Raw genomic sequence first — 109002 nt, forward strand, 5'->3', positions numbered from 1 at the left:
CCGGTTTCTGCACAAGTTTGGGCATTTAGATGTGAATTGCATTGTTTGACAGTAACCTTTCAGCAGTTCATGCAAAATACATGGAATATATAAAATTTGAGTTAAGAAGATGAGTCAGAAATTAAACCAGAATGGGGAAGAAATTACAGCATTTGATAGACCCCTGGTTTACGAAACGTCATCAAGCATTCCGCACGAGTTGATTCTTATCAAGCTTCCTATTTCTACACGCCAAAATTTTATTATGAAACTTACTCTACTGATAAGCTACTCTGTATCCTCCAGCGCTGGTCTATGCATTTACTAAATAAGAAACGGAAACAAGATATCATCTCACCACTTGTTCACAGTTGCATGGTTAATACTGTTGACTTACCCTTCAGTATCGCACTTCTCTGATGTCAAACTTCTAATCAAAGACTGCCAAGTTACTTACGCTGAAAGGGAATTCATAATAGTGGCATTTGGTTCAGAAAACTGTGAGCAACATGTACCAATCTGTAGACAGTTCAGGCTTGTTGCAGCACTGAACGAAGAAATACTTATCGAATGATTTTCCTCTTCTAGATATAATGAAACCCTTTGTTGAAATCACTACCCATAACCATATCCATGTAATGTATATTGAATAATAAATCAAGAAAGCGATTGACCATGATATAGCTTGGTCATTTTTGTTTTCCTGGAATTTGTCCACCTGCCTAGCGAAGTTGCCAAAATTTTAGCTACAAAAGAACTAGGTGATACCATGCAACCTCCTACGTAACAGAAAATTCCAGGTTCCACATAATAACAAATAGCGAGGTTCGGCATCAGCATTACTTTTACAAGATTATTCATCATTAAGGATATCCAACTCACCAAGTTAGATATAAGCACTATACAAAATCCTAACAAAGTATGCAACAGCAGGATTTGATTTTCTTTTATTCTCCTGCATAAACAAAAACTCCAAGGACTCCAAGATATTGTTACTTTAACAAATTGACCACCTCATAAGTAGGAAATGATCGGTGGCACCCGAGACCCCAAGATATTAGATATCATTACCAACAGTTATCTGTTACACGCAAGATATTGTCAACGCAACACGAATAAAGAAAACAACGCATGCAGCAGCAGCAAGTGGTGCAGCAGTAGAAACTGCTGTTCACCAGAAAAAGAAGATCTGTAGAATCTCCATAACAAGATAAATGCATTGCAGACATCGTATTCTAACTTGTCCAGCACAATCATCTGCATTTTTCACGGTAAAAGCATAAAATGAGTATTTGAAATAGCAAAAACAGTTTGTAAGTTTGAAATCGAACGCATACAATAATAATAGTTATAATTTATAAACTACGTAAAGCTTTTGGCTCATTTTCTTCTTATGCAGAACAAATTTTTAGTAGCAAACAGATTGATCTATTCCAAGAAAGGGAAGCATGATTCCGCCCGCGATGCACTCAATGACTCTGAGGCTTTTGGCAACGTCGATTCTTCCGCAGCAATGAACTCGACGACGAACTTTTGCTTCTTCCTCCTGATTGATACTTCGGGTTCCTCCTCTGACCTATCCATGTGGCCGCGATGAAATGATTGAGGAACACCAAGATCTGCATTCGCACCTGACACTCAGAACCGAGCATAAGGGGAATCGGGAGAGAATGCCGTTCACGACTACTTTCGGAGAGAGGGCGGCGTTAAGGCCCAGAAGTTCTCACTTCTTCCTCATCCCCGTATTCCTCGCTTGCCCTCCTTCCCCTCTTGTTCTCACTCTCCCTCGTCGCCATTCTATTTCTTCTTTGTGTTTCTTGGTTGCCATGATCTTGGCTTCCTGTGTTCTTCTTCCATTATCATCCTTCCTGGCTCCTCCTTTTCCGAAATTGGAGCGATACCTCCTTTGCCCCAACACAATCGACTGGATTGCGGCTTTGGCCGGGGAAAGAATTTTTCAGGGTCACCATCAAATAATAAATTAGAATTATCTTGCTTTCAGTTATACCTTATTCAACCAACATGCCTTCAAGTTCAAAAAGTTAGCAATAGATATTTGAACTTCAAACCAATCCAAATATATGAGTTCACATTATTTATATTAGAAGGTTAGTTTGATGCACAAAGAACTTCTTGTAAAATGAATTTGATACACTCAGTATTTTAAGTTTAGCAACTTATATAATTTTTTTTTGTTCAGTATCTGGTAAAATTTTATTTTTCAATTATACTTCAATTCTTCCTTAAATGAATGACAAAACTGTTTTCTTATCTAAAGTGGATAGTTTTCATTCTTGTATAACATCGCCTCTAAGGGCTATCCATTTTGAAAGTGGATTTTCTTAAATATTAACATTAAAATCGTTTTTTCAAGTCAAGAAGAAGTGAGGCATAAATCTGTAAAATTCAAAATAGAGAAAATGAAAATGAGAACTGCCTAGCTTGGAAAGTTAAGTGTTTGGCTTCCTTATTTTTCGCTTCTGTACCTAACTTTAACATCCAGTGGAATTGCGAATTTGTTCCTTTCAAAACTTAAAAAATAATTATAACTTGTTTACAGAAAAAGGAAAGCTAGACGTGCAGATGGATCAAACGGTCGAGCAAGCAACCAGACGACCAATTTGCCTAGCTCCTACTAGCATAATTCAGGTCAGGTTAGTCACCCTCTATGTCAGAAACAGAAGAACTTTCATAAACTTTCAGACTTTCATAAAACATGAACATCATTTACATGAGATATTCAGGTTGTCAGTTTCAAGAGTTAACGGCTTGTACATACTCCCAGGCAAGGGCCCAATACCATACGTTTCGAAGTTTCTATTGGAAACATGTTGATGTGATACACTAACTCGATGTCCTAAGTGGTTGTGTTTCCAAAGCCTTGACTAAACCCACCTCTTGAAACAAACAAGGACTCCAACCTCTTGAAACAAACAAGGACTTTGTCCGAGGCAGCTCCGATGTGTGGCCATGAAGTTATTAAGTATTCTACCGACGGTACGTGCTTCGCAGTCTGAAGAAAAATCTGAGCTGCAGTCAAGCAACTTTAGAAGCAGAAGCATGTTTTGTCCCCCTCTACAAAATGGGAAGTAATGGCATCACCAACGATCACGACATCTGGAGAAGCCCATGATGCTGAAGCAAAGCACCGCCATAAATATGTTCTGCAAATGGAAGGAATCATGTTTGTTAGTTGTCATAAGTATATAATTCTTATCATGTAGAATACGTTAATAGCAACATTCACCTCAATGAAATGGTTTCTACACAGCATGAGAGAGTAGACAGTAACATTGAGATTGCCATCAAGAGGCAAGAAAAATAGACAAGCCATGAGAAGTGAGCAAACCAATGCGGTCCTCAATTCATCATGGAATACGAAATCAACAAATCATTAAGCACTGAGAATTGGAAAAAGGTCAGGAACCGATTAAGAAAACTATGCACTTGCCAACGGGTTAGGCTTTGGATGTCTGGAAAGCAGCCAGTGTTCAAATTCCACGGCACCACCCACGCAAGCCCAAGCAAAGTGTAACCAATACTCATGTCACGGTTTCATTGTATTGGAAATGAGGAAGAAAAAGAAAAACAAAACTATGAAATTACATTTTTTCTCCTCTTTATATAAGAAAAGGGACCTCCTCGAAAAGCATGAAGCAGGGAGGAGCCCAACATGGACCAGTAAAGTCATGCCACCATAACACAGAAGAGCGTTTGATCAGTTCAATTGCCCTTAGCAGAGGCAAGTCCTAAACTCCTAATCTCCATAGTTGATTCAAGAGAGAAAAGAGGTCTGCAACAGCTTTATGACCCAATGTTGTTCCTTGCCTTCATGTATCACAATGGCATGATATTGACAGGATCCATGAGATGCAGCTTTTGAACTTTCTCCAAACCGAAAACTGAGAACCAGCACTGTAAAGCTTTTTTAGCATTTTCCACCCTAAAATTATTCCATGTTACTAGTGCCGATGTGATTGCACAGACAGTCCAAAAGTTTACTTCTCTAGACATTTCAAGACATTAGAACAAAAAGAAAAAATGAGCACTAGATGGAGTTACTCCAAGTCATCCAGAAGTCACATGTCAATTAGAGTTCTTGAGATGGCAGCTTCTGATATATAATAGCTGTGAAGGGCTTTTAATGGAAAATGCTTCTATCTCCGCTACTCTGGCTACGAAGAGCACAAAATCCCAAGTCCTACAATCAACAATTCTTACATCTCTGTAATGACTACAAAGGCCTATCTGACATTCTTATAAACTAGATGGGAGAAGTACGCCTCCCAAACAAAGCAAGCATTTCTGCCTTTAACACAGGCTGGGAACTTTTTGCATCATTCGCTGCTGTTTGATTCCAAACGAGGTTAAAGTGCCTTGACCTGATAACCGAAATAAAGTCTACCTCCAAGAATGAAGACAAAGAAACTAAATGAGCGTCACTTACTCACTTCAGGCACATGCCTTCATGTTAGGTGCACCACAACAAGTTTTTGTCATACATATAAAATATACCAACACAATAAAAAAAAATCTTAGATAGTCACAGGACATCAAACTATTCTGGAACCAGCAAGATATGATAATATGTTGAGTTGTTAACGCAACATCAGTTAACACAATATCTTATTTTTCCGCATGCATATATATATATATATATATATATATATATATATATATATATATAGACACGCGCCATTCACCTTGGTTTGTTCCGATATCATTTTGACCTTTATAGCAAGGCACACTTAGTGGATAGACTCTAACCATGTGATGGATAAACACAAGACAAAAAAAAAATACAAAACTGTCCCCACTGAACCATTGAAACTAAAATCGAATAATCTGTAGTGGGAAGTGGAAACTTATCTGTATCTATCACTTATCGATTCAGCGCAGTCTTCCACAGCCTTTACACCAGATAATAGCAGTCGTTCTCTAATGGGAGAAATAGAAATTGATATGAAAAACGCACAGCTATGAGTACCTCTACCATATTTTATAGTGAATTTCTAGATCCAGCCCATCAATGGATCCAAAAAAATATATCTGGTGTCCACACATATTTATTTGCCTACACTCTCGGAAATGGCAACTAGACCGAACCCAATTGATCACAATTACAGGTTTACTCCTTAGATAGCATGTAATGCATAAATCTGTAATAACTATATATATATATATATATATATATATATATATAAACTAAGCATTAAAATTCAACATCATAATGTCAACATTTGGTTTAGCAAGCATATTAAACAGAGTCCAAATATGTAGTCAAGACAATTGTAAGCAAAGATTACTTTAGGAAAGTAAAATAAAACTATCCGAAACTTACCACCATGCAAGATTCACGTCTGATTAGACCTCCAATACTTACTACATCAACGCTTCTTATTGGTTGGGCCCAGTTCACCAGATTTATGCCGTCCTCCCTTAGTGTGACCCTGCTGCCATGCCTTTGAAGGATCTCGTACAACATATGGATTCATGACAGGTGTTGTATTAACTCCAGGGTTCTTGATGCGTTTGCTTTTATTGGTAGTATCAGCATCACCAGCATTGTGTGATTTACCACCTTTTGCATAAGATTTACTTACATCTTCACCTACAGCGAGGATCTTATCCATAAGATCTGTCATTCCTTTAACTGCAAGCTCATATCTATCTGCAGACAGTGAACCCTCTTCCACAAGATGAATAAACCGCTGGTACAAGTCATCATATCCTTGAAGTGCATCAGTTGGCATCACACTATTAGAGCGAGTATGCAATGCATGAATGCGCTTGAAGTCCTTTCTCCAACGTGTAATAATATAACGATTTGGGATCTCATTCACACCCAGATGGTTAAGAACATACAACACATGCCTGCAGAGGATGCCTTTATACTGAAACAAACGACAAATGCATTGAAATTCAATCTCAGCCTCATTGGACAGGACTTCATAATCCTTGACACCGGTCATATTGCCATGCTTGTCAAAAATGCGTTCTTTGAGTGTATAGATTGCAAGCTGAGCACCTGTCCTGGTATGTTCAATATTATAGCAGTTGAAAGTGCCATATATCTCCTCCTGGAACTGCATAAACACTGCTCCTGTATACACTTTTGCAAGTTGGCTTTCACAATAAAGCCGAGTCTTCATAATTGGTATTGTGTCGTATGATTCAAAATCAGCCTGCGCTTCTCTCTCATAGCTACTCTTAACAGCAACTTCGTACTTTTCAATGAACTCCTTCAAAGTTGTTTTCTGTTGCACATAACCATCAAAAAAAGTGGTGACACTTTCCCCACGTTGGATGATGGACATTCCTGCATAGAATGTATCTTTTACAAAAACTGGCACCCATTGATGGCGAAGTTCATACAATGAACTGAGCCACTGATTATGTTCAAGTTGGAAGTCTTCAGTAAACTTTCCCCAAGAACTTTCAAATTCATCAATTCTGATGCTATCATAAACTGCTTTCTTTAAAGCTTTTTTGATAGCCTTATAATCAGCTAAACCTTCCAAATTTGATGGGATTTTCTTCATGATATGCCACAAACATAGGCGATGTCGAGCTGCAGGAAAAACTTCACGAATTGCTACTTGTATAGACTGAGAATAGTCAGAAATAATTGCATTTGGAGGTCGTCCAGACATACAATTCAACCATGATCTAAATAGCCAAATATGTGTTTCTATTGTGTCATCTGCAAGTAAACCACATCCTAGCAATACAGATTGTCCATGGTGGTTTGCTCCAACAAACGAAACTAAAGGCATTTCGTAACTATCTGTGAGATATGTTGTGTCAAATGTAATTACATCTCCAAAGTACTCGTATGCTGCCCTGGACCTAACATCTGACCAAAACACATTCCTCAGTCGTCCTTCAGCATCAAAGTCCATCAAGTAGTAAAAGCCTTTGTTCATGGACTGCATGTGCTTGAAGAACCATTGAATCGCAATTGCATCACCCTCCTTAAGCTTTAAATGCTTTCTTGCTTGCTCCTGGCCATAAGATAAATGCGCATGCCCTTCTGCTTCTACGGCTGATGGGTCGAAGGAATTATTCACTTTATTTCCTGTACCATAGTTTAATTTATTCTCCTTCTTACCTCCAGATTCTAGGCGCTTGTGTGATCTATAAAATCGTGCCATATGTGGAGAACATACGTGGTTGTGTGGAAGATGGAGATCAGTCACTACCCACTTCCTTGAAGAATTTTGCTTGACAACCCGCATCCTCGCCATACAACCAATTCTGGTAATTGGTTTCGAAAAGGTGGTTATCTTCCTTGTTGGTTTAAAACCTTCCTTGTTGCAGCATATAACCACACGGTTAGTCTCATTAGTGACCTTTGAACGGCTTGTGCATTTTATTCTGGTTCCGAAACCAACATGCCTAGCATAGGTATTGTAGAATTGCTCTGCTTCTTTATAACTATCAAAAGTCATCCCAAGTGCTGGTTCAAGAAATGGTGCTTGGTTGATATCTCCACTGGTTGAAAGAAGCTCCTTGTACATGGGCTCTAACGTCATACCATCTTGGGCAGCTTCAACTGTACCAGGGTCCATGCTAGAGGGCATGGGGATGGAAGTATTTGGCTCTCCTTCAACAGCAACGGTGCCCGTGCTACTAGGTTCCATAATGAGAGTTTCTTCTATGTACAAATCAGGCCTAAGAATTCAACGGTTTAGCGACAGCATGTTCTTTGAACAGCAGACCTACATCATACAGCAAATATGTAATTTCCAAAACAACCTCACAACCAAAAAAAAAATGGACAGAGAAGAAGAGAATATGAAGCTGGATGAAGAACATGATGCATACTTGGACAAGCAACAGGAAAAGCATCGAACTCCAATAGATAAGGGCAGAGGAAGTTGCTTAGAATGGGCCAAGTATCCCAAAACGTGAGAAATTTTGAAAAAAAAAAAAAAAAAAAAAAACAACAACCATGACTCACAAGAAATACCCTAAAAACAATTACATGCATATAACTTATACCGTTGACAACCCCAAAAAAAAACACACAAATTTTGAGTCTCGGTAACCAAGAGAAACACACAAGAGAAACGTATCTAAAGAAAGAAATGCGAACAAATGAACGGGAATGACTGTAAAATCTAACACCTGGACACAAGAACTCAGAAGAAAAAATTCACAAAGGAAGCCCAAAAACAAATAAAACTTCAAAGCACTTGCAACAATAAACCACGAAATTAACAAAAGAAAGAAAAAAACACGCCCAGATACGATTTACCGTTTAAACCCTAAAAAGAAACTACCACAAAGAATAAGAAATGCATCTAGATCTTACCGAAGCGAAGGACGCCGTCGAACCCAGGGACAGCGAGAAGCCCCCTCGCCCCAGACACGCACACACACACACACAGAGAGAGAGAGAGAGAGAGAGAGAGAGAGGTCCTTACAGAGGTGACAGCCTAGAAAGAAATGAAGATCAAGCCATCGGTCCCAACGCTGCCACAAATACAAGTTGGGGATCTTTTCGTCATTGAAGAAGATTCACGGGACATTATTTGGAAAATCTGCATACGAGCCTTAGTCGTGGCAGCCTATTAGGAAGCCGAGTCTGCGAGGGTTACCGTTATGGATGTAGGAATAAAACCATTGAGTGGCTTGATTTTAACATGCACCAAAATGGTTTCACTTGACCTCCCTCTTCGCCGCTCTCTTCCGCCATGGCGTTGATCTACTAGACGAGCGCACTTTAAGAACAAGCCAACCGGCTGAAACTAATGCTCCATTCTACGGCCCTACTTAACTTGTTTAAGTGGTTGCCCAGAAGACTTTGTCATGTTAATATCTATCTTCTACGACTTTAGGTATGTTTATTTTATGAATATATCTAAGTCAGGTTAAATTTTATATGAACAATTTACTTGTAGAGGCATTGGCTTTTATGAAATAGGATGACGATTCATAATTTGGATAATAAAAGTACATTTTTATGTGAAAGTAATATAGATAAGACGTAAGATATTTATCTGAAATGATATAGTACATGATAGTTGAATACGAGCATAGAACTATATGACACAATCAACAAACATAGTTCGAATGAGAAAGCATACACAATTAACAAACATAGTTTGAATGAATATGATGTTAACAATTTTGAAGAAGACCTAAATGCCCCACATTTTCCTTGTCTTTAAGGCATTGAGCTCCGTTGAAACGTTGGTGGGCTACCATACACCTTTCAATTTGAATGACTAATTGTATGTTTGACCTAATATAAGTATAACATAATAGAAATTCACAATGCAATATTTATTTGGCTATTTATTGGCAGAGCTCAAGTAAAGTTACTTGATTTATTTGGCTCTTCATTGTTGAGTTAGATTGGACTTCACAAAAGGTTTCTTTGATCGCCTTCCCATGAAAGTAAACCAAACACGACCTTCGTAAATGAGTTCAATCCTAAAAGGAAGTGTTTGCACCGACTAAAGTCCACTCGTTTATAAATGTACTTTACATTTTGAAAGTGATTAAATAAATAAAAAAAACCAAGACTGCATGTTTTTAGTGAAATTTGAAGAACCAACCAAAGGCACATATAGTTCCAGTCTCTCTAGTGGCACATTTTCAAGGGAGTGAGATATTTTACGATTCACCATCCAAAAAAGAGCTCAAAGGCTATAAGTTGGCATCGATGATAGCAGTGGTATACCCTTTAATTTTTAAGTAGTGCATTACTATTTAAGATGTACTGACATGGCATCCGTAAAATTATAATATGCTATAAGTTGGCATCGATGATAGCAGTGGTATACCCTTTAATTTTTAAGTATTGCATTACTATTTAAGATGTACTGACGTAGCATCCGTAAAATTATAATACGCTATTTTATGCATCTCTAACTCGACCAATCACGTTAGCTCTTACCTGATTTAACCAGAACTTCAACTTCAAAGCTCATTAAACGACTGGACAAACAAGATACTTGTTTTTCTATTGCGTTAAGAAGACTTTCCTCATATTTGATACCATCAACACATAGACCATAGGCATCACTTAAAACGTCAATCTAAATTTCGATTTCATTCTAAATATTGACTTTGTGTAGCTTCGGTTTGCTTATTTAAATAAAAAATCACAGAGCCGCTTCGATTTCAAGCTCTTTATTCCAATTGTTGAGCTTAACTGAACATTCTCTTGTTTGCAGTTCCCAACGATTGGTAAAATCCATAATCTTTCCTAATGATCGGAAAAATCAGATGATCAGTAGGAAAACACGGATTTGCGAGTCGTAACGTATAAGAAAATCACGAGGGGAAGAAAACAACGTAGAAGTCTGCGATGTTTCATCTTAGCGCCGTTCTCTGGATGCTTATCTCAGCCGGATTCCTAGAAAGTTTTTTAACCGCTGCGCTTCCGGTTGAGATCAAACTAGTCGAAGAAAACCAACGAACGAAAAGGGTCGCGTAATTCTTACGGAAGGATGGCGAGGAGAGAGGCGTCGGGGGGTTGCCAAAAGGCAGAGGCGGAACTATCAAACATAAGAAAGTCACCATGAAGGGGACGACCACCGCCAGAATCACGGCAGTGCGGGAAGGTTTGGAGGGATGATGTCTAACGCCAAACCTTCTCCTTCATCTGCCCTTCCTTCTTCCTCCTCACTGTCGACGCAGATTCTCTCTGCTTCATTCAATCAAGATGGAAGGTACTCTCTCTCTCTCTCTCTCTCATGCTCTTATATTCTGCCAAGCTTATACAAGGAGCCAGCCAGACCCCAATTTCGATTCTCAATCTGGAAATTTATTTATTTGATGGAATTTGATTATGGTGTCGTCCTGTTTAGCTGCTTCGCAATCGGAACGACCGACGGGTTCAAGATTTTTAATGCCAAAAGCGGGAGACTTTGCTACGAAAGAGGTTTATCTGTTAAATTTGGAGATTCTTCAGTAATAATATAGCCTGTTGCATTTGATTTTTGATTCTCATCATCTTCTGCTGTCCACATTCTAGAGGACACTATTCTCTTCTCTTTTTGGCTTATCGGATGCCTCTCTTCACTAAGTAGAACAAATGCCGGCAACGAAACTAACTTCGCTAAAGCTTAAGCTTGGTCAATAATTACTTTATTAAGGAAACCTGTTCGTGGAGAACCAATATGTTTCTTATTCCTCCTCTTTGTTCTTTGTAAATCCTTTTGTCGTCAAGGGTTGTGAGCACGTATATTAAGTCAATTTATATATCTATTTCGAGGCATTCGCTATATTTAGTCGGTGCTTGCTTCTGATATCTGGTGTGCCGTGTTGAGATGATTTCACAAATTTCTTGGCCAAAGTGTAAATCTATTCTTTATTTCACTTAATTTGTCTGTCGCCTTGTCACGAACTATGTTTAACTCTTGCATTTGCATAATATTTTGGTGCACGAGAAGTTGTACGTGCGTTTTTGTGCAGTAACCAACTCAAAAATTTTAACTGGAAGATGACTCTGAAGCCACATTTATGGCAAACAGAAATTGGGTTTTTCATTTAAGAGCTTCTATGATAGAGCAAATATGTATTGATCTTTTCTATCACAACTGTAAGGAGAAGTATTCCTCGTTGGGAAATCTCATAGGATACAACACAAACATTTAAAGTTTTAAATGAATACTAACAGGAAAAACTAATCGGCAAGCTTTTGGTACTTGCTTTTTGAGGTTTTCTTACGGATGATGCAAATGTTCTTATGAAAGATGTATAAATGAATACGGAAAAGAACTTCCCTAATCCTTTCCTTGTTCTGTGAATTTTTATCCTCTGTTGTCACGTAGCAACCATTAGTTGCATTGTGTTCCATCAGACTCCCATTAATTTTAAATTACGGAATAAACTCATTTCAAGCCACGAGAGCTGATGATTAACTCTTACGCATGCTATTTACTTTCTGTTATATAAAGACATTATGTTTTTCATTGTTTTTTTCCTGTCTGACTAGCTAATTTTCTTTATGACAGAGTGTGGTGCTCTATGCATTGTGGAAATGCTCTACAGCTCAAGCCTTCTTGCTATTGTTGGTGCTGGGGAGCAGGTATTACAGTTTTTAGTTTTTGTTAAGACATTCTGAGATAGATTTTTGTTTCCTTTAGAGTTTAAAGAATATCCTTTTTAGCTTGTCTACTTTGAATAAGACTGCACTTGAGACTTGGGTCAACTTACCTAACCTTCATTCGACTTGACAGCCATCATTATCTCCACGCCGACTTTGTCTATTCAATACAGTTAAAGGGACCGCTTTGAGAGATCTGAACTTCTTGACATCAGTTCTTGCCGTTCGCGTAAACAAAAAAAGGTGACTTTCCTTTATAGCTGTTGTGGACATGCATATTTTGTGTTCAAATTCTTGCTTTTTGTCTTGCATGCTTCTTGGCAATATGGTTGCAAAAGGTTTTTGTCATTTTCTTTCTTTCCGAATCCAATTCCAACAAGACCTCTAGTATATTTAGCTGTTCTGGGTCCAACCTGAACTACAAACTGAGTGCTATTTGTACTGCATATTATGGTTAGAAGCTAAATATGTGGTTCCAAGAACCAAAGCCTCATTGCCTGGTAAGGGATTGTCAAATTGTATGAAGTCAAGAGTTCATTAGGTTTTGTGTCTGTCTCCTTGAAAGCTGAAACACTGGGCCCGCTGAGGGGAATGTGGAGGTTTTTCTTAATTGCTTGAGCATAAACCGTACAGATGCATGTCAATGTCATCGAGGTTCCACAACTAGACTAGGGCTTTCTTTGTTAAATTAAGTATAAAAAGAAGCATACTTGCAAAAAGACAAAACTGCATTGGGAAATTAGGATTCTTATTTGAAAAAGACGTACCAAGATTAATCTCCATATCTTTTTCTGACGATCTGAACAACTTGCCTGCAGGTTGATTGTTGTATTGTGTGACAAAGCATACATCTATGATTCAAACAGTCTTGCGATCCTGGACACAATTGACACGGTTCCTAATCCAAAAGGTCAGAAATGAAGCAAAAGTATGACTCCTAAATAATGGAGGCATTATTGGTGCCTTTGTGTTTTCTATTCACATAATGATGGTATATTTCCTCATTATGCTAACCTCTCCACAGCTATTTCATTTCCTTTTAATAAGAAAAATGATGCTACCTATGTCACATAGGTAAATGATGCTACCTATGTCACATAGGTACAGGTACGGGTGCCAGTACGAATGCTGATGCAAGTACAAGTTCAGATTATTTTCAAAAAACTTGGGTACGGGGGTGTGTATATATATATATATTATAAGTTATAACGAAGAAAAAAATAAGAATTCAAACAAACAAAATAACACATAATTCAAAATTTATAAATTCCAAAGAAGAAACTATTGAACAAAATATGAAAACGCAGCCCTATATGCATTTATTGAGTATAAATGATGTAAAACAAATTGAAACCCTAAATATTGGACAGAAAAGGATTCGGTCAACTTTGACGAAGTCCTAAATCGGATGGATACGGTCATGGGTACATTGACCGTATCCGGCACCGTTTGATCGGTACCCAAGAGGTATCGAGGACAGTACCAGTACCAATACCAGTGTCAGACCTGACCCGTACAGGTACGCTGCCTTTACAGCAGTACCCATGTGACAATGGATGCTACCCATTATTTCTTGCTTGTGACGGAACCAAATGAACAGGAGTCTGCATGTTTAAGCTTGGCTGGTCTGGTTAGTGTAATAAGTTCAACCCCTTGCTCAAATAGCACAAGCAGGCTTCTTATACAAATTCAGAAGCTTCTATTGGCAATATGAAAGAATGAGGACTTCCTTTTGGGAGCATTGGACTCCATTGTTGACTGATCTTCTCAGCTTGTAGAGAAAAGTGACTTCTTTTTTTCTGCAAGATTGTATCTATAATTTTTATTTATGCACTTTATCATGCTTCATTGCTTTATATTCTTGCCTACTCCTGGAGGAACATAAAACACAAAAAACCCGAATTATATCATCAATTTAGTTTTGTGTTTGATTAGTTTTTGGTTCTCTGTGTCTTACCACTCAGGTTTAATTATAATGTTTTGTATCTTAATTTACTTCCAAAGGACCATAAAAGGAACAAACCTGAATGATATCATGATTAGCCTTTTAGTTGTTTTTTTTAGCACTCAGATTTAGTTTGTGCATCTTCATAATGCTTTGTATCTGAATACTTCCCAAAGGAACATCAAGGAACAAACCTGAATGATATCATAAAATTACTATTTTTTTGTAGTTGATGTTTTTGGTTCTCTAGCTACACTCAGGTTGTATACCATTAATTGGACATGGGTTGACAATGAGTTGTGGCCCATGTTCAGTCCATTTTATATATGATATATTGTGGAATGATGTTGACTAGATCAGTTTCTAGGTATCCCAATTTAATTTTTTTTTTTTTCACTAACCAAATATACTGTTTATTTATTTGCGTGTGAAATAATGATGCAGTTGAATGCATAGAATTGTTGGTATGCAGCTAAATATTTTCAACCCTGTACGCATCGATTTTGTTTTAGCTCTGGTGGAATCCTGATTTCAATTCGTAATTTCATTTTATTATCCATATGTGCTAAGAACAATGATAAATTCTCAATAGGATTTGGATTTGTCAATGAGGCAGAAATGCAAATGTTGTTTGCATTACAGTTCAGTTGCCGCTCTTGAATGATTGCATATTGACAAAGCTGTGTCATTTTCTGTTGGTGCTAATTATGTTTCTGCATTTCCCAGGGCTTTGTGCTTTCTCTTGTAGCGTGGATGGATGTTATTTGGCTCTTCCAGCAAGTACAAGTAAAGGATCTGTGTTGCTATACAATGCAATGGAGCTGCATTCACACTGTCAGGTTGAAGAGTTTCTTGTCTAATCCAAATAGACGTACTAACATCTATGACCACTGTTGCATCTTTTTCCCTTAATTCACAAGTTTTCCTGTAATTTCATTTGACACGGTAACTCATTAATAGTTGTTCATGCAATTGATAAGCTGAAACATCTTGCAGAGTCATGTCATGAATGTCCAAATTGATATTGTGATCAGAATGAAGTTCATATAGCAGCAATAGTTTATCTTTCATGTATCATGTAGAAACACACACCAAGATGGAGAGAATAAAAGGCTTGTCAAATATTGTCTGTTCTGGCTTTGTATCTTAGTGTGGTCTTTTCAAAATCAAAGGAAAAATAGGAGAAACCAGTGTTCTCTAATTTAGAGATAAAGGTAATTAGCATTCCATTTGGGGGGTTTTCTCAGCTAGTCCTCTCTCATTTCAAAGATTAGGTTTTAAAATATTGTAAATCGTGATCTGTAATACGTTTTCCCATTATGTAGATATCTAGCTTGTAAAAGATTGGATGAATGAGACAAATTTTTCAGTTTCCAGCAGTATCATAAAATGTATACCCCATGTAAACTAAATGTGCTTTTTCTTGGCTATTAGGTTCCGCCTAAAACCTTCCTTGTCTCCTTTTTCTTTTTCCTAATTTCATAATTCATTCTATACTCTGCTTTACCTGTCTTTGAACTCCCATTTGTCATCTATTATATATGGATTTTTATGCATATTTATTTTCTGAACAACAGATAGATGCCCATCAGTCACCATTGGCTGCCCTTGTTCTTTCAGTTGATGGTACATATATTGGGACAGCTTCTGAGCAGGGGACAATAATCAGAGTTCATCTAGTTTCTCAGCCGGCAAAGGCATGTATCCTGAATTCCTTTTTTTTATTACCTTATCCTTCTCTGTGATGAATTAATGTTGATATTTTCTTTTTAACAGTCATATAATTTTCGAAGAGGGACATATCCATCAACTATTACATCTTTGTCATTTGGATCATCAAAACAAGCTCCAAACTTGCTTGTCGCAACCACCTCTACTGGTTCTGTTCATGTTTTCTCCATTGGACCAGTTATAAACCGAAGGTTCAGTTTTGGATTTGTATTGTTATTTAATTTATTTTCAATTAAAAAATTGCATTCATATCGTATTACTATGATTTGAGTTTCCTTTAGCATCAATGTTTGTCCTGTCATCCTCATCATTTCTGCTACTGCTTCTTCACAATTTTATTAAGGATACTTTTACTCCAAATTTTAATGTTGATGCTACTAAGCAAACTGCTGCTATTTTCTTAGTCTTAAAAGCCTTATATTGGAGATGTTTGATCTCTTTGTCTGTGAGCAGGAACATGTTCAGATAAATGTGTTTTTATTTTTCAGTAGTTGGAATTAGTAATCTTTCCTCAATGTTGACGAGTATGTGGATGTATAATATATGTTCCGCTATGTCACATGGTTGGGGTGTGTGTGTGTGTGCATGCATATGTGTGTATGTACAACCAAATAAGATTATAGAAATAATTGGCAACAAATAATCAACACGCTCATAAATTATAAAAAGTTGTTATATTGATTTCAGTAATTGTAATCAATAAAAGTAGCATAGTCAGTGCATTAAATTGAATTTAACCCCATTTGTCTCAGATTTCACAACTATGACAACATTTTTAGACAATAAATTGGAAAAACGAGCAAGTCCTCTAACAAAGAATAATCCCACTAAGTTTTGATGAACAAGATAAAAAATTATGTCTGTAAAGTAACAAAGCATACCAAAATGACCTAAGAAAGAGAATTTGTTTTCACATTCTGATCAAAGTTAGTCTTGTTCAAACTTGACCAAGTCTGACTTTGAAATAAAAGTAGATTTTGAATTCACCCAGTACTTCTTTGACCATGTCCAGACGGGTTCATATGGGCATATCACTCAAACAAAAGTGCACGTGACATAGCCTTTCTATATTTTGATGGTTCAATCTTGCCTTTTATGGTAGACCTATCTAGTTTGTATAGAAAATCATTGATGTAAACACAGTTCTATTATTTGGAAATTCCTAGTGGGAGTTCCTAGAAAGGATGAAAGTTTGTGGAAACTATTCTTTTCTTTATGTTAGTGAGAAAAATATCGTGTAAGAAACTGTAGTTTACAGCTATCCTTTCAGTTCTTGGACATTTAATAGTTCCCTATATTATTCTGCCTTTTCCAGCCAGGTTTGTTGGAGAGAATTTGTGATTTTTTTCTTTCATTTTCTTTTGTTATCATGCAGTAATGTTTACCGATCAAGTTATAATGGTTTCCCCAAACTCTCTTCTTTTATCACTTCTACATATTTATACATGCACATACATATAAATTTGGCATGCCGTGGTCAGTAATGGGCTGCAAAAATTTGTGCTTTCTTGACTTTTTTTTTAGCTAACTATTTAACCTAATTTTCGTACCACTTTAGCATTAAAAAGTTCATATAAGCATGACAGATTAATTCTACAGGCCAAAGAGATCGGTCAGTCTGCTTACAACAATAATTCCTGATAAAATAAGTGATGCACTTGATCCTGGCCATCATTTTGTTCTCCAAAATGCTATTCCAGCTGGTGTAAAGAGGTAACTCTTGTAACTTATAATAATTATTTCACATTTGTGGTTATGTAAGTGCATTTCATTAGGTCAACTTCTGCAGCTGTGCAACAATTCATGTCAATGATGAAGCTTTTGCTGGTCCATCTGTTACATCACGTGCCACATCTAGGTGAGTTTCATGTCAGCATAATAACTTTTGTTTGGAAGATTTTGGAATAGGATAGCCAGTGCAGGTGTGGATGCTTCGTCAAATTATTTCCTTTTAATCTTGCTTTATGTGAATCTTAATTTTGATCAAGCATACATGTTTCTACTCAAATTTGTGGAATGTGGTAAACAGAAAGAGTCAGGGTGATAATACCTAGCGTGGATCTATAAGCAAGATATGTAGCACTTGAGTCCAAATTTAGTCCTATCTATTCACATTTGCAGTAGAATTATCTGATCTGAGGTAGTTGGATATTAAACACCAACAATGGTGATGAGGTCCAAGAATTTGAAGTTGGAGTCTTCCCTGGGAACTTGAAAACGTCACAGTTGTCAAATATTGGTTTTTTCATAGTAACAAAAGTGGGTGCTAGATGCGAGGGTCATGAATTTGTAACAAAGAGTAGTAAGAAGAGAGAATGTTTGCCTGTCAGTTAAGGGCTGTGAACTCGGTCTTTTAACTCTGTGCTGGTTCTTCCTCGTTCCTGTGGTTTGAAAACAAGTATATTACACCTGGGTTGCATGAATGTTCAGTTATTGGGATTTAATATATTACAGTCCTGAACTGCATGAACTGATCGCATTGCAGTATCCAATGATAGTGTACCTAGGTTTCATACTCTCCTAATTTGTGTGCGTCTGACAGAAAGAGGGAGTTCAAAATTTTCACGTGTTAAGTTACTGTACCATTTGGCAGGGCGTCAATTTTCATCCTATCATACAATGGCTATTTCCAGGAGTACAGTTTAACTCTAAACGATTCAGGCATCTCGACATGGAAGCTGGAGCGTGAATTTAATTTACTGATAAGGATGTAATATAATGTTGAAAGCCTTTTTCTTTTTGTATGTACATATGGCGACTGTTGTTAATAGCATGCACTTTTTTCCCTGGCAATGATGTTTTCTGGATTCGTCTCTTAGCTGCTTGCACAAAAATCACTTTTCTGTGCTAGTTCGCATTAATTGAGAGGTTTCCCGAAGCTTCTGCACACCAAAATTCTGTGTTGCTTGTCCAGCTTCTGGACAAAGTGGTGAGAAGTGATGGAAATTCTTCTGCTAGGAAGGAAAAAGAAAAGCAGAATACCAGCATGGGCATGGATAATGCTGAACATGCAGCTGATTCTCGGGAATTTCTTTGAATGAAAATTCTTGTTGGACCAAATAAAATGACTGTGGAAAGTATCAATAATATTCATAAACAGGAAGGCGAATATAACACCACAGCATTGTCACGTCATTCTTGAGTTTTTATCGGAGAGGTCTTTCTCAGGGATTAACAAGAACATTTGTTTGTCTTTGAAAAATCTCACAATTCAAAAAATTTTAAAATAGAAAATAATAGAGAAACTAAAGAATTTTGACTTTTTTTTCACACTTTTCATTCAACTTCATTGTAAAATTCCGAAATAATTATTAAAATTTTGAGACAAAATTTTTTTGCTTTCGCCATTATCTCAAGATGCATCATTTTTTCACATCCTTTGTTTTTCCTTCTTTTTTCTGTTCTATCCGATGCTTTGGAAAAAGCAGCAATTGTGATGATGCATCACAGCAAAAACTACTTAAAAGGTCAAATGAACGTGATAATGGCAATCCACTTTCATATATTATGGTCATGGAAGTTTTCGTCCCATTCTGTATATTGCATTAATGATTGAACTTGTGATAAAGCCAAAATGTTGCTTATACTTGCTAATGCACCTCTCTCCGAATACATCATATCTGGATGACACATAAAACATGGTCGAAAGCCAATGTTTCCCGCACAAAATAAATTGTTTCAAGCATCGAAATTTTATCAGCGATCTTTTTCACCGCAGTAAGGTCCGCGATAAAACATGCCACTTTCAGCTCCACTGACGTTCAAGAATGTCTTTCTTCTTCTCCAAAGTATATGACCTTCTGACCGTTACGGTAAAACTGCAGCCAAATTCGAGGAAGAAAATCGACGACACTGCTCAACCGTTAAAGCAAGATGAGCAGCAAACATGCCAACTGCACCTTAAGTTGTATGGATGCTGCTCACTTGTGATCATTGCTCACATTGTGGATTGAGCAACTCATGTGAAGCTGTGATCACATCCCCAACACGTGTTAGCGATCTCCACCATTGGTACCAAACAGGTCCCACCTATGATGGCAACCAGAAACAAGAGAGAGGGAGAGAGAAAGCTCCAGGAACCAGTCACTGAGAACCAGAGAAGCAGAGAGCATGGTCATCTTCTTGAGGATTCCAAACAGGCCCTTCTGCCAAGCCCCATTCTTCGGCACAGGAAGAGCCTCATGGCTGAGCACAAGAGCATGCCACCACCCAGTTGGCGGCCTTTTGGCAGCTGCAGTCGTTTTCTCCGCTGCCAACTCCCTCGAGCCGCCGGAGACGCTCTCTAACGTCCCACAGACGCTTTCCGGTGGGTCTACTGGCGCTCTATGCAAATTTATGCAGTTGAATTAACGGGGTTGGCCGTCTTGCAGGGGATGACGGAAAGGCCGCCAGAATCCAGAAGCCCAAGTCAAGGCGTGCCGAATCATGTACCGTAAAGTGTGTGACCACGTGCATCCGCGGCGGTGCTGGATCACCTGGAGAAGGCCCTTTAAACGCCAGGAGGTATTTTCCATTTCCTTTTCTTCTTTTTTATTCCCTTCTCCAAATTCTACAACGTTGTTAAGACATATCTTTTCTTATTTTCTTAAAAGTATGGCTTATATCTATCAATAATGCTGGTTTTTATAAATATAGGCAAGCTATTATGATATGGCATTCTACATATTCATTAGTTAAATCTGCATATATCCATTAGCTAACTAAAACAAGTAATAAATATCCAACGGATCAAATCCGGGATAACAATCGTTCAAAATCATGTTTGGTACGCTAAAAACTGACAAAATCTTCAAACTAGATTGGAGCTACTGGCATCCCTGACAGGTCGGCTGTTCAGGTTATGCAATTTATGAACCAGGCCGGCTGCATGAACCTACTAGCTAGAGATTATCACTTGATGTCATTAAAACAAGGGAAATAACATCTACCTAATGCAGTTTTTTTCCACTTCTTCGCAGGCCCCTTGTGGTATTCAAACAAGGATTCAGGAGTCGGCAATATTGGTAAGCCTTGTACTTCCCAAAATTGAACTCAGCTCTCTCTCTCACACACAAACTTGGTTTCTGCTTCTTAATGTTTTTCCTAACCAAGCATGCTGCTGAACTTGCTCCGTTGTTTATTTGGCTTAGCACATTTCCTAAATATGATCCACAGGATAGGAAACACATTAACTTATCCCTGCAAATGGAATATAACCCATGACCTGGTTCAATTTGGTGAAACCAGTCAGTTAATCTGGATCTGGTCAGTCAGGAAAGTCAGATTTGTCTTTAGATCAGACCATCACATTGCAGGAAAACAAGTATAAAGAGCTGATTTGGCAAAGGCAAACGCTTGTAGTATCAAATATGAATTGTCGACGCTTAAACCTAATTCGAACCAGTTGCTTCCTGATCCGTGAATGTCTTAGCCTTGTCACCCCTCCTGTATTTTGCAAAATTGGAGACGCCATAGTTCTTATTTTTTTTATCAGTAGGATCTTTTTGGATTTTCCATAACTATGTAGAATTAAGCTTATCTGGGTTCTGCTGGATTTCAGCCTGATTGAATGCTCGGATATCTGTAACCTCATCAAGGATGGTGAAGATGGAAGTTGATGAGTTCCTCATTATCTCAGGAAAATTCCTTTTTGTTGTATAAAGATCAATCTCATTTGTTTGGTTTAGATAAAAGGCGATTCTATTGACCTTAATGTCACTACACAGAGAGAGGGAGAGCGAGCGCACATGGTCATCGTGCATCGGATACAGTCGAGCAGGTTCTGCCCTTACCCTCAGTGGTACCAAAAAGATGAAAAAGAACTTGATTTTTCTTTTCAAGTCATCAGATATTGAGTTCTTCGTGTTGCGATGGGAGCGGAGCTGCGCTTTCAATTTTACCAACTTTCCCTTCAGTTTGTTTTCAATTCTGTTTTTGTATGTTTGAACGTGTATTTGAAAGGAGAAAAAAAATCTTCACGTCAAGAATTACGCTCAAATTTAGTGAATTGGCATAGAAAAGAGTGGGAGTGTTTTCATCCGATCAGGCATAAACCGCGCCTAAAGGTCAACACTCATCAGTTGCAACACCAAATCATGTGTTTCCGGCTGTTCGACCCCGCGGCTCCTGATCAACAAGAGGTTGATCCAGCTCGCTGACCAGGGTATGAAATTTTCAGAAGTTTTTTATACACAGATGTTCAGAGAATGCCTCATGACAACTATGGTCTTCCTCAGAGTTGCAGAAAAAAAAATAGTGATTGCCCCCTTCACTCCTGCCTCTATCACTAGGAGGTTGGTCTTGGTCTTAATCTTTATGTTGAAAAATGTAAAAGCCAAGAGTTCAAATACCCAGGGGGGGAATTCCATTTGTTACCGTGGTTTAGCAAAGACGTCTTGTGTGTGTGTATATATATGACTGTCGACTGAACCATCCGGCCATAATTTTTAACACTTTTAAGAACGGCTACTAATTTGAATTTTTATACCTAAGACAATGACAGTCAATACATAAATTATATCTTTTCGAACATACGAGTTTTGATTCATTCTTAATGAAAGGATGGGAGCGTACCTCCACAGAAACATGAGTTTTATAAGCTAAAACATTTTGGCATTAATCATTAAACCTTAAAGATACCTTATTAAACATTAAAAAATACATATTTTTCTACATGAACTTATTGATACTTTCGTTATAACGATCACATCCACGCAGCAGATGGTCCTGCTGCGTGGATTGCAAGGTTTTACGATCCAACAGAACGTTGGCTGATCGAAGTGTCTTTAACACGGGGATGATGGTTTACACTTCTTTCCCGCTTCATGGCTTTCTCCATCTAGATGTCCACTTAAGATTTATATATGTAACCATATGATGTGGAGAAAAAGTAGTAGACAACACTGAAAGCGCCAAATAAATTTCATTGATTGGTTGTATACATGTACATACTACATAGTACCATTTGGGGCATCATGCGTTCTTCTTTGTGCTTCGGCGATTGATATAAGATTTAACATTTCAAAAAGTAAAATTACCCTTTGGTTTTCTATTAGTAGTCAGCTTTATGTACTCCACGGTAACCAGAAAACTCCCTTTACCTAAAATTTGTTTCTTTCTTCTGCTCCATTTCCCACTTTATTGCTTCCTCGACCAGCGGTATGCTAGTCTAATAAATTTTAAGCATCCACTCACCCACTCTCTTAATTATCGCTTCTACATCCATTTCAGTTTGCTGGTAACTGTGGTCTGTACACTATTGGATGCCTCAGACCCAGTAACATGTTACAAGTAACACAAAACCTGAACTCGGTGTGAAATTTTCTGCAAGACATGGAAACACCAATTAGAATGGAGTTTTATATTAATATAGAGGCCTCGGAGAAAGAAATGCAATAGTGGGTGATAAGAAGTTAACTGATCGCTGAACTTCCCCTCTTAATACCAACTTGACATTTATGAGTTTCCAGCAAAGTGGTTGAAAATGGTCTCCAATGTGGATTGGCTGATACTGTACTCTGATATTCCAAGTTTGCTCCTGGTAATGTTCTTCTAGCTTAGACATTACACAAAATCAGAAAAAGATGTAAATAGCAGTGCAGACCAAATATACCTATTTCGCTCCAGGTGTCCAAAGATTTCAGCAAGAGAAGAATCCTCTCCATATGGCAACTGAGGACAATTTTGTATCAGCACATTTCAGCAGATACATAGCTGGATGCAAATACCACAAAAAAGTACAAACTCCACCAATATGCAGAAGCATTAAGGAGTGGCACCAGTGTTACATAATACATATAAAGGAGAAAGAAAGAGTCTGAGTAGATTTCACCATCACGGAATCATTTTCACATTCATATTAACAATTCATGATCTGTATTACTCAGTAAATGTAATTCTGGTGTTAAAGGAAACAAAATTTCATTAAAAATGACATCAATGTAACATAAATATTTGCATTTAAGAACTTCCTAACTTGCATTAGGTGAACTTTGGAACAAACAACGTGAACAACGTGGAAGTAATGACACGAAAAGACTACCAAGCATGAGCATATAATTTCAAGTCTATAAAGAACCTGAAATCACATACCTGATACTTGATGTTAAGACCACTGAGCCCTTGAAATATTGCTCCATGAAACGTGGAAAGGATAAAAGAATCAATCAGTGAATATTTCTCCTCAGCCAACCACCACTCTGAAAATATTCTTAATGGAATACCACCTATCCATACGTCCAGAAAACAACTTAGAACCTACAGCAACTATACTCAATAATTGCGTCTGACAAATATAAAAAAAAAAAAAGGAAATTAAGATAATAACATACAATACAATTTTACAGGTCACCAGGCCGTACACATGCAGTACAAACCCAACAGTTGGGTCAATTCGACTAGTTGAAACAAGAGAGAAAACATTGTGCACGAAAGTAACCCGCTATATTCAGCACAGGCACGTGAATTGATGGAAAATAATGGGTCTTACATGTGTCTTCTTCAATCTACAACTACAATATCTTCATCTGGTCCTAGCAAACTGTCCTCTTCCATTCAGGTAAAAAATTTAGAGATTCCCTCATCAATGAAAAAAATAGATATCTGGCGCACTCATTAGAGGAACTTTAGTTCCTTTTGGCCTTAAGCTGCATAAATACCAGCAAAATATAGCTTCTGAAATCTGCAGCCAAATCATATTTTTGAAGAAACCAACAACTTGGCACAGTGACGGTGCCACCATATGAAAAAGGCAAAAAAAAAAAAAAAGTAAAGTGAAGGACTGGCACAAGAAAGAAAAAAATCACAGCCATTTTCTCCACCACTCTTATATGTTGATATCTGTCACATGGGCATGAGGTGCAGGTACGAGTGCAGGAGCATGCCGGTGTAGGTGCGGCAAAAATTTCGAAAAAAAACCTAGGTGCAATTACAACAATGGTGTGTGTGTGTGTGTGTGTGTGTATATATATATATATATATTGTTGATAGATTGTGTGTTTCGGGTCCGGATCCATACCCGACCCGCCTTGTAGCCCGTTTTGGGCTCTACTTAAGTCATGTAACCCTAATCCTTAAGTGTTAATGATAATCTTAAGAGAAAGAGAGTCTGGCTGCTAGTGGGCACCAACTCCTCCTCATTCGTGGTTTTTTCTCCCTCGTGTTGAGGGTTTTCCACGTTACATCGTGATCATTGTTTCTCTTCGTCTTCTTCTTGTTCGTATTTCTACATGGTATCATAGCCGTGAAGTTCCGGCGTTTCTGGTTTGTCTTTTGCCCGTGTTGGAGGAGGATTCGCCCGACACTGTTCATCGCCCGTGCCCGACGCTCGTGCCCGAGCTTCGCTCGACACCTGTGCCCGACGCTCGTGCCCGGGCTTCGTCTGTCGCCCAGCGCCGCCCTGATCAGCGCCGCTCAGGATTCCTGTTCAGCCGCTTCCGCCCAGCGACGCCCTGTCCAGCGGCGTTCCTCTCTGTCAACCGACGCATCGCCCACCGCCGTGCCTTTTTTCCGGCTCCGCGCCGCTCTGCCTGGTTCCGGCGGTTTATTTCCGCCCAGCGCCGCGCCGCTCTGCCTGGTTCCGGCGGTCTGTTTCCGCCCAGCGCCGCGCCGCTCTGCCTCGTTTTTTTTCTCCGGCGCTGCCTCTCTGTTGCTGTCTCTTCCGCCGATGAGGTTTAGGCATTCTCCGTTTTGTCCGTTGCCTGCTCTCTGCCTTTTTTGGTGTTGTATTGTGCTGTTGCTCCCTGCTGCCCTTGCTGCCTACTGGGCTTCTCCCGTAGCTAGACTGGTCTGTGATTATGGCAGCCTCTTCCTCGTCAACCGTCAACACCAATCCCACTGAAATAGGGGCTTTTAGAACTGAGAATGTTCCCATGCAGGTCATCACTCTTCGCCTCACCAAGGAGAATTATTTCTCGTGGTCGCCTGCTATGACTATGGGGATTGCTAGCCGTGGTCGCATGGGCAACCCCGAACCAGCAAGAACAAGTGATGTGTGGCATACTTGGTTTCTTGAGGATAATCAAGTGAAAACTTGGATTGTCAATTCCGTTTCCGCCGATATTCAGCCCCTTATCCTTCGGAAGAAGACTGCTAGAGACATGTGGGTGGTCCTCGAGCAAATGTATGGCCAAAAGAAGACCGCAATTCGTACTTACCAAGTAATGAAGACAGTCTATGGCATTCGACAAGGGAACTCGTCTGTTGCAGAGTACTATGGGGCTTTGAAAGCCAAGTGGGAAGAGCTTGACTATCATTCTGATATTCCTTGGCATTGTCCCCATGATCAGGCGCTCTATGTTGCTCATGAATGGGAAAACAGGGTGTTCCTATTTTTAGCAGGTTTAAATGATGAGTTTGAAAGTGTTCGAAGCCAGATTCTGAATTCAGGGGAGGTGTCCAGTATTGAAGATGTGTACTCCTGTATTGAAGCGGAAGAACAGAGGAGGCTTGTTACAAAAGACGGGAAGAAGGAACTTGTGCCCTATAACGAGAGATCCGCTCTCGTGAGTCGTGGTCCTGGCGGCTCGTCTAGATCCCTTCGCCGGTGCACTCACTGCAAGAAGACAAGTCACACCGTGGATTATTGTTGGGATCTTCATCCAGAAAAGAAGGGAAACAAAGGGAGATCTTCGATTGGGAGAACGCCTGTGTCTGAGGTGCAAGCATCCAGTGGAGAAAAAGTCTCCATTTCTGCTGACCAGCTTCGTGAACTAAGGGCTTATTTGGGCAGGATCGATGTCAACAAGATTGAGACCTCAGAGGGAACTACAGCTAATCATGCTCTCGCGGTTATTGGCAATCAAGGTAACTCTTCTGTGGGGGAATGGATTGTCGATAGTGGTGCTACTCATCACATGACAAGTAATCCAAAATTGTTTCATGAGTATAAGTTGTCCTCGGGAAAGGAACGTGTTTCTCTTGCAGATGGTTCCTCTACCTGTGTGGCAGGCGAAGGCACTCTGTCCTTGTTGGACAAATTTCATGTGCAGGGCGCTTTACATGTTCCCCAGTTTCCTTTAAATCTCTTATCAGTCAGTAGACTTACTAAAGAATTGAATTGTGAACTTATATTCTCTGCCGATCGTTGTGTTTTGCAGGACTTGGTGACAGGGAAGAGGATTGAGATTGGTTTAGCTTCTGATGGATTATATCGTCTTCCCATACGTGTGGCTACTGCTCTGTTGACAGCGATCCGCAAGACAGATAAGAGAAGAAAAGATTGTCTTCAGTCTTTTATGTACTGGCATGAACGTTTTGGGCATTTACCTTTTGGGATTTTGAAACATTTGTTTCCAGACTTGTGTTCCTCCTTTGATTTGTCTTCCATTTCTTGTGATGTTTGTCAGTTTGCCAAACATGTGAGGGCTTCGTACCCTCTTTCTTCTAGTTGTGCTAATGAAGCTTTTTCCCTGATTCACTCTGATGTATGGGGACCTTCGGGCATTCATACCCGTCAAGGTTTCCAGTATTTTATCACTTTCATTGATGATTTCTCTCGTGCTACATTTATATACTTGTTAAAAGACCGCAGCGAGGTTCCTCGCATCATAGAGACATTTATTCTTCTTGTGCATACCCAGTATGGTGCGAATGTTAAAACTTTCAGGTCCGATAATGCCCGTGAGTACATGTGTCAGCTTGTTGAGGAGTTTCTTAGACAACAGGGGATTGTTCACGAGACATCCTGTAGTTACACCCTCCCTCAAAATGGGATAGCTGAAAGGAAAAATCGTCAACTTCTTAATGTCACCAGGGCTCTTTTGTTTCAGAGAAATCTTCCTAAACACTATTGGGGTGATGCAGTTCTTACTAGTGCCTATCTTATTAACCGCATGCCCAATCGTGTTTTGAATGGTAGGACTCCCCACTCGTTGCTTCCTGGCAGTCGTCCACCATTTCCTCTTCCTCCTCGTGTTTTTGGTTGTGTATGTTTTATCCATGATCACAGTCCAAATGTCAAGAAACTTGATCCTAGGTCTATCAAAAGGTGTCTTTGTTGGATACTCCCCTACGCAAAAAGGATACAAATGTATTGATCCTATTATTGGTCGAGCTTATGTTACGAGGGATGTTACCTTCTTGGAACATGCCTCTTACTTTGGTGCGAATCCTCTTCAGGGGGAGCAGTCTGTGGGCAGGGAAGAGTATTCTCAGAGACAGGAACTTCAGTTTATAGATTTTTTGGACTACAAGAAAGCAGAATCACTTAATACTGTTGATGTGCCTGAGAAGGAGGAAAGGGGTGACAATAGCATTGAGAAGGAAGGCCCTCAGTTGTTTGGAGTCTTTGGACAGTTCTACTCTAGACGAGGTACTCGGACAGAGGTGATGACTTGTGATGCTAGATCTACTTCCAATCCCAATGCCACTCCTTCCCTGGATGAACCAAGTCCTACCAAGGAGACCGTGGAGACTCATGATGAGGTTGAAAAGAAGAATGACGATCTTCCCATTGCCCTGAGAAAGGGTGTCAGGTCATGTACTCAACACCCCATTGGTAATTTTGTTTCTTATTCCAGACTTGGGAAAGATTACAAGTGCTTTGTTTCTACTCTCTCTTTGGCTGTGATTCTCAGGACTGTCGCTGAAGCTCAAAGTGACTCCAAGTGGGCTGATGCAATGAAAGAAGAAATAGATGCCCTAAGAAGAAACTTGACATGGGAAGTGGTGAAGATTCCTGAAGCCGCTCACCTAGTTGGATCCAAATGGGTGTATACCATCAAGTACAAACCAGATGGGAGTGTTGAAAGATATAAAGCTCGACTTGTGGCCAAGGGGTTTAGCCAGAAATATGGAATTGATTACTTGGAAACCTTTGCTCCTGTTGCGAAAATGAAGACTGTGAGGGTGGTTATATCCCTAGCTGTGATGAAGGAGTGGAAGATGTATCAACTGGATGTTAAGAATGCATTCCTCAATGGTGACCTCGAAGAAGAAGTATATATGCATATGTCTCCAGGATATGAAGAACCAGAAAAGTGTTGTAAGCTGAAAAAGACCTTGTATGGCCTTAAGCAATCGCCCAGAGCGTGGTTTGAACGACTGAGAAGAGTGATGATACGTCATAGATACAAACAAGGAAATGAAGATCACACTCTGTTTGTGAAGAAGAAGGAGAGCAGGGTTACTCTCCTGCTCGTCTACGTAGATGACATGATTGTTACTGGAGATGATGAGGAGGAGATTATCAAGCTAAAAGGGTTACTGGCTACAGAATTCGACCTCAAAGATCTTGGCAAGCTAAGGTATTTTCTTGGTATGAAGGTTGCTAAGTCTAGTACTGGTCTTGTACTAAACCAAAGGAAATATACATTAGATCTGCTGGAAGAAACGGGTAAATTGGGATGTAGACCTACTCCTACCCCTTTTGACACTGGGCACAAGTTGAGTCTTAGAGATGGAGAGCCTCTCTGTGAAGAAGACAAGGGAAGATATCAACATTTGGTTGGGAAGCTAATTTATCTTACTCTCACGAGACCTGATATCACCTTTGCGGTGAATGTTTTGAGCCAATTCATGCATGCGCCAACCGATGCACATCTGAAGGCTGTGGACAGAGTGCTATGCTACCTGAAGAAAAATCCTGGTAAGGGACTCCTGTATGTGAAACAAGAGACTGTGAAAATCGAGGGCTATTCTGTTGCGGATTGGGCAGGTTGTGGTGATACCAGACGATCCACTACAGGGTATTGTGTCTACTTGGGAGGAAACCTTGTTGTATGGAGGAGCAAGAGACAGGATGTTTGCTCTAGATCCAGTGCAGAGGCAGAATATAGGGCAGTTGCTATGGGAGTGTCAGAGTTATTATGGTTGAAGATATTGTTGACTGACATTGGAATAAAGATTGAATGACCTATGAAGATGTACTGTGATAACAAGTCTGCAATCAACTTAGCCAACAACCCTGTTCTTCACGACAGAACAAAACATATTGAAATTGATCGTCACTTCATTCGGGAAAGGATTGATGCAAAAGAGTTGATCTTACCTTACATGAAGTCTGAAGAGGAATGTATCCAAGTTGGGCATGTTTGATATGTATGCCCAACTTGAGGGGGAGTGTTGATAGATTGTGTGTTTCGGGTCCGGATCTATACCCGACCCGCCTTGTAGCCCGTTTTGGGCTCTACTTAAGTCATGTAACCCTAATCCTTAAGTGTTAATGATAATCTTAAGAGAGAGAGAGTCTGGCTGCTAGTGGGCACCAACTCCTCCTCATTCGTGGTTTTTTCTCCCTCGTGTTGAGGGTTTTCCACGTTACATCGTGATCATTGTTTCTCTTCGTCTTCTTCTTGTTCGTATTTCTACATATATAAATATATATAATACACAATTGTCCCTAAACAAGACAAAATTAGCAATTAACCGCCCAAAGTCACATTCTAGATTCCAAAATCTGTAGCATTCTATTTCTTTTATATAATATACACACTCTAGAGTCTGGTTTCAGATTTTACCATCTTACTGACAGCATAGGTAGGCATTAAGCAAGTAGCTGTTATATATCCAGTATTATAAGTTTATAACCATCAATATACAGCATATATTATATGTATAATTATTTAAGACTAATTAACAAAACTGGTAACATATATATAGAACTTATAAACAGCATACATATATATAATTATATGACAGCACAGTACACGTATAGAAAACTTGTTCACCAATTAACAAACTTATAAACAGCAAAGCAAATACAACCATATGCAGTATATAAATAGCATATACATATCCAGTATCAAACTGCAAAGTTGCAGTAAAATACAAAAATCAGTATGATGAAAATGCAGCAAACAGTAAAAAACTGAATGTGTTTTTAGAAAAGCATTACTTTTTTCATAAAAAAATTGAAAAAGGGAAAAAATATCCTCAAAGCAGTTTGACCACACCCGACTCGTTGGCTGACATGGGTAGGGTGCACACAAAAAATGGACAATTTTGGCCCGGTGAGGTTGACCACATTGGACACGCATTGACCACACCAACTGCCATGTCAGGGCTGCATGCACACTATAGCATTGTACTGACATGGGTACGGTGGTTGATTTGGTGAGTTAATGTGACAGGTTATTATGCAAGGAAAATAATCCCCCTTGAGGGAATTTAAACCACAAAGAAAAGGATAAATTTCTACGTGCATTTCTAGCACTGTCCCTCAAGCAGGGATAGAATGGAAAAAACAGAAATAAGGTCTTCCTTTCTGGGAAGGGAACCGGAGTGCCAATAAAGGCCAATTAAGTCTCATGGGTTATTAGACTTGAAGGTTTGAACATTAAAGATTGTAGGTTTTCCAAAGCAGTCATCTGTGGAATCAATTGCTGCATGAATCGAGTTGGAGGACCTTTAGAAAGGCTTAGTCAGGGTCTGGACAGGTCAGAGCAATAGTCAGACCAAAAAAAAAAAAAGTATAAATTGCCCCACTTTTCAGCAACACCTATATTCACCACTACATTCAGAACTTTAAGAACAATCTACATATTTACAGTGCAACTCTATAAGTATAATAGACAATAATATTTATACACATTGAAAATATGAAAAAACAATATATACTAGACGGGTCAACTAGGTACTGTAACCCAAGTGAAAACCAGGATAGCCATCTGCAGCACCTAGATGCACGTTTGACTACAAAGATAGTGATTGTCAGCCTTTCACTAGGCTGGTAAGTGGTAGCTGCATTGAATAACGTTCATTATGTACTAATATGCTTTTCGACAGAAATACTGCAAAGGACCAAATAAAAGGTTTATGGCCAATGCTGTTGAAAAGTGCAAGTATGGTTATATTAAATAGGATAGTGATGTTTACATATACTGCTTTTTTTGGTTCAAACTTCAAACATAAGCAATATGTCAAGATTTCTACTAAAAGGGAGACAGAAGTAAAGGTTGCAAACATCAGCCTACGAGATGGACATCCATTGACTTTTAGGACAGGAGAGGGGTCAAGCTCAAGAAAAAAACATCCCACTCTTTATGACCCATGGGACTACAGAATGATGTTGAGAAGTCTTTAAGGACTGGTAGATAGAAATAGTTCCAAGGGTTGTGACCCTGCAGTCTGTCAAATTCTAGGACTGCAATTGAAAAGCTCAATGTGGTGGGTTTAAATAGTGGTACTCTGGCAAGTAATCATTTTCAAGTTTCAAACAGATACTTGATTAAGACCTGCTGTAGTGCTTTGCTGTTACCAAGTGTTTCACATTCAATAATCAATATGAACAATGTTTCAGATAGAAAAATCAATTTAACCAACTCAAATGAACTTGTATAGGGAAATTACTTGATGAACTTCATTCATATCCAATTTCACTAGATATATGTGAAGAATATAGCTCCATTTAGTAAACGAAACCAAACATTTAGAAAAGAAACAAAATGCCCTCATAACCAAAAAGGCAATGGGAGTACCATCACGAGCAAGCTGTTCTGACAATTGCTGACTGAAGACACCATCAGCAGCCAATCTTCCAGACAGAAGAGTCCTAACACGGCTTTCATTTTCAAGGAAACGTCCAACAAAAGCTACCATTTCCTCTGATAGACATATTTCTGAAACATCTGCCGGAAGAATTAAGTCATTCCCTCCAATACATATTTCAAGATCATGAAGGACACCCTTTGGATGACAAGGAAAATCAGAGAGAAGCCCTTGAATTTTGCTGCAAAGATTGTCCAACTCACATCTAGTAACATCGGTTGGCCTTACCTATTCGGAAGTACAGCAGATAAACTGTAAATGCACATCCTCTCCTAAAGTCATATTTATGTGCTTCTACAGGCAAAAAGTTATTGATTGTATATACCTCCAATTCAAGATGATTGCCAAATCGAGTCTTTAGATGTTGTGGGCTTCCAATGCATTGAAGTCGTCCTCCAACCTTGAGAGATAAAGTACCAGAGATAACTTGGTCAACAAGTATGAACAAAACTAGCTTAAAGTACTGTCATTAAAACAATTGAAATTTTACCATTATCCCAATTCTCGTGCAAAGTGCTTGTGCTTCACTCATGCTATGCGTTGTCAGAAGAACAGCTGTTTTTCCTTGGCGTGTAGATAAGTGAGAGATCACATTCCACATGAACCTTTTGGCAATTGGATCCATACCTGAAAACAGTTAAATACAAGAAATGGAATGACAATAAGCCAAAGAAAACATTTAGTATGCAATAATCATAAAGATTTGACATTAAATGGAACACTTTGAAGGCAACAAAAACTTGCCATGGGAACATGACTTGTTGAGATGGGAACATTTTATTTGATACATCTTCTATATTGGATAAAAAACTGATCAAGTCAAGAAAGTTCCTGTAACATACATGTCCACTAAATACCATATATAGAGGGTTTATCACATAATATGGAGAAATGCCCAATGACTAGAGGGAACAGTTTTTATTCCATTGGAAAATTTAGCAACTCTCACAATATCGTTTTGGCCAGCAAGTATTACACAGGACAAGTTCAGGATTCATTTAGATTGAGTCCTCCCCTTTTTCCAGAATAGCCATGCTCATACTCCTGATCTAAATTAACTTTCGGACATAGTGAATCCCTCAGGTGCTTTGTCCAGGTGAAATCTAGACAACTTCACCGCAACGCAACATCTGCTAAAAATTGTTGTTGCTGGAAGTATATGGTTCACAAGCTCTATCCACTTTATTGACTGCATGTATCTTTTGCATGATCAGGGATAATCAGTGACAGACTGCCTCATCATATAGAAATTTGACTGACATACTTGCCCCAGGAATTGTAGAAAAAAATATTTAAACATAGGCCTGGGCCCTTAACATAGTTAAGAACATTGTCACAAAAAACGCGTATTATTCAAACAAAAACAAAAACGCATAACGGAAGAAATAAGTCAGCCGTATAAAAGGGCAATTAGATGCATCTTTTAAAAAAAAACCAGAAAATAAAAAACGTGAAAAAAATTGCTATACGTTTTTTTTTGTGTTTCTTCGTATTTTTTTATTAAATTTTATTTTTTATAATTTTCAGGATTTATTAAATGTTTTATATTTTAAAAAAATCGCCAAGATTTTCCCGAGATATACAACTTTGCCGTATTATACCCGAGAAATTTCTCGCCATATAATACCCGTACACGTTATATGTGACAATGGTTAAGAACTCAAGATTTTCAATAGTGGGTTTAGAAGTTCTTTCACAAAGCAGGCAGAAGACACCTGCTAAGAGAAAAGGAAGATATAGGTAATCTTAAGGTGACACATAACATAAGCAGGTATATCGATTAAGCAACACTCTGGAAACAGCTAGTGCATATAAAAAGCTTGACAGAAAGGAGAGGAAAAATTGGTAAACTCAAAAGAAGTGATTATTGATATTAGTTATCATAAAAATAAGAACTGAAAAGAAAAGAAAAATATGGTACTAGAAGCTGATCACAGATGAAACCTGCAGATGGCTCATCTAATATGACTATCGGTGGATCCCCAATCATAGCTATTGCAACAGACAGCTTCCTCTTGTTTCCCCCACTTAAATAACATGATGGTTTGTTAGCTTGTTTCCAAAGATCAAACTCTGTAAGCTTCTCCTCCACAACCTATTGTATGAAAAGTAAGCAATAGTTCATTTTCCAATACACACACACACACACACACACACACACAGAAAGAGAGAGAGAGACAGAGAGCCACAGAGAGAAGCTCCTTACATCATCTATTCTATTTCCAGGGACACCTTTGATTCGTGCATAGAGTTCAAGATGCTCTTGGACAGTCAAAAGTTCTAGCAGTGCATCAAATTGGGGGCAGTACCCAACCTTTTGAGAAGTCAAACAATGACAAGTTAACTATTTTATGGTGCAAACATCCTATGTGAACTGGATATAAAATCCCAAAATTGATGAGATTTACTTCTTACATTTTGACATGCAGCTTTGGGGTTTATGCGAATATCAATACCAAAAATGTATGCTGTTCCATCAGTTGGGCATTCTTCACCTAGATCAGGCAAGGATAAGTTAATGAAATACATTCAAAGATTACACAACGCATCATTTCACATTCTTTCCTTTTGTTCCAATAGGCATATCATGATTTCTTTTAATCTTTTTTTTTTAAATGAAAGACATAGTATCTATAAGGAAGAATTCGTATTGTTTGTACAATGTCCATTGCTGAATGTTCAATTTGCATGCATCAACCACGAAAGTCAATCTATTTATGACCTGGACATGTCAATCATTCAACTACGAATGTCTCACAGAAACTTATCAGCAATGGGATGCCTTCTGCAAACGGATTTCAATTGAAATATAATTTTTCCTTTAGAAGAATATTGAGAATTGATCCTTAACTTTTGAAGTGAGAAAGATATTGATAGAGATCAAGAATTCTCACATGCCTCAATGATATTTTTCACTCAATTTTTTCCACCAAGAACATTTTGTGAAACTCCTCTCTCCTCTCCCCTTTCCCCCCAAAAAAGGATGTAGTTGCAAAGTTAATAAACAAGATCAACAACAATGATTGTTGCTACCTGACAGCATTCGCAATGTTGTTGTTTTTCCAGCTCCATTTGTTCCAAGGAAGCCAAAACATTCCCCTTCTTGAACAGCAAAGCATAAATTATCAACAGCAATTTTTGCGAAATCTTGCCTTCCACCAGAATACACCTGATATAGAACAATGGCAATAAAAACATTAACGAACATGAGATATTTAATTAGTTAAAAAATATGATATCATATTAAATATAGAGGAAATTACCTTGCAAAGATTGGATAAGCGAATTATACTGTTTTTAGCAGCACCAGAGAGGACCCTATGTCTTTCAGCTTGAACATCTACATCCTCATCAAACCCACATTTATGACACTCTAGAGATGATCTCAATCTCATCAGTGGCTCCAGTGTACCCTCGGGGATATCACGAATAGAACCTTCTATTATTTGTCTCCACCAACTTGTTTCTTTGCAAAACTCCAACTTGTGCCAAGGCAGAAGTTCAATCCCAAGAACCAAAGCAAAATAAATGATACTCTGCCGTCAGAAAAATGAAACTGATAAGAGAACCACTGAACCATGTGATAAACACAGATAGTTTGAAACTAGAGGTGTCACTAGAAGACCAAAGCAGGCAAGATAAACACACATTTCAATTCTCACTTGAGAGAGATTAAGGATAGGTGGAATGAAGGGAACAAAAGCATGTGTAGGTAATGTTTTATAGTGACATCATCTCACTCAAGGACATAGCACCCAGTGAAGAACAATTTCCTAGGTGCTGCTGGTAGCATAGTTGTACGTATCGTACGATATGAGGTCGTATCGTACGATACGTATCGTCGCGTTTCAAAAATGCGGTACGATACACCACTTGTATCGTATGTTACGATATAGGCACCGTATCGTACGATACAGTTACGATATGGAACGATACAGTTACGATACAACTACGATACTTTACGATACAGTTACAATACACTAATTTTTACTGATTTTTTGAGAATTGTTTTTATTTTTTTGATTAATTTTTGTTTTTTTAAAAAAAATACAATACAATTACGATATTTTACGATACAACGTATCTTAAAGTCAGACCGATACGACTTAAGATACACTATTTACAACATTGGCTGGCAGTATAAAACCCCAAGCTCAAGACCCTCAATCCCAAGGCCTATGGACCTATGGTTGCTTCAGTTTTGCGCAAACAGTGCATGCTCATGAGACCTCTCAAACCTCATCATCGGCATGTCATATGACAGAATGGCATGCTCTCAATTAATCCCTGACCCACACAACATAAGGGCCTCATGCAACTAAAGGGAAAAGCATTCAAGTCCTTATCTCTCGAGTACTAGTTAGCAGAGCCACATTCAATTTCAAGCACTTAGTGTACTATAATTTTAGCCACTCTTTGGATATGACATAACCTTAAATGTTTTCACTTTTCATCAGTTTGGTCCTGAATATTAACTGGTGAAGTTGCTAGTGAGTTTTAAAAAGTAAAACACACCAATCATCGTGCAACCAAGACATTCTTTGCAAGTTAAAGAGACATGCTAAAGCTGCTTATGTGAATCTTTTAACCCTAGTATGTCCTATTTTATCAATGTGAAATTAGAAGGAAAGCATAGGATCTTATCTTTCTAACACAAGAATCACATTAAACCAATTACCACACCAAAAGGCTATCAGCCAAACAAATTGAATCATTCAATGACAACCAAGATTGTATTTGAAGGTTTTCTAACAACAATGAACAATGTATATTTAACTAGAGACAAACTACATGTAACTCTTTACTTAAATAAGGAGGATATTACTTCACAACCTTCCAAAACATCACCTTCTTGAGAAAAATTACCGTGTGAAATTCAAAAATCTTAAGTTGTACACTTCACATAAACAGTCAAGAGAGTAATGCTTAGAATTCTAGCTAATTAGGAGGGATAATAAGCATGATATTTGGTTTGGATATGTTCATTGAGTCCAACCATTTGTTCCTTTTTCTTTTTCACTTTTCACTTGATTTTGTAATAAACTTACCTAATGTTCAACCAGCACTAGCAGAGGTATAACAATTACATGCAGGGATAAACAGGTGGAAATTAAAACAGGTATGATTTCCCAAATGAAGCAAAATCAGACTTTTAAGCGACTCAGATGATCACAAACTAACAACCAAGATACTGATTCAGTTTGATCATGGACATAACATCAAACATCAATGTACTTGAGCAAACCCAAACACAGATGCTGATCAAAGATTCAAAACTACATTATCTAAAACAACCCCATCTAAGAATATTCCCAATCGGATGGAAAATACAGCTCTAGTCTCTTCATAATGTCTGAAAGGGCTGAGAAGAGAGGATAGTAGACATATAAATGTAACTGAGTAAAAAAAAATCTGTGAGAAATATACAAATGCATTGTGATAGTTTATGCAGAAACACTGAGAAGAATTAGAGATAGTGACCTCCATTCCCAAATAACAGAGAGAAGCACCAGTGACATTCCAATCTAAAACTGCCTTTCCTGAACTGAGTTTTATTCCCTGTCTACGAAGAGCAAGCGAAGCAAGCCCATCCGCAAAACAAAATCCAGGAGCTAGCCTGAAAATTTTCTGGGACACAAAGAAAAGATACCATGACAATAAGTCTCAACGATAGAAAGCCACTCAGAAAAAGTAACTGAAATTATCCAAGCACAAATCAAGCATGACAATCAATTTACTGAAGCCAATCCCCCCTTTAAAACCTCCTAGGAAAAAGATTATGACAACAACAAAGATACACCGAAGCTTCTACCTATCCAGTTTAAAGATCACACTTCATAAGTTTATAAACATCAGATATTAGATCAAGTAGGAAGTTTATACTTGAAAATTGAAATGAAAAACAAACAGTAAAGAAACAGAATTGCTCCCAAAGATTTTGGAAACATGAATTGGCAAGTTAAAGCAGCATAAAACATTCATTCTGTAGAATCTTAAACAAGGAACGGCCATTATAAAAAAGTATTTATGTTCCAAAATGAAAAACAATACCAGCACATGATGCAGAAGCTGGAATTTGTGTATCGTGCATGTACATGTGAATCTTTGTTAAACATGATTTCACATTGTTCTCCGCTGAAAAAGCCAGAGCTAATGCTATTGGACATATATGTGTCAAAATTTTTAGTTCAGCCATCGACAAAGTGGTCACACCACAAGGATACAAGTTAGGCATGACATCTGAGTTCTGACATGATTGGCAAACAGGAGAATAGCCTGTAAAGCATAAACATGAAACAAAAAATGTCCAGAAAATTTAAGCATGGAACTGCACAATGGGGCACTAAAATACCTTAAGAAAAATATTCACGCTTTTAGTAGCTTTTATGAGGCCCATTATAAATGATATAACCATAAGAATAAGGCCACTGAAGAAGTGAACCAAGAGGACTATGTTCTGCAAAGAAAAGTAAATAGTTAAGCAACATCCTATACAAGATTGACCAAATTTGATGGAAATAGAACCCTCTGAAACAATGCCTGTGCAACTGAATGATCTGTAAAGAAGAAGGTAAGGCAATATGTTGAAGCAGCAACTGCTAGTCCATATTCCAAAAATAAGAATATTGTTGGCCAGAAACAGCCAACCCCAATAAATTGATCAAGGCCTGCGCCAGAACACAGCAAAGAGTTAACATATTTCTAGGTGTCTTAATGATTAAAAAGGGGATACAGATCCTAGACAAGAATGGCCAGCCAGAAAAATCAATGTGCAGAGAAACAAAAGGAAAATAATTTGTTCTAAAAAGAGTGCATTCAAATAAAGACAATGACAGCATAGCGGGAGAGAGAGAGAGAGGGGGGGAGTAGCAGTATAACAGGTCACATCATACCAAATATTGCAAAGAGAAGCATTGCTAGAAAAGTAGGGAAGAGAAAGCTGATGAAGTCCCAAATGTATATGGAAATCCAATATGACACGACAGACACCTGGCTTCAATCATAACCAAGTTTGTCACAATTAATGAAAGACAAATATCATCATATAAAGGAATTCAAAACTGCAGAGTAAAGGTCGTACCCCACTGATAAGCTGTTGGTGTTTAGCCTTGACTTCTCGCTCCTTCAAAAATCCATAAATTAATAAGAAAATGTAAAACACAAACATACACAGCAAGAGGGAGAGAAAGCACAGAGTTACAGAAAATACCATAATTAATGTGACAATATAGATAATCAATAAGGGGTATTTCAAAAGTATCACAATCTTCTGAAATCACTTGATCTCTTAATTTGATTCTAGCTTATAGGATATGACATGCAACCTAATTCTGGATTAGTTTTTAGCTGAACGTCAATGAAAATAAAATATCAGGGACCTAGTCAGAAATTGCAAAATCAATTTAAGAATATCTTGATCATCAAAATCCAAATTACTACAGAATCACAGGTTAGTCAACCTCTCAAGTTTCATACCACATTAACAGAGAGAAAAGAGATGCAACATGAGAAGAGAATGATGATGCCAGTCTAGTTCAATAGACCATGCAGCTTCAATTTAAAAGCCTCGAATATGGACAATGGATGCTTTCTACTATACCTTTACAATAGCAACTGCAAATGAGGAAGGTATAAAGGAGAAAGCAATATTAATAATAATTGCAGCTGAAAATGCATCCAAATCCTACAAAATGGAAAGAGAGTTACTTTTATTTTTGACAGTTCACTTCCAGGAAAGAAATTAATGAATTAACTTCTCCATAGTAACACTAGCACTAGTACAAGAATATAATTGAAAAAAAACATGATAATGCCAGGGGTAAAAACAGAAAGTCACAAGTGTGTTAGACCTTAGAAGTTAGAACTTAGAAGGCCGAAGACTAAAAAGAAGAAACTAAAAAGCCAGTAATATAAACAAAATTAAAATTAAATTAAACTGATCCATGATCGGGTGAAATAAGCTCCGCCTCCACCTAAACATCCACTTTGGGATATGGAAGTCTTATATTCCATGATACTCCAAAATATGTGCTTCAATATGCCACTTACTGGGGTTTTGTTAACTCTGCCTCTTATATTTCTACTTCTAAGTGAAGGTAGAAAGCAATGCCCATAGGCTGAAGTCACTCTCAAGTTGTGCATAAATTTGAATTATGGATAACTGGATTTTCAAGAACCAAAATCAATCCTTTGTCAGAACTCTCTCCGCCTCCACCTAAACATTCACTTTGGGATATGGAAGTCTTATATTCCATGATACTCCAAAATATGTGCTTCAATATGCCACTTACTGGGGTTTTGTTAACTCTGCCTCTTATATTTCTACTTCTAAGTGTAGGTAGAAAGCAATGCCCATAGGCTGAAGTCACTCTCAAGTTGTGCATAAATTTGAATTATGGATAACTGGACTTTCAAGAACCAAAATCAATCCTTTGTGAGAACTCTCATATATAAATCCACCATCTGATTTTCCTTGCAATAAAAATGAAGCTCAATTTATTTATCGTCAACCTTTTGTCTCATGAAATATCCTGTCTGGCAGTAACAAGCTTTTATTGTGTTTAACCTTCTCCATGGACCCTCGAAACAACTTAGCGGTCATAAAAACTTGAATTGTCTTTATTTTGGAGGACAGCTATAGGCTCTTACACAAAAAACTATGCAATCTACAATTCTCTTGCATTAAATCAGCCCTAACCTTTATTCTTTTACATTAAATCTTTTATCATTTTAATTTTAAAGTTTAAATATATATCGTAATGCATGGGACATGGACATATCACATGTTACACCCAATACAGTACAGCAATACCCCTTTGTAGGGGTATATCAACACAAACTAACATAATAAAATGAAAACATAAATCTAACTTAGCATGTTAGAAACAAGAACTATATATATGTTTTATGGTAACAAAAATCGCGTTTTATTCGAAAAAAACGCGATAAATTAAATGGCAATTTAAAACTTTAAAAAAATGCATTTTTTTTTAATGTTAAAAACGAAAAAAAAAACGCGTTTTGAACACATTTTTAACGTGCTTTTTTGGGGTTTTTTTTTCAAACTCGCCGTATTACCCAAGAAAAACCTCACCGTTTAAAACTCCGAGACATTATTTGTGACTAGGGTTAAAGCAATAAACTAAAACATGTAACCAACAGAGAAATGAAGAAGAATGTAGAAAAAAATTAAAGGAAAAAAGGAAGAAGATAAGGGTTGGTGGCCACGCGAAGAGAGAGAGAGAGTCATGCATTTGGGTTAAGCATTTAAAGTGGATCATCTTTCTTCTTAATTAGAAAAAGTGACGCAACAAACAGAACATTGTATTTCATTGTATTGCAAAATACTTTTCAAAAACTAGCTACCATTTTTCAAAGATTTTAGAAGTGGCGCATGAATTTCTTTTTTAGTTTTGGAGGGTCGAAGGCCTCAAGGCACGCTGTGCAGAAACTTTGGGGGGATAAATTGCTTGACAAAAAATTTTATGTAGAACTTTGTTTTCTGAAAAAGTGGGGCAAGCTCCACCTGGCTACATGTACTTTTGAGTCAGGCATAATTACAACCACCTTCAATTAGAAGAAAATCTTGGCTCCAAGAAACAACTCTTATCAGGTTCATCTACCATAGACCTTCCACCTTTCATCATAGAAGTTCACAAGTCAACAACTTTTGTAAAAGATGATTGATGTACACAGCCATGCATGCAGCCGTGCATGTGGATCAATTGTTAATAAGTAGCATTGGCCAACGAATGTGATCTATTCTGCAATTGATATATCCAGGAAAACTTCAACAGCTCAAAGACAACATCCACAGTCACAAAAACAGATATAAGGAACAAGAACACACATGAGATAACTTCACACACGTGTACAAAGTAGAGAAGAGAAAGATAAAAAAACTTAACGCACATGGTGCTGTGAGTGTTGAGTAGCTGTCATTGGCAGGGGATGGTTCCGAGTATGAATAACCATATTCCCATCATTCATAGCAAGTTTTAGAATTGCACTATTCACAAGATTGATATAAGTTGGAGCTCCATGCTGACAGGAACAGTTGTGAAGCACAGTATAAGCAATGCTGCCATCCCCATTTTGGTCATCCATTAAAACCGCACCATATCTAGCAATTGTAGACGACCATCAAATGAGCATTTAGGTAAAAGGGAAGCAGTAACATATAATAATAACAATAGTAAGAGTAATAGTAATAACAATAGCAACACCAACAACAACAATAATAATAACCATTAATAGTAATAGAGATGGCTGGTCCAGAAGAAATATACGAAATCAAACCAAGCCTATAACCTGGGCAACCAAAAATATGAATATGATTATTAGCATACTAAGGTGCATATCTTCTATTGGATGACGGAAATTCTACATAATAAGAACTCCTAAAGGACATTAAAGGCACAAATAAAGATATGAGATGAGGTTTGTAGCCATAAGGAAATCCAGCATGGACTTGAGGGCCTCCCAAATACAATCCTTTTAAATGAATTAGGCTGTCATAGCAGATATGAGACCCAAAAAGAAGATGCTCTATAGACAAAAGAAATTTGCTGCGGAACTGAATTCCCTGTAACCCTTAGAACAAAGACAAGAAGGATTATTTACCCTTCTATGGAATAGCACATTTCGTAAATATTTATACTTATCTGGCATATACATGTTTACTCAGAAAAGATCGCAAGCTTGCCTTATGGACCGTCTGATTCACTTGCAAATGTTAATGTCCTCTCCCAGGTGATGAGGGAGATGAGTGAGTTAGTATTAGATCAACCTTTTGGAAGGATAAGTCAAAATCATGTTGTTCATTGGGAAATGAAGACTTGCAATTAGAGAAACTAGAACAACGAATCACATTTTGTGTGGTTTGGCACTATACAGTGATAGGGTTGGGGTTAACCACTGTACCTTCCGGACAATTTGTCTACAGGTATTCTAAACAAAGCACCTTGAATGTTTAGCCAAGCACTGAAAGTGTGAGAAAAAGTTCAAGTTGGTGTTTATAACTTTATATTGGCTCATGAGATACTTGATGGAATCTATACTAGCAACCTGTTAGATTACATGTAAGTACACTTATGTATGTTTATGGACACTATCGTATATCATGTTCTTGTTAGCATGATGTATGATTTGTTATGTAAACATATGTAGTATACATAGGTTATTTTTATGTACTTTTATTTTTCTTGATGTATTTTTCTACCTTTGCATTTCACCTTATGTCTTTTTTAGCTCAGCTGAACCTATTTATTTCTGTTCAGCTGAGGTAGCTGTTGGCTAGCCCCAACAGCTAGTTTTATAGCCATTGGAGCTGGCTCAACTGCTAACTTCCGTTATTTCATCTGTCTCCTCTATATATTAGAGGTGTTTATCCTTTGTAATGTTAAGGCTTTTGATGCCTGGTTGTCTATCTTTTTGAGCAGTGATCTAAGTTGTTTTTCCCTCGGCCTGAGTGTACCGTGATAAGTGTTGGTTGTATGCTCAAAAAGTCTGGTTTTAAGAGGGAAGCTCCCCGCTGTTTGTGTTCTGAATAACACTACCATGATACCTATCCAGCATGCAGAGGGATATGCTAAAATATGCAACATCATGAAGACATGCTTCAAGGATATGAAAACAGGACATGCTTCAAGTTCAAGGAACTTCAATGACTCAAAATATTTGAGAACTGATAATCAAGACAGAGACTGTAAACAGAAAATAGACAAGACATACTGGAATCTCACATACCTTGACTGGTAAGATTCATTCAAGCTTGTTATCAGATATTCACTCATAGATAAAAGTGATGGCCCTAATATTGGCCCAGCTACTTCAATAGAATCAAAAAGCGCTCTCCCTGTATTTGGAAACCTGTAGGACCTCAGCTCAGCCTTCTGACTCCAACCACCTTCCATAAATGATGCCACCTGCACCACAAGCAACAGAGCATCAGAGAATCCAAGACACATTAAAATGATGACATATCAAACTGTGTCTAAATAAAAAAAAAACTCAGGCCAAGAGAAAAAGATGACCTGATTAGATATTTGTGTGGAAAGATTGAAAGGAATAGGACCACCACCACCTCCACCTTGTAGTAATGGATTAAAATGAGATGTTGTCAGGGTTATTGATTCCTGATCAGGATGTGGTTTTAACTTGAGGAAAAGAAGACCAAGGAACAAAAATAAAGCTGGGATAAGAAGCTGAAAGATAATTGTTTTTCTATCTCTTCGAGCAATTGTGGCTCTCTTTATGAGAAGAGCTCTCAAATGTTGGCAGAATCTGAATCTGAATAGATCTCCACAGCCACAGCATTGCAATTTAAATATATTTAAGAAACCAAATAAAGTGGTGATGATCAGATTGACAATAAAACCCAGTGCAGAAAAGGTCTTCCCAAGAGGGACCCAATAAGCACAAAGTAACAGATTCCCATTTGGTTCATTACTTGTAAGACAAGATGAAGAAGCATGTGGAGGAATCCATTCATCTGAGTGATCAGCTTTATCAAGAATGACAGGTTTTATTTCATCCAAATCACATCCAGCAACTCTAAGGAAAACTTCCTCCAAAGTTGTCACAGATATACCATAACTCTCAATACCAATACAAGATTCTTCACTACAACCGCTTTTCTCCAGTAAAGCACCTCGCCTTTTTGTGTTACTTTCAATTTCCATAAACATACCCTCAAAGGATGACGAAGAGGACAATGGAAGTCTGAAAGATATCTCGCTTCCCACCTGCACAACCAATTCGCACAAAAGGCCATAGTCATCAATATAAAAAAAAGGAGACAATATATCAGTTGATTTGAATATAAATGCATAAGGGAAGGTTTTGGTACACAAAACTAGAAAATTTGCAAAGTATAGGCCACAAGAATTGAGCTCAAATTAACTGAAAAGGCCAAGCTTTCAACTTCAGGAATAAGTGGAATAAAAGGTTCTAATGGATTACAGATTACTACTGTCAGCTATTTTTTGGGGAAAAAAATCCTAATTGTCAATCTCTGTGAGAGAGATTGTGTAGGAATCCTAGTATTAAAAAATTAAGAAATTTGCATAGTTTCCAAAAGCTATGTAACACACATGAAGGGCGCAGTTCCGGTTGTGGGTGTTGCACTTTTCAAAAGAACATGGCGTCCAAGTATGGCGAGTATATATAATAGGGTTGGAGTGGTCCAGCTGCGAGTGGAAGAGGTGTAAAGTGCGGGGAACGGGAGAGCAGCAAGGTTTTCAAAATGAACCAATTTTCTTTCCCTTAAAAGAGGGCCACAGTTTCAGATTGAGTTGAACAGTACAGGCTAACTTCATCAATTATACGCCACTACTTATCAGCATTGGTGTACAGCCTTTGCAGGGGGACCAATTAAATGTGTATAAGATGATTTTACTCACAACATTACCAAACATAGGTGAGCACTCACTGATGATGACCCTGGCATTTGCTACTTCACTTCATCCATTTTTTGTGACTTTTGTCACATGAAAACTTATTGGAAGCTTAATCAATGCTAATGGATATAAAACACACACGAAATTTGCCAACAGTAGCATAGTTCTGAGCATGTTGTTCAATTCCATAAAGGGTATAAAGAACAGAAAATAATTTATACATCACTTAGACAAATTGCAGAAGGCACATGGCGACCAACTATGTCACTGGCAGTACGTGCATCAGGGTTACTCTGGAAAAGACCAATAAGAAAGAAATAACAAGTGGATAAGTACAAAAACCTTAGAATTTCATTGGACAGAGAATGGTGTTCAACGTCCACAGGCAAAAAACTAGAACATGAACAAACCTTTACTAAAGTAAGTGTATAGCCAACTCCATAACAATGCTTCAAGAACAGAGAACTGCAGTAAAATGAACAATCTCATGTAAAACAAGGCATCACCATCCATCAATATCTTTTACATTCTTATTGATTGGGGGGGGGGGGGGGGGGGGGGGGGGGGCGAATTAACTATACCTTGAATAACTGGAAGATCCAAAAATTAGTTCAGATAATTTACACAGACACTTGAAAAATAACAATATTGATTTCTCTAACAAACAAAATCACACATTCTTTAAGATAGCAAAAGTGAAGATGAAAAACTAAAGGAAGCATATGTCCTACATTGCATAGCGAAATTACTAACGTACCATATGCTATATGAAAGAGATAAGTATCACCTTCAATAGCTTTAGTAAAATGCTCTATTATCTCTTTATTTTCCCTCTAAATTGGAACCATTGTTTTCTATTGCACATGCCAACTTTGTTTACTTGCTTCATGAGAGAGGCATCAGTTGTCAGCTTCTACTAGCAACTTAGCACTAAACAACATAAAAATGCACATATAAAAATGCTATTGATAAAGTACTGTGGAGCCTACGTTGTAGACATGGACACATAACAGATATAATATAAATGAGCTCTCTCTGCTTGCATTAACAAGCAAAAATGAAATATTCCGCTGGCAATATGGATATAACTGTTTAAGCTCAATACAGTAAAATGGCCCACGAAAGGAACATGTCTGTCTCAATGCCAGTTGCATGTCATACAGACAAAAAGTTTACTAAGTAACATCTATGTAACCTAGCCGAGCATGCCAACCAAAGTACATGTGTACATTGAACTGTAGGTGCAAATGGATTAGATCCAGACTTGGTATTGATAGCTTTTTATAAATCTGAAAAAATTAGCTGATCCGGAGCTGATCTGTTACCTTCAACAAGCACTTATTCACAATATGCAGAATACATACACAAGGAAGTGCTGTGCACCCAACTGTCTTCCAGTTTTCAAATAATGGCATTGATTGCACTTCAAAACGTAAATGATTTTTCAATTCCTAGCATTAATAAAAATGTCAAAATTGAATTGCTAGAGCCAACTAAATACCTCCCACAACATCGTAAATAACCATTTGACATGATTGCAATGCGGTCACCTAGCACATCTGCTTCATCCATCGAATGGGTTGTGAGTAAGATTACACGGCCCTTCTTAATTCTCTTGATCAGCTGCCATGTAGAGCGCATTGAATATGGATCCATCCCAGTAGTTGGTTCATCAAGAATAACCAACTGTGAATGCAGAAAATAACAGACTTACAACACAGAGAAACAAAGCTATCTTGTGATTGCACTGAAAAAACAAGTACCTTACTGCCCCCAATAAGAGCTATTCCCAAGGACAGCTTCCTCCTCATACCACCTGATAATGCTCTAACAGCAGTATTTTGCTTGTCAAGCAAGCAAACCTACAGAAAATATCATCACTAAAGTAATGTTTGCTAAGTCACTTATAAGAGAGTGCAGTTTGTTCAAATTAATAGGCATTTGACTGGAAAGAGTACAAGAGTAGAACGGTGAACTGTTGCCTAATGAAGGTTAATTTTAAGACTACATGCTTTATTCTATGCAGTTAAAAGCTCTGTGCAAAATTAAGCGGAAACCACACCTCTATCCCTGCGCACCCCCCCCCCCCAAACCCTGCCCCGGAGCCACCCCCCAAAAAGAAGGAAAAAAAGAAGGCCTAGTCAAAAAAGTGGGGAAGGAGAAGAAAAAAAAGGGAGGGGGGAGGGAAGGAGAACGGGTTTTCGAAATTTTCCCACCTCAAGCAGTATACTAGAATATAGAAAACACAAATAGAATAGAATTTTGGCACTAAAATTTTTAAAAGAATTTTTTTTTTGAGCCACCTTGGTGTCTTATTATAGGCCTTCAAGCTGCCATCCAGCAACTAGACATGCTTTTGACTAGGGGTGCTCACGAGCGGAGTTTAAGCTGAACTGGGCCACCTCAAACTTGGCTCAACTGCCTTAAGCCACAACATGAGCTCGGCTCGAGCTCAAGTCAAGCTCAAGGTGATTAACTAGATATTGGCCCAGCTCGAGCTATAGAAGCTTGAACTCCGCTTGGCTAAGCTCAAACCAATAGTTGGCTTGAGCTTAGCCCAATCATTTATTAAAAAAGAATTAGCTTTTAATATAAATGGTGGCAAGGAGATTTGAACACCGAACCTCATGCTTGTTAGCCACATCCAAACCCATTAGAACTACTCGCGCTTTGTGACAATATATCAAGAAACATCTTCATATATATTCTCTTTTCGCCAAGCGTAACTGACTTTAACCAAGCCCAGCCTATAGCTCAAGCTCAACTCATTTACTTAATCGAGTTCATTTCTTAAGTCAAACTTGACTCATTTAATAAACGAGTCGAGCTCTGGTTGAGTTTAACTGAGTGAGTTTGAGTGGAAGCTGAGTTCGGTCAACTCAATGAACATCCTCACTTTTGACTACATATGTTCTATGTTGCACGGACAATTATAAAAACATGAAGTGTCACCGTGTTGGTGTCAGGCCATGTCAGACACCTACGCCGACACATCTCGACACTCCTTTGACACTTTATTTTTAACACATGAAGTGTCTCATACAGATGTCCTCTCTCTCTCTCTCTCTCTCTCTCTCTATCTCTTTGGGAAAAACACTTAAAAAGGAATTTAAGGACAAAGCCAAATGTCAAATTTTTTGGGGCTCACTGTGTCCGACAACTATGCCCATGTCCAACATTGACACTAGTGTCTGTGCCCATGCAACTTAGCATAAGTTCTATCAGAAGCCAATTCAATGGATCAAGTTTTCTCTTATTGAAAATAAAGAAGACAAAGATGTAGGCACCATCCTATGAGCTATGGGCAGTGCAGTATAGCATGAGAAGAAGTTGTCAAACAAGTAAGACAGAGAGCAAAGTTTATATTGATATATACACACACACATACATATTTTCATATACAAATACATATACATGCTAAAACAGATTCATATACAACCTAGTAACCTTTTTTCATTTTTTTTCATTTTTCATTTTATTTTTATTTTACCTAAGTTGAAGCCTACAAATGTGAATCATGTGATATATAGGTCTGGTTTTAATGAAAACTAGCTTTTGAGCTACGTAACATGGACTCGCCTATTTGAGCACATACTCATGTTAACAAGCCACTATGCCAGGACATGGGTGTTATGGGTTGAATGAGGCATTGAGTCAGGTGTAGTGCAGGCACCCAAGGCTTCTCTTATCCCTTTTTAGACAATCAAATTCGACCAAGTTTAATCTTGTCCAATTCTTGGGGCTTATCTATATATATATATATATATATATATATATATATATATATATATATATATATATATATATATATATATATAAGTGCTTGCACTCTCACTGACTTCAGTTACTTCTGTTCTCTAGTGCTCACACTGAGCGCCTTCAGTGTTAATGGGTTCAACCAGCTGGTCCATTTCCATTATGAAACTGGGTTCCAATCCCTTCATTCTCTCGTGCTCTATCACCCACTTTTGTTCTTTCTCCCTCCTTGTTTTCCACTTTTCCATCTGCACCCTAGGGACGAAAAGAGGTTTCAAAATCCACTACCATTCGGTTTTGCTCATTTCCCACACACACACATATATGATCTTGGCAAGGCTTGCACCCAAGTTTTTGAAAAAGCTCTGCACCTGTGTTCGTACCTGCATTCACAGCGGCACTCATAGCATAGCATTTGACTCACTAGAACCCAACATGTATAACTGTTGTTTTGCTGATCCACATGCACCAAATTCTAGGGTCAAGAGACATATCACTTTGGTCAAAGATCACATATAAGCAGTTGGTTTATAGGTTCTTGATCATGCTAAACACGTACATAAATAAATCAAGCCAAAAAAACTCAGACTCTCAGAACCAAACTAGATTGGATGTACTAAAGATTGTAGCAAATATCTGTACTTATGCAATAGGTATGCTGCACATCACAAGAATTTCCATAGCGAAGTGCAATACTCACTTCTTCAATCATCAGATTCACTTCATTTTCTAGTCTATCTTCAGTGACTCCTTTCAAGATGGCAAACATTCTCAGATGTTCCTTCACCTGCAAAAGTTACCAAGAATAGGATACATGTTAACGCTTGACACAAACATACATGAAAATGAAATATTAGGCAAGAAGCTCAAGATCTTATGTCCCGTGACTGGTTGCAAACTATATCATCTGTTTATCTTTTCCATAATATTTATGCACAAAAACATACCATGTCCTGTAGAAATCCCATCTTTCGTATTACTTATGGACAAGATGATCATTCACCATTTTCTTCATCTCAAAGAACTACATTTGATTCATTTTCTGGTGCACAGGCAGCAAACAGGAGGATGACCAAATTTTATACACATGCTTACATGCAGTCCTTGCAAAAACTCATGGATGTTATTGCTTATATATACACATCTACACATGTATATGTTTATATATGACATGAGTTCTTTGAATTAAAAAATTGAGGGTCTTATACAACTCCCACCAGCCAGTTGTGCCATTCCACCACTTAGCAATAAAATGACAATGTAATTTGTTTATTATCCAGATGACAAGAACCTTGTGCATCCAATTCTAACTGAAAGTTATAGACAGAAGATCATGGTCTACTTGCAAGCGGATGCAAATTGAATCAAATGGTCTTATACTTCCAATATGAACCATAAGTTTGTTAATTATGAAACAAGAACTGAACTGCAGGATTCAACACATTGGGACAACATAATATTTTGGATAAAGAAACCATATAGACTATATTGACATAACTTGTCCACAATAATAAAAAAGACTTGAAATGTGCATTGCAAATATGTCGACATGTACATGCCCGACAACTCCTCTCCCCCAATGTGTGCATGTATGTCTACACATCTGCAAGTATGCATCAACATACAGGAGAAACAAAAAGGATGAATATTGTACCACCAGGTACCTTGTTGAAGTAATAAAAGTTTATCTAAAACATGAGGAGACAGGAGAACATGATCTGTATCTTTTTGAAACAGCAAGAACAAATTTTGTTTGAAACTAAAATTGCTCTACTTTGTCCAACTTAGAAGAGAATAGACTAACTTATACTCCTAAAGCATATGTAAGAACCATTGGCAGCAAAAAATTAAGAACTCTTACAGTCAATTCAGGAAATAGCACGTCATTTTGCGGGCACACACCAAGCTCCTTTCTTATTTGATCCTGCCATATGGAAGGAAAATTGAGAAAAAGAAATGAGTTCACGTGCATAATGGGAAGCAAGCATTTAAGACGTATTGGTCAATACATGTATGAAAAAGTCACTGCCACTCAAGTAGCAGGATGTACACAAACACACCAACAAAATCCTTTTCTGTATGCCCATAATATTAGACAATGTGAAAGCCCAGTTATAAAATTTGAGATTAAATTGCTACAGGTTTAGAAGCAAATGTAGAACCAGGAGGTATCAACACAGACCAGCCATCATATACATTGCCATGCAGGTCAACAAAAGCATTATATATTTCCATGCATAATAAGAGTACCAAAGAATGTCGGGTGCATGGCCTCATGGCTATAGTCTAATCAATTTAACAGTGGTGCATGTGCCTTAAGGTAGAAGGCCTGAATATTTAACCACCCAAACAAATGACGAAAATCAACATTGAATCAGCAACCATTCAATTACCATGTCAGTTTTGATATTTTTCCCAAACACAACAGCATCACCAGATGTTGGGGCAAGAAGGCCAACAAGCATCGATATTGTCGTGCTTTTACCAGCTCCATTGTGACCTTTCCAAGTTAGAACAATATAGATGAGCATTATTAAAATAAAAATTGCCCATTTGTACACAAGAACTTAGGGGGAAAACCAAAACCATAAAATAAAGAGAAAGCAATACTGCTACAGCACCAGAAAACCTGCAAGACTGAAGAAAGTCCACAAGTTGCAACCAAATCAAGAAAAAAGAAATAAAGCGTGAGCAGACAACACATATATCACTGCTCATCTATAGTGTATCTGTTGAGAAATATTAATACTATCCAGGCCTCTGATTTCCCTTTCAATTAGATACTTTATCTGGAGACTTCAAACAAAGAAATTTATGTTTCAGAATACTTCTTTTTATTCTTTTCATTATATCATCAGAAAGCAAACTAGTAGATTAACATTTCCTTTATTTTTTTCTTGCAGAGTTTTTCAATGATTTACGAGAAGAATGTTTTCAATTTCTCTTGAGAAATCAACTTCCAGATAAATTCCCAGATAAAGTTAGTCATAATGCACAAGGAGTAGCTTGACAATGAAGGGAATGCAATTTGAACTTACCTCATGACAAAGCCCTGGGCACCACATAAATAACATTATGCCATAAGAAACAAACATGGACATGGAATGTGACATGAATATGCTTGGTATGTTAGAGTTCTGTAAAGCCAGGTCATAGGGAAAAACCATAAGTATGTGAGTGTCGATGGCTACAACTATATGCTCTTACAATTTTTAACATGAAGGAAGAAAGCATGAAGCACAAATTATTCATTAGTAGTTCTAATTACCACAACTAGAAACATTTATTAATCTAGGTTGACATTTGAAATTTAATTTAATATAACTACTTTTAAATACACTAACATATTATCATAAAAAATATAAGGACATGGCATCTACGTCTGATACAAGTTTGACCATGAAACGCTACAGCATGCTAGTGTTGCACAATATTACATGCTCATTTGACACCTTTCTTACTTGACAATCAAATGCTACAAAATCTGTTGACTGCACCAGATATCGCTACTCTACAGAACATGTCATTATGGAGTTGGAACGAACCGTCTAGCCTGTGTTCAGTGCTTATATGTGACTTTCAGATTCTTCCTTGACAGTTAATGGTTAATCAGATGTATACCACCAAGTTAAACAAGTCATATCAAGTTTAGAATTCCACCCATGAACAAACCTTGCCCTGTGCTGTGAGCCTGTGACTGTTATAACTGCAAGAACCTGTCATAGTTGTACAGTGTACAAGAGTCTACTTTTGGATAATCAATATTAATGCCTGATAAAAGCTGATAATGAGGAGTCCAGCCTACTAGATCATGTTACCTAATTACCAGTAACTACTTTAATAACAGTTCACAACTGAATATGCTATAGAAGAATTAAAGAAGCAAGAAAATTTAACAAGATTAGCACACCTAGAAGTGCGAGAACCTGATTTTCATACAATGTTAATTGCAATGAGTTTACAGCACAGCATTTCCCTTTCTTGGTCTTGAATACTTTGCTGAGATGTCTAATCTGAACACATCTAATAGACAATAGAAACTGAAGAAGATAAGGCAAAACCCAGTGAAAATTAGGATAATGACATAAGAATGTAACCAAATATCATACCTAAAAAAAAATGATTTTTTGTGATATTTTCCCAAATCAAATGCAGATATTTTTCTAGCATGCACAACTAAAAATAGATATAAATTGTGAAATGCTTCAAACAGAAAAATAATAAACTCCCATGCTTTTTCCACATTCATCACTGTCCAGATAAGCTTTCTTACAATGCCAAACTGCAAACTTTTGAAGAAACCTGTGGACAACATTGAAGCCACATACCTACCATCAGCCTCTTGCTTCCTCATTTCCAAGCTTATCGGTTCCACTATAGGTTGATAACCATCTAAAGATTCCACATGAGAGGCTGATTTATGTTCCCACTCATCTTTGAAAGTCTCATTATATAGATCAGGATTACATGATTTCTTCTTCCAAAAACTTTTTGTAAATAAGAAGTTCCATGGCTTCTGAACTCCATACTCCCTGGGAAGAACCTAGTCAATGCAGAAAACAATAATTAATGTGGAGTGAAAAGCATGGAAACTAATATACAGTAGAAAATAGAACGTTGTAGATGTAGTAAGCACAAGCCAGCAAGGAGGTTATGAGAAGCACCATGTTCCTACATTCAATCTTACCATGGAAACTTGCTAAGCAAGAGGGATAAAATTTAATGGAAGAAAAAATTCAGATAGAAATGAAGGTAGAGGAAGAAAAAAGAGGAAAGAGAGTTTAGTGAACAGGAGGGAGGAAGAAGGAATAAAACAAGAGAAGTGAAAAAGGGGGTTGTTAACTTGCACACGAGAGAGGGAGGGCACAGATTTCCAACTAAGAAAGGTGTGGCTCTTTTTACGTTCTTTGATGAACCTACTATTTCTTGTTTTATTCCAATGCAAACCTGCAGGGAGTATTGGCCTAATAAACAAAATGGGTGTACAGACGTTATACAGAAGAAAACCATCAAAAGTAGGGCCCAGCAAGGGGAAGCTAATGCACAGCTCCTTGCATCAGAAGAATAATCTTTTCCAAAATCTGGAGAGGAATGTTATCATCATCTATTTTGAGTCTCCAAGACCTATTCAAAATGTTATGGAAGGATCTGAGGACCATAGTCCTTCCTTCAAGGGATCTTTGGCAAAGGCATTTCTATTTCGTGTTGTTGGAAAAAATCCCTAAACGAGTACAGGGACCATCTATATTGGAAAGACATTGGAACCATAGTCCTTTCTAGTTTTATTCTAAACCTTCATTTCATTTCAAAGCTTCTTTCCACTCATTATCTTAGATAATGGAACTTGGTCAAATCCAAATGCAAACATTGTCTTTGCACTCTTGCAGTGCAACACGTTTCCTCAAATTACTGTTTTGACTTTTTACAACAGCACCGCTTGCCCCTTAGTGTGGGGCTACCTCAGTAGCCCCATCCTAGGGCCCACCAGACAAGACATGCATCCTAGGCAGAACTATGACTATGATACATACAACATAAGTCCAATATAAGTTCTCTAATCCCATTAACTGAACCACTATTGCTACCAGGAACACAAGACGGAGTTCATTCTAGGGGGTTTGTCCCTTACAAACATTTGAAATATTCCATCCCCATAATAATTTGCAACACACACAGTTTTCATCCTATGCTGTTATTCTAGCACCAAAAGAGACCAAGATCAGCATGGCAGTGCTGCCCCTAGAACATATGCAACTAGTGCCCAGTCCATCTATCAAAGCTTCCACAAAATGTCTTCCCACAAATCCTACAACATGTACCTCTGTATACACATAAGTACATGAATATAGATATTATCTGAAGGTGCACGTATTGATTAATTGGTCATCCTAAATAATGGACTTGTCTATGCTTATGATTCAAAAATAACAGCTCATGAAGAACACTAAATAGCTGGAAGTAAATATGGGGAAACATTTCAGAAGGTATCAAAGAAAAGCTAAAACACATGTACCCACACATAGCAAATAATAAGGTTAAACAATAGAAAGTGAACCCTCAAGAGATTTAATAACAACTTATAAATACATAAAAATAATCAGCAACATAAGAAACTATACTTCCAGCTCCAGTACAAATGTCATAAAAATTCAATACCGGAATTATGGCATGATAAGTTAATCCATGAATGCAAATGGCCATGAAAATTGAAAGTAAATGACTTGGAAAAGTACCTTATCAAGGTATAAGGCAATGACACAGTACAATACCGAGTCAAAAATAAGCATGCAGAGGCAGATAAGGAAATTCACTCCAGATGAATCCTGCACATGTGCATCCACGAAACTTAAGTTATTCTTAGTAGCACTGAAGAGAATGATTTCCCAGGGGATATAAAGCGATATGAACAAACCCTCCAAATATTGCTCCAACGAACTCCAACATGAGCACGCTCATAATCAGCAAAATTCACAGTTCCAAGTGCAAAAGCAGTAGGAGAAAGCAAGGAAGCAATGGCCTTCCACATCCTAAACCAAGTAAGCAAAGTGCATAAGGATATACCATAAGGGGAAAAAAAATCAAAGAGAAAAAACTTGTAAACATTAGCAATAGATATACTAACATGGAAGTAGCAGGATCATTGACAGTGTAATAAGGAAAGAACACTCCGAGGAAAGTTAGAGTACCGACCGCAACAGCTGTTTTTGCTCTTGAAAAAAATGTTGAAATTAGAAAAGAAAGCATAATTGCACTGAGCCCAAACAGAAAAAAGTATGTAAACACCACAGTTTTGTCGCTGTAATGGAAAAGAGTGGTCATGGTGCAGCAGGTGATAATTGCTGCTGACACTGCAAACTGCACCAAGAAAATAAATATAAATTACAAGGTATCCACACATAGGCAGCATATTTGGATGGTTAACTCACACTGCTTATGTATGCAATAAACAAACACATCCAGTACCAAATTTATGCTTCTTCACAAATATCACATTGACTGCGAATTTGCAAGTGAAGTAGGCAACTAGGCATGCATGATGAAAGTATCAGAAATTTGAAATTTAAAATCAAATACATTTTTGGTTTCTGATAAATTCAAATTTCAATTGTAATCTCAAAATCTTTTCATTTAACTTTAATATTGAAATTCTAGCTAAAACATATTTAAATACTTGTAGGCCAACTGAAAACCTGAACTCATAAATTGAGAAGTTCAATTCAAACCAGTATTACAAATGTCATCTTGGGTTTTTAGTTTTTACAAATCTTAAAGCCAAAGACTTGTCATTCCTGCCATCAATGTACAAAACTCTCCATAGACAGAACACTGTACTTGGTCACAAACAGCAAGTAGATGCTGAAGGTTAACAACAATTGTGAACAGACATGGTAGTGCCCATTCACAAACCTAACATGTTATCGTAGTAGAGAAAATAACAAGATTCTAAGAAACTTTTAAAATATCACACATCTAAAAATATGAGTGGCAAGACTAACAAGGAGACTAGAAACAATGAAAAGGCTCTTACGTAATAGAAAAATATATAACCCCAACTAAAGAAGAATCATGGTGACATTTACATTAAAAGAAATGGCAAATATCTAAGACCATCATTCTTAAAGTATGTGCAGATGATGCATATATGAGAATAACTTGCACATATTTCAGAAAAATAGGCAGCACAAATCACACAGATACATCTCCAAAAGATAAGGGATTACTTGTGCAGTGTATGTTATAAACCAAGATAGATAGAATATGTTGTCCCGAAGTCCCATCATTTGGAGACCTTCTCTGACCCTTTGCTCCTGGAAGGTTTCAGAAATTATGCACAATTAAAGCAGAAAATAATCCAATTGACATATAAGGTAAAATTAATCACAAAACTGATATTCCAGCAAGCAAAAGAATGATCAAACATGAGCAAAATGTGAGATCCAGAAATCCCAAAATTAGACACCGAGAACATCAAATTTGGTGGAGCCACGAATGGAACTCACGACAACCTAATTCAGTACACTAACCCAATTTTTCCAAATATCTGAGATCCAACATAATCTTGGTTTTGTTTTAGAGATGTCCAAAGAATTTGGTGGAAAATTTCCAGCACAACTTTACAACTGTACCTAAAGAATTGATTGTGTAGACCCTCTAGTCCAGGAGCCCTGACAATCACAACATAAAGAAAATCACTTCTTTATCTTGCCAATGTCCAAAGGCTCTAACAAATCGCCTGCGTTAGAGCAAGGAAACAGATTCTCGAATGCAAGTGATCTGCATAAGCTGGAGAAAGCTAATCTATTTCTTGTTATCAAGTTAACAAACTATCACCTCCAGTGAACCCGACATTACTTAGTCTTATCAATTATTCAAGAAAATGTTCCCCAAAACAAACAAGGAGGAAGACAAACAGACAAAATATTATTAAGCTATTCTTAAATATTATGTTGTTGTTATTCCTTCGAATTAGCACCATATCTTGAACCTTTACCTAGAGAACATCACAATCAAAACTTTTATTCAAATTTGCATGAGAAAATGGCTGGCTAGGGAACAGACGGCTGAGTAGAACTATCATATGCAATGGATGTCTGGTTCAACCTCTCTTTCTCACAAGAAAACAGAAAAAGAGAAAGAGAATCTAAAGCTTGACAAACCTTTTCAGAGACAGAGTAGCTAATTAGACGAGACACTGGATAGAGAAATCCCAACAAGTACCTGTCCAGAAAAAAGGATAAAAAATGAGAAAGCAATCTGGTGATAACATAATACAACGTGGAAATGTCAATAGACAATCAGCACATAAAAGAAACAATCAATAACTTAAATATTAGAAAGGCCAAACCTATAATTTCAAGATTCCTGCTTAATTGTGGGTTTGGGACCATAATCTCAAACTTTTTAAGAACTAACAGAATGCAATTGGAACAAATAGGACAATTAAAGAGGTATATAAGAGATAATCCAAGCTAAATTTAAAAAGGTGACATACAATACTCCCATAACTCTTTTAACGATCGACTGGAACTCATCATCAGTATATTCACGAGTAGGAAATGGAACAATCCTTATAGTGGATGGAATGAATTTCGTCCAAGGATACTTGAAATGCAATTGATCCACAAAATTTCCTACTAGCTGCTGTTTTTTGTCCTCTGCAGTAACCTCAGAAGCATATAATTCAGAAGAACCTCCATCATCAACAAACTTCATGTTACCAACTACGTCAGTCAGATTAATTTGGGATGAAAATATTATTAATGAATCCATGACCTGCTGCAGCTGAAAAGAAAAAAGAGAGACAAACAAAAATCATCATAATCACAATATAAGAGATACAGTAAAAATCAAACCTAAGAACAGATTATTACTCATTAATACTAGAAAGGAAACTCAATGTTCCAACAACATATCAGCAGGGCAGTTGCCTAACCATAAAAGCATTTCTAAGATGGTATGAACTTTGAACTTTGAAGACATTGAAAACTTGCCAAACCTAAAGACACATCCTAATGTAGTCAGCACCTACCCAAAATGTGAAGTCAGAGTCAATTTCAAGAAACATCTGAAAATAATAGCACATTTGTTCAACTATTGCTGTTTCATTAACAATTTAAAAGAATAGCACTTCATAGAGACAGTTGTGGAGAAAATCAAGAGGGAAAGATTAAGAGCTTCACAAGAAGGAAAATAATGAAATGGCACAATACTGCAATAAAACTTCAGTCAACATAATCAGCACCTCCAAGGAGCCATGTAGAAGAATCAGAGTGGCACTTTACTTTTGGCCAGTAAGTACACAGTACAAATCAAAGCCAAATAGTACTCACATGCAAAGTACAAATGGAAAAGGTACAAGAACAAGATACTGAAAAGTATAACAAGGACCAGGAAATAACAAGAAATAGTGGACAAGCTTCATGGAAAAGTAAAGAAAGAGGCCAACAACTACAAGACAGACAAACCATCACAGTGTATGTATGGCGACGAGAGAGAGAGAGAGTACTGTTAAGAAGCCACTCAAGCCATACTGCATGGTAGGTACAGCACTGACACCCAGCTCCAAATCATTGACATAAGGCCCATTAGTGTCCATAATGGTGTTGACATCAGGAAATCCAGAAAATGCCCACGAATGGTTTAGGCGGATGCTATAATCAAATATTTGTGGTCCACATTCATGAAAGATGACTGCTCCTTTGATTTTTGGCTTCGAAAAATTCCTAGAGATGAGAAAAGCAGAAGTTAGAACTTCTAAAGCAAGCCATTCTCTATTAAATTCTTTGCTATAGAAATAAATTATTACTTACATGATTTGGTCCCTTTGACCATAGTGGTTTGAACGTATGTAGGATTCTATCTCAAGTTCATCCTTGTAAATTTGCCCAACAATCTAAGAAAATGAAGGTGAGATCAATAAATAAATATCAGAGTGAAGAAGGTTTTGTTGACAGAAAGTGCAGTCACACAAAGAGAGATAACAGACATGACTTTTCCCTTTTGTCCAATAGTAATAAAGATTCAGAAAGCTCGGTTCCAACTTGACTGCAAATTAGCTTACAAACCATTATGTGAAAGTGTCAATGAGAAAACCAGGACAATCATGAGATTATCGATTTCAGCTTCGTGGAATACATGTGGAAGCAAAAAAGAAAAATATCAAAACTACAAATTCCTACTCCCATTATCCTGTGCACCAGAATTGCTTCATTTCTTCTATAACTAGTATATCAAAATGTGTCATGCTCCATATCCATAGCCAAAATGGCTACATAATAGGGAAAAAAGTACGGGCCTCACAATTGAATGAGTTCACAAAACATTTGAAATAGAAGATGGGACCACAAAAGTAAGCCTCTACCTTCAGAAGTGGGAACCTTAGTGACAAAAGGTTCAGCATATTCCTCGTCTCTGTCGTATCTGGCGCAAAAGCTAAGTGCTCATCGGTAGCCAGCCACAATTTAAGAAGTGCGTCAAAACTCGGAGATAGGCCACCAGCCCCTACTTCAACAAACATGCCCTTACGAATATATCTGATAAAAACAGAATGGAAAGCAAATACATTTTCGGTGAACTAGAGACAAAAGCCAATATTAGAAAACAAAGAAAACGAACTGGAGAAATTAGGCAGTAATCGTGTAAAGCATAGCCTTGTGGAACACACATTATGCGCAAAAGTATTTTCCCACAGCACAAAAAATAATGCAAGTTAGATACATTAGCAATTCGTGGTCCCCAGTATGTTGGGCTAAACGCATACCAAGATACACGGATGAAACTTTTCAAAATGAAAATATGGAAGTACACCAAATTCTAGACACGTCAACTCAGAGTTACTTAATCCAGAAGATGCAATACATTCGGAACGCATCAAGCAGAGTTAATTAATATGAAAGTATAGCTTCAGTTGCTAATAGATTTCCATGCTTAACTGGCGGAAGGTTTCTTGGATGCATTTAGCCAACAAAAAAGCCACTAGCTCGTATAGGAGGACGATCGGGTGTGACAATTATCATCACAAATGATCTAAATGTTTACCAAACGCAATAAGTAGGGAAGTCTGCAAAACATAACGACAGTATAATGCTCAAAAGTGGGAGAACAAAAAAAAAAAAAAAAAAAAAGAAAAAACCTACCACCCAAGAGAATGCAAGAAAAGAAACTGCCAGAACAAAAGTGGAAACCCTATCAAGAACAAAGGAATAACTGATCGCGTAGAAACTCACGGCTGCGTGGGGTGAACCTCGGTGTCAACCCTCGTCCTTACGGCAATAAGCAAAAGCATCACGATCGTCGGAAGGAGAACCTACAACAAAAGACCGCCAAGAAACACATGCTTTGAAACAACAAAGAACTCGTAAGGAGACCTTGATTCCCCAACACCCCCCAAAAGAGATGGTGATGATGGTGCAAGAAACGGCAGGATTCTTACTTCCGCCGAGGTCGTGAAGGGGTGGCGACACTTGAGCAGCCAATTCTTTCGGAGGATGGCCTTAAGATGCCGACGGGAGCGCTCGTCCATCTCCCCCTCACCCTTCGTTCTCCTTTATTTCGAGAGCCAAACGTCGATGAAGAGAACGCGAAGAACACTTCCTTCTCCTTCACAATCGGAACCGGACCTCCGTGACAAGAAGGCAGAGAACTGAGAGAAGACGAAGTGGGAGCGGGAGATACAAGGAAACGCTCATCTCCCGCTTGATAAACCTTCGTGCAAAATTCCGGCGGTCCCTTCTTTGCATGGGAACTCAAAACCTTCCAGCCATCGGAGGATGGAAAACTTTTAAAGAACGGGAGGCGGGTAGTGACAACGGGGCGAGGAGGCACAAAAAATTGGTCGCAGAAAAAGAAAGACTGGTGGTGGTGGCGACAGGGATGGTGCAATCGCGCAAACCGACCGGAGGAGGACCATTCAGCTCGTGTCAAGAGCAAAGGAGCCAGGAGGGAGGTGGGTAGCGGCGACAATGGAAGATAAATGACGATGACGTTGGTACAGTTGAAGACGGAGGGGGTGAGTGGGCGGTCGGTGGTGGCGGCGAAAATGGGAGAAGGAAGAGGAAGAAGCGTGGCCGCAGATGACGATCGACTGAGAGTGGGAGGCAGCCGGTCGGTCTCCACCGTCGTCGTTCTTGCGTGTTGCTTTTCCATAGTGGGTCCCACTTCAAGAAAAAGTCGATAATTTTTTGGAAAATTCTTAAGTAACCTCAATTTTTTCTTTCATTTAAATACCTTAAATTGAAATCTCCGAATTGACCTTTTTAGGTCCGAACTGGTTCGGGTTAGGTGTTCAAATGAGCCTTTTTATGACCAGCTTTGATTTGCACCATAAAAATCTTACCACGGCATTAGCAACTTATATGAATTGTTTGATTGTTTTCTAATATAGCAGACGATTCATTAACACTTCTACATATTTTTTTTAACCATTATGCTGTTCCATTGGACTCAAAATTATACTACGTTATATTATCTTATACTATATTTTGTTATATTATATTATATTACCTTATAATATATTATATTGTATTATACTATATTATATTATCTGCCGTTAGTTAAGTTTTGATCGTTCTACGAAAAGCTGTTGGACTCTCTCTCTCTCTCTCTCTCTCTCTCTCTAAGTCGTTTTGTTTGTACATCCATTACTCATTGGACTTGTGTGGTTTAATTTTTTTTTTTTTCAGTTCTCTCTCTCTCTCTCTCCTCCACCACGTGCACGACCTGTACCCTCCCCTTTCTGTCTCCCCCACATTTGGATTAACGTATCATATATTATTGCTTTAATACCGATTATATCAACTCTAATTCAAATTGGAATATAGCTTAGTGTGATTAATGACATCTTAAAGTTGGCTTTAGCTTGCATCTAGAAAAGCTTGGAACCACTTAACAGTCCATAGCATGACACATATATATATATATATATATAAATCTCTGAAATTTTCTCCAAACTCTTCATTTTTAAAACTATATTTTTAAAGTCTGTCTCAAACTCCTTTAGAAAACCATGTACTTAATTGTTGAACCTTATATCCGAGTGCTAATGTCAATCATAACGACGTGACCAAACACATCTGTCCTCCATCATCTCTCTCTCTCTTACAAGTTCTCTACCTTTTTCCATATGCATAAAATGAAAATATTAATATTTTGTGTTGTTAGTTCTCTTTTATTTCTAACTAATAAGCCCCTATATCAATTAGTCTCTTTCTCTCTCACTACTTATATTTCAACTTGGGTATTGTATTTATAACACCTCAGAAATTTAGTTTCGTATTGAAATTGTGATAGATCTTCAAGGGTTTATAAAGAGGATCATAATGAGACGAGCTGAGCTAGAGGATTGAGCATAATTACAGTGTTTGCCATCATTTGCGGCTCAAAAAGTAATGCAACCTAGCGTGACAACCTTTTGCCACTCATTTTTCATTTCAAATGATGCACAACCAATTACCAAACGATGCCTTGTAATTTGTCCAAAATAAATGTTTATGGAGAACCAAGGCAGGCTTAGTTTTACATATATATGATTGAACGCAAGCATTGGAACCACCAACTAGACATGGACATGAAAGATGGGGAGGGATGTCCCCGAAAGGAAATACTTTATGTAAGCTAGGGCCCTGCCTGGTTGATAACTAGGCACTTCATGGCCTGCTCCCCTGATTGTCGCAAATGTTAGATTGCCCTGATAAGCAAAGGCATATCCACCAACCTACCAAAAAAACAAAAAAGTGAAATAAAAGCAACAAAGTATTCAAACAAACAAAATGTACACAGTAAGTATACTTCGGACACACACTTAAAACATATGCAGCAGATGTAGTATCTAAGGCCACTCCCAAAGCCACATAAATAAATTATTGATGGACTCTCGTGCAATCTAGAATTATACACACGATTTGGGATGCCGATGGGCACCACATATATAAAACAGACATATCCTGATAATTTATATGGAAACCGTGTAGATGCATATATGAACGAGTTGAATCAATGCTTTTCCTTTTCACTATAACGTCCTTGTTCGTCCGAAATTGGAAAGAGGGTTTGAGGAGGGACGGTCTCTAGTTTTGTGTTTTCGCATGATTGCTAGGGAGGCGGAGCTTGCCTCTTCAACTCTTCCATCCAGTTGGGGGTCTTGGTATCCTAGCTTTTTGCCCTTCAGGAGGAGTACTCCGTTGCGTTGTCCTCCCATGGCGCAAGCAAGAGGTGGGGAAGAGGTTTCCTGGTCTGTCACAGAGGCTAACAAATTGGGGGAGCACTGCCAAAGCAAATAAAGGTGATAATCCTAGTGCTCTACCAAGATTTCGACCTTGAGCTACTATGGTTGTTGAAGAGAGGCGAAGGCGAGCTAAGGATCGTGACATACCGAAACTGCATCCCAAAGAGGTGAATGAGAGGAAAAGATTGTATTTCTAAAACACAGCTTATCGGGAGAATTACGAGGCATTTGACTCTGCTTCGCTAGCCATTTTAGCCAATGGGATTTGGGAATGGAAGGTAAGCTGGATGACGCTTCTATCTGTAGCTCTTTCGAAAACCGTTGGCCAAAGATACCATCATTGAGGTTCATCTCGGTTGGTAAATTAGGTTGCTTAGGCTTCCGAGTGAGTTCAAGATCAGTAACAGGCATTTTGGGATATTGCTTCTTTGATTGGAATTAGTATTCTTGCTACTAAGCCTTACAGTAAGGGCTTAGATATACCTGCATCCAAGTTGAAGTTCCTCCAGGATTTTAGGCTATCCCAAAACTTAATCTTGAAGTGGAAGATAATGAGGTTATGACTCGAGTGATTGACTATACAATGAAGGTTAAGCTTTGCTTGATCTATAGGTCGGCCAGCCACTTTTGTAGACCATCTGGTGCATCGGAGAAATAAGAAATTGTTGCAGAAAAGGAAGCCCAACGGATGGTCACATGTGAAAATGGGTAGGAAGAAAATTATGTGTGCGCCCGAGGGGTCGACGTTTGGCACAACCCCACCATAACCTTCTGGTTCTTGTTCACCTGTTTCATAAAATGGGTATCAACAACATGCTGTTTGCAGTTGCCACTGAAGCCTGTCATCTACTACTGGCTGATCCCTCCTGTTCTAGTCTATTTGAATGGAGAAGCACAGATGGACACGAGGACCCTTGCAGACCACTAACTTCAAAATGTAGACCCTTTGGGAATCTTCATTGACAGGTTAGGCTAGAGGCCTACATCCCATGTGGTCGATATCCCAAAACATAGTAAATGCGTTGAATTAGCTATTTTCATGCTTAGATGTTTTATGAGAAAACAGATCATATTTAGCATAATTCTATAAACTCAAGCGTTATTTTATTTTTGGTAAACTATAGTCAACTTGTGTTTCACAAAAATAAGCAACAATGATCATATCTATGTATTAAAATTAAGTAAAAAAAGGTAGTGAATCAATCTTGAGGCATCTGGATCTGTCTAGTAAAGGACCTGCTCGAAGCTAGCTATATGTGGCATGTGTTGTATTACTTAATGTGAGATAATTTACCTCTTCACGGAAGGCCCAGGGGTACCACTTGGTTGCAATTGGCAATTTGAGCTCCTTCAGAGAATACCTTGTGGATGTGACAGGCACCCTTCCATCCACGTCCCCACTGCACACGCACCAAAGTAAGGCGTTAGTAAAGTTATAAGTGACCACTGAAAATGTTATCTTGTATGTCATCTTATCGTAAGCAGATTATTGTTTGTTCTAATATGTGAAGCAAAACACCAACCGAAAAGAAATATATAGTAGGTCATGTTTGGAGAAGTTCTCTTGTAGTTTAAAACTTTAGAAAGCAAGAGCTGAATTCGATTGAGCAGAAGGCAATGTGACAAAAATTGGATAAATCATAGGTTCTTAGTTTAAGTTTGACCAGAGTGAAAACAAAAGAAAAATCTTTCCACTTGTGAAATATATCCTGATAATCCAAACATGCGTATTGCCCACAAATGAAAACATGAGATCTGCACAATATATGATACATGTTAAGGAAAAACTGTTGAACACTTCGAAGCGTAAGACACGAGATTTTCACAATTAGGCAGTAAAACATCTTACTTGTAGATCCAAACTCTAAGGCTGGTATTCATGAGTTCTGTGAAAAGAGGTAGCGTATCTACACTATCACTCCATTGAATCGTCGAGCTGCAGATTCGGAACATGAGCAACATTAAATTAAAAATCTATTTTCAACCAATTAGAAAGCTGAACAGAGAATGGAGATCAGCAACATGAGAAATTTCCCATACTACCTGCATGCAGACCACGGGTATTTGAGACCTGTCACGTTTGCATGAAGTGCTGTTTGAACCTCTGGTAGGTTCAGGTAGTTTTGCACGTAACTATCAGAGCAAGGATCAAAATTTTCCTACCCATGTCGGAAAACACAGTAGTAATGAGAGAGCAAAAAGAAGGGAGAGAAAGACAAGTAATGCTCAAAGGAATCAAATAAAAGACTTGCGAATACAAACCTCCTACCTGAATATATATGTGTGTGTGTGTGTGTATGTATGTATGTACATATGTAAGATAGAGAGATGTATGTACATATATAAAGATAGATAGAGAGAGAGATTACCGAGGGGTGATTCTTTTTGGAAGCATTGATACGGCATGACGGAGCATAGATGTTGTACACATCAATGGCTCCTACAAGTCTCCATGCTGCCTTCTTTGCTTTCTGGCACAAATCATACTGCTCAGTTGTGTGAGGGGGGTAGCAGTTATTGTGGATGGTGTGTATGATCTCGTCCGGGATCAATGCATGACTCCAAAAGTAGTCATGCATTCCTTTGTCATCTGTCAGTTCGTTTATCGCTCCATTGCCAATCTACCATGTTGTCAGTAAGCCAGTGAACTTATGTTAAGATCATTTTAGATTGAAGGAGAAACATTTCTACTTTACTGGTAGTTAGAGGAGTAATTGTGATGGTTGCTGACGTAAATTAAAAGCCTGGATTAGAACCCCATCCTGTTGCTCTATTCTCTGCCTTTTTATATCGTGTTGCCCTGTTAGTCATGGAGGGCCGAGGTCAACCAGGGGATAATGATGCGTATATTCAAACTTTCAGTTAGTGAATGAACCTGAGGTCAAATAAGAAAGAATTTGTTGTTCCTGCAACTCTCTGTTACAGAGTCGGCGCCGAGAGAAACAGAGAGAGAGAGAGAGAGAGAGAGAGAGAGAGAGAGAGAGAGAGAGATGTCTTTCATGGAGTAGCAGGAGATGGCACCAACTTGAGTGGTGCCATCACATCTAGCAGACGGAGAGACTGTAGTCCAAACAGTTGATCAATATTTTAATGATAGGATGAAAGGAAGAGCGAGAGGACTTACAGTGATCCCTTTGAGGTTGATGGTGATGGTTCTGTTGGGACGCTTGTTGTTTTGGAGGATGATATGAGCGAGTTGAGGCACGTAATGCCCCGCATAGCTCTCTCCCGCAATATAGAAATCCCTCTCCTTGTATTCCGGGAACCTTTCCAACCAATTTACGAGGAAAGCATAATTATCCAATGCAGTTTGTTTATCTCCATTGATGATATAATCTATTGTATTATTTGAATAAGAGAAGCCCACTCCTACTGGCGACTCCAAGAACAAAACGTTCGCCACTGTCGGTAAGGAAGCCACATTAATCCATCGATCAGTGCATAGTCAGATGAAGCATTATATATGTGTGTGTGTGTGCAGTAATGAAATTGATTATATGATTCTTGTCCTTTGAAAAGGACTTTTCAGAAAAATGGATGACGATATTGAACGATTTGGGTTTGCTTTCATAAAGTTTCTTTTTAATGTTAAGGGATCCGATTAAACTGATTAGATGGAGAGGGCAGTGAATGCTCGGGGTCAATTGCACTCACAAGAATGGTCGGCGTCCTCACAGGCCACCAATTCATGGGAAAAGGGGCATTTTAGATTATTTTGCAAGCATCCATTAGCCCTGAACAATTGTTCTATATGGATACATTATTATATAGGCAAACACAGGTTTAGAAAAGAAAAATATGTGCCAACGAAAGGATAGAAAAAGAGGAATCCTGTTCCTTCAACTTGGTTCACACATCACAAGCATTCAAATCCATAACATCCAGTTCTCAGACGTACCATTGTTCCAGGCATACTCGTTCTTATAAAGAGTTCGCCCATCACTGGCAACTCTGAACGGTCCCAGTTCCTCCATGGCGCCATAACCGAGAGAAGAGCATCCAGGACCTAAGAACATCATCAAGAAGACATGCATAAATGCAGAGAGAGAGAGAGAGAGAGAGAGAGAGAGAGAGAGAGAGAGAGAGGAGGGGTTGTTTACCTCCATTAAGCCAAAGTAGAAGGGGTTTAGACTGATTCTTGGCGCCAACAGCTTCCACAAAGTAGTAGAAGAAGGCCCTGCCTGCCTTTTGATCAACTGTAACATAGCCAGCATACTGCTCAAAATCCACATCCGGTTGCCCTGGCAACCTCTTTACCCTGTCCTTCTCCTTTAACCCTTCTTGAGAGTAGTTAACCTTCTTCTCAGTAAGAACTTCGTTGAGCTGATAAAACTTAGTGTCTATATCGACTCCCCAGCTTCTTGTATCGACCTTCCCTTCTCTCATGGCCTTCATAAGTCGGTTCAGAGCATCTGTCTGCCTCCCTTGGCTGGTGCCCACCAACAGAGAGGCCAAAGCCAACAACAAAATCATGGAAACCAGACTGACTTCCATGGTTTTTCCCATTGCCGCGATACCTTCAGGAACTACTTATGGTGTGTTACGACGCCGTCTCTATAATCAGGTTTTAGTTTTTGCCTGAGGTGTGTGCTCTTAGAAGACATTCAGTCAATCAGATTTGCCAAATTTATGAATATTAATACTATTTTTTTCATTGAAAGGTGTAGATTGCTGTTTCTTAAGATGGATAAAGATGAGCTGTGAATTCTATAAATGAAATGACTGAAAGATGGGTGGAGTCTGTCGAGTTTGAAGGCAATTAACTGATTTCCAGTTTTGAGGGAGACGGTATCCGAAAATGTTCCCTTTCTTATATGTAAGGAAGTTAGAACCCCGAAGTTTCTTTAGAGGAGGTGTAATGAATGTTAGTCTTTCCTTTTTTAATTGCTTGGGATGGTGATAATTATTAGAAAGTATGTTTATTGCATTTTAAAACGTCGACAATTTTGGTTTTTATTTTCTTGTCCAGAAATGTTCCCGCATATAAGGATGTATAAACTTTAGTTATACAGATCAATTCTTGCGTCAATTTAATTTGAATTAAATTTAAATGAAGATCAGTGTTGAAAAAATCACACAAATTGAAACCTTTTTAAATGACTTCAGCTGCATATATAAGGTTGGAAGATAAAAACTCATTCCTTGACATGATCCAGTAGATGAACTTCTTTGTCCTGGGGATTTAGAAAAGAAAGTAGAGATGCAGAAGAGATGCCGGCGGGATTGAAATCAAAGACCTTTCTAGATATGATAGTGACTTCACCATCCAGCTACGTCACATAGAATCAATCATCTCCCCTCCTTGATATGTCTAGGGGGCGTTTGGCAATGAAAACAATAACATATTGTTCCATATATTTGTCCTAATTTATGATTAATTAGAACGATACATGAAGCATTACGTTACTGGCCTCACTGCCAAACGTTTTCCAAGGGGCTGTTTGGTAGTAATAGCAAGCAGTAACACAATGTTACTTTTTCATGAAAATGAAGATGTAGATTCATAAAACACTAGAACAAATGTTTCGTGTATCTACTCCAATTTTTAAAGTAAATTCATATGACAATAGCAATGTGTTACTATCGCCAAACAACCCTAAGTGATCTACAATAAATATATATATATATATTGGATGTTACTTAGAAGTTAGAACTCGGGTTTGAAAGATCCACTAACACACCCACAATATTCCTCTGTAAGGTATCTTAGGATCACATTGATTTGGTTGACAATCCAGACCCACAATATTCCTCTGTAAGGTATCTTAGGATCACATTGATTTGGTTGACAATCCAGCCATATTCAAACACTTAGAATCAATTAACTGGGCGACTTGTTTTGCTTTAGGGTTGCATGTGATCTAGAATCTATTTTCGTGTGGCCTTGGTCTTAATGCGGCAAATTCAGCTTACATTTATAGTACTGTTGGCAAACTATGCAAGTAATAGGACGGGCAACTCAATGTTGTCAAATGCTGGATAGTTGTCAGATGAGTAAAATTAAAAAATTCGTCGAAGGACTGAATGCCAAACTTATGAACAAGTGCCCAAATCATATCAACCTATATTGGCATCCCTCTTTGAGGCTCCAAATGATAGAAAGAAAAGAATTTTCTGAAGGCAATTTATGTTGATCTTTGTTTGATTTGTGATGAAGTCACCAACGTGATATCTGTAATTGGCACGCATAATCCAGTAGGATCATCTTCAGTACCATCCAAGCAGTGGTGTAAAAAGAAACAAAAACACGACGGGCAAGCTGTGATTGATCACCACTTCTCGAGACCCACTTTTCCAATTCGATTAATCCAGAAGCAAATTAACAAATGATACTTTGAAATTTGCACAAAACAAATGTTCATGGACAACTAAATCAGTATTCTTCCTTTGGATAATCTGCAACGGATCTAACACATTGAAAAACTGTCCACCCAAATTCCGTAAGAAATTGTAATCTCATTTACTCTAAGACCAAATTGATAAAGGCCACCAACTAGCTAGGCACTGGCTTCAAAGGTGGGGAGGGCAACCCCTAGAAGGAAATGCTTGATGTAAGAGAGAGCCCTGCCTGGCTGATAACTGGGAACTTGATGACCTGCTCCCCTGATCGTGGCAAATGTGAAGTTGCCCCGATAAGCAAGAGTATAACCTCCAACCTGCAAGAAAATATGAGAGTAAAGCAACATAAGCATTTAGTGGTATCTAACTAGAATCCTCACGAACTGTTTACCTACCAATTATTAAGAAATGTAGGTATAATTTACTGATGCAAGTTTCATATCGATGGTCTGAACCAGCTGTCTAGGTCGACAGATGCAGCATCAATGGAAGAAGTATGCTCAATTAATGTCGATATATTTACCTCGTTGCCGGAGGACCAAGGGTACCATTTGGTTGCAACTGGCCATTTGAGCTCGTCCAAAGAGTACTTTGTGGATGTGACGGGCACCATTCCATCAACGTCCCCACTGCATGCAAACACCAAACAAGGTGTTAGAAGATTTAGTAACCTCCAAAACTAAGGTAGTGTTTGGTATTCAGATTTTTTGGGCATGGGAGGTGTAACTAGATGAACCAAAATGTAAACTTGATCCCTCTATTCTTTCTTGCATGATTTACAAAACCTTGTATAAACAAAGAGAGAGCAATAACAAACTCATGAGACTGAGAATCTTATGAGTAACATTGACTGGACACTTAAAAAAGTGTTTTATAAATCTGTCTACTTTTTGAGACAGATGCATGTTATTGATTCCAAACAGCGTCTAAGGATGGAACACGTTGAATCATTGTGCTTTCCTCTGTTCTCCCCCTTTTCTCTTTTCTCTCAATTTGCACAATAAAACAGACGAAAAAATATTCTGTGTAGTCCAAATACAAAACAGGAGACCTGCACGGTCAGACTGTGAAACATCTCACCTGTAGATCCAAACTCGGAGCCCATTGTCGATGAATTCCGTAAAAAGAGGTAGGGTGTCCGCCGAATCAACCCATATACCAATCTTGTCACTACAGATTCAGAACATGCTACACATCAAACTGAAAATTTCGAACCAAAAAATGTTGAACAAAGAAACGGAGACCAACAAACAAGCGTGAAATTTCTAGTTCTCCACAGTACCTGCAGGAATACCACGGCCACTTGATACCCGTCACATTTGCATGAAGAGCTTCTTGAACATCTGGCTGGTTCAGGTAGTTAAGGATGTAATTGCTAGAGCAAGGATCAAAATTTTCCTACCCATGCGAGAAAAAAAAAAGGCAATAGCACATATGTGTGTGTGAGAGAGAGAAAGAGCAGAAACACAAAGCTCAAAGGGTTTATATAAGAGAGAGAGAGAGAGAGAGAGAGAGAGAGAGAGAGATTATAATATACCAAGGAGCTGCTGCGCCCCTTTCCGGAATGATCATGGCAGAGTGGAGCATGGATGTTGTAAATATCCATGCCGTTAACTGCAAGAACAAATGCTGTGGAAGTTGCCTCGTCGCACAAGTCCTTTTGCTGATTTGTGAGAGGAGGGTAGCAGTTCTTGTGAATCGTGTCTACGGTCTCGTCCGAGATCAATGCATGAGTCCACAGATAGTCAAACCGGCCTTTGTCGTCTGTCCACTTATTTATCACTCCATTCCCAATCTAATATATTCTTATTTTGCCAAATAGTTAGTAAGTATTGAATGAAAGTGCAGAACCCTGTGGTGGTAAGACAGAAGTTGTGAGGCACGCACACACACAAACACAGAGCGTCCCATTTCATGGCGGTTCAAGTGAGAACATCAGTTGAAATAAGCAAATCCAGCACTCTTGCAATAGCGGAAGAAAAGGAGAGTGAAAGGTCTTACGGTGATTCCTTTGAGATTGATGGTGATGGTTCTCTTGGGCCACTTGTTGTTTTGGAGGATGACATGAGCCAGTTGAGGCACAAAATGCCCAGCATAGCTCTCTCCTGCAATATAGAAGTCCCTCTCCTTGTACTCCGGGAACCTTTCCAACCAATTTACAAGGAAAGCGTAATTATCCAAAGCTGTATGTTGATCTCCATTCGAGCTGTAATCTGCTGAAGTATTTGAGTAAGAGAAGCCCACTCCTGCTGGCGACTCCAAGAACAAAACGTTTGCCACTTCACGAAAAAAAAAAGAAGAAGAAAATTGAAGGTCGACATATGTTAAGAATCATCAATGCTTCGACACATGAAACAGCAATGGTCGTGAAGAAAAAGAAAATCTTAAAGTGTATTCATGGATAAATGTTTTCTCGATTAGTATTATCGACTTTTTATTTAACCATAGAAAAACTTATTGTTTGGCGAATATGGCAGATTGGCAATATAAATAAACTTATTGTTTCTATTGTTGCTAAAATTTTTAGGTGCATTTTGTATAGTTTCTTAAAAAATTTATATGTTTCCTTGTATAAAGCTGAAAGAGCAAAGGCAACTACAGCACACATAGCAACAGGGGAGAACGCATTGGGGGGGTGCAAAATCTGGATAATTAATTTGCTTGAAGTAACTGAGCAGCAAGAGAAATGCAAATTTAAGAGGTATTTTCTGACAAGTAATTTCAGCTAAACAGTCCACAATGAAGCCGGATAGATCGTTCTCAGACATACCATTGTTCCAGGCATACTTGTTCTTGTAAAGCGTCCGGCCATCACTGGCAACTCTGAACGGCCCCAGTTCCTCCATGGCGCCATAACCGAGAGAAGAGCATCCAGGACCTAAGAACATCATCAAGACGTCACGCATAAATGCACAGAGAGAGAGAGAGAGAGAGAGAGAGAGAGAGAGAGAGAGCAGGGGGGGTTCCTTACCTCCATTAAGCCAAAGTAGAAGGGGTTTAGACAGGTTCTTGAAGCCAACAGCTTCCACAAAGTAGTAGAAGAAGGCCCTCCCTGCTTCTTCATCGACTGTAACATAGCCAGCATACTGCTCAAAATCCACATCTGGTTGCCCTGGCAACCTCTTCACCCTGTCCTTCTCCTTCAACCCTTCTTGAGAGTAGTTAACCTTCTTCTCAGAAAGAACTTCGTTAAGCTGATGAAATTTGGCGTCTATGTCGACCCCCCAACTTCTTGTATCGATCTTTCCTTCTCTCCTGGCCTTCATAAGTCGGTTCAGAGCATCCGTCTGCCTCCCTTGGCTTGTGCCCACCAACAGAGAGGCCACAGCCAACAATAAACCCGAGAACAAGAGACTGCCATCCATGTTTTTCGCCATTGATGCCACAGCTTGAGGGGAATTATGGTCTGTGATTATCTTGTTTTCGTGCTTATGCCGAGTGGGTTGCATGGTTTTCTACTAATGTGGAAGAACATATTAAATTGCCAAATTTATGAACATTCATTAGTTGGCTTTAGCGTTGTAATGTGTAGATTGCTGTATTAATGAAATGAATTAAAATCGTTCCGAGATTATTAACATGATTCGGTGTCTTTCCCGTTTTGAAGGCAAATTGACTAACTTATTCTAGATTTCAGCGATCTGTTGCGCCAAATTTTCTTTCCTTGTACATATGAAAGGAAAACCAAACCCTAAAGCTCTTGTAATGTTCCGCTGGACTAGTGGATATGATGTACAATGTACAGGCAATTGCTAGGCTTTATGTGTACATGTGCGTTTGAGAGCTTTCTGCGGAACCTATCAACAGCTTCAATTTTATTTTTATATGGATCCATTTTCTAGGTGGCCTCATGATATGGTTTACTATGTTGGTGAATTGTGTATATATGTATTTTAGTAATGTTAGAGGTTTTTTTATTACTTTTAGAATTGTTCAATATAGAAGTTTTGCAAGTTTCTAAAGTTATTTGTGAGGGGTTTTAGGTAGCTATAGCAATATGTAGTTCGGAGTCAGTGTGACGATTATTTCACCTAGTCTTTTGATGAGAATTGAGTCCCCTTTCATTGTGCTTCTAGGCAGGAGTGAAGCCAGAAATTTTTTATGAAGGGAGCTGAATTAAAGTTTTTAAATTTTGATCAGAGCCGAAATATCATTTTTCAAAATTTTTATATAAAACAAGTGAAATTTTTTAACATTTACATATAAATTAAAAAAAAAGAATTGAGGTGAGGCTAGGGCCATGCAGCCTACATTGGCTATGCTCCTACTTCTATGGTCTAGGGTTGAATGAATAGTGCTCTCACCCAATTATTAGAGAGATCTAGTGCATAGGAATCAAACTAATGATAGAGATTTCACATCGGTACTCTGCCTCTCGAGGCTATTTCAATACATAGTTATGATCCTTTCATTTAATTAGATTTTTTAAAATTTGAAAACGACCATAGATATGAGTAGGTTTGTAATTTATTTTTGGATGTAAGAATTGAAATCGTTTGTAAGTTTATGCACATATAAAAAATATATATAACATGTTTATTATGTAATATTAGTCTTAAAAAAATTATTAAAGCTATTCTTTTGAATGAGTGGAATATAAATCTATAAAATATTGAATTGAGATGATCTATAACATTTACAACGTATTACTACTATGCACAGAAGCGTCCCCACATTTGCTGGAGCTCTCATGGCAATAACCAGTTTGACAAATTACCTGAAGTGGTTGCCGTTGTTAGGAGTTGGTAAAAGGGGCGTCACACGTAACGGTGTTTTAAAGGGTTGAGCCAACTTGAACCCGACTCAAACTCGATCGACTTGGGTTAAACCCGACTTGGATTAAACCCTTTTGTTAAACAAGTCAAGCTCGAGCTCGAGTCAAACTCAAGCGGAACACATCAAGGTCGGCTAGGGTCATGTATACTGCCCCATTCAAACCGGCATTAGCGAAATCCATGCTCTTGTCTCATATTACTCAAAAGCTTCTTCTGAAACTAAACTCATTATATAAGGATAACACAGAAATTTAGTGGCTCGGCCTAAACTAAAGTTAAAACCTGTCTGAATTGGAGATGCGAATCAAGTCAGCCCACTTTGTGTTCAACTCATGGACAGATAAGAAAGACATCAAATCGATCGGATGTCTGTCGGGAAGAGGGCAGATTATCGCCAAAGGTGCTTGGTTTTTAATAATTATATGTTAAACAGTTCTTTATGAAATGCTTCAAGAGACGGGTAGGTGGGTGCATAAAAACAAGACTTAGCATATTTGATTTGCTTAAGAGTTATTCCCGTGGACCATAAAAAGTGGGATTGTGACACTTTAATTGACGGTTGTATTGAACCCACCTAGATTCCAGCGCAGCACAAGACCCAGCCACCATACTCAAACATACCACCTTTGCCCCCTTAACGAGATCGCACAAAAAAAAAAAGACTTTATCGTAATTGTTCCAACTCATCTATGAATTGGAAAACTTGCAAGACAACATAAGAGAACTTTGCAAGTTGAAGAGATGTAAATGTTTGTCCAACATTTGTTTCATAATTTAACATCTTTAAAAAGCTAAAAATCACCAAGGAAGTTGGTTTGCACATACATTGGCATGGCCTTATCGGTTGTGTAAAGTTTGTAAGCAGCAAGCTATAGACACCATGGTATATATTTTGAAAAAGTTTATAGTAAAGATTTGATCCCAAGCTTTCACTGTTCAGTCTGTTCAGTATAGTAAAATAATTCTAACATTGGGCTACCACATTAGAAGATGGAATGGAGCTCAGACTAGCTTTTGCGACTCACTTTTTTCATTCAAATAATGCATAACCAGTATCTAACAACTGACATCTTGCAATTTGCCGAAAACAAATGTTCATAGAGAACTATTGAAGATATCGAGATCGATCAACTAAGACGGGGAAGGGGCAGCCCTAGAAGGAAATACTTCAAGTAAGCGAGAGCTCTGCCTGGCTGATAACTGGGCACTTCATGGCCTGCTCCCCTGACTGTTGCAAACGTTAGATTGCCCTGATAGGCAAAAGTATATCCACCAACCTGCATGAAAATTTGACATGATCGAGACCACAGAAGTACTTAGTGTGGGGCTTCTCACACAAATATACAAGCACATATGGTTCTTCGTGAGTGATAATTGGTAAATGCCGAACCACTTATGCAAGAGACAAAAACCAGACCTCCAAATTTTGTGTTAAACAAATATTGTAAACGAAAGGTGAACATCCAAATGTGCTCATAAGTACTAATTCAATATAAATCGTGTTTCAGTTCAAGTTATTTTTGAAAAAAGTAAGTCTGATTTTTCTTCTGCCAAAATTTTGATGTGGTAAGTGTTCATGTTATGATTATTTTAAAAACGTGATCAAAGTAAGAAAAAGTGACTAACTTGACATATGCTCTTCATCCATTCATCACTCTCAAGTTAAGATCAATATGGTTAGATTGAATAAAAAACATTGAAATACTACTTTTAGTATGTCTGGTTTTTGTGTTTTGCCCCTTAATATACATCGTTGATGATTTTCTTTCTAGAATCGTAGTTTATCGATATGATCTCAAGCTTATACATATGCAGTACTATTTTGAACTAGCAATAACTTTCTTGCTTCTTATAGCTTATAGGATGCAATTTTTTGAGCGATTGGATCATATGGCATGCAAAGGAATAAATAGTAAAAGCTCAAATTTTGAGTATTTTTAAAAAGATATTCAAAGGAAACTATGTTTCAAAAAAGAGAAAAAACAATAATGACCATATCTGCGTTCAAATTAATTCACGAAGAGCTATTGCACCTGCGTATCTATTATTTTATTTACTGTAAAAGAATTTACCTCGTCTTTGAAGACCCAGGGATACCATTTAGATGTAATTGGCAATCTCAGCGCGCTCAAAGAATACCTCGTGGATGTAACCGGCACCCTTCCATCGGTGTCCCCACTGCACACACCAGAATGACTAAGGCGTTAGTAAACTAAAGATTTCAACAAATCCTGATCAACTAATGTTTCACATTGCCCACAAACTAAAACATGAGTTTGCACAATAAAAAATCTGTCAACACGTTGGTGAAATGTAGATCACGAGATCTGCACAATTAAGAAGTGAAACATCTTGCCTGTAGATCCAAACCCTGAGGCCGCTTTTGATGAATCCTGTAAAAAGCGGCAGCGTATCCGAACTATCACTCCAGCCAATTATCGAGCTGCAGATTCAGAACATGATGAACATCAAACTAAAGATTTTAGCCAAGAATGTTAAATAAAGAACGCAGATCAACAACAGGAAATTTTTGCACAATACATACCTGCAGGAAGCCCACGGCCACTCGAGACCTGTCACGTTTGCATGAAGTGCTTCTTGAACTTCTGGCAGGTTCAAGTAGTTGTAGATGTAGTCGTCCGAGCAAGGATCAAAATTTGCCTACCCATATAAGAAAATACACAGTACTACGTGATAAAGAGAGAGATTTAAAGGGAGAGGAAGATCTATAGAGAGAGACATAGAGAGGTACCAAGGAGTATTTCTTTCTAGATTGGGAAGGACTATGGCACTGCGGAGCGTAGATGTTGTACACATCAACGGCTTGTACAAGGCCCCATGCTGCATTTTGTGCTTCTTGGCAGAGGTCAGTTTGCTGAGTGGTGAGAGAAGGGTAGCAGTTCTTGTTAATGGTGTCTATGATCTCGTCCGAGATCAATGCATGAGTCCAGAAGTAGTCATACATGCCTTTGTCATCTGCCAATTCGTTTAGCACTCCATTGCCAATCTGCCATATTCGCCAAACAAATTAATTTGATAATTTTGATGAAGAAGCAAGAGTTGTTGACGTAAAAACCGAGGATTAGATACTGCTACTCTAGGTCCTACATTCTTATATGTTCTAATCATAGATCATGGTGATCATGGTTCTCCACATACATGTACTTTCAGAATGTTGAGTTTTAGTTACTGAATGAACCTTAAACCAAAGATAAAGAAGTTGGTCCTGACCACTCCTAGTTACAGGGTTATGTTTCATGGACAAGCAGATGACAAGAGATGGTGACACCAACAAGAGTTTGCAGTTCCAAAATGAACAGTTGATCAATCTTTTAGTGGTAGGATGAAAGGGAGAGTAAAAGGATTTACAGTGATTCCTTTGAGGTTGATGGTGATGGTTCTGTTGGGACGCTTGTTGTTTCGGAGGATGGTATCGGCCAGTTGAGGCACATAATGCCCGGCGTAGCTCTCTCCTGCAATATAGAAGTCCCTCTCCTTGTATTCCGGGAACCTTTCCAACCAGTTTACAAGGAAAGCGTAATTATCCAGTGCTGTATGTTGATCTCCATTCGTGGTATAATCTATAGATGTATTTGAGTAAGAGAAGCCCACTCCTGCTGGCGACTCCAAGAACAGAACGTTCGCCACTGCCCATGAAAGAATCCATATCCCGCTGGTCAGTGCATACTTTCAAATGAAACATTAATATGTGTCATCTGTAGAATAGAGCTCAGAGAATCAATTGCGGGTTGCCTAATTTAACTTTTCAATAGGTGATTGAGCATGATCATGAACAATTTTTTTTAGTTTCTTAATGTTTCTGCCATTAACACATCCGAACAATCTGATGGGATGACCTATCATGGCTCTAATTTTTTTCCGTGAATTCCCGTTGTGTTTCTAGTTCTTAAACAATTAATGGAAGAAATATTTTGACATGCCTCTTGAAGATTTAGCATTACTGAAAACACCGAAACATTCGATATTGTTAAAATATGGAACCTAAGCTTTGACCAACGGAAAATGACCCTCTACCAACTAAACATTCGGTTATCAAGAACATAAGTTTAGTGAAGACGACAAACCGAGTAAAATATCTTCAACTTGTACAATTTATTCGTTCGTTAGTTGGAATTGACATCTTTAATTATGCCCATTGTTACAAAAAAATGTCTCAATCAATCACCACCTAAATCTGCTTTTTTTATCAAATACAAAAAATTATCGCCCGAAATATATCTGACAGAAGCTTTTGCATTCAGTTAAATATTCAAAATCACCAAAACCAGATGATTCGAACTCAGACGTACCATTGTTCCAGGCATACTTGTTCCTGTAAAGAGTTCGGCCATCGTTAGCAACTCTGAACGGTCCCAGTTCCTCCATGGCGCCATAACCGAGAGAGGAGCATCCAGGGCCTAAAAGTATAAAGAAAATTCGATGCAGATGATATAATACACACACTTATGTGTATATATATATATATATATATATATATATATATATATATATATATATATATATATATATATATATATATAGAGAGAGAGAGAGAGAGAGAGAGGTGGGGTCAAAGTTTACCTCCATTAAGCCAAAGGAGGAGGGGTTTAGACCGACTTTTGAAGCCAACAGCTTCCACAAAGTAGTAGAAGAAGGCCCTCCCTGCCTTTTGATCAACTGTAACATAGCCAGCATACTGCTCAAAATCCACATCCGGTTGCCCTGGCAACCTCTTCACCCTGTCCTTCTCCTTCAACCCTTCTTGCGAGTAAACCTTCTTTTCAGAAAGAACTTCGTTAAGCTGATGAATTTTGGCGTCCATGTCGACTCCCCAACTGCTAGTACCAACCTTTCCTTCTCTCTTGGCCTTCATGAGTCGGTTCAGAGCATCTGTCTGCCTCCCCTGGCTTCCATCCAGCAACAGAGAGGCCAAAGTCAACAAGAAGCACAAGGAAACGAGACTACCATCCATGGCTTTCCCCATTGCTGCCACACCGAATGGAGAGGAACTATGGTGTGTTGGTTTTTGCCTGGGGTGGCGCTCTACTTATATGGAAGAAAGCAAAATTTATGAACAATAATTTGTCACTGCTTGCTTCTATATATCATGGTAATTAAGGTGTAGATTGCTGTTTCTTAAGATGGGTAGACATGATCTGAAAATTCTTGTGAAATGAATGAGAATCGTTTCAAGCTTGTGATGATTCGGTGTCTTTCCCGCTTCGAAGGTAAACTAATTTCCAGTTTTGTGGGAGCTAGTGCGCAAATTATTCTCTATTTCTGTTTGTAATTAAGGAAATCGAATCTTAAAGTTTTTGGTGGAGGTGTACCAAAGGTTAGACTTTCCTTTTTGTTGTTATTTGGGTTGGCGTTATGAAAAAAGAGTGAATGCAATTGCCATTTTACAATGTTCATCGAAGCTTTTTACCGTGTGGGATTTACTGTCATTTTGTAGGTTCAAACTTATTATCGATCCAGTAATCTTGCATCTATTTATTTTGAATTAAATCGACAGTGTTGAACAAAAAACGCTCGATACGTTGAAACTCATTTTTGAAATTACACGACTTCAGCTTCTCTTTTAAACAATTAACAAATTGCACGTATAGGTAAATATATATATATATATATATATATATATAACCAAATTAATCCTCCCTATCTATCTCTCTTTTTATTAACAGTAAATCTTCATAAATTTAATGATTTGTTTTGAAACTTTAAGAAGAGGCTTAATATTACTTTTCAAAGGGTTGACGCAATGGTCAAGGTGGGAGCTGGTAGACTGCTAATTGTGGTTTTGAATTCCTGAATATCAATAGCTTGTGTTGCAAAAGAAGGGCCCCTGAAAATGCAAGTTGAAGCGTGATGGGGACTGTACCTCGAAACATCAAAAGTATGTCTTGTACCTTAAAAAAAGAACGAGGTGTTGGGTGGAAGTTTCAGGATTGAATGAAAACTTAACTCTTTTTAGGTGATAGGATACATTACTCATTCAATTCACTCGAAATAAGAATTTTGATATTCAATATCATATCCGAGAACGCCACTCAACGATCCAGATCACCCCTGCAGGATCGTGTGTCAAAGTGTGGGAAACATGCTACAATATATACTGATCATATTGGGATCTGATGATCATCACAAGTATAAGTAGGGATCGTATATCATCTATGAAGGATCTTTTGATAATTATATGCAGCTTATGTATATAAATAATAATAACATGTATATAATGCAAGATCAGTCCAAAAAAATTTTAAAAACTATCAACTTTTTAATGAATGAGACATTATAAGTTTCTAAAATATTTCATTTAGGTGATCTATTTGCTTTTTTTAAAAAAAAAATTACCATGTATATCTACTTTTTGCGGAGGTACTTGTCCTTCTCTTATTTATTTTGATGGGTATGAAACCGAGTATGCATTTACCATATCCAATTTATAGGACTGCTCACATGTATAAATACGATTCAAATCCAACTTTCTTTTCTTCAAATGGCGCATAAATTGGACTGCTAAATATACAAATTCAAAAAAATTGATATTAGATATATAGCATATTTATTTGAAACTGAATACCTTATCTAAAAACGAATCGGAATTTCAATTTAATTGGATATCACTACGATGCAATTTCTTAATACATGCTAAACTTGTCCTTTTTTTTATATATCCTCTGATCCGATCCATTGCACCCATTCCTTCGACCTATTGGGAGACACATAGGGTTTTTCTCGTCCCTCCATTGCCCTTTTCCTGTAACTATTGAGGCTCAGCTGGCCACTCGCTGGGCGATCTTCTCCTCCGCCGCGATCCTCTGATCGTGATTTTCCCTCTTTTGCCCGTCCTCAGGGTCGTGATCAGAACGGCCGATTCATATTGAAAGCGATGGATTGATTGCCATCGGTCTTCATGCTTTCTCTCTCTCTCCTTGCGTCGTTTATGCCGTTCGAAGTGATCCTTTTCGTTTTATTTGTGATTTCGAGGTAAGTCTACTGTTCATGAGGCCGGTCGACAAATGGAAGCTGAGTTCTCTATGCTTAGATCTGAAAGATACGAGATTTGTCTCTGTTTAACATGACGAGTTTGTTCGATCGGTCCGTCAAGTTATTGGATGGAAGTCGAGGATTTCCCACTGGAATTTGAATCTTTGTTTTGGGAATGTCTGATCCTCTCACATCTGAATCACAAATTCATGTGCTAGACCGAAAATCTTCCTGATAATAACCGTATCTTAATAAGCAATAAACCTAATGACTTCAATTTAGTGGAGAATGATGGAAGTAAACTTTTGTAGTTACTTGATCACAAAGATCTAATCCAATAAAAGATGAGCCCCCAACAAACTGATCACATCGCCTGGATGTCGAGATCAAAGACCAAGGGGTTTCCCTCGAAGGAAATGTGTGATGTAAGAGAGAGCTCTCCCTGGCTGGTAACTGGGAACTTCATGTCCTGCTCCCCTGATTGTCGCAAACGTTAGATTCCCCTTGTACGCCAATGTGTATCCTCCAACCTGCAAATTGAAAGTGATACAGAACAGAAATAAGCATTCCATGTTGATGGATATATGTACAGAATCAAGTTCATATAAAAGATTATATGTATATATATATATATATAGTATTGTCATGTAATTCTCGTCCACTTTTTACCTCTTGATTGAAGAACCAAGGATGCCACCTGGTTGCGACTGGCAACTTGAGCTCCGCGAGAGAATATCTTGTGGATGTGACAGGCACTCTACCATCTGTGTCCCCACTGAAAGGATGCAAAAATAACACGAAATTATAGTTTTTGCCATGTTTATATATCTGTGTGCACTTCTTAGTTGATGCATGACCTTGAAACTATTTAAGAGTTGAGTGAGTTGAAAAACATAAACAGTGATATAAAAAAGTTTATGATACAAAAAGGGACTTTGTCAAGAAACTTTTGCAACAGGTGACATAATGAAGAAAGTGTATTTGTTAAAAGTAAACTTTTGCAAGTTCAAGAACAATGAAAAAAATGAACTAACAAAAGTTTTCCTTCTTGTACGAATAAATTTTTGCTCTCGCACGTAAAGAATGAAATATAATCAACAAAAATAAAACTTATTAAATAGGAATATTGCCATGGTATCTCGTTATATGACCCTACCTTAACTGAGTTCAAAGAAAAAACTAGTTAGTTACCTGAAGACCCATACTCTAAGCCCATTGTCCATGAATTCTCTAAGAAGAGGTAGGACCGTATCTGCACTGTCAGTCCATCGCGTGATCGCATCGCTGCAGTTTTCACCAAAAAAAAGAAAAAAACTTCTGCACTTAAAAAATATAATGATCCAAAAAACGGACGGTAAGAAACTAAAACTTCTCAAAGAGTACCTGCAAGCAACCCAAGGCCAGTTGATGCCTGTTACATTTGCATGAAAGGCTTCTTGCACCTCTGGTAGATTCAGATACTTCTCCACGTAGAAGTCTGAGCAAGGATCAAAGTTTGTCTACCCAAACCAAAAGTCAGAACATACTCCTGAACTATATATATATATATATATATATATAATCTAACAACATTACCAACTCGCTATCAAGAAGTTAGGAAGGAAAGAAGTAGTGAGAGAGAGATCAGAATAGGTTTACCAAGGCGTACTTCTTTGTGGAATTGATGTGGCAGAGTGGAGCATAGATGTTGTATACGTCGAGGGAATCTATGAGATTCCATGCTGCCCACTGAGCGTTGTTGCAATCGTCGTATTGTTGAGTAGTGAGGGGGGGATAACAGGTCTTGCGGATCGAGTCTATGGTCTCATCGGAGATTAATGCATGAGTCCAGAAGTAGTCATACATCCCTTTGTCGTCCGTCAAGTCGTTAAGCACGCCATTGCCAATCTATAAAATGGAAGACCAAGAACCAGTGATTAAGATTGTTTCTGAACGGAAGAGATAAAAAGTATTTCACTGACATGTCTTTCTCCCCTGCAGATGCTCATCCGTTCTTGATATCTCAGATAGTGGTAAGCAGATCATGAATAAGATATAAAATGTATCCTCAAAAGCTTGTTCTATGGTACAACACGATTTTTTCTGTAAGTGATTGTTCAGAAATATCATATTTTCTTTGAAGATGAAATAAGTTTCAAACACTTACCAATAAAATCATATGTTGGTTTTTTTTTTTTTTTTGACTACATGAAAAATTTGTCCTAGGGCGTTTGAAAAGATAAACTTTGTGTTCTTTTAATAGATGTTTTTTAAACACATGATTTAAAGATACTATATAGGAAACATAATGGGATTATATAGGGATACTGTTCTTAAATCCAACAACAAAATATTGAACAAAATCACACCATATTCACGGAAACAATAACATGGTATTCTTGAGGCATGTTCTTCTCATCAAGTGCCCTCCAAGACTATGGGTGAACTCTGACAATCAAATATTCTACACGCAGTGTCACACCAAGTCTCCAGAACTTGCAGTTACGACTTGTTGCCTAATGACGTAAGATAGAGTTCTAGATACAGTCCCATTCAAGGTCCAAAAACTATATGAAACTTGTATCTGATCATTAACATTCAAGCAAAACTTTAAAAAAATACGATGACTTCCACAGACAGACAGATATAAGAGAGAAGAAAGAGATTGAACGTTAGGTCCTAAGAACAAGTAGATTCATCAAAACATGTATCGTTCTATACACTAACTGTACCAGATAAAATTTGTCATTTCTCATTTCATTTCATGATACCCATGTAAGATGTCATCGACATCAGAAAATGGCATCACATCTACCAGAAACAACTTGCATAATTATTCTTCCGTAGTGTTTATAAACTAGTTTTGCTTGCTACGCATAATTATATATGCATCTTCGTCAGGACCAAAGGTTAGCCGTGTAATCTCAATGAAGAGATGAGGAGATGAAAGGGACTGCAGAAATGCTTACAGTGACGCCCTTGAGGTTGATGGTAATGGTTCTCTCGGACCACTTGTTATTCTGGAGGATGGTATGAGCAAGTTGAGGCACATAATGCCCGGCGTAGCTCTCTCCTGCAATGTAGAAATCCCTCTCCTTGTACTCTGGAAACCTTTCCAACCAATTCACAAGGAAAGCATAGTTATCCAACGCTGTATGTTGATCACCACTGTAAGAATAATCACTCGTGGTGTTTGAGTAAGAGAAGCCCACTCCTGCTGGTGACTCCACGAACAGAACATTCGCCACTACACACACACATATATATATATATAAGAGAGAGAGAGAGAACATACACATCCCATCTCTCATATAAAAGAAAAAGAATGCATAATCTAATCATTTAAATTAAATGCAAAACGTGTTACTACCATTATTCCAGGCATACTTGTTTCTGTAAAGAGATCGACCATCACTAGCAACTCTGAACGGCCCCAGTTCCTCCAAGGCGCCAAAACCAAGAGATGAGCATCCAGGACCTGAAAATATAATCAAATTCAGAGAGAGAGAGAGAGAGAGAATCAAATTCATTCATAGAGATCAAAGTTTACCTCCATTAAGCCAAAGGAGAAGGGGATTTGAATGACTCTTGAAGCTAACAGCTTCCACAAAGTAGTAGAAGAAGGCCCTCCCTGCTTCTTCGTCAACTGTAACATACCCAGCATACTGCTCAAAATCCACATCCGGTTGTCCTGGCAATCTCTTTATCTTGTCCTTTTCCTTCAAGCCTTCTTGGGAATAAACCTTCTTCTCGGAAAAAACTTTTTCAAACTTATCAAATTTTGAGTCTGTATCAACACGCCAACTTCTTGTATCGATCTTTCCTTCCCCCCTGGCCATCCTAAGCCGGTTGAGAGCATCTGTCTGCCTTCCTTGGCTTGTGCCCACCAACAGAGAAGCCAAAACCAACAATGACCTCAAGAAAAGGAGACTACCATCCATCGTTTTTCCCATTGGTGTTACTCCCTGAGGAGACTGTGGTGTGTTACAAAGTTAAAGGGCCCTTCCCCACAAAACAAAATTACATCTTGCCTTCGGCAATGCTGCATTTAAAGTGGGACAAAGTTGAATGCTAAAATTGGACTACAAATACAGATACTTTTTGTTGCGGTTAAATTAACATTCTGCCTCAGATACATGGATCTGAGATGCACATATGAAGATGTTATGATGAAATTTGTTGGAAATTAGCAAATATTTCGGAGGAGATATGCTTCCATATTATGAACATTTGTATCTCTCAATAGTAAAACTTCCTGCCTATGATGAGCATGCATGGGCCCTAGTTCGAGGGGGATTATCCGGAATTTTGTTCATACAGTTAAGATCATTTTGTTGAATCGGAATCTCAACAGCCAAGTTTTTCTATGCTTATATATGGTTCCGCCACTCGAACAGATAGTCTTCTCCGCTTTTACGATTTGCAGAGTATTGCAGAGACAAGGTTCTTGCTGCATGATTATATACTTACAATTACATGGTCCTTTTGGTTAGAGCCCTGTTAACATAGATCTTGCTTCGGTTTTGAGGAGGGTTGGATAACTATGTAAAATTGGCCTTATGCTCTTTATCTCTGCAACAAATGCTCTGTCCAGGATATAATCTTTACGAGGGAAGTTGTTTTTGTGTCTTTTTTTGGCCATGGTAAAGGTAAATACTTTATATCTATCAGTATCAGAAAATACCGTTCTTACTGAAAAATCGTTGGTAATTATATTTGCTGCATGAAACAGGATTCAGTTACCAATCAGTTCTGATTCGATATGCATGATCTTTGCATTTGAATCCCAGCCCCATCCAACTCAGAAATTGAACAAGAATCCAAATCTCCTTCCAACCCAAACTCTGGAGTGAGTCATCAGATTGCCAACTATATGAACAATGTATCCGTGCCCTCAGATTATCAAGGAGCAGATGGAGTTAAGATTGGAGACCAAGTTTTTCGCAATTTACTTTTTGTTGAACATTTTGTGGATGCAAGACAAGAAAGCTGAAGTGTTCCATCCATACGCTTATACTGAAAATTTTACAAAGACACACTCAACAAAAGCATGCTTAAGTTCTGTTTTCTTTCATTTAACCACCTAGATTACATAGGAACAAGGTGGTTCAATAAATAAATAGAATTCAAACTTAAGCCCACTTTTGCTATACCACCAAACGTTTAACGTGTTTTTGCAAGGAAGGAATTCAATGTCAATTATATTAATAAAGAGAAGGGCACGAAGAGAATTCTGCATTGCAGAAGAACTAACAATGGATTCCACAAATGGAGAAGCATATAGGCCAAAAGGAGGCATTACTTGGTGAATGGAATGGAATCAGATTGTTTAACAATCAGATTAAATGGTGAAGATTAATATGGAACCACTTTTCCGATTGTATTAATTCAAAATCAGATCAACAAACGGTATTTTGAATAATTGTTCATGGAAACCAGGCTTCTTCTTTTGGAACATCTACACAGGATCTAATTACACATTGAGAAAACTGACGATCCCGTACTATAAGAAATTAGAATCTCATTTGACCAAAAACCAAAGAGTAGGTCATGTTTAGAAGAGTTCATCTTGCAGTATGAAATTTTTAAAAAATTAAACAAGTAAACGGTAAGTGACAAACAATACATTCTCATTTTCTCAGTGTTAATTTTAACCAGAAGGAGAACAGGAGAAAAAAATTTTAAGCGTGTGATTATTATCTAACCTTTTTCATTATTGCCCAGGAAAGAGAACAGAACCTCACAATCATTATAAATGAATTAACAGCCATAGTCTAACATGTTCTGTCAAAAAAGAACTACTTTCTTCTAGAACATGAGATTAATTTGCACAATAATTGTAGTTCAAATACAAAAACAGGAAACCTACACAATCAGAGTCAAACACCTGACCTGTGTATCCAAACCCTTCGCCCATTGTGGATTAAAAATCATTTTTTTAATAAATGATAAACACACACACGCATATATATATATATATATATATATATATAAAATACAAAATACAAAATGTTACAGTTAGCTCATTATCTTGAGCTGTCTTTGGACAATATTAAATCTCAGTGGGTATATGCATGGCTAAAATTGGAATTCTTTATACTTTTAGGTGGGGAGAGGTTCATCTTACTACGAGACTTCAGGTCGCCGTCCCCCTTGCATCTGGTGTTTCTGAGTTTTGTCGGCATTAGTAATCGCAGCTATGCAGCTTCCAACTTCAAAATTATACTCCCATCAAGGGTCGCATGGACCCTGGTTCCACTTTAATTTCTTTTTTTTTTTAGATTTACATATAATTTTAGAAAATTTTAGTTGATTTAAATAAAAATTTTAAAAAATGATATTTTGATTCTAGTTAAAATTTGAAACTTTAATTCGGCTTTTCTCATGAAAAATTTTTAGCTTCACTCCTGATTCCCACCATCTACAAATACCAGAGCGTATTTATCTGATAGAATCCAATTACAAACCTCCGTTCTAAACGTCCCCAACTCTAACTCGACCAGCTCAGCTAAGTTAAGCTGTGTGCCCCATAAATGAAATTCTTTGCACTTTGCTTGCACGCTTTATACTTCACTTTTATTACTTTTAGAACATTATATGCACTCTTTACCTGTAAATTTATTCCACCTGACCGTATCATCATTATTAACATTGTTTACTCACACAATTTCTGACACAAGTCAAACACGCTTCCTCATCAAACATTCCCCAACAATTTGTCATGAGCCGTCATTTTTAACTAGCTTTTAAAATATTTTTTAGAGTTTTCTTGTTTTTAATTATTATATATATATATATGTATATTGAAAAAAAATTGTTTAATATTTTTTACCAATTCACAACTCTTAGGAGCTTTACGTGTTGCGCTGGAAGCGGCTTCCTCCATAGATTTAATTTTCTTTAAAGAGCACTTAATAGGCTACTGTCTCTTGTGTATTTTCAAGATTGAGGTAAATCTATGGGTCCCTTCCAGCCCTGAGATCTTGGCTTTTGGCGTGGGAAGTCGACAAATATAATTTAAGTCGGATAAAAGCATCATTTACCATATCTTATTTATTGATCAGATGTACACATATCCGACTGAAATTGAATACAAGCAAACAAAAGTTTTATGTCACACCAGAATTCGATTCTTAAATCCAACTTTCGAAATACACATATTTGTATGGAATTGAATCCAAATGCGTATCTGAATCTGATGCAATTTTTTAATGGATGTTAAATTTTTTTTCCACGTCCTAGTTTTATAAAACAAGTCTGCTGGACATCCAATGTGAATTAGATCCATTGACATCTCTAATTCAGATCACGCCGAGGAAAACAGTTGTTTCAAATAGATGTGTTCTTCGTCAAATGTCGGCGGAATAATGTCCAGCCGGCCCGGCCACCTCCTCTTGAACTGTCATATAGCGCAATGCCAACACCGAACACAGCCCAACTGCGAAGCAGCAACAAATTAATTCTACTTTGGAAGACTGTGAGGCGTCAGGAAGGACATCACCTACGGAAGAGAACCTCTGGACCTCTCCTCCCTGGATAACTTATGGCGTCTTTCTGTGTACACGGAAGAAGTTGAATTCCTGCGTCGCCTCGGATGAAATTCTACGTTCTTGTCTTTCTCCGGCCAACATTTTCCTTCTGTTCGGAGTAATAATGGTGTGCTGTTTCTGACTTGGTCCTTTCCTCGTGGCCGATTTCGGTTGACGCTCTGCTTGGGAACAAAATCGGCGACGCTGATGTTTGGCTTTAACAATTGTCAGCAAAAATACAACTCAGTTCCAGAGGGAATGGCAGAAAATACATGCAAGGATAGCACTTAGATTCGTTCCACTGTCCACCTTCCAGAGAGAGAGAGAGAGAGAGAGAGAGAGAGAGGTAGCATGCGGTTAAAGCCAGCCATCATTTTTTGCTATTTCAAAACCAGACTTGTTGATCGTATGATATACTTTTTTAACTTGTGTGTATCGTTTACAGTTCAGGGAAGTAGCATCCATTGAATCGAAAATAATGCGTCGTCCCCACGTCCTTTGGAGCTGAGGGAGACATAACTTTTCTTTGGAAAAAATAAACGAGCTCAAAAAAAAAAAAAAAAAGACCTCAATCCCAATGTTTCCGAGAAAAGTGGCTACATAAGACCACATTAATATATATGCCACCAACTTGTTCCCTGCTTCTAATCCGTTGGCATGTTTATTTATCATAAACCTAACCTTCTGTAGCATGGCTGTTAAAAAATGTTAATCAAATAAAATTTTTTTAAGTAAAATCTCAAAAACACGTTTATATATATATATATATATATATATATATATATATATATATATATATATATATATATATATATATATATGAAAGATATTATTGAAGAACCTGACGTGGGCTGCAGCAAAGCCAAAAACAGGCATGTTTGAAAATAAAAAAGTTGAGGCATTGACAGATACGTATATATGAACAGTATAGTGGTGTTCACATATATATCAAAGAGTTGATAAACATTCCCCAAATCGACCAATCATAGTTTTGCTTACGTACCCAGATTTATTTTTTTCGAATTCAAATATGAAAATATCACAAGTTAAGCTCAAGATTGTCCTTGTCACTTCAACCCAAGGGGCAAAAGCTGGGCAGGAGGCACCGTTGAACAAGCTATCCTGTTAATGTTTATGTGTCTCGTGCACGCCATATGCACCCGTTCTCCCTTCCGTTTTAGATGTTCCTTCGAACAAATTCAATCTCAAACACTAGACGTAAAGGGACAAACACATACTTAACTTCAATTCGCCTCCAGTAAAAAGACAACAGACATTAGGTTTCGATATCAGACCACGGCATATACAAGTATTCAAACCTTTCAGTCTGTATGAAGTTGGAATTATTGAACTCTAGAATTAAAATTCTCATTTTTGATAAAATGAGAATTACAATATCAAACAAAGACTTTTGATTCCGAAATTATAAGCTCATTCTTGAATCAAAATTTTGAAATAGTCATTCTACCCTAAAGGGTGGACTTACGATTCTAAAATTTTAGAATTTTTTCATTACTCAGTAGGACACAGGTGACGATGGATTTACTCCATCAATTCTAGAAGTTTATCCTGTTTCATCAAAGCCATCGCTTGCTATTCTGGAATCAAAATGTCAGACTATCAAATGCAAAAAAAAAAAAAAACTAGAACTGAAATTTTCATTTCAATTCCAGTTTTAAAGTAGAATTTTGTTTCTGTAATGTTAATTCTTAAATTAAAATTCAAAGCCATCAAACACCACCTTGAGATTTCAAGTTAAAAATTCAAAACAGGAGTTAGAAAACCACACAACCCAAGCTTTCTTATGTAAATGAAAATGATTGTAATAAAATAACTAGAATGTAATCATAGTTAGAGTAACGGAGAAATAACAGTCGTGCGGAGTTGGCAGGACCTTAATTATTTCTGAGGAATCAAAATTTTGATGAGCCGTTAGATGAGTCTACGGCATAACAACAATAACATTCGAATAATGAAGCAATTCGTGCCAGCCAAAAAACTGCGGCCAATTAAGATATTCTTGAGGAAGAACAACTCACTCCCCACCGGCTTCTCAAGCATATCCTAATTGATGAACTCCATGTTTGGAAAGGCGAACTTGGGCAATTGCGAGAAGTTATCGGATAAAAAAGGACCTCTGATCTGAAGACGACAGGACTGAATGTTCAGAAGAAGAAAAGAGATTCAGCAAATGGTTTGGCTATGGCCGGATGGTTTTCCTGTTGTTTCTTTTTTCTTTTTCTTTTTCTTTTGCCGGTCCCATCAAATCCCACTGCAAAGAAAACCATTCATCAAAGTGATTAGCTGATCCAAGTCTGACCCGTTTGCATCGTTGATCAGAGTTGAGACAAAAAGAAAAACAAAGAATTTAACAGAGTTTAAGCTATTAATCACATAACTTCTGCCTGTGTTATAAGAAACTCAGAAAAAGTGAGACTTGGCATTCAGGGGAAAGCTTATCCTTAAAACATTTTTCATTATTTTCCTTCCAATGCGTCGTGGCGCCCATCTCGCCATGTCATGTAAGACGCAAACCAGCTGTGATGGCGCCCACGCGCCTAGACATGGGACTTCACCCTCCCTTACTGAACCATTAATCTCTAGCTATTCACTAATGAATATTTTAAGAAGATTCTTCAAGAATGCAGGCGCTTAGAGATCTAGCTTCATTATCCAATACTAATTTGGCTTGAACAAATTTTGTGTAATTGGACTCAGTTTAGATGAGCGGAAGGTTATTCCACCATCTAAACGAAAGCCGAAGCTCTTCACCCCCCTCCTCTTCCCCCACTCTCGTTCTTCTTGTCCCAAGGCTCTAGAGTTGTGTTTCAACTTGTATGTAGAGCCAACATCATTTTTGATACATAAGCATGGTCCCATGTGGCTCGAACTGGTGACGCACCGTACAGGCGCTTCCTGCCAACCTGTTTGAAATTATGCCCCTTAGACAAATTAAACTCGGATTAGAACTCCATTTTTCAGAGACCAATTCTGATCAGCTAACATAAAACCAACAGTTTCAAACACCATTTTTTAGAGACGAATTCCGATGATCAACTAAGTATAAAACCAACATTTAATATGTAATCAATATGGACATTTATTGAACAGCTATCGGATACCAGCGTTGAATTTTGGGATCATAAAACTGTATGCCACAATTAATAATTAGATCCAAAATTATTTACACTAAACAGATCAATAATTGGATGGATTATCGAATGTCCAGTCTGTCTACAACTAGGCATCTGAGATAGACATGAAGAATATTTTTTTTTAACAATCCTATGTGTTTTAGCTGTCTCTCAGAGTGGTACACCTTCCATTCATCTTTCTGGAAGGTGATACTCGCAGGAGTCAAACTCTGACCATCCACCTGATGCACCAATCCATTCAGATCTGTAAGTATAAATAAATCAGGTCCACGTTCAGAAAAAAAAAAAAAACCCGATCCGGATATAAAATCATGTCTAACCACAACAACACTGAACACCCCCTTTGTCTCGGTCATTACAACGTAAACGGGCCTTACAATTAGGCTCACCTGCCGGTCATGGACCTTTCTCCCCAACGAACCAGCTCCTTACCTTAATTTCAAGAGAGACAACATAAATTATTGGCCCCTCAGCCTTTTTCAACCAGAGAAAGCCTGATACCAAACGTACAGCCCTTCAAGCTTTCATCACTTCAACAATTGCCGATATTGGGGAGTTTTTCCCACACAAACATATAAAATGAAAGTCCAAACGCATGTTCCTTTCTCTATCGTTGAAGATTTAAGAAATTGCTTTTAAAACATGGTCAACAAAAGCTTTTTTGGCTAAAAAATTTGTTGTAGACTTGCCAACGACGGGGAAATCCATTGAATTTTAGACCTTCTGATACTTCAACTCTTAAGAGATATTTATCATCCTTTTCTGCCAACAATTCATCTCTCCAAATATTTCAACTTGCAAAAAATAAAAAATAATAAAAATCGAACATTGACTGCCTCTAGCCGCCATACCGCAGCCATATTGGTCTATAATTACATATCTTCTATTATCTTCCAATGTCAATCTCCTTAACGACAAAGAATGTATATACTATGCTGCCTCTCGGCAATGGCGTAAGAAGTTATTCATCTTATCCAAATATCGGTCCAAGCGGAGTTGAATCAGCTGATATAACTCAAATTGCCTAAACCACTAAAGATTCATGTATCGGCCTTTGTTATTTACATACCCCAATGCTAATAACGCCGTCGAGAGCATTTTCTTGGCATAGCGTAGATGACCTGCGAACCACAACAAGCCGGTGGCTCAATATTTCGTCAAAACACACGCATTCACGTGACCAAAATTGCCCACGCAACCAAGGTCCCCCGGCATAGTTATCGACACCCCCCATCATCCTTTTTCCTTTGACCCGTGTGTGTCTATCCAAATCCAAGAATTCCATGTCTTCATTTGTAATTCTGCACCGCTCTTCTTGGCGTCCCCCGCAGCGGCCGTCTGGATTCTGAAAACCGCTCTCCCCTCTTCTTCCCACCACTTTCCTGGTCCAGTTTTTGTTCTTCTCTTCTTTCTTGATCTATATAAAACCACCATGAGATACAACCTTCTCCATCGTCTAGCCATTCTGCATGTTCCTTTCCCCTGAAAATGAATCGCATAGAAGAAGGGCGTTCTTGGTTATCGAAGCACCTGAAAATAGGCGGCGGCCACCACCACCACCATCACAAGCTCAAGCAGCCTTCATCCTCCCTTCAAACTTATGAGTCGTCCTTATCCAACAGCCTTTCTCGGCTTATACCGTCTTCCGAGTATCAGTCTTCCGAGCCTTCTTTGGCTTGGGCGCATGAAGCCATGGCGTTCCTGATCAGCGCGCACCGTGGTCTCCAAACATTTTCCGGCGAGATAAACTACCCGTTCGAGAAATGGAGCTCTTGTCTCACCGACGAATACCTGGCGGACACCCTTAGCCTTCTTGATCTCCTAAACTCCACCTCCCGTAAACTGTCTCTCATCTCACAGCACAGACTTCCTCTGCTGCTCTATGCTGGCTCGTTCTCGAGGTCGCCGACCGACAAAGATTTGCAAGAATGGATGGCGCTTCCCACCAAATTTGCAGCGGCGGTTGCTGAGCCTGAGATACAGGAAGAGGGGTGCGAAATTACAAGCTGCAGGGCCTCGAAACCCAGCGAGGAAGAGAAGGCTTTCAGGAGAGCAATGGAGGGAGCAAAGAGTGTGAATTTATTCATAATGAAGATTTTAGATTGCTGTTTCAGTGGGCATGTGGAGTCGATGTTGGAGATGAAAGCGCCTTCTGGGCATGTATGGTCGGCGAACCTGATGAATCTGCAGATTAGGATCTGTGAGGAGATGCTTAATAGGAGGACAAGGAAAGAAGGTGGTGGCCTCTTCTTCCAGGAGGTGGTTGATGTGAATGAAAGAGTGGGTCGTCTGTTGAGTTACATATCAAGCAGAGAGGAAGAAGGTTATGAAGGATCACAGGAAGTTGGTGATCATTGCGACGAAGGCAGCGACGAAATGCTTTTGTTGAAGATTTTGATTGAAGACATGAATGAGAAAGTTGAAGTTCTAGGGAAGTGTTTGGATGATCTAGAGGTGGATGCTGACACATTGTTTAATATGGTTTTTCGTGCAAGGAATGACTTGCTAGATGCACTTAAGAGAGAAAATGTCTAATAGCCATCTGAGATTTCTTTTGTTTATTGTCTCTCCTGTGAATATATCATCAGTTTATTTTTCCCAAACCTGTATAAGACATCATATTTTTTTATCACTGCCTCAAACAAGCTTCTGTAATCACAAATGGTTATCCTGAGATGACAAACAATGGTTCTCTCTTTGTTTTCATGATGCCAAATCCCTTAACATACTTCTTTAATGTGTCTAATAACCTCATTTTTGCGCCTCAGAGGCAAAATTCAATGGTTTACCAACTCCCAATATATACTCCAACTCAGTATTCCCGTCATTTCGCAGAGGGGTGGTAGGCATGCATGAGATAATCCTCCAAACAATCTTCTGATCAGTATCCCTCCACAATGCGTTTCTCCCATTCTTGAGCTCGTAACTGGATGCTTTTGAGTTGTACTGTGTCAAAGAAGGCTGTCATGAAAAGGCGCTTTAAGGTACGCAGTTGAATTCAACATTATGGAATTAACATGTTAAACCAAAATTGGCAAGTGCACCGTATTATGCACGGCTTACTTCTCTATGCGATGAAATAGGAACGGATAATGTGAACATAGAGAAATCTGATTCAGACAAATTTTGATACAACCAAAAGCCATATCCTTATCGCTTATGTGCCTAACCATGAAAGCATAGAGAACTGCTAGTCCCAGTAATGTTGCTCTTTTCTATATCAAGGGAGTACAACTCCCAATTACCTTGCGCCTCTGATTTCTTTGAAAGTAAGGCCTTACAACTGTACAGTCTTCATTTTCCAGAGTGTTTGTGCTGTTATAGTCACACACACAACCAATTTCGAATTCTTCAAACTTCCACTTAGTGTCCAGTGTTTCTTGAGGAACTTCCCATCTTTATGAGGAACTCCCCATCTTTATGAGGAACTAGAAACTTTCACTAGTTCTTCAGGACTCTTCTATACCAAGGAATACTCATATTTAGCAAATTTTTGTTGCAAAAGAATGTGAAGGGTGCCTTGAAGACATTGGATCAAGTCTCCACCCTGCCATTTTTTCTGTAGGGGCTCACACCTTAATTTCAAGCGCGCGCGCGAGAGAGGGAGGAGGATCTTGATCCACCTGGTCTAATTTAGTTCTGGACGTAGATAGGGAAATTATAACTGGATGTAGATAGGGAAATTATAAAATACCAAATTTCTACAAGAGGAAAGCAAACGTTTGGCCGGATGAGCTTACTGCGTTGTGGTCAGGAAAGGGAAAGCGGATTCTGTTGGTTTATAGCACCAGTATTTTGATTCCCCTCAGCCTCTGGAATTTCATTTCCATGAAATTCTCAATCAGTGGAAGTCCAATATATAAGAGCCCTAATTTTCCAAAAACTAATACATGGAACTCAAAGAATAAAGAACAACGCCAGGCACAATTACCATGAATCTGTTGTCTAAGATTTGAAACAAGAAGTGAATTCCCAGTCTGACCACCCAAATGCACCATTAATAGAAACTAGAAAGAAGGGGGAAAATAAATACCAGAACAAGGCCAGCAGACAGTGGATTGAACAAACACGGAGATCGGACGTGAGAATTGATGGCTATCGTCTCGTCGACGTTCAAATTCTTACTGAATTTCTTCTGCGATTGTACAATAGAATCGCCTCCTGGACGATCGCTTGAATCAACCACCCCAGAAACTCTCAAGAATGGTCATGACATAGAAAAGGACGAGGACCTGACACACTATTCGGAGCCATCGCTCTCTTCTTCCTTGCTATTTGGGAGGATAAATAAAAAACGCTAGTTCCGGAGGAAACAAAAACCAGCCTCGCAGATGCTCCCGTTCTCGAATCGCCCTTTTCGCGCCCTTTCAAAATTTCTTTTGCCCTGCATGTTTCTCTATAAAATTAATAACCGCCTACCCTTTCGTAGAAATGTGAAAGCTGGTTGAATTTTCCTGAAATTGTCTAAGAACTGGTGCTTATTAAGACTGGGTCAGAACAATGGATTTCAGGAGGATTGGGTTCTTGATGCCTATTTGTTCCCCATCTCCGAAAGTTGTAAGCTCACAACAGGAAGTAAGATTCTTATTCAGGCCAATACTGCTAATTGTAGGATCAGTCTAGCAAAGCTCATTGCAAGGTCTTCTCTGCAACTAAGGTGGGAATTTTTGCAACAAATCCACTTTCTCCGTGGATCAACCACGCCTTGCACTTACATTTATCTCATAGGTTGCGTTTGATTACTGCAGGTCTCCGTTTTTTGATCGTAGATCATCATGGATCTGACTGAGGTTCGACCCCCTCCCCCTCTTGTCGGACCTCGAATCCATAGATTTGAAATTCATGTGCTTTTGTTCAATCTGTGGATTTTCAGCTATCGTTGATTTCAGATTCCCTTATATAAGGGATCCGTGGGTAATAAACACGACCTTAGTTTAGAAAAAACCATGTCTTTGATATCTTCTCCCTCAAGCAAAACCATATTTAAGTTGTGTTGTGGGCACTCAAATTCTCAACCTATTTAGCAAATTAATGAAGCAAGGATAAAGAATAATGTGATCTTGAACATGAGCATTAGATACTTCAATTGATTTCTCACTATCTCTCCCTCACACACGCAAGTAATGTTTTAAATATATATGCCAAGAAAACTGATGCAAAATTGGGAATCATGATCAATTAATTCATAAACATTGTCACATATGACCTTTATAAAAAGCAAATAAAGCTTAGCACTATAACTTGAGGAAGTTGCTTCAATTTGTTAGTTGTGCAATCAACGTGCACTTCGATAATATTTTCAGTCAAATTCTTAATACAGACATCTCGAGAGTTTTCTCTCTTTTTCTCTGTATTATGCTATATTATATTATATTATATTATATATATAACTTTTAGAATATGAGTACAAAGCATATAAGAATTAACGAGGACCATTAAGTTTTTTGATCTGCATCGTAAAATGGTTCACATAGAAGCACATGTATAGGAGCAATCTTGAACCATAACTTTAACTTAAGGTGACATCTGTAGACATCAAATGAGGGTCTTCAATCTTGGCTCTCATTTGATTTACTTTTTGATCTACGTTAAGGTTTAGCTATTATATATATATATATAATAATGCATTATTAAATATATTACAAAAATTCTTTTTAGTGTTTAGTTTTTTTTTTCACAAATCTAGGCATGAATTACCATACTAATAAAATCTATTCTTTTTTTTTTTGTGGGAGAGTGGGGGTCATACATAGTGCACGCATTTTGTGCGGTTAATTTTGGGAGAGGAGGTCATGGTGCACGCTTATTGTGTGGTTAAGAAAAATTTTCTGAGTTGCTTGTGCAAAAGAGAGAGAAGAAAGGGGAGCATGTGAGAAGGAAACAATTACCTTTGGCTTTGAGTGATTATAGCAGCTTAAAACCGAAAGGTTGAATTCTAGATTGGGACGAAAACGAGGCGAATCTCCCTTCCTTTGGTGCTTTTACGATGACGAAAGCATTCTCCAGCCTACACAGACTTCCGTCGCTTTCGTTCTGCAACTTGGGCAGCCAACACCCCTTTGTCTTTACCTACTCTCAAGTCTCATCTGTTATTGTTACCTCTCATTCTTCATAAGAAGGTTTTAGAAAACCAGAAAAGGATTGAGACTGGAGGGTGAGCGAGCAGCGGACACCGAGCGGATCAAACGTCCTGCCAAAATCATTTTGTATAGAGATCTGCAATTCCCACCGTTCATTCTCTGCGATAGACGTTCACCATTGCAAGCATCGACAATGGCAGTTCCGGTGGGTCTCACCATCTGCATTATGAATGGTTGGATGACCATAACCGAGGATGAAGATGTAATGTCGCTTGATAAGGACGACCAAATCTAAGTCTCGAGGCAGCCGCATCCAAGGGTGGTTGTCCTGGCGCTTGTGGTCTCTAGTCCCTGACAAGAGGATAGAGGGCAATAAAAGCAAGGGGAGGTTTCCCACGCACTCGCGCACGCAGAGAGACACTCCCTCCCTCTCACCATGGTGCTCTCTCCTTCCACCCTATGGAAGGTCACCAACCAAACTTTCCCCCTCCTTCACTCCTCCTTTCCCTCACACCACCACCAGCCGCGTCATTGTCACTCCAACTCGGCAAGCCCCATTTGTTCTTTCAGTCTCAGATGGTCGAGTCTTTCTTCCAAGCAGCCCGCCCTCCGTCTGCTTCACAATGTTCGTGCTGCCGTCGCTACAGAAGAACCACCCGCTGCTCCAGGCAGGCGATTTGTTTTTTTACGTTTTTCCATTAGCTCAATCATTTTCTGGTGGTATATTGTTCCGTTTTTTTAGCTCAATCATTTTGTGGTGGTATCTTGTTCCGTTTTTTCATTTGTTTTCAATTTATCATGACACGTATTTCCCAACGTTATTCGTCAGATTTGTGTCTTTCCATCTCGCAACTGTATCTTTTAGTTCGGGATCTTGTCTTACAGTTGTCTTTCCTTTTGTGGTATCTTGCTTCTTTTTGAAATAGTTCACCTGGGTATGTTGGTATTATCGTTCCGGTGATTGTGTGGTTTAGCGAAGTTGGGAGAAAGACTGGCATGCGATTTGAACATGAGACCTCTTAGTTATGGTTGCGGAGTTCTCCTCGATCCGGTATCTTGATCGTTCTGGTGATCTGATAGACGTTTCTGTCATTTTTTTAAGATCATAATCACGTATTGAATCAACGACTCACGTAGGAAGTTTATTGGATTCATGGCTTTTTTTGCTGCTGTATGTATACAAAATGGGAGGATTGTAAAGAAAAGATGGGAAGAAAGAAAAAGATTGCTAATGGCTGCATTTAATGAGTACTTGCATCATTTGATTAACTTCTGGTGATGTGCTAGAGACATTGGAATGATTTGAATACTGCATTCCGGAGATACACATCATATTCACGCTTACCGGTTTTCAGCTCAATTAGATGGTAATAAATCTATTGGTGCTATTACTTGTTCTTACAATCACGCACTTGTCGCTGATATGTTTCTACATTTTAAATTTTCAATGATTGTCAATCGATCCCAAAAGAAAGAAGCCCTGGTACAAGGAGAATAGAGGATAATTTGGCCTGTTCTTTCCATGTAAAATTGGTCGACAGCAGTTAGGAACCCGATTACTTTAAAGTTTAAAGTTAAGAATATCGCTTAGGTTACTGCACAAATACAGGTATTTGATTCTACACGTGCTGTATCTGCTCATGCTTAAGGCGTCTTCATGGTTGATGGCCAACAGGGAGACTTGCTGAACCTTTATACTTTACTTTGGAGTTCAGAAACATCTTTGAAAAAGATTGCTCGAATTTCATGCACTGGACTTTTGGAATTAGTATATCAATGCTATTCGTTGATGCAGCACAACCATAGTTGAAGTGTACCAGCTGTGATATATCTTAACTTGTGCCGTTTAACTTTAAGTTTAATTCGAGGCAGTTTATTTTTTAAGTTTCTCAGGTATCCACCGTAAATATCTTCCTTTGGGTTGTTGGTATAGTTAGGACATTCTTCTAGGGTAATGGGAGCTTCAAGCTTGAAATGGTCATTTTGAATTGGAAGAAAACTCAAATCGAGATATTCAACCATGACTTAGATGGTGACACTTTTTTTTCTTTTCATTTTCATGCAATCAGTGATGTTTGTCGTGCTGCAATCCTCTAATATTGCTGACTCCTATTTGTCAGAAAATATCTGGGTTGTTATAACATCTGTCCTGCATCTTTTTCCTTTTCGGTATCAGGATTGAAAGTTAAAAATTAAAATGACATGGTAGAATTTTGAACTGTCTTTCTCTGCTAGTGTTTTTTTACCACTCTATGCTTATGAAATTAGACATGACAAATTTGCTTTTGTGAACTTGCAGAAGTTGGACTGGTTTTTGCAATTACTTGTTCTGGATTATTAGTACATTAATCAGTTATTTTAGATGAGGACGCTGTTGTACAGATGTCTGATGCTCTCTTCTTTTAATGTTGCAGTTGAAATCAAAGGTGTTGAGAACTTAGTAATCATAGGTTCTGGTCCTGCTGGCTACACAGCAGCTATTTATGCAGCTCGTGCAAACTTGAAGCCAATTGTATTTGAAGGATATCAGATTGGTGGTGTTCCAGGAGGGCAGCTAATGACTACAACAGAAGTAGAGAACTTCCCTGGGTTTCCAGATGGCATTACAGGACCTGATTTGATGGATAGGTTAGTATTTCTCAAAGATCTGATTGAGCATCTTTGAAATGTTTGTGAGTGTCATGTCTCAATTGTGATAACTCTTCTAACCATTAACATTCACATATTGATTAGAATGCGAAAGCAAGCAGAGCGGTGGGGGGCTGAGCTTTTCCACGAAGATGTTGAGTATCTTGATGTGCGCAAGAGACCTTTTACTGTCCGCAGCAGTGAACGTGAGGTAAAAAATTTCATTATATCTGTCAACTGTGAGTATTATGTGGTTAAATGTCAGTTTTTTATGCTGCTGTTTGAATAAAAAACTATATATATAAGCAAGAAGAAGGCTACTGTAAATTGCTAACTACTTACTGGTTGTGTTTCTTAAAGGCTCATGCAATAGTCAAACCAGTCACTAGGATGCTACAAAATTGCTGCTTACACACATGTAAGATAAGTGCCTGTAAGAATCTGTTGTTATCTAAAACACAATGGCACATCCCTTCTGGATCCATTTTTTTGACTGTTTATTCTTTTCACTCTTTAGAAGAACAGAAATTCATTTTTGCTGAAAATACAAGAAACAAAAAATGCTTGAGAAAAATGAGTAAGCGTGAAAACAATGACACCAAATAATTATGTTTTGCTTATTAGTTGGGGAAGTTCTTGTCAAAATATTCACTGGGTTGTCTATGATAAATGTGGTCTTCCTCAACACAAAAGGACAAGATAAGGGACCTTTAAGTCGTGCCAGGGTATCTGCATATTTAATTTTGTGCTTTGGCAGTATGTGTTTGTAGAAAATAGCAAAAGAAGGTGTAATTGAACTTGGAGCTGTAACCTACTTGTAAGAGAGAAGGATTCTAAAGAACCTTGTAATGCAAAAAAACGAGGCCTCTAGTCAAAATAGCCAGTTTAAAAATGAAGAAATGTGGGCTGGGAGAAATAGTTTGTTGACATTGCTAAGCATGATATTGTAGAGGTGTGAGGTTAGTTGACGTTCCACAAACAGCGGGCAACAGTAGGAGAGCAAGGTAAATTTACATGCTTTTGTGGGGGAATGGAAACCTGAAATGCTTGGAAATTGATAATAGAAGGCACAAGCAAGGAAAGAGCTGTAGTACAAGCTGATAGAAAAATAAATGTACAAAATGTTATTTTGCAATGATCTCATTTAATATGTACTGCCATATCCAAGTTATCAAATATTTTACTCACAATATGTGGTTGTCTTTCTCAAATTGTTTCAATGGAGACTAATATTATCCACAAGGCATCTCTAATCTCTTCCACAAGTTCATGTCAAATTATTGGCCACCCTAACAAACCCCATGATGCTTGAACTTATTAGTGTTTTTTTTTTCATCTGAAATATGAGCCTTTAAGATATCCATAAGATAAAATAAGATAAGCCAAATGAACTAAGATAAGCCAAGTGACTAGGCCCCATTTTTTTTCATCTGAAATATGAGCCTAGTCACTTGGCTTGTCACTCACAGAAGCAACTTGCATTATCTTAGTTCTAGTATGAGTAACATTTATTTATTTTAGTGCTCTTTTTGGATTGGTCAGAGAAGAATAACCCTGTCAAAAATCAGACATATGCACGCAAACATGTGTACACATGCATATCTATGGTTTTTCATGCATGAATTGTTTATGTCCTGTTGATTTCACTTTTCTATTGCTTTTAGGTAAAGTGCCATAGTGTGATATTCGCAACTGGTGCTACAGCAAAAAAGTTAAGTTTACCTCGTGAGGATGAATTCTGGAGCAGAGGTATAAGTGCATGTGCTATATGTGATGGAGCATCACCTTTATTTAAAGCTCAAGTCCTGGCGGTGGTAGGAGGTGGTGACACTGCTACTGAAGAAGCCATATATCTCACCAAGTATGCTCGTCATGTGCATTTGCTTGTACGTCGAGACCAACTGCGTGCATCAAAAGCTATGCAAGACAGGTTAGGAAAAATATTTCTTTTCTGTAGACATTCCCTGTTCTATTGTCTTTTTTCCACATGAAGTTGCTTATCCGTATTAGTCTTGAGGCGAGCAAAATAAGAGATAATTTTCTTTATCTTTTCCATTACCAAAATTATTATTTCTTTTTCATAGTTAATCCTCGTTTTTTCTCATTTTTCTTTCGTATTCTTAAATGAATTCTAACATTTTAAGCTTTTGCCTTCATTGTCGTGTTAAAATCTTTGATATGATTAATTTACATGGACATACATTAAGTTCAACTCTTGGGCAGGGGATCAGTTTAATCTTTGAATATCATTCCAATTTTTTTTCTTCTTTTTGGTTGAGGAGAGCTCGCTGGTGATTGATTATGTCGAAGTTAAATTTTCAACTTCTTGAATGTTTGTTTAACAGGTTGATTATGGCAAATGTTTCACAGAATCTTCAATAATCCAAATATTACAGTGCACTTCAATACAGAAGTGGTGGATGTCGTTAGCAATAACAAGGGGCAGATGTCAGGCATTCTCTTGAAAAGGCTTGACACGGGGGAAGAGTCAGTTCTGGAGGCAAGAGGTCTTTTTTATGGGATTGGCCATTCACCAAACAGCCAATTATTGGAAGGCCAGGTAGATCTTGATTCTGCTGGATACGTATTAGTTGAAGAAGGCACAGCAAGAACTTCTGTTGAGGGCGTATTTGCTGCTGGTGATGTGCAGGTAATCTATTTGCCTTGTGTCTTCATATCTTCTAAGTTCTATTTGTGTACATTATTGCTGTATTTTGATATTTATAATTTATAGTGTTTCCATGTTTACACATATTTAGAGGTGCATGCATGATGGGTTTTGATCAAGCTTTTTCTGGTGAAGTAGGATCATGAATGGAGGCAAGCCATTACAGCAGCTGGATCAGGGTGTGTAGCTGCATTATCTGTTGAAAGATACCTTGTGAAGAATGATCTTCTTGTTGAATTTCACCAGGTATCCTGCCTTTAACCCTCCTGTCTTTCCTTTTTTTTTGGGGGGCAGGGGCCAGGTGCAGTTTGGTGGGGAGGGAGGGAAAAATTGTTTATCCTATTTCATGGTTAGTCTTCATTTGATCTATAATTTAAGAACCCATTACTGCACCATTACTAGTTCTAAAATTCTCAATATTCCGAAAAAAAAAAAAGAACAAAATCACGTTCAGTTATACATGGAATATTGGAATGCAGAAATCATGTCTAAATGAAATTTACTTATGTGCAATACCTCTGCACTAGTGAATATATTCTCAAAGATCTTCCGATGATTTCAAGGATGCTAGCATGGGACTAGCCTCTGCCTTGAACCTCCAATAGCAATGCACCTTACAAGAGTTGTTTGAGGTCTAAGTTTCCTGGTGTTGAGGTTGCAGTACATTTGTTGAATGTATTCTTAGTCTATCTTCCATGGTCTTCTTCTTACAGTTGGAATTTGGTACTGTGTACAATTGTTTCCTTGTTATGACTGGGATGCATAAAGCTGTTTGAGCATATATTTTCCCATGTTCCATGAACATCTTCTCTAACAGTTTTATTTTGATTCGTAGCCTCAAAGTGAAGAAGCTAAGAAGGAACTTTCAGATAAGGATGTCCAAATGGGCTTTGATCTCACACTCACAAAGCACAAGGGCCAGGTGAGATGGATGTCCAACTAATGTTCCATGATTGGTGCCTTCATTTGCAGTTTGGTTTATTGAATTTTGGCTATTCTCTCTATCGCACCTCTTACACCTAAAAATTAGAATATGGGTCTGATTTGCTATTGTTGTTGTTGCAGTATGCTTTGCGGAAGTTGTACCACGAAAGCCCAAGGGTTCTCTGTGTGTTGTATACTGCACCAACTTGTGGTCCTTGTAGAACTTTAAAACCCATCCTAAGCAAGGTAACATTGATTGGGATTTCAATATTTTCTTGTAAAAATGAACTTATTTTCATCAAATGCAGATATAAACGAATGTTGCATGGTTATGAGAACTGTATAATTTTAATTTCTTTAGAGATTATTGGAGGCTGGTCCACCCTATCTTTATATTACTGATTCTGCTAAAGTTCTTTTTCACCAATCTTCCTTGAATAACTTGTGAGCAAGGGGAATACAAAAGCTTTATCTTAAATCCCTAATCTTATTGCTTGCCACAACCTTTCTTACTAAAAAAAAGTCATGATGAAGTGTACGTTACCTTAGTTCAATCTTGAAACTCTAAAGCAAGCCAAATAAGTATGTAGTTTTATGAGTTTGTGTGAGCATGTGGATTCAAGACCATAGTGATATTCTTAGCATTCATAAGCATATATACTGTATGATATTTTCCCAATAAAAGCAGTATCCAAATTCACTTATGAAAGACCTCTTGCAGAGGGTTCCAGTTACTAAATATTCATTTTTCTTGAAAAAATGCATGTCTCATTGATTTTATTGAATTCCATATTGACATTTCTCACTCCTTATCTGCAATTTGTTTTTGGTAATGAACAATTTCTTGTCAAATCTTAGATTTATCTCGATTTCTATATATGGCATCTTAGTTGAAGATCTATTATTCATGTGGCATTGTGACAGGTTATTGATGAGTTCGATGGAAGTGTTCATTTTGTTGAGATAGACATTGAAGAGGATCCGGAAATTGCTGAGGCAGCTGGTATCATGGGCACACCATGCGTACAGTTCTTCAAGAACAAAGAGATGCTGAGGTTTGCCAAATAACTATTAATTTGTTGTGGCTGTGGATAGGGTTTGCTGAATTCTTGTAAATGTTTAGACCTAACAAAGGTTATTCAGATCCCTTCTTGAACCAAGTTGGTGCCTTTTTTTTTTAACACATTCTTTTTACTTCTGTCTTTTTTCTCAAATGATATACAAGGACGATTTTCACATATATCTCGGATTGGTTGAATTTATCTTTGATATTATCACTATGTTGAAGCCAGCCGGTAGTATTGGGGAAAAAAATCTGAACATTGGCAATCATGTCATCCAAATCAAAAGTATTGTGGCATTGTTACAGTATCTTGAGATATGCCTGACATTTTTGGGACATTCAAAAAAGTTCATTTTTTTTTTTCATATTTTTAAGCATGTAATTGTTCTTTTTGTTTTGTTCCTTCTATGTTTCTAAAGAAAATTTATACTGGTTTCTTTATATTTTTGCAAGAAAAATAGTATAAAGCCTATTATCTCAACTTTATTTTCTTAATAGTTGCAAGTTTTAAAGCTTCCAGGGATATTTTCTGCAAGAAAACCTATACGTTGAAGGAAGCTCAAGAAAACCTTTGCTTTGAAATTGCTGAGAGCAATATTGATTACTATGATAAGAACTTTCATCCGGTATCAGGTTTTTTGCAACCTTCCTAAAGATAATGTTTCTATTGCGCTTGTGGGGAAGAATAAATTAGTTAACTGGAGCAAGTGTGATATCATTTGTTGTATTTTTCATCCAATTGTTGTTAATCTGTCTTTTTAGTCATACACTGTGCTCTAAGCTTTTTTCCTGATATAGTTTGGTGGATTTGATGTACAGGACGGTTTCAGGTGTAAAAATGAAGAAAGAATACAGGGAAATTATTGAGATTAACAAATGAGGTCTATGGTCCACATCCTTTTCAGTGAGAGAGCTGCCATTTTCTATTTTGGCTTTCGGTAGCTTTTAGTGATAAGTCAATTTTGGTGTTTATGACGACATGATTGCATTCAAATCCTTTGTAACAATTGTACATTTAACATTTAATTTATTAATATATCAATGTGGATAATAGCTGTTTATCTGCCTTCCTGCTGCCTTTTGGCGGATGCCTGTGATCTCTTATGCTTTAAATGAGCAGCCACTTTCTGATGTCTCTCCTACAAGTTTAGAACAAGTTATGGTTCTTCATATGTTATACCGACTTTGATCTGCTACTCGTGCTTCTGCCAAGTTCTTCGCTGAAAGATGATCAATAATCACTAAGCTACTTTTCTTTTCTTTTTCACCTCCTTTTGTGCGAGCGTCATTTTCTTTCCTTCCTTTTATACAACTGTGCCGATCAATTTAGATTTAAACCCCAGACATCTTGGGCTTTGATTAGTATGACTTCATCTTTCTCGTCATTCAACATCGGATGTAGCCATTTTTAAAAGCATCCTGTAATACGCTTCTCACTAAGCTGCCAATGAACTTATATATATATATATATATAGATAGATAGAGAGAGAGAGAGAGATGGTTGTCTGTCTTTCTCTCTTTGTTACTTGGATGCGTTCGTACATGTATTTTTTTACTAAAAAATTTAACTGCACACTTGAACTCTAAATATTTTAATGTAAATTAATATTTGTTGCCTGTAGCATTTTAAGAATGAAAACATATAGACCATTTACTTGTAATATGTCAATTAAGTATGGTTGAATAGGTAAAAGGATTACGTTAAAATATTTAAAAGCTTGGAGAATCTTTAGACACGGAATATAAATAAAGAATGCTGCTGTCAAATCAGCTTGAATGGGATTGAATAGAATCGGACCCTTTTTTATTGGTATAGAGTTCGACCTAACAATAATTTTTAGGCCATGTTTGGACGACACACTAAAATGAGGTTTGGAGAGGCAAAACGTCGTTTTGCCTGAGAAAACCCATTTTCATGGTGTTTGGATGACAGCAAACTGGGTTTCTGAGAAACCCAGTTTTGCCCAAAACCTGGTTGAAAACAGGTCTTGGAAAACCTGGCTGAAACCAGGTCTTGGAAAACCTGGCCTCCCCAGATTTTTCACCCAACACGTCGCTTTGGAACTGGGGGCAAACTGTAGCAACTGAAACATGTTCATTCTTGAAGATAGAAATCTGACATCCTTTTGCGTTTTGAGTTCTTGAAGTCAAAACCTCTTTGAGCAGCAGAATATTGGAACTTTTCTTTCCTCACTGGGGGTAAAGGCTCTTCCCTTAAGTGCTCTTGCAGGCGATGGTGAGAAATTGCAGCGCATTACAAACACCTTAGTTTAAAAACATGGTTTTTGTCATCCAAACAAAAACCAAGTTTAAAAAGTGAAATCCTAGTTTTTTAGTTGTCATCCAAACAGGAAAACCATGTTTTAAAACCTGGCTTAGGAAACAAATAACCAGGTTTTAAGGGCTGCCATCCAACGACCCCCTTAGGTTTTTCTTCTTATAAAGTCTTTGATTTTTTCTATTTAAAGATCTGAACTTCAATTTGGTTTGATCCACAAGTAATTCTAATCCAATTCAAAGAATGATTCAAATGAATCAAATCTTTTCAATCTTAGCAACTCCAAACGTATCACACGATAATTCTCCATTCATTAAAATCCATTCTTTAGCATATGAAGAAAATTACCAGGATGTGTTATGTCAGGAGCAGTTATGGTTGAGCTTATCTGTACATGAAAAATAAGTCAAGCCAGGATCAAATTATGCATTGGTTTTTCCAACTTTTTTCCTTTCATCCTCTCACTTGAGCCTTTTTTTTTTCAACTTTTTTCTTCTTAACTACCATTCTTAAAGTGGGTAGTCTCTCTCCCT

The 109002-nt window shown here is 38.0% G+C and overlaps 7 protein-coding genes and 1 long non-coding RNA gene across 15 annotated transcripts; 3 read left to right on the forward strand and 5 right to left on the reverse strand.

Moving 5' to 3' along the window:
* Window positions 1-2650: 2650 nt before the first annotated feature.
* Window positions 2651-8685, reverse strand: LOC116267304 (protein FAR1-RELATED SEQUENCE 6-like). Of its 2 annotated transcripts, none has more exons than XM_031648989.2 (3): window positions 8409-8685; window positions 5321-7700; window positions 2651-3143 (listed from the first exon to the last, which is right to left on the reverse strand). In XM_031648989.2, exon 2 carries the CDS (start codon window positions 7620-7622, stop codon window positions 5367-5369), a length of 2256 nt encoding a protein of 751 aa, XP_031504849.1. In that variant the 5' UTR covers window positions 7623-7700; window positions 8409-8685; the 3' UTR covers window positions 2651-3143; window positions 5321-5366. The 2 variants fall into 2 exon arrangements, with proteins under 2 accessions (XP_031504849.1, XP_031504842.1); XM_031648982.2 differs by having other exon boundaries at window positions 8297-8684.
* A 1493-nt stretch (window positions 8686-10178) lies between these two features.
* On the forward strand, window positions 10179-18526 carry LOC116245990 (autophagy-related protein 18b). 2 transcript variants are annotated; one of them, XM_031617652.2, is made up of 11 exons: window positions 10180-10664; window positions 10803-10876; window positions 11952-12025; window positions 12177-12286; window positions 12862-12953; window positions 14715-14827; window positions 15566-15685; window positions 15765-15910; window positions 17319-17432; window positions 17509-17577; window positions 18313-18526. In XM_031617652.2, exons 1-11 carry the CDS (start codon window positions 10567-10569, stop codon window positions 18431-18433), a joined length of 1131 nt encoding a protein of 376 aa, XP_031473512.1. In that variant the 5' UTR covers window positions 10180-10566; the 3' UTR covers window positions 18434-18526. The 2 variants fall into 2 exon arrangements, with proteins under 2 accessions (XP_031473513.1, XP_031473512.1); XM_031617653.2 differs by lacking the exon at window positions 10803-10876 and having other exon boundaries at window positions 10179-10664.
* Window positions 18527-19758: 1232 nt separating this feature from the next.
* On the forward strand, window positions 19759-21685 carry LOC116264696 (uncharacterized). 2 transcript variants are annotated; one of them, XM_050080339.1, is made up of 5 exons: window positions 19759-20025; window positions 20090-20222; window positions 20678-20722; window positions 21259-21333; window positions 21422-21685. In XM_050080339.1, the coding sequence occupies exons 1-4, from the start codon at window positions 19830-19832 to the stop codon at window positions 21314-21316; spliced, it is 432 nt and encodes a 143-aa protein (XP_049936296.1). In that variant the 5' UTR covers window positions 19759-19829; the 3' UTR covers window positions 21317-21333; window positions 21422-21685. The 2 variants fall into 2 exon arrangements, with proteins under 2 accessions (XP_049936296.1, XP_031500906.1); XM_031645046.2 differs by having other exon boundaries at window positions 19761-20025; window positions 21259-21685.
* Window positions 21686-22601: 916 nt separating this feature from the next.
* LOC116255963 (ABC transporter A family member 1) lies at window positions 22602-61930 on the reverse strand. Of its 5 annotated transcripts, XM_031632062.2 has the most exons (41): window positions 61272-61930; window positions 61066-61145; window positions 60201-60372; window positions 59650-59732; window positions 59346-59562; window positions 58332-58621; window positions 57997-58057; window positions 57061-57147; window positions 55962-56194; window positions 55752-55866; window positions 55573-55662; window positions 53668-53882; window positions 53250-53362; window positions 51733-51839; window positions 51201-51263; window positions 50040-50126; window positions 47347-47445; window positions 47085-47269; window positions 45994-46048; window positions 45805-45876; window positions 44219-44929; window positions 43932-44110; window positions 42096-42306; window positions 39784-39867; window positions 39265-39306; window positions 39077-39173; window positions 38724-38851; window positions 38536-38640; window positions 37665-37811; window positions 35447-35719; window positions 35217-35352; window positions 34599-34678; window positions 34390-34497; window positions 34128-34278; window positions 32674-32810; window positions 32509-32583; window positions 32114-32411; window positions 23790-23923; window positions 23311-23369; window positions 23116-23235; window positions 22602-23021 (listed from the first exon to the last, which is right to left on the reverse strand). In XM_031632062.2, exons 1-40 carry the CDS (start codon window positions 61359-61361, stop codon window positions 23154-23156), a joined length of 5751 nt encoding a protein of 1916 aa, XP_031487922.1. In that variant the 5' UTR covers window positions 61362-61930; the 3' UTR covers window positions 22602-23021; window positions 23116-23153. The 5 variants fall into 5 exon arrangements, 4 of the variants coding, with proteins under 4 accessions (XP_031487922.1, XP_031487931.1, XP_049935257.1 ...); XM_031632071.1 differs by lacking the exon at window positions 61272-61930 and having other exon boundaries at window positions 60201-60340; XM_050079300.1 differs by lacking the exons at window positions 34128-34278; window positions 34390-34497; window positions 34599-34678.
* Window positions 61931-63241: 1311 nt separating this feature from the next.
* On the reverse strand, window positions 63242-73764 carry LOC116246875 (uncharacterized). Its single transcript, XM_031618781.1, has 16 exons — window positions 73372-73764; window positions 73171-73278; window positions 72402-72679; window positions 71938-72195; window positions 71683-71798; window positions 71481-71570; window positions 70924-71029; window positions 70567-70717; window positions 68162-68587; window positions 67960-68067; window positions 67186-67463; window positions 66431-66682; window positions 66105-66220; window positions 65911-65997; window positions 65356-65461; window positions 63242-63551 (listed from the first exon to the last, which is right to left on the reverse strand). Exons 1-16 carry the CDS (start codon window positions 73664-73666, stop codon window positions 63393-63395), a joined length of 2934 nt encoding a protein of 977 aa, XP_031474641.1. The 5' UTR covers window positions 73667-73764; the 3' UTR covers window positions 63242-63392.
* A 3706-nt stretch (window positions 73765-77470) lies between these two features.
* Window positions 77471-86085, reverse strand: LOC116246883 (serine carboxypeptidase-like 40). Its single transcript, XM_050075731.1, is given in 14 exon segments — window positions 77471-77618; window positions 77721-77836; window positions 77928-78182; window positions 78545-78822; window positions 79486-79593; window positions 79757-80218; window positions 82560-82695; window positions 82835-82940; window positions 83357-83449; window positions 83549-83698; window positions 83814-84052; window positions 85114-85391; window positions 85515-85622; window positions 85695-86085. Coding segments are annotated over 14 exon segments (2868 nt in total).
* A 3306-nt stretch (window positions 86086-89391) lies between these two features.
* On the reverse strand, window positions 89392-97197 carry LOC116258446 (uncharacterized). The gene is made up of 3 exons (XR_004173719.2): window positions 96862-97197; window positions 91713-91945; window positions 89392-89888 (listed from the first exon to the last, which is right to left on the reverse strand). It is a non-coding gene; the product is annotated as an uncharacterized LOC116258446 (long non-coding RNA).
* A 1586-nt stretch (window positions 97198-98783) lies between these two features.
* On the forward strand, window positions 98784-107252 carry LOC116258435 (thioredoxin reductase NTRC). The gene is made up of 10 exons (XM_031635591.2): window positions 98784-99576; window positions 101323-101536; window positions 101642-101747; window positions 103201-103466; window positions 103907-104186; window positions 104343-104450; window positions 105040-105126; window positions 105270-105374; window positions 106053-106183; window positions 107011-107252. The coding sequence occupies exons 1-10, from the start codon at window positions 99345-99347 to the stop codon at window positions 107069-107071; spliced, it is 1590 nt and encodes a 529-aa protein (XP_031491451.1). The 5' UTR covers window positions 98784-99344; the 3' UTR covers window positions 107072-107252.
* Window positions 107253-109002: the final 1750 nt, after the last annotated feature.

This window comes from Nymphaea colorata, chromosome 1 (assembly GCF_008831285.2).
Source record: "Nymphaea colorata isolate Beijing-Zhang1983 chromosome 1, ASM883128v2, whole genome shotgun sequence".
In the NCBI taxonomy this organism is placed as follows: Eukaryota; Viridiplantae; Streptophyta; class Magnoliopsida; order Nymphaeales; family Nymphaeaceae; genus Nymphaea; species Nymphaea colorata.

What these genes read in the sequence shown, in the direction of transcription:
- LOC116264696 (XM_050080339.1), top strand. Translation starts at nt 19,830, where the DNA reads ATGGTCATCTTCTTGAGGATTCCAAACAGGCCCTTCTGCCAAGCCCCA. An exon ending in GGCCCTTTAAACGCCAGGAG is followed by an intron (nt 20,223 to 20,677) that starts GTATTTTCCATT and finishes ACTTCTTCGCAG; the next exon opens with GCCCCTTGTGGTATTCAAAC. An exon ending in TTCAGGAGTCGGCAATATTG is followed by an intron (nt 20,723 to 21,258) that starts GTAAGCCTTGTA and finishes GCTGGATTTCAG; the next exon opens with CCTGATTGAATGCTCGGATA.
- LOC116255963 (XM_031632062.2), bottom strand. Translation starts at nt 61,361, where the DNA reads ATGGACGAGCGCTCCCGTCGGCATCTTAAGGCCATCCTCCGAAAGAAT. An exon ending in GGTCAAAGGGACCAAATCAT is followed by an intron (nt 59,563 to 59,649) that starts GTAAGTAATAAT and finishes TCTCATCTCTAG; the next exon opens with GAATTTTTCGAAGCCAAAAA. An exon ending in GGACACCTGGAGCGAAATAG is followed by an intron (nt 23,236 to 23,310) that starts GTATATTTGGTC and finishes GAACATTACCAG; the next exon opens with GAGCAAACTTGGAATATCAG.
- LOC116267304 (XM_031648989.2), bottom strand. Translation starts at nt 7,622, where the DNA reads ATGGAACCTAGTAGCACGGGCACCGTTGCTGTTGAAGGAGAGCCAAAT.
- LOC116246875 (XM_031618781.1), bottom strand. Translation starts at nt 73,666, where the DNA reads ATGAAGGCCAGGAGAGAAGGAAAGATCGATACAAGAAGTTGGGGGGTC. An exon ending in CGAGTATGCCTGGAACAATG is followed by an intron (nt 67,464 to 67,959) that starts GTACGTCTGAGA and finishes CCTTACCGACAG; the next exon opens with TGGCGAACGTTTTGTTCTTG. An exon ending in CTTAGAGTTTGGATCTACAA is followed by an intron (nt 65,462 to 65,910) that starts GTAAGATGTTTT and finishes GTGCGTGTGCAG; the next exon opens with TGGGGACGTGGATGGAAGGG.
- LOC116258435 (XM_031635591.2), top strand. Translation starts at nt 99,345, where the DNA reads ATGGTGCTCTCTCCTTCCACCCTATGGAAGGTCACCAACCAAACTTTC. An exon ending in TCCGCAGCAGTGAACGTGAG is followed by an intron (nt 101,748 to 103,200) that starts GTAAAAAATTTC and finishes TATTGCTTTTAG; the next exon opens with GTAAAGTGCCATAGTGTGAT. An exon ending in TTGCTGCTGGTGATGTGCAG is followed by an intron (nt 104,187 to 104,342) that starts GTAATCTATTTG and finishes CTGGTGAAGTAG; the next exon opens with GATCATGAATGGAGGCAAGC.
- LOC116245990 (XM_031617652.2), top strand. Translation starts at nt 10,567, where the DNA reads ATGATGTCTAACGCCAAACCTTCTCCTTCATCTGCCCTTCCTTCTTCC. An exon ending in TCATTCAATCAAGATGGAAG is followed by an intron (nt 10,665 to 10,802) that starts GTACTCTCTCTC and finishes CGTCCTGTTTAG; the next exon opens with CTGCTTCGCAATCGGAACGA. An exon ending in GTTCGCGTAAACAAAAAAAG is followed by an intron (nt 12,287 to 12,861) that starts GTGACTTTCCTT and finishes ACTTGCCTGCAG; the next exon opens with GTTGATTGTTGTATTGTGTG.